General features: G+C 38.7%; 1 protein-coding gene across 1 annotated transcript; it reads left to right on the top strand.

Annotated features, from left to right (window-relative positions):
- Positions 1–33,902: 33,902 nt before the first annotated feature.
- zmat4a (zinc finger, matrin-type 4a) lies at positions 33,903–130,919 on the top strand. Its single transcript, XM_057831790.1, has 7 exons — positions 33,903–34,041; positions 51,352–51,453; positions 76,998–77,087; positions 96,150–96,306; positions 100,992–101,213; positions 111,610–111,706; positions 129,050–130,919. The coding sequence occupies exons 1-7, from the start codon at positions 33,955–33,957 to the stop codon at positions 129,075–129,077; spliced, it is 783 nt and encodes a 260-aa protein (XP_057687773.1). The 5' UTR covers positions 33,903–33,954; the 3' UTR covers positions 129,078–130,919.
- Positions 130,920–144,179: the final 13,260 nt, after the last annotated feature.

Genomic DNA, 144,179 nt, shown 5'->3' with positions numbered 1-144,179 from the left:
TATTGTTTGCAAACACTCTTCAAAACCTGTCCTAGTGAGCGTTTTTCATTTGCCGAGAAAACCATTCCACCATACTAGTCCGCTCCTTTTGCATTAAGTTGATTAATCAGGTTCTCGATTGAGCACTTTTGGAATGTTTATCCATTTTCTTTTCAATCTCTTTGATTAGGTGATCAAAACTGGCAGTAATTGGAATTTGGAACACACTTTCAGGTTTTGCGTCTCAAACATGCTTAATGGGTGAAATGTTTCTGACCATTTGCAAGCTGATTAGCACAGTAGCTGTTTTGAACGCTGGTCTAGGAAATCATTGGAAATGAAGTGGAGGTCCTGGACTGGTGTGATTACACATGTTTAATAATATATTAATCATCAGCCCTACTTTTTGTCAGCACACAGAGATGCTATGTCAATTCTTAAGGTTTTTGTGAACTTTTCTTCCCTAGATGTGCTTTTTAAACTACGCTGAAGACAGAGTAATTGCAAAATTAAAGAAAGATAACACTGAATTGCTGAATCATTGGTTATGATTCATCTCACTGCATATTCCTGAGCACCGCTCCTAGCTAATCTTTTACAAAGGTCATCCCACAACAGATACTTCACTCTTTGATGTACAAAGTAGACACAAGCGAGGGAAACTCCACCTAAAATGACTGTTCCAAACTTAAAGACATTCATAAATCTTAATTATGGAAAACCCTGCGCAAATCACAGTAAGCTGAGTCAGAGAATTGTAGGTTATATAAGTGTATTTAAAAATGGAAGTATCTTAATGTTCGAAAAAGAACCGCATGTAAAGCTTTATAGTGGGCGAAAAAAAAAAACACCTTTTGATGTTAACATTTTTGTTACCATATTTGCAGAGGTGGGTAGAGTAGCCCAAATTTTTACTCATTTAAGAGTAGCGTTACTTCAAAATAATATTACTCAAGTAAAAGTATAAGTAGTCATCCAAAAAAATGTACTCAAATACAAATAAAAAAAAGCACTTGGTGAAAAGAATACTCAAGTAATGAGTCACATTGTAACTGCTTAATTTTTTTTTTTTTTTAAACAATGTTATTTGTTTTTCTAAGTACAAAGTTATCTATATGAATTGTTGTTATAATGATACTGTTCAATAACCCATTACATAAAAACATTAAGCCAAAGAAATATAAAAAAGAAAAAGAAAAATCATTGAATTCTGGCGAGAGAAAACAGAACATGACATGACAGAAATGAAGCATTATTTTTCTAAAGAGCATGAATGCCCTCTAGTGGAGAAAATAGTTCCTAGTTTGAATAGTGAATAGTTCCTACATAGTTCCTATTATGAAATTAAAAGGATCATATCTCCAGTTTTCCGTGGCCAGTTGGTGCCAAATAAAAACTGGGAGAGAGATTAAAATCTGCGCTTTTGATTCATGTTGAGGGCAGTGCTCTATGTCAAATACTTAATTTTTTAATGGTGCTTTAAAGACGCCACGTGAATAAACAAGCTGGCATGATCATAGAGTGGCAAGCTTGCATCTGATTGGTATTATAGAATTTTGGTTATTGTTGCCACGACTCATTGGTGAAATTGGTAGAGCTACTCTTGGAATCACTTTCAAAAAATAAAATGAATATACAGTGCCTTGCAAAAATATTCGGCCCCCTTGAACCTTGCAACCTTTTGCCACATTTCAGGCTTCAAACATAAAGATATAAAATTTTAATTTTTTGTCAATAATCAACAACAAGTGGGACACAATCGTGAAGTGGAACAAAATTTATTGGATAATTGAAACTTTTTTAACAAATAAAAAACTGAAAAGTGGGGCATGCAATATTATTCGGCCCCCTTGCGTTAATACTTTGTAGCGCCACCTTTTGCTCCAATTACAGCTGCAAGTCGCTTGGGGTAAGTTTCTATCAGTTTTGCACATCGAGAGACTGACATTCTTGCCCATTCTTCCTTGCAAAACAGCTCCAGCTCAGTGAGGTTGGATGGAGAGTGTTTGTGAACAGCAGTCTTCAGCTCTTTCCACAGATTCTCGGACTGGATGGAATGGAGGTCTGGACTTTGACTTGGCCATTCTAACACCTGGATACGTTTATTTTTGAACCATTCCATTGTAGATTTGGCTTTATGTTTTGGATCATTGTCCTGTTGGAAGATAAATCTCCGTCCCAGTCTCAGGTCTTGTGCAGATACCAACAGGTTTTCTTCCAGAATGTTCCTGTATTTGGCTGCATCCATCTTCCCGTCTATTTTAACCATCTTCCCTGTCCCTGCTGAAGAAAAGCAGGCCCAAACCATGATGCTGCCACCACCATGTTTGACAGTGGGGATGGTGTGTTCAGGGTGATGAGCTGTGTTGCTTTTAAGCCAAACATATCGTTTTGCATTGTGGCCAAAAAGTTCAATTTTGGTTTCATCTGACCAGAGCACCTTCTTCCACATGTTTGGTGTGTCTCCCAGGTGGCTTGTGGCAAACTTTAAACGAGACTTTTTATGGATATCTTTGAGAAATGGCTTTCTTCTTGCCACTCTTCCATAAAGGCCAGATTTGTGCAGTGTACGACTGATTGTTGTCCACTGGACAGACTCTCCCACCTCAGCTGTAGATCTCTGCAGTTCATCCAGAGTGATCATGGGCCTCTTGGCTGCATCTCTGATCAGTTTTCTCCTTGTTTGAGAAGAACGTTTGGAAGGACGGCCGGGTCTTGGTAGATTTGCAGTGGTCTGATGCTCCTTCCATTTCAATATGATGGCTTGCACAGTGCTCCTTGAGATGTTTAAAGCTTGGGAAATCTTTTTGTATCCAAATCCGGCTTTAAACTTCTCCACAACAGTATCTTGGACCTGCCTGGTGTGTTCCTTGGTTTTCATAATGCTCTCTGCACTTTAAACAGAACCCTGAGACTATCACAGAGCAGGTGCATTTATACGGAGACTTGATTACACACAGGTGGATTCTATTTATCATCATCGGTCATTTAAGACAACATTGGATAATTCAGAGATCCTCACTGAACTTCTGGAGTGAGTTTGCTGCACTGAAAGTAAAGGGGCCGAATAATATTGCACGCCCCACTTTTCAGTTTTTTTATTTGTTAAAAAAGTTTAAATTATCCAATAAATGTTGTTCCACTTCATGATTGTGTCCCACTTGTTGTTGATTCTTGACAAAAAAATTAAATTTCATATCTTTATGTTTGAAGCCTGAAATATGGCGAAAGGTTGCAAGATTCAAGGGGGCCGAATACTTTTGCAAGGCACTGTATAAATAATATGTAGAATGTACTACACACCTCTGCATATTTGTCAGGGGTCCAAAATGATAACTTACTGCCCTTCTGAAAAATTAACCCCAATGACGTCTATAAAATGATTGTCCTACTATTACTACAAAACAGCGTTACAAATACTGTATATCAGATGAAATTACCGGTGGAGATCAATCAACATTTGAGTAGAATTTAACATTGGTCCAAGAGAAAATTCTAATAGGATATGAGGAGGATGTTTTGAATGTCAGGCTTAAGTGATTAGGAAAATATGAAGTGAAATAAATCAACGAATGCATAAGGAGCTGTTAACAATGCGTTAGTTATAGTACATAGCCAAGCAGCGTCCTCTAGTGTATCTTATTAAACATGCATGAGTCATTCGCCTCTGTTCATTTGAAGTACCTATTACAGTGGTTTGGAAAAGAAATTATTAACAACAAACACAATTTAAAGATGTTTTCCTACTGTCATTAAGTCACGACCCATATAACAGTTAAGAACAATAAAGAGCAAGTTTAAAAAAAAATTAGCCTTTATAAACCTTTTTATCACCATTATTTTTAGTGATAACTACGTATTCTTATTGTTAGGTCCTCTTCCCCTTCTTTCTGAGACCTGCCCACCTCCGGCAGGTGTGCATGTTTTTATTGATTGCAGGTTGGACGACAGACGGGTGGAGCGGCCACAGGTGCTGGCAATGCCAATCAGCCATCCATAAAAGCCAGTGGACGCTGCCACCTCGTCCCCGATCAACTTGTCTGCTTCACACGTCAGTTGTATCTCGCCTTGTATTTGCTATCTTTTGATCTCCGGTTTACGACTACATTGCTTTCGTCCCAGGTCCTGCCTTCTGCGCGCCCCTCATCGGATTACACGCCTGCCTCTCTTCCGAGCCTCCTCATCCCACGTCAGCTCCCCAACTCCGCTCCCAGCAATCTACACCCGAGACAGCCTTGTGATCTTCAATAAACGATTGCTCATTTTTACCACTGTGTGTCCACTCTGGGATCCCCTATTGCTCTCGCACCTTAACACATATATAAAAAATGTCTTTCACCGCCCATTGTTTAGAAGCTGTGGATGAACACAACCACTCCATTTATAAAAATAAAAAAACTTGGCATTGGGCAGTTAGGAAATGAAGGTACCACCCTAAATTAAAGAGGTTTTACCTACCTTTTTAGGACCCATGCAAATGAGTTTTATGAACCACAAGTTGGGTCCTGACACACCCATTGAGAATCACTGCAATACACAATGCAATTTTACCATTAGTTAATGTTCATTAAGTATTGTCCTGATGTAAAAGATATCGTTTTCAATTACTGTAATAAAAATATATAAGAAAAAGTTTAAAGAAAAGGTAGTGACATAAAATCCTTAATATACTGTATACAGTATATTAGGGTTGTAAAATTATCGCGTTAACGGGCGGTAATTCATTTTTAAAAAAATAATCACGTTAAAATATTTAACGCATGCGCGGAACGATCCGCTCATGCATTGCCGCGAACAGACTACAATGGCGCCGTTATAAGTATATTGAGAGTTAAGAAGCAGAGACAAGCGACTGGAGTGGATACAGTCATTTATTGGAGCCGCCCTATTTATTGGTCTAAGCTTTGGCATTTCTTCCACAACAATTAAAACAATTGTGGCGAGCGACGATCAAATGACGGGAGATGATCTTTTTCTTAATACCCTGTATTGTATAAATCACAGAGAAGATATACCATTTGCAGCCACCACTGTTAGACATGGTTGCCCAAATCTTAACAATTATAACTACTGCGGCGAGCAACATTGGGAAGAATGACAGGAGATGATCTTTTTCTTAACACCCTGTATTGTACACAACGCAGAGAAGATATACCATTTGCAGCCACCACTGACAGTCATGGTTCCCATCATGCATTTGGGCAGTTAAGAACAGTTAAGTTGCTACAGTATCATTTAGTGAAAGCACAACAAAAATAATATTTCTATCTCTTAAAAAAATAATAACGTTCACAAAAAGAAAAGCGCTCAATGCAAAGAGAACTGACATTCCAAATCAAAATAGCTGTGCAAAATAATACTCCCAAACTATTCAAACATTTCGTCAACAAATACACTAGATGGCAAAATTTAGTCGCAATATACAAATTATCAAAACTACTATAACTTGTATTCACATTTATCTTTTAAGAATTACAAGTCTTTCTATCCATGGATCCCTTTCACAGAAAGAATATTTATAATGTTAATGCCATCTTGTGGATTTATTGTTATAATAAACAAATACAGTACTTATGTACAGTATGTTGAATGTATACATCCGCCTTGTCTTATCTTTTCATTTCAACAATCGTTTACAGAAAAATATGGTATATTTTAGAGATGGTTTGAATTGCGATTAATTACGATTAATTAATTTTTAAGCTGTGATCAACTCGATTAAAAATGTTAATCGTTTGACAGCCCTAATATATATTGGGATGAGTTACAGTAAGTCCTGCCACAGAGTAACTCCACTGAAATCAACGTAAGAAGTGCACATAAAGAAAATTCAGTTGTTAACTCGTCTCTACACACAAATAAGTGCTGGACATTAACTTAAAAACTGCGCCCCTATACAGCGTTTGCTATGTTTATTTTCTACAATACACTGTACAGAAGAATTTTATTGAACCAAGGAAGAAGCAGATTGCCACAAAGACATAGATCTGCTAGCATAGAAACCAACCTGAAATTTCCGACACACTACCATAAATCCAACAAGTATGACAGCCGTATTAAAGTGAATTATTGTCACATACTTCCCGAACCAATGTATACAACTGCTGACATGTCATGACTCGAGATAGGGTTTCCTTTCTACACTGATATCCTATCCTTTACCTGGAAGAACAGGAGGCTCATTATTCTTCCTGGGCCAAGGCTAACATGCAGAAGGCTGGCAGGCGTCCATCTCAACCAGCAACCTCCCACTATTTTTCTCTGCAGCCTACACAGTTGTGTTGGCCTTTTAGTTTTCCATTGTGCCCCTTTTGCTACAGTACATCTTTTTTTTCTTTTCAGAATGGCACAGCATGGAAACAGTTGGTTAAAATTCTGACAGTAGTTTAGAAATACATACTCTTCTGCTGAATCCCAAAGAGGCCTGAGACATTGTGTATGTATCTAAAAAAGTCCTACACAGCAAATTTATAACATCTTAATCAGATTATTTTTCTTGAATCTAGTCAAATAGTTTTCCCCATCTTGTTTTGAATGTTACAGACTAGTTCACAGATTGTGCCACTTATATTAAGTAAATATCACCACTTTATTAAGCCCATACATCTAAAAGTTGGTCATTTTTCACCTAAATCAAGAAAAAAATACTTTTAAATAATGTTTTGAACAATATCTATTCTTGAATTAAGAACATTTGTGAAAAACAAGCTTTTTAAAAGATGAAATATACTAGTTTATTGCTTAAAATAAGTCTGTTAAACTTATTTTGAGTTAACCATTTTTTTCATTTCAAGATATTTGAGTGGGTAAAATTTAGTTGAAGCTCTAGTAGATAATTTCATTTATTTCTAGTAGATTTGCACTGAAAACAATAGAATTTACCTGGTTTTAAGGATGTGTGTTTTTGCAGTGTAAATACTACACTACAAATTTAAAAGGTCTTAATCAGATTATTTTTCTTAACTGTAGTCCCCATCTTGTTTTATGTGTTAAAGACTAGTTATCAGATTAATGTGTCAGATTACTCAATTTACTTTAAGTAAATATTACTGTTTGTTGTATCAAGACCATACATCTAAAAGCTGGTAATTGTTCACCTAAATTAAAAAAGGAAAAAATAACTTGAAGCACTGGTAGATAATTTCATTTATTTCTACATTTACACTGAAAACAAGGCAATTTAACAAATTTTAAATACAGTGCCTTGCAAAAGTATTCGGCCCCCTTGAACCTTGCAACCTTTCGACACATTTCAGGCTTCAAACATAAAGATATGAAATTTAATTTTTTTGTCAAGAATCAACAAGTGGGACACAAGCGTGAAGTGGAACAAAATTTATTGGATAATTTAAACTTTTTTAACAAATAAAAAAACTGAAAAGTGGGGCGTGCAATATTATTCGGCCCCCTTGCGTTAATACTTTGTAGCGCCACCTTTTGCTCCAATTACAGCTGCAAGTCCCTTGGGGTATGTTTCTATCAGTTTTGCACATCGAGAGACTGACATTCTTGCCCATTCTTCCTTGCAAAACAGCTCGAGCTCAGTGAGGTTGGATGGAGAGTGTTTGTGAACAGCAGTCTTCAGCTCTTTCCACAGATTCTCGATTGGATTCAGGTCTGGACTTTGACTTGGCCATTCTAACACCTGGATACGTTTATTTTTTTAACCATTCCATTGTAGATTTGGCTTTATGTTTTGGATCATTGTCCTGTCTCGGGTCTTGTGCAGATACCAACAGGTTTTCTTCCAGAATGTTCCTGTATTTGGCTGCATCCATCTTCCCGTCAATTTTAACCATCTTCCCTGTCCCTGGTGAAGAAAAGCAGGCCCAAACCATGATGCTGCCACCGCCATGTTTGACAGTGGGGATGGTGTGTCCAGGGTGATGAGCTGTGTTGCTTTTACGCCAAACATATCGTTTTGCATTGTGGCCAAAAAGTTCAATTTTGGTTTCATCTGACCAGAGCACCTTCTTCCACATGTTTGGTGTGTCTCCCAGGTGGCTTGTGGCAAACTTTAAACGAGACTTCTTATGGATATTTTTGAGAAATGGCTTTCTTCTTGCCACGCTTCCATAAAGGCCAGATTTGTGCAGTGTACGACTGATTGTTGGACAGACTCTCCCACCTCAGCTGTAGATCTCTGCAGTTCATCCAGAGTGATCATGGGCCTCTTGGCTGCATCTCTGATCAGTTTTCTCCTTGTTTGAGAAGAAAGTTTGGAAGGACGGCCGGGTCTTGGTAGATTTGCAGTGGTCTGATGCTCCTTCCATTTCAATATGATGGCTTGCACAGTGCTCCTGGAGATGTTTAAAGCTTGGGAAATCTTTTTGTATCCAAATCCGGCTTTAAACTTCTCCACAATAGTATCTCGGACCTGCCTGGTGTGTTCCTTGGTTTTCATAATGCTCTCTGCGCTTTAAACAGAACCCTGAGACTATCGCAGAGCAGGTGCATTTATACGGAGACTTGATTACACACAGGTGGGTTCTATTTATCATCATCGGTCATTTAGGACAACATTGGATCATTCAGAGATCCTCACTGAATTTCTGGAGTGAGTTTGCTGCACTGAAAATAAAGGGGCCGAATAATATTGCACACCCCACTTTTCAGTTTTTTATTTGTTAAAAAAGTTTAAATTATCCAATAAATGTTGTTCCACTTCACGATTGTGTCCCACTTGTTGTTGATCCTTGACAAAAAAATTAAATTTCATATCTTTATGTTTGAAGCCTGAAATGTGGCGAAAGGTTGCAAGATTCAAGGGGGCCGAATACTTTTGCAAGGCACTGTAGGTGTGTTTTTGCAGTGTAACTTCTTCTCACCAAAATAAAACAACATAACTTTTTTAATAAACAAATATATATATATTTAGTTTATTGATTTAGTGAACGCAATTAAACGAAACAATTAAATGAAAAAATATTAACATAAAATAATAATAATTTCATTTGTTTATTTCAGGCCCTGACTGTACTTTTCAGGACAGCAAATATATCTAGCTCATATAACAAAAAAGAGCAGCAAAACAAATTAATGAACATAAACTACATGCCTGAAAAGGAGCGGGAAGAAGAACATTTATTTAATCCCACTCCTATTCTCATCTAATTAAGAACAAACAAAGGTAGCTACTTCCTTCCAAAATGTAGGCAACTAAAAATTCAGTTTAAACAATTTTGTACATAGATATAAAATTTTGTAACCAATTTTATCCCTTGTGATGAAGTTAGCACAGGTAACACACAAACCAAAAACAATTTTAATACCAACACATTAAATGAAAGTAAAACCATACTAACAATGGTAAATGCCACACACACAGACAAACAGTTACAAATGACAACAATAACTATACCAGTGGTTCTTAACCTGGGTTCGATCGAACCTCAGGGGTTCGGTGAGTAAGTCTAAGGGGTTCGGCGAAGGTAAAGAGACATAGTCCTATTTTGTACACTGATTAAATCTAGGCAAAGTGGATTTTCAGACCAGGTTTTGGACTAGTTTGCTCCCAATTCACAGACTTAATCAATTTCTTTTAACTGCTAGTCCTTGTTCTGATAGGAGGAGGAACTGGTTTGCTCAGTGGAAGGCTGACTCGCACTTGGTATGAGGGAATACAACAGACCAATTGGCAGTGTGGTCTTAAATTTTGATCTGTTTAAAAAACATTCTGTCAAAATGAGAATAACTTTGAATGGGGATTTGCTCAATTATTAGTCAAAATGAGACGAAACTTTGAATGGTGATTTGCTCAATTATTAGCCTGCTAGCATAGATATATTGGTTTTGAATTTGAAAAAAATTGCTTTATTTTCTAATTCCAAAGGTATCAGTACCTTTAGCAAGGTTAAGAACCACTGAACTATACCAACAATGCTAATAGACAATATATATACCAGCAATGGTAATAATATAATAATAATATTAATAATAATAATAGTTAGAAAGAGAGAATAAATAGGTAATCATTTTTCTTGACTTCAGTTATTTTATAAAAAGCTGTTTTTCTTCTTCTTTTCTTCCAGTTATAACATACAAGCATAAGCATGATTGATATAAAAGTAGTTTTGATCAAGTTTGGCCAAAGAATAGTAGCCACAAGGCAATGAATCCCCCTTTTGTTGTGTTTGGCACAACCCTGTTAGACATAATCTAATATATTTTAAAGGTTTTGATTACAATAAAGTTACACTTTATTACCCACCAAACTCAATCGAAGAGTATGTGCTAGTTTTGATATCTGCTATGGATACTGTTTTAAGACTAAGTTTAAAATATATATATATATACAGTATATATAAAGCTTTTTCGACCACTACTTGCAGACACAATTCAAATTGTATATATACTAGTACATTTCTGTGACTTCAGCAACGGAACGATTCCCCACCTGCACGTCTTGTGGCCATACAACCTCAGGGAGGCGCTGCTGTACAGCACTTTTAAAGAATGACATAACTTACTGAAGCACACCTACACAAACAAGAAGTTCACGTGAACTTAAAAGTGAGCATTACTATAGCTGACTACTTGAGGTTTCATCAGAGTCCCTAGAGTCATAGTTTATTCACCATTACAAATGAGGTGGTCACATGGGTTCATGTGATTGATGGGTTCTTTAACTGTGACTATTGATGTGTCAGGCACATGCAAATGAGGTATAGTATCCTTTTCGCTGTCCATAGTGGACTCCATCTTGTGTTTAACAATTAAATATGAAAATTTGCTGTAATATTATTGTTATGGCCTAAATCTGAACTAAAACTGCCTATTGACATTCAAGAGCTCAAATGAGTGAAGTTGTAAAGAACTCAGTAATGAAAACATATTAGGGTGACACGTGACTACACCAGCAGTATGCCCCAGTGTTAAGAACTTAATCAGGAGAATTAATGGGCCAAGTTGCTGATAAGGGAAAATCAGCCTTTTGTAATGACTGGAAGCTATGAAATTGTCGCTCTTGTCTCCAATTGAGGTTAGTGAATGGTATAGTTTTGGAATTGCTGGTATTGCACAAATACTGAGCTTTAATTTTCTCACCTGTAGTGTGCGTTGGCAAAATGAAAATACCAACAACAACAAAATTCACACCGGATGAAGTTATAATGTTATCTAGAATGGAAAATCCCTGAATACCTTGAATGCTACGTTCCATGTTGAGAAACATTTTCTTGCTCACGCAGTTGTTTACTGAATGGTGGATCTTACCCCAAGTTGTCCCACAAACCGGAGGTTGTGGGTTTGTTTCTGCGCCCAGATGACCTTGCCCAAGTATCCTTGAGCAAGATACTGAGCCCCACACTGCATCTGATGCTGCACAATTAAGCCCCTTTCACGCACTCCGAAACACCGGGAACATTGTGTGATATAAACGTGCAGCAGTTGCATGTGAAAACAATTTCCCGTGTCGACTGACACGGAAATTACGCGGACCATGTCTTAGTATAATGTCCGGGACTTTCCCGGGAAGCGGTGTGCATGAAAACAGGTGTTAAATTCTTGCGTCACAGCACGATGGCTGATGACGTAAATATCATGGCGGGCCAATCGTCATATCCTCCCTCTTTGCAGTAAGACGAAAAGCGGTAAACAAACATCGCAATTATCAACATAGCAGGCTGACATACATAACGAAATAAAATTGCTACGCGATCGTAAAGCTAAGGAAAAAAAGTCCATCGTCCATCTTTGGAAATGTGTGGTTTATTTTGTTGCCGATGTTAGGGTCTGCTACTGCGGAAACAAGGTTGTACTTCAAAGCAGAAATTAATGGAGGGAAGCGTTCAATGGTTTATTAAATTCAAAAATACATTCGATCGCGGAAAGGGTTGAAAAACACAATGGGTCCGTGACAGTTGGTCGACAGTGATCAATAAAATACTAACCTAAGCGGTAGGCAGAGAGTAGATAAGACAACAAAACAAAGCCAGCGGGATTCTTTCTTCCCAAGTCAGCGGGATTCTTCCTTCTATCCTTTTCTTGGATCGCCTGGGCTTAAATACAGTATTGATGAGCTTGAATTGGCTGCAGCTACGACGTCGGGAACGCTCCCTCCGGAACAAAACACGATTTGACTAATATTGTGACAGCCAATGCCGACCAAAAATGACGTAATGTTCGGGTTATAAATTCCGCCAGCAGCCCTCCCCGCACAGAGAGCGCCAGTGGGCAACATGGAACAAGTCTGTGAAACTGTCCAACCCGCGTCATTCTCTGTCTCAGTCTACAAATGCGAGAAAGCAATGACTCGAGTAAATCCTGCATCACTTTACACGGGGATTTACCTGGATATGTGTGTGAAAAGGGCTTTAGCACCGTATTTTTCGGAAAATAAGCCGCAGTTTTTTTTCATAGTTTTGCTGGGGGTGCGACTTATACTCAGGAGCGACTTATGGGTGAAATTATTAACACATTATGATATCATTTCACATGTTATTTTAGTGGAGTGACACTGATGGTTTGGTAAACTTGTTAACATGTTCTTTATGCTATAGTTATCTGAATAACTCAATAGCTATAGCCACGTTCGCATTCTGCCTTTGGCAATGTGTGTTCAATTGTATTATTGACTTTTTTATATTGAAATGCATGCTTTTAGTTTGTGGCGCTTTCACACCTAAGTGGGGGCGCACTTGCACTTGTTTACGCGAAGAAGGCGGACAGCTACGCAGCTTCTGAGCGAGTGGGCGAGAGAGAAACACGGCTGCAAACCTACGTTAATTGTTTATGCTTGTAAAATATCTTTACAGAGGTAGCGCCTGTGTGTATCATCTTTTCTGTTGTTGTTGTTTTCTCCACCCGCAATCGGACACTTAGAACCAGGTGTGTGGTTGTTTGAACAATGTGCTAATCGGGGCCGGATGTATGGGGGGGCCAGGGTGGGCACGGCCCACCCAGACATGAGTCGTGCCCACCCAATGAAAATGACGGTGTTCTGTTATGCATAAAAGATTGATGGGTTTTGTGATTGAATACCTGAGTTTCTTTTACGTCTTATTAGCATCATCTAGTGGACGCCTTAATTTACTGCATCTCATGCTCACTTTATTGAATGAAACTGCAACACGGAAGGGACGTTTTCCAGTAGAGAATCAGAAGACGACGGCAGTAGTCTGTTCGCGCCGTCTCTGTGACCACTTTGCCTTGAATTTGACGTTGCATCGCCGGTATTTATTGTTTAAATGTGTTTAAAAACGTAAATATGTTAACTGTGTGTACTTCAGTGCAAAAAAAGTGAGACAGATTCACTTAGCATGAAACTTGTGATATGCTAATTACCCACGAGTTAGAGGGTCGGCAAAACGGCGTCTCGGGCGCTCTCCTAATTGTTTATTCATATTTTAATATGCAGTTTGCTACAGATAGTGCAGTACATATGCGATTTCATATATTGTGCATATTTTGTGTTGAGGTGGTTGCAGCTCAACGTTGCATTCGTAGAAGAATTGACGGAGAATAAGTTGTCTTTTAGCCAAAACTTGGCGTATTTAATTTCCACTGACATGCGGATACATCCTCTCTCATTGCTGTCTTCACAGGCAATCCCACAATTCTTTATGAGGTAGTTGTAGAGGTTTCCGAACTCCACTGCAGACAATTCCTTTAGATTGTTTATCCAGGAATCAGCTGCGACTTTGTATGGGCAGATTTGCAGGCCAATACACGCTAATTTTAAGTAGTATTGCCTCCTCGCGTCTGTCGGCAGCGACTCGTGATAATAAAAAGTCATGTTTAAGACGTTTTGATGAAAAAAGACGCAAAACACAGCTGAAAATTATGAATTTCAGACGGCGTTTGTCTACGGCTGTTTACCTGTGCGTGCCCCCATCTCAAAATGGCGACACGTTGCCATGCGAGATGACGTCATCATAACATCATGCCGACTGCGAAAATAAGTAGATAGATGAAGAAAAAATAAATAAATAATTAATGCAGCCTCAACGGGACACAAGCCAGTGTCCTACTTGCGCTGGTCCCAAACCCAGAGAAATGCAGAGGGTAAAAAAAAAAAAAGCCTGCATTGTGGGTGCCCCCTCAAGTTTTCTTAGTGCCCACTCTGGTGGGTCAACCTAGATCCGGGCCTGGTGCTAATGCTAGCGAACGCATGCTAACAGTTTGTGTCATTGCTATAAAAGCAGCTAATTACCATTTATTTACGTTGATGCGAACCTGTTTGGTATCGAGGACGAAATGGATTTGTATTATTTCTATTTTTAGTTTCACTTGTCAAATGATGGTATCATAACGATGGCCGAAATAAAGGCAGCAAAACATATGGACATCCAGCATCGTCATTTGGGAGTTTAGCTCGCTGTATAGCCAGGACTGAGTCAAAGCGTCCTGGTGAGGACAGTACATTCGCATTTCGTTGTTCATGCATCATGTGATTTTTTAGCATTTTTATATTGTACGCTTATTCAGCATGTTGTTCTGTATTGTATTATTATTATTATTTTAAATTGCTTTTCAAAATGACATATCTGGTCTATGTGTTGGATTTTATCAAGTAAATTTCCCCCAAAACTGCGACTTATACTCCGGTGCGACTTATACTAGTATTTTTTTTTTTCCTCTTCGTTGGGCATTTTATGGCTGGTGCGATTTATATTCAGGTGCGACTTATAGTCCCAAAAAATACGGTAGGTACATGAGAATATTAGCTTTGAAAGGTGGAAAGCACAATACCATATTTATTTATTACATTTACATAAGTTGTATATTCTACTGAACTCAAATGATTTACAAATCATTGTGTTCTGTTTTTAATTGACATTTTAAACAATTTTGCAACTCTATGGGATTTGGGTTAATGCTATCTTTGGGATAATTGTAAATATTATATATCATGCTTTTGTTGCTTAAAAACCATCACATTCTTCTAAACATAGCACAGAGCATAGAAGCTTTGTCTTTAATGAGGCTTGAAGACAAAAGATGCTCAAGGTATTCTTGAGCAAGGTACCAAACCCACTCAAACTCGTTGGGATGTCAATCTGACCTTTCACTGAAAATTTAATATTGAGCACTTTTGAATGAGACTCACAAGGAGAACACATGGGGAGTAATTTATTTATAAAGTCATTTTAGCAGTTTCTCCTTTGGCTGGCAAAATAGTGAGTTTGCAGTCTTTTTACAATGGTTTTTGCGCGAAAGGGGATCGTTTTGGCAATGTTTTCTTTTAGTCATTTTGCAAATCCACGAAATAAAATTAAATCAAACTGACTGACGAATCATGGTCTGCAAGCATGAAATGTAGCGAGTTAATTTAAGAAAAAATGAGCTGAAAAATCTATCGTGGCACTGTTGGACAGCAGTCCAGATGTCACCTGTTCAATATTTGTTACACATGACATGTTTCCGCTGAAGATGTTGGCATGAAACAAGTCTGTAAATGTCAACCAAAGCTTTGTTTCATAAAGCGTAAAGCTGTGCCTGCTCTACATTTAGTCATTTGCATGCAATCTGTTAGCAGCAAGATGCTGAAACTGGAATAGAAGGAAGACATATGTTACAGATAAGTGCATCGGGTGTGCAGATTGACTCTTGATGAATACTGGATGTCGAAGATTGCACTGTAAATTTTCCCTTGGGCAGCTCTGTCTTGGGAGACATGTAAAAGATTAAATGACTTTAAAGTACACTTAATTGCCTCATTAATTTATGAATTACATCTCAATATTTTTAAAATTGTCTATGAAATTGTAGTTTAAAATGATGAAGAAGAAATTCAGTCATGTGTGCTGAAGTCTACACACAAAAGCCCCTATTACACCCAGAGGTGGGTAGAGTAGCCAAAAATTTTACTCAAGTAAGAGTAGCGTTATTTCACAATAATATTACCCAAGTAATAAAGTTCTATTCTATTCTATTCTATTCTATTCTATTCTATTCTATTCTATTCTATTCTATTCTATTCTATTCTATTCTATTCTATTCTACAATGAAATTGTGGAGCATCTCCCTTTACAGTGCAGGATAAGATAAGTGAAGTGCAAGTATGAAATCTAAATAAACATACATATAAAATTTGTATGAGATAGTCCTATAATTCAGGCAGTGTAAATAATCGATGTGGTGTTACCAGGATGTGAGCCTCGTCTTTCAACAATTACATAGTCTTTTTCTATGCCTTGCGTTTTTTGGTCAGCTTCCTAGACTTGTACAAGTCCCTGTTCCTCACCGTCTCCTATATGCCCTTCTTGACTCTGCTCCTTTTCCTGTCCTGCCGGTCGGACATTCCACAGCCTTGTTCTTCCTCGCTTCTGAAGTCACATCCTTGGAGAAGTTCGCACCAAAACGGTTGAAGAGGGACCGCCAGGAACTCCAGTAGGTGCTCTTGTGCTTCCTGCACATCAGGGAGTCCCACAGTGACATTCCGAAGGACGTGATGTTGGCCATGGGGAGAGATGGCTGCTTGAGGACCGCCCGGCCCGCCTCCGTGTCCCTCTGTTCCTCCTTGCCCATGGTCATGGCGAGAAGCCTCAGCCCGGCAACCGTGTTGGCGTTGACGACCACCATGATGAGCCTGACGCTCTACAACTCGATCGAAGAGTACACCTTCTGGGTCAATTTGTAGCCAGCCTTGACAGACTTGTAGTTCTCCCACCTGGCCAGCACCTTCAGGCTAAAGAATTGGGCCGTCCTCATCCTCTCAGGCTCCTAAAAAACATGTTTGTTTTAGAAACATAGGTGTTTTGATTCATCTTTTTTTTTTATAAAGTGAATAATGCCTGCCACTTACTTCAGCCCCAGGACACCTGGGCAGCACCATACAGCCGTTGCTGTGAAAGCTACTGTAGATGTTCTTCCAAAGGTGCACAGGGTCAAAGTAGACGAAGATCTGCTTGTTGCCGGAGGCGTAGGAGTTGATGGAGGACCAGGTGCCCTCTGGGAGCTCAAGGCTGGCATAGTAGCCAGCATTGTTGGCATGGCCGTCAAAGCTGACTGAGTGGAAACACAGACAAAGAGCTTTTTCTGTTGAAAATTCTTGTGAATAAATGCTTAATTCACTGAATTCTTTATAGATATGGACGTAAAAGAGTCTCGATTCTTGGTTAAAAGCAACAAAAAAAGTGCAGTTAGCTTTTATTCTATGTAAATATTTTGAAGTACAATGCTATTCTGTTAGTAAATGTAGCTAGAAGCCCTCTGATGTAAACAGAGCTTTTCCGGTGAAAATTCTCATGAATAAATGCTATGCCCGAATTCTTTGTAGATATGGACGTAAAACAGTCTCGATTCTTGGTTAAAAGCAAAAAAAAAAAAAAAAAGTGCAGTTAGTGTTTATTTTATGTAAATATGTCAAAGTACAATGCTATTCTGTTAGTGAATGTAGCTTGAAGCCCCCTGATGTAAACAGAGCTTTTCCTGTGAAAATTGTTGTGAATAAATGCTTAAATCCCCGAATTCTGTATAGATATTGACTTAAAACAGTCTCAATTCTTGGTTAAAAGCAAAAAAAAAAAAAAAAACGTACAGTTAGCGGGTTTTTTTTTGTAAATATGTCGAAGTACAATGCTATTCTGTTAGTAAATGTAGCTAGAAGCCCTCTGATGTAAACAGAGCTTTTCCGTTGAAAATTCTTTTGAATAAATGCTTAAATTCCCAAATTCTTTGTAGATATGGAGGTGAAATCGATCTTGGTTAAAAGCAAATGAAACCGTGCAGGTAGCATTTATTTTACGTAAATATGTCGAATGTGCGGCTCTCCTTTAAGTTCACTGTGGTGCCGCCTTACCACCAGTTCACAACAAAGAGCTTTTTACGTCGAAATTCTTGTGAATAAATGCTTAAATCAGTGGTCCTTAACCTTGTTGGTGCTACCGAACCCCACCAGTTTCATATGCTCATTCGACGAACCCTACTTTAGTGTTAAATAATATGATTTTTTTTTTTTTTTGTCAAGTTCAAGACATATACGTAGTTTTTCTAAAGGTGCACAAATTGAACTGTGTGGAACAAAACCAACACAGTGCATGAACAAAAAAATTACATACCTGCTTTGCGATCAGGAACGCAACTTCATATGATGTTGCGAGGATTTGTTTGTTAATGAGTACAAATCAAACAGCAGGCAGAGTGGCCTACGACTCCTAGAAGTACTTTTTTCTCAAAAAGTTACTCAAGTAAATGTAACTGAGTAAATGTAACCCACCTCGGATTACACCTGGCCAAACAAAAAAAACGTTCGCAAAATAATTTATTTTTACTGCGCAAAATGGCGCGCTACCGCTAACATCAGCCGCATTCACATTGGCAAAAAAATAATTTAAAAAATACAAAACTGGACATGAGAAGCTGCCTTGTAAACTGGCTCATACATCCCAAATGCTCAGCAGATCTCTCCCTCTTTTGTAACCGCTGAGTACCCTAAGGAGAAAAGATATGAAAACTTCATCTGATCTGTTCAAAAGGAGAAAATAAATCATACATTTGATAGCACAGTCCATGTGATATTAATGATTCCTTCACAGCTATAAAATGCAGAGCTATTATAGCCAAATTATCATCTTCTTGAATTGCTAAATGAGACAGATCCAAATTAGGTCAGCAAGATTTTAGGTGCCAGAGTCAAACACAGCTGTTTAAACATAAATGATGTCAAACTGTGACACTGACATGTTGCCAAACACTGGTCCATCGGAGGCTTGTTTAATGTCACTTTCACCCGGAGCCAGAATTAAACCTCTTTAACAGAATTATGTTCTTCTCTAACAAGCTGGAATGATGAAATCACAGGGATAATGTTGAAAAAGAGTATCATGGGACATAACAATTTACAAGTCCTCGCTCATATATGCCCCATATGACTATTTCGCCAAACCTACACACTTGGGTTAAAAAAATGCTTTGTTGAGCTTTTTTAAATGAGAGATATTAAAGAAGAATTGACAGTGTATTCACATTTTTGCCCAAAAATGCCCTTAGAAACAAGAGCTGCTTTTTAAAGCTCTTTTCTCAATTCTGATATGATGGGTCTGCAGACAAATGCACAAACATCAGGATGCAAACCTTAATGAAAAAGTTTATTGGTAAATAATTTTTATGAGCCCTAATTTTTATTTATTATTTATTTATAAAATATACACATTGCATTAGTATCTCATTTTAACAATTAGTCTGGTTTTGGGCGAATGACTCATACTGTATGTATATGATGCCAAAAACTAGTACAATAGTCACTTTAAATCACAGACTGTATTATGGAGTGATGATTGAAATGTCAGCAGATGAACTACAAAATGCATCAATCATGATATTGAAGTCAAACCGGGAATAGCCATTTCCCACCTTTCTTCATCCAGCACTCTATATGTCTGTCCTATTGTTTTTGTGCTCTGTAGCGCACAAGTGATTTCCCACCTCTCTAGAACAGAGACACTTGGTTATATAGATTGCAGCTCTCATGAAACCAAGACGAGGCCCAAAGTGGTAAGTGTGGCTGAAGTGTTTCACTTGGAGAGTAAGGAGAAATTGCAGAAATCACAGAGTAACCTCTGATGTGAATGTTTTGCCAATACAGTGATAAATACAACAACACAAAAACCCTTCAAAAAAACACAGCATACACATGTCAAAGAACAAAAAAATATTAATAACAAATAATAATAATAAATAGGCTACAATACAATATTGTATGTTAGTTAAAAAAAAAAAAAAAAACATTAACTTATGATGTTATTAGAGTCCTCACCTGTGGAATTTGGAAGGAAGAATTACTTTGCATTTTTACACTTTTCAGGCCTAAGAATTCAGAGAGTAGAGTCAAATTGTGCACCTGATTGATATGATTACAGTCATTTATCATTCAGCCTAATTGTTGACTAAGATGAGCCCCCCCCCAAAAAAAGATGAACGACAAAAGAGAGACAGAAAGAATGTGAGAGTAACAATCTTATATATAATCTATAAAACACATTGCTGCAAAAAGACAACTTTCAGAAGTACGCAAATCATTATTATGCCTAAAAGAATAACAAAATGATCTGCCAATAAATGGAATAAGAAAAATTGACTTGTCTATACTTCACAAAATACGTAGAAATATCCATCTTTCATTAACCCAAACATACAGGTGGTTTGACAAAGTAATGGAAATACCTTAAGAAATCAACAAAAACTAATTTAATACGGTGGAGGTCCGCCTTTCGCGGCTCTTACAGCCTCAGTTCTCCAATGTATTGATTCATACAACTTGTGAATTGTTTCCAAAGTGAATTTTAAGCCATTTTTCAGTTAGAATACCCTCTAACTCTTTTAGAGACGATGCCAGTGGAAATCGACATCTTAAGTGAATCTCTAAAACTGACCATAAATGCTCAATAATGTTGAGGTCTGGGGATTGTGCCGGCAATATGAGATGCTAAACTTCATTAGAATGTTCCTCAAAACCGGTCCTCAAGGGCCGCAATGGGAACTGATCTTTGTTACCACTGATCCAGCGCAGGCAGTTTAAGCAATGAGGGGCACGGGGAAACAAGAAGCACCTGACTGCAATCAACTGATTGCACTTGTAAGACACCATATTGGTGAAAAAGTGTCATCTTGATGGGTTGCAACAAAAACCTGTAACCAATTCGACCCTTTGTGGACTGCTTTGCCCACCCCTGTACTAATGGCTGCATCATAACAGAAACAACAACTGATAAGGTCGTGCATTTCTTTTAACAAGTAAAATGGTAAAAGCAAGCATCAATGCAGAGCACAAGGACAAATTACTGAGTTGCAACATGGAGAGTGATGAGTCTTGCCCTTGGGGAAGAAAAATGGGCAAACCGTGCATTGGATCCTTGACTCAGAGCTGTTCAGATTGAAGCATCTTCTGGGGCTTAAAATGCATCATACAAAATAGCAGCGTGATGGCCCGAGTGTAAGTAGTGTGTGCATTGACATATGAAGCTTTCTTTGTCACTGTTTTGCAGACAATGCATACTTTGTTATTGGAAAAATTCCATACTGGATACAATAGGTTTGGCAGCTGTAATACCGGTTTTAAAACCTAGTTTCAAACCCTAATACTGGTTTAAAACCCTGCTTTGACAACCTAAAACTGGTTTTGAACCCTATTTTGAAACCCTAACTCTGGTTTCAAAACCCTGATTTGAAACCCTAATACTGGTTTTAAACCCTAGTTTGAAACCCTAATACTGATTTTAAACCCTAGTTTGAAACCCTAAAGCTGGTTTTAAACCCTAGTTTGAAACCCTATTACTGGTTTTAAAACCTAGTTTGAAACCCTAATACTGGTTTTAAACCCTGGTTTGAAACCCTAAACTGGTTTGAAACCCTAAAGTTGGTTTTAAATCCTGATTTGAAACCCTAAAACTGGTTTTAAAACCTAGTTTCAAACCCTAAAACTGGTTTTAAACCCTAGTGTGAAACCCTAATACTGATTTTAAACCCTATTTTGAAACCCTAATACTGGTTTTAAACCCTATTTTGAAACCCTAATACTGGTTTTAAAACCCAGTTTGAAACCCTAATACTGGTTTTAAACCCTAGTTTGAAACCCTAATACTGATTTTAAACCCTAGTTTGAAACCCTAATACTGATTTTAAACCCTATTTTGAAACCCTAATACTGGTTTTAAACCCTATTTTGAAACCCTAATACTGGTTTTAAAACCCAGTTTGAAACCCTAATACTGGTTTTAAACCCTAGTTTGAAACCCTAAAGCTGGTTTTAAACCCTAGTTTGAAACCCTAAAGCTGGTTTTAAACCCTAGTTTGAAACCCTAATACTGATTTTAAACCCTAGTTTGAAACCCTAATACTGGTTTTAAACCCTAGTTTGAAACCCTAATACTGATTTTAAACCCTAGTTTGAAACCCTAATACTGGTTTTAAACCCTAGTTTGAAACCCTAATACTGGTTTTAAAACCTAGTTTGAAACCCTAATACTGGTTTTAAACCCTAGTTTGAAACCCTAATACTGATTTTAAAACCTAGTTTGAAACCCTAATACTTGTTTTAAACCCTGGTTTGAAACCCTAAACTGGTTTTAAACCCTAGTTTGAAAACTTAAAGCTGGCTTTAAACCCTAGTTTGAAACCCTAAAGCTGATTTTAAACCCTAGTTTGAAACCCTAAAAGAGGTTTTAAACCCTAGTTTGAAACCCTAAAACAGGTTTTAAACCCTAGTTTGAAACCCTAATACTGATTTTAAACTAAAGATTCTAAAGATTGTTAATAAAGACTAAAAGGTGTTGCTATTACTAATAGAAAAAGCAACATTATCCCTTCAAAACCTCATTAAGGTACAAGTTTAATAATTGAAGTCTTCATTCAGTGGAGAGCTTTGTCTTCTCTCTGCCATGCACTTCTTTTCTTGTCAACAAGCAATGCTGGCTTTTTGTCAACAAGCAGTTTGTCTCTGAATTTTTTGTTAGTAATTGCCACTGTGATGCACCAGACATTTTCAATGACACATTTAACAACGGAGAGCCTGAGCGTGCCCAGCCATCTATGCCTGCTCAATATCTCTGCCCATTTACTACAAGGGTCGGTGCAGAATCCTTAAAAAGTGTTATGCACCCTTCACAAGGTGAAAAGCAGAAAGGACTCTGACATTGAGCGAGAGTTGATGCAATCAAAGCCACTTGCCTCTTTCCAATCAACCAGCTTGTGATATCCATGGAATCAACAGAGCTCCTCAACTCATAATACAAGATTTAATAAGTGTGAATTCAGTGTCTATTCGTATTGTAACCGCTATGCAATTTCTGTAACATGGCAAAATACTTAGTGAGTGTTGCAAGTGTCTAGCTAAACAAGCAATTACTTTTCAACACTATCCTTAGCTTATATGTGCTATTTTAGTTGGTCCTTTTTGTTTGCCCCTGTGAACAACCAGATTATTACGTGGCTGCCTGGATCGAATTTGAATATTTAATGAGTGCATTACAGTTTAGGGTGTAGTCTGCCTTTTCATCAGCACCCTGCAATCCTGACAAGGATAAGCGGGATTGAAAATAACTCAATGGAATGTTTAAATTTCCACTATTTCCTCTAATTGGCGAGTGGGTGTGTCGGCGGACAAGTGTTTATATCGAGGCCATGGCTGTGGGTGATTCAGTGAGTGGGTGTGTAAGAAGCACAAAATGGGTAGATACATTTATAATAAAGCGCTGTGTGAGATTGGATCATCACCATCTGAAGTCTGTTCGTTTGTAGAGCGTTAGACTTAGAAGCGCGATTACAAGCAAATCTCAAACCACATACCGTATTTTTCGGACTACAAGTCGCACCTGAGTATAAGTCGGACTAGCCATAAAATGCCCAATGAAGAGAAAAAAAACATATATAAGTCACACTGGAGTATGAGTCGCATTTTGGGGGACATTTACTTGATAAAATCCACCACATAGAACAAATCTGTCATCTTGAAAGGCAATTTAATATAAAAATGCAATAGAGAACAACGTGCTGAATAAGTGTACAGTGCATGAACAACGGAATGCGAATATACTGTCCTCACCAGGACGCTACGGCTCGGTCCTGGCTATACAGCGAGCTATACTCCCAACTGACAATGCATGACGTCCGTATATGCATATACGTCCGTATTTGCGGAATCAATTTCGTCCTTGATACCAAAAAGGTTCGCATCAACGTAAATAAATGATAATTAGGTGCTGTTACAGCAATGACACAAACGGTTAGCATGCGTTCGCTAGCATTAGCACATTGTTCAAACAACCACACAACTGGCTTTAAGTGTCCGATCGCGGGTGGAAAACGCACAACAACAACAGAAAAGATTATACACACAGGCGTTGCCTCTGTAGACATTTTACAAGCATAAACAATGAACATAGGTTCGCAGTCGTGTTTCTCTCTCGCTAACTCGCCCACTCACTCTAGCTGTGTAGCTGTCAGTCTTCTTCTGGCGTGTGAGCGGTCTTCTTCACGTAACAAGTGCGAGTGCGCCCTCACGTGGGCGTGAAAGCGCCACAAACTAAAAGCATGCATTTCAATATAAAAAAGTCAATAATACAATTGAACACACATTGCCAAAGGCAGAACGCGAACGTGGCCATAGCTATTGAGTTATTCAGATAACTATAGCATAAAGAACATGCTAACAAGTTTACCAAACCATCAGTGTCACTCACCAAAATAACATGTGAAATGATATCATTGATATGATGATATCATCATAATTTCACACATAAGTCCCTCCTGAGTATAAGTCGCACCCCCAGCCAAACTATAAAAAAAAAAACTGCGCCTTATAGTCCAAAAAATAGGGTATATTACTAACTTTAACCAGTAAACACATCTATTTTGACCCATTCTATGCATGAAGCAGTGGAAAAACATTGTAATTTAGTGGAATTTTCCCTTTAAGTGACAACAAATTACTTAAAATTTTTGTTTAAAATTTGCTGGGATATAGTAAAGGTCAGAATAAAATGAAGAAGAGGCAATATGTACGTTGCCCATGCCTGTGGGTGTGCATTTGCAGAGATGTTTGTTCATATGTGCGTATGTTGGCGCATGAGTGTATAGGGGTATGTGTGTATGTGTGTAACCCTAATGGCTTATTGCCCTGCTTCGCGCATCAGTGAAAGTCATATTTCACCTGTCAGTATGTACCATCTTTATCGCTGTGATGGCAGTCCCCTGATCCTCCTCTGCGTTTCATTGTTGTGTGCTTTCTGGCAGATTTACGTATTTTAATGTCAGTTGATGCAAAGCTTCTCATGTTGTAGTTCTATACATATATATAGTGTATCACAAAAGTGAGTACACCCCTCGCATTTCTGCAGAAATTTAGGTATATCTTTTCATGGGACAACACTGACAAAATGACACTTTGACACAGTGAAAAGTAGTCTGTGTGATGCTTATATAATAAGAGTTAATTCTTTTCCCCCTCAAAATATAGCCATTAATACTGTATCTAAACGCCTGGCAACAAAAGTGAGTACACCCCTTAGAAACTACGTACATCCCTAAATGTCTAAATTGAGTACTGCTTATCATTTTCCCTCCCAAATGTCATGTGTCTCGTTACAGGAGTGCTGTCAGCACTGCTGCAGAGATTGAAGAGTGTGTGTGTGTGTGTGTGTGTGTGGGGGGGGGGGGGGGTCAGCCTGTTATTGCTCAGACCATATGCCGTACTCTTCATCAAATTGGTGTGCATGGCTGTCACCCCAGGAGCAAGCTTCTTCTGAAGACGGTACACAGGAAAGCCTGCCCGTCTCATCAGATTATAGGACATGGTTCCAGTAATTCATGTGCTTTGTTGACATGTCTTCAGCAAACTGTTTGTAGGCTTTCTTGTGTACTGTCTTCAGAAGAGGCTTCCTCCTGGGGTGACAGCCATGCACACCAATTTGATGTAGAGTGCGGCGTATAGTCTGAGCACTAACAGGCTGACCCCCCACCTTTTCAATCTCTGCAGCAATGCTGACAGCACTCCTGTAAGGAGTCACATGGCATTTTGGAGGAAAAGTGACAAGCTGTACTCAATTTGGACATTTAGGGATGTACGTAGTTTCTAAGGGGTGTACTCACTTTTGTCGCCAGGGGTTTAGATAAAGTATTAATGGCTATATTTTGAGTTATTTTGAGGGGAAAATAAATTAACTCTATTAGATAAGCTGCACACAGACCACTTTTTATTGTGTCAAAGTGTCATTTTGTCAGTGTTGTCCCATGAAAAGATATACTTAAATATCTGCAGAAATACGAGGGGTGTACTCACTGTTGTGATGCACTGTGTATACACTATATACTAGTATATATGTGAGCAGGGCCGGCCCAGGCCCTAAGCAAAATAATGCAAAGGGGCCCATATTTTTGGCCCACCATTTCATCACGGTGTACTGTGAAACCCATACTTGGAATCCAACCCATATGTCTATATTTTGTATATTAATCAGATTGTGTTGCACTGCATACTTCAAACTTCTCACCTCAAATGATTGTCAGTACTTACAGTAGATAGCGCCAAACCTTTTTCTAAAAGAGGAAAGAAAGAAGTTAAGGAAGAACTTTTATTTTTTAAAGGTTGTAATCAAGTATCAAAACTCACAAAAGTCAAATAAAGCAAACTGCAGTTAAGAAAATAGAACATTAATTAAGCAATTGCCAGATTGGGGGCCCCCTAGGGGCCCTAAGCAGCTGCATAGTTTGCGTATAGGCTGGGCCGGCCCTGTATGTGAGTGTGTATAATGCCGCAACAAGAAATTAAGCAGCGAAATGTTTCATTCTTATATTGGTTGATGCATGATTTGCAAGCAAATCTATTATTCATACTCAGTGTATGAAAATTTTTTTTTTTTTTTCACAATTTTTTTCTTGGAAATATTGTCGTAGGTAATATGTTCTCAAAAAGATTATCCCCCTCCAAAAAGCATGAGTGCCCTCTAGTGGAGAAAACATGTTACTTACCTGAAATCAAAACAACCATATCTGTTTTCCAAGGTCTACTGGTGGCATACAAAAACTAAGAGTGAGGCTTCGAGATATCTACACGTTCGAGTAGTATTGGCCACAGTGGTCTATTTGAAATAGTTAATTTTTTACAGTTCTTTAAAGATGCCACATGATTGAACAGGCCGTCCTGATTACTTCCGACTGTGACTGTATTGTTACGTCTGATTGGAATTATGGAGACATTTTGACTATTGTAGCAACGTCTCACTGGTGATACTGGTAGAGTCACTGTGGGCATTTCTGGCAAAAAAATAAAGTAAAATCTAATTTTAAGAATAAAAAGGAATAATATAACGACTTAAGTGTTGCCCAAACTAGCGGCGTAAGAGTGCTGTTTCTTCTCCACAAATCTCCTCAAGTAAAAGTAAAAACTATGGCATGATAAAATTTCTCTCAGAAGTACATTTTTCTGAAAAAGTTAATGTAACACGTTACTACCCACCTCTGTCTCTACGTCACTGACATGGCTATTGTCACACAGATAATTGTGAAAGCTATCACAACTACTACTTTGCAACTTCACAAATTCATAGGCTGATATAAACTACTGCAAACCTGGTGGTGCCAATTCAGACTTCAGAAACTGTGTGGAACAAGCGCATTCAGGATGTGGAAAAACAGCAAAAACAAACACAGATTAACCAAATACTAGCATTTATAAATCCTAGTACGGAAACGGGAGTCGGTACCATTCATCTCACTGACGAATTTCTAAACAAATAAATTGTTGATTTTTTCCTCACAGGAACAGACAGTCTGAAGGCTGCGGCGTTTGTACGCTGCTAAAGGCAACAAAGGAAGATTGACTGATGCTGGCGCTTTGTGTGTCAGCTCTAACTGGGGGTAAAAAAGAAGAGACAAAATAGCTTGGCAGACCGGGAGGCACGTATGCCGCATGTCAGCATGGAGGGTCCCCGCAAACAAATTGGGCTCTTATGGAAAGATCCGTGCTGCCTTCTGAGATCAGAATTAATGTCTCCATTCAAGCCCATTTGGTTGAACTTTAGGTGAGGATTCATTGTCCGTGGAGAAATCATTCCTGCTGTGATCCTCAGGGAGCACCGTGGTATTATTTTCTTACCAGAGGCAGGGATTTCATCCATAAATCCACAACCTTTAGGAATGTCTTACATCCTACTGCTGTTCCTCACTGCTCCTTTTCCCATTCTGCAGTCCGCAGCTGCCAAGTACTGTAGCATTTTACAAACCTTGTTAAAATTGCACTGCAAATTTAATCACGCGGCCACGCAATGAAAAAGCAGGAGGATCTCTCGGAGAAATGATGTAAAAATCTCAGTGAACTGACATTACTGTCTGTGCAACGATCTCTTTTTTTCTATGCAATATCATGAATATGTTGCACAACTGTAATGGCATTAAAAAAGAAAACAAATAGATATCTAGAGCTGACCCTCTCCTCATTGTTAGGTATTTGCTGTAAGCAGCTCATTGAGCTCAGCATGTTGCTGCGGTAGACATACAACTCAGTACCTGGGTAGAGTTTTTCAGTTCAAGCAAAACTCTAGGTTACACGATCCATAATTCAAAATACTGTAAATAACATGCACAAAAGCCACTAATTTATTGTTACGCACATCTTTTAGGCATTGTCTAACCAGCAGGGTGCACTGCTGTTGGGCAAAGAAAAGACATTTGCACTGACATTTAGAGATTTCCATCTCCCTCCCAATGAGATTGACCAGGAATTCTGACCTAGTTGGAATAGTTAAGAGCGAGACGCAGCAATTTCTCTGATTATCATAGCTGATAAATAATACAAGTGTTGCACTGCAGCCTGACTGCTTATTCTAGTGCAAGACCTTAAATGATGATAATTGTTTTCTCTGTGCTTGGATCCAAACACACATACATATAATGACTTTCTACCTGACTCTGTTCTGATTTGATTCTGGTGATGAGACAGCTTTTAAATTGCTTTCACCCCACATGCATTACCAATGATTGTAACACAGTGGGGCTTTTGGTGCTGGAGGGTTTAATAATTTGTGAGTTATTGGCAACAAATACTTTTGTAATTGCTTTGAAAGGAAAATGTCAATTACAACTCATCATGGTCAGTGAAAGTCTTCAACAATCAATAAATGTAAACGAACTGTACATACTAAACTATTAACTGTTGCATATTGGTCGGACTCTGATTGGAAGGTCACAGCTTAGCTTGGTGCTTGTACGTGCTTGTGTTTCTTATCCATCAATAAATGCCTCAAAACAAACAAACAAACAAACAAACAAACAAACAAACAAACAAACAAACAAAAAAACAGAAGAAAACTGATTAACCTATAAAATTATTCCTACAAATCTTTTGATATTTTAGCATATCATATTTGGAAATGGAACTGGACTCGCTGCTTTTCCTTCCTAATCAATGACACAACTACTTAAAATCATGAAGCTATCTGCTTAAGTGTTAAGAGTCATTCCTTAATTGGAGGACATGTTTCCTTCCACCCAACAAATTTTAAATAATTCAAATGCAAAATAACAAAACATTAAAAAAAAAAAAAAAAAAATAGTAATAATGATATACTAGCCCCTAAAAAACAAATTTTATCTTGTCCAACTACACTGTTGATTAAATTGAATCTAAAAAAAAAATAAGTATTTTTTTTAGGCATTTTATGTTTCATTGCTATGTCATGTAACTGCGGGAAGATTTGCTTAAATAAATATTTCAAATAATAATTTATCATTTGTGGAATGTGTCCCACAACATGAATGCATCTCTGTTACCGTAATCTTTTTAGCATGGCAGAAGACAAATTGATCACATGATACGTTGGGCTTGAAATCATCAGTTTTCTAAGATAACGGGTAAATTTATTATGTTTTATTTTTCTTATTTTTTATTTAATGGTTAGCTTTGATCAAATATTTTACTCCGCTTCATGCTACCATGTTATGCATATGATCAGAATATTTCTTTACATAAACAGCTGCCTTCTACTCCTGAGAGAAAATACTGCAGAATGGATTTGTAGCCATGTTGCTGTAATTATACCAAGTACTGTATTGTAAATCACATCATAAAAATTGTACCACTGCGACTGGCAGGCAACCAGTTCGGGGTGTAGCCCACCTCCTACCCATAGGTTGCTGGAATAGCCCCCACAACCCTCATGAGGATAAGTAGTACATAAAAGGAATGAATGAATGAATGAATAAATGAACATTGTACTACTGAACTGTAACCTGAGTGAATTAATTATTTGGTAGTTTGTTATCAACTAATTATAAATAGCAGAAAATAAGGAAAACAAATCAGTTCCTTTTTCAGCAATGTCGAAACCTTAGCCCTTTCAGGAAGAGTGGCCACTACAGTGGACATCTATTCAAAAGTTGACACTTAAGACCTTTAGCCCTTTACAGAGCAAGTAACTACCCAGATAGCAGACATACGTTGAAATGACGTTGAATCAACATTCCGCTGTCAATCTTATATTATTGAGTCAACATTGACACCCGACATTGATTTGTCTTCACTTTTGCACCCTAGATTAATGTTGTTCCAACGTTGAAAACCTTACAAAACCTAAACGTAATTTCGATTATTAATAATTTTGGAACAACGCTGAATCAATATTATGTTTTCCTTCATTTTCAACCATGATGCTATTAATGCTTCCAAATATGCCTATATTTAGAGGTCCTAATTTGTTTACAGACAGAAAAAACAGCGAGGCTGACAAATAAAATATTAACACGTGACAAGGATCAGGGAACAAACGGACCCAATATGCAGTGCTCAGAGCAGTTTTTATTGACAATGTTCCCGAGAGGGAGAAGTTTTGGCTTTTGGTGAGGCCCGTAGGGCTGTTCGATAGTGATGTCACGAGGTGCGCTGAGTCTTCGAAGCGTGTGTCGAGTAATGAAGGGACTTTTCTGCGAAACGTGTACCGAGGCTCGCTTCATTCAGGGGAGGTTCCGAAAATGATGACGTGCGAAGCCTCGCTGCCAAGCTGTACCACGTGATCGCTTCATGGAGTGCTTTATATTTGCTGCGTGGTTTGACAGCTCGCTTCCGTCTATCAACACCTCTGCCTGCATTCAAAATGTGGGTGTTACCAGGAGAGTTGTGATCAGGTGAGAGTTTGGATAATTTGGAGGTGGTTTGGAGGTGAAAAGTTTGAGTAGAAAGAGGGGTATAGTAGTTGATACTACGATGAAGCCAGCAGGAAAGAGGACTCTCTTTGGATTAAAAAAAAAAAAATTTAATAAAACAATGAAATCCCCACCATGCTGTCGCTACATCAATGTCCACATTGCACACACATAATCAGTAACCTTTTTCATGTTACACTAACGTGTTTACTGTTCTCTCTGATTAAGTGTAACGGGTTCACGCAAGTCCGTTGTGTCGAAACCTCCCTTTCCTCATGTGGGTGGGCTGACAGGCAAAGGGGGTAGCCCGGGCTTCTGGCTTGGTGGTCAGAGCATCCGCCCACTGTGCTGGACGCGTCGTGCGAGTGAGTTCGAGTTCTGTCCTGGGTACGGCTTGCGTCACGCGGCCCGGATCCATGCAACACCGGCGACATACGCACATGTCATTATCAGAAAAAATAACATTGCACAACCTACCACAAACAAAATTCTTTTCACACATACACAGACTACAGTAAAAATATATACATATATTGTGGGTTTTGCTCATGAGTGACATATGAGACTGTGACTGTATATGGCAACTCCTCTTACTGGACCCAAAACTTCAAACGTTTGTATGTATAATTTGTTGTACGTTGATTTTTGGGGAGCTGCTTGGCACTGCTGACCTACAGGAGACATCATATTATATACTTTATAAGACTCTGAGGTGCTGTTTATGTGTGCGTTTTTTGTTTCATATGTATAGGTCCTTTTTTTTTTTTTTTTTTTTTTAAATGATTCAGGGGGTACTGCCCCCCCATACATCATGGTCACTCAGGTTTTGAGTTTGATCCCATTGCTGAAACTGTATGCCAAATTTAACTTCTGTGACAGGAAAACAATTAAAAGAAAGTTGAAGAAAAATATATACATTATACTTATGTGATAATCTATGTACATCGAGGATTTGGTGAGACAATATTTTGCTAAATAATACCCTCCCAACAGACACACACACAAAAATTAACGAATCACTCATGTGGTTGGGAGACAAATCATTGTGATTATACACTTAGCCAGTAGTTGGTTCCGTGTACACATGAAGCTCAGAGAAATGAACCCTTTCTCGAACCAGTTGGCTCGAGTGGTGCAATGCCTCATGAGGCTTCATTTCACCATCACTACTGTTTGAGTGTGTGTGTGTGGGGGGGGGAACAAAGGCAAAGGCCCAGGCAGGATGCGTTCCAGATCCGGTCCAGTAGCAGGTCGCAGAAACAAGGCAGAAGCACAGACGAGGAGCAGGGTAGAGGCAAAAATCCACAAGGTCAAAAAGTGTATCAAAATCTGTGAAGACAGGGTAACTAGAAACGCTTGTATGTTGCAGTGAGGGCTAACAAACTCCCAATGGATGAGAGGGCTGTGGGTGTTTATGTAGGGAGTCTGTGGTAATGACCAGGTGTGCAGGACAGGTGTGTGGAATGACTGCTGATTAATGGGAGGGGGGGGGGGGGGGAAGAAGCATACAGGCCTGCTGTGTGGCTCTAACAACATGAATGATTAAAAAAATATTAAATAATTAAATAATGAATAAATAATATAATAAAAACGTGGCTAGATTTCAAAGTTATTTTTAATTGAATCACAACAATAGAAAACTTCATTAACTCTCAGTAAAATTATTTCAAACTTAAGCCTCCTCCTCAGTCTGACAAGCTTTGCTGCGAACTTTGCCATCAAGGCGGTCTCGGTCTGGGACATAACGTAGCAACTTCTGCACAACAGTAGCAATCACATATTGTGATGTGGCCATCATTATCTGCCTCTTCAGTGAATCTGAAAAATACAAACTAAACGGCATTCACAGTTAATTCATATCAATGAATTCAAGCAGGTGTCATCGGTTAGTTAAACATACTTCGGTATTTTGTGGTGATGAGAGTTTCTCAACCAATCCCGAACCAAATCAGGGCTACATATGGGCATAGAGCTAGCTAGTCAGCTAGCTACGATGGAAAAATGACCGCACTGTTGTGTTCAATAAATTAATTTCGACAAGGCTCGATTGTGTCATATCTAGTGGTTTTAGTGCTTCAATTGGAAAAAGAATTACGTTTGCCTGAACTAAGTTATACTTAGCTAACATCCAGGCTAAGTAGGTTTTTGCTTGTATGTCAATCACAGCAAATGCACCATTTCTTACAAGTTCAGCCACTTTGTCATGTTGTGTCAGGTAAACCATTTTATTTACAGCTTTGATGACAAACGCGGTTTATTCTACCGTAAGACATCATTGCTGATAAAGGCTTTGAAGAAAAGCAACAGGCTTAGCTTTAAATATGGCTATCCTTAAATGAGGCGTTTCCAGTGGAGTTCGTTTGAGTTGATATGCTGTCTTCCCGCTCAACCACGAACAAAACTATTTTTTGACAATAACTCCCGCTCATCCATAATTCGATGACTTTTCAATCATATTTCCCGGTCAATCAAAAATCAACTATTTGTCAACATTATTTCATCAACTATAAAACAGTTTTAACCCAGTGTCTGACACACTATAGAACAATGTTGTTTTAACGTCACTGTCAGGTGTCATCGGTATTTGCAATGTTGATTCAACATTGTTTATTGTCAAAAATTTCAATGTCAACCATACTGATGATTTTGATGGAAAAATCAAGGTTTGTTCAGCGTCGGTCTGCTATCTGGGTAGTTTTGGTCATTTATTTATTTTTGTTGTTGTTGTTGTGGTTGTTTTTTTTTTGGGGGGGGCACTCAAGACATTATTTTTATTTTAAAAACTATTAACTTAAATTAGTATTGAAATTAATAACTATTATTTTATATTATTATTGATTATTGTATGTTCATATTTTCTTTATATAGATTTAAATAAATTTATGAATAAATGCAATGTTAATGCAAGCTGAATTAAAAAAATGGATAACAACAAATATTTTTTATTGATTTAAAAAAAATATATATATAGTACTTAACTGCCATGGACGACGATAGACGTTCAATTCATTTAAACTGAGAGGACTGACGCTTTAAATGTTCATTTTTCAGTGCAATTGATGGCCTTATCCCCTCCCAGTCAGGATGGATTGGACGTCTAGCGCCGTCAATGGCAGCCAATGAGTTAAATGAATGCCCTGAAAGTACATGTATATTTAAAAAAAAAAAAAAAAAAAAGTCATAATTCGTGCATGAAAGAGCTAATGTCCTCCAATTCTACAATACCCTAAAAGCGATGTGAGAAATTATGGTTTATGTCAGGGTTTGAGCGTGTTAACGCTTTCAGCCAATAGGAAAACAGGTGGGCGGGGCATAGCGCCAAATTGTACTATATTGTAGTACGGCTGCCAGGAGTAGTCGGATCTCTTGCTCACTCTGTCGCCGTCCTGGCGGCGCTGGTTAATGGATTATACACTTTCCCTTCAAGTACGACAGCAGCTAGCGGTGTTTCCGACTCATTTCTGTCAGAGTTACAGCGTAGAGTTACAGGTACTGTTTGCCCGTTTTTTAAAAATCTATTTAGTCCTCTTTGGCATCAGTCACAGGAGGCGTGCAGAGCAGTGAGTGGGACTGAAGGGAGAGGAGAGACTACCGCAGGGGGAAAGCAAGCATGACTGTCGTGTTGAATGTTTATCTTCTACGGCGTGATTCTTGGTGCGTGTTGCGGAGATTTATTAAAGCCGTTTTGCGGTGGCTAGATGCGCGCTGCGAGAGTAGTGACACTTGTTTTGCAAAGTAAGAGCATCCAGGTGGATGTTGACAGGACTGCGAAACATCACTTCTTTGAGGCTCGCCACAGTTCTTTATTTCTCCTTTAAATACTATTAAATAGTGGTCTGCAACACACTTGTTTCATAACTGATCGTGTTGTAATTCCTAAAATGCATCATGTAAAGAATGAAAATATTTTTTGATAAACTGTCGTCAACACCCATATGCAGGTGGCAGCAACATGATTGTCTCAAGGTGACATTTAAAAGGTTGAGACTGAGGACGCACCTCGCTCACCTTTGGGCATGGTTGCAGATGGTAACATAGTTCAGCGACATTTGTTTCATACCTTGGTCAAATTAAGATTTGAAGTCAATTTTAGGGGTATATTTGTAAGTGGCATTTTGAGAAGATGCACAATAATATTATTATTCATCTGCAATATATTATGGTATGTTACAGGTGACTAAAAGAGAAAAGTTTGTGTAACCCTATCAGTTAAAATCCATTTAAAGTCAAATTAAACAGTTTACAATATGAATCATCATGTTCGTATTGTATGTCATGCCATGAGTTGAGTTTTGTTAAGATTTTGCCCTAGTGTGTCTGGTCATTGTGATTACCCATTGATTTCATCTGTTGTGGCCTCTTCCTTGTGTGTTGACAAATCCGCTGCCTCTTATGTCACCCACCTGTGCCTCATTGTCTTTTTACCCTATGTCTGTATTTAAAATTCCCCCATGTGCTTTTTGTTTTTGTTTGGTTATTGTCTATCTGATGTCAATATCCTGTCCAAGCCCTTGTGTTCCTGTTCCTCCGATTAGTTTGTTTTGATACAGTTTTCGTTAGTACCCCTGCGTTTTGTTTGAACTGTTTCTTTTTGTTTGTACTTTGTGTTTTTGTTAGTCATCATTAAAACATTGTTTGAGTTCAACGCCACCGTGCCTTGCTTCACATTTTTTCTCTGCTTTTGGGTCCTCCATGCCCCCCTGCCTTGACAGTATGTCTTTGAAGAAAAAAACCCGATGCAAATCTGATCATTTAAAATATAACAAATAAATATAAAAATTAGATCACTCCCACTCACAGCAGTGGTATATTACCTGATTGTATTCCAACATCCTTTAATGAAGCAGTCCAATTAGTCTACCAGTCAACATTTCAGTTCACCATCACACAATTCATTCTGTAAAATATTCACAGTGTTGTTCCCACCTTTGTTAAGTCCTATAACCCGCCTAGGAGCCCTTAATCCAGCCCGTGAATGTTTTATTTTGTTTTTCTTTCGGTGTCAATAGCAGCACCTCCCATTTACATCAGTCAAGCAAGTTTCAACCAGAAGTGGACAGCTCTAAGTGCATCATTTTATTCTGCTATCATTATGTGTTTGTCACATCACTTTTTTTGAATATTATTTTTTTGCACTCTGTGTGATAGCTTAACAGACCATGGATTGGTTACGCTAAGAACTGAGCCATTGTAAACAACATGTAACTCCTTTCAGTCCAGCTCTGATCTTATCATTCTCATTCTGCAGCCTGAATAATAAAAGTAGAATGTAACATTTTAGAGGCCATGAATTCTCAGCTTTATTGGCCCCATGTAAAAGTCACTGTATCAGAGGATGCATCCTCATCACCAACTACTTTTACAAACCACAAGAGGGCCCCATCTTGGTTCAATATAGATTTTAATGGGACTCAGTTCATGTTTCCTTAACTACATTTACAAGTTATGCATCAAAATGTTAAATATAAGCAAAGTGAGAATTTTAATTACACTATATTAATATGATTTTCAAATGATATTTCCCAAACCATTTGAAAATTCTCAGCATCTGCATTCTGCTTAAAGAATAAAATATTCTTCAACTCTAACTCCAGTTAAAGGTAGAAAACATTAAACGGTATAGCCTTTTTTTGTGGTAGTTTTTTTTCTACATGTATACATACAAGTTATTCATTTTAAATTACTTTTGATTCATTGAACAGAAACATTGACATGTATATTATACAAACAAGACAAAATAAGGGGAGGGGGCCCGTTTGGGGGGGAGGGGGCAAAACTACTCACCATTACCAGTGTGGTTGAGCCATGACTAATAAAACGCAAGTAATACCTGACTCACCTCATCTAATCATTCTCTCCTGAGAAATATTTGAATAAAGTCTTCCGAAGAATATAGTCAGCAATTACACAATAGCATGTACCTATTGACATTAGCCTAATGTTAGCAATAGATTACTCATATTAGTAACACTGATTTTGAATGGGCCTAATTAACTTGAAGAAATTGTTATATAACGTTAGCGGGTCGTCAGTAATGTGAAATGTGAATGTTTTCAGCTGAAGGTTCATTATGCAAAGCTTCAGTAATGTAGCTCTTTACTGCCACCTGCTCTACAGGAGACTGTATAGCAGATGAAATCATGAAATATTTAGGATTCTCCCAAATTTCAATATCTTCTACATACATCCAATACATATATGCAGGTACATCATGTAACACTAAAGACTGTTATTGTCATTGACTTTTATCCATCCATCATATTTGGGAATATTTTTGGGGGGATGTGGGACTAATGCTGAGCTCAGACAACACCATTGTAGCGTGTTTTTGGCCCAATAAACATGTTGTGGAGAACTTTGACTATCATGGCCGATGCCATGAGGTCAGATGTGCCGATCACCTTGCGTAGTGTAACATTTTCATAGACTGGTAATATGGGATTTCGGACGACTCACAACTCTGACTGAGAACAGGGGCTGGGAACCTATGGGTCGCGAGCCACTTCTGGCTCTTTTGACGGCTGCATCTGGTTTGCAGACAAATCTTTTATTTAAAAAAAAAAAAAAGTTTTGTTATACTCTTTTGCGCAAAACGGCGACTGTCAACGGTCTTACGCTGGTGTTGTGCAGTAATGAGCACACGTAACTTTTGCAGTGTATGTTAACTTTTTTAATGCTCCGACAACACTTCCGCACTTCACACTAGATATCATCAAATAGCAACCTAAATGTGGTACGTTAGATCCCCCATGTCCCATGCCATTGGCTGCGTGAGCCCACAACGCAGATGAGACACAGCTCAAGGGGAGTTGCCATATTTTGCTGTCGAAAATAGGGGCCTATGTGCGCGTGTGCGTGAGATCAGGAAGTAAACTTTCCTCATTTTCAGCTTTCCGCATTGTCATTTCATTTTAGAAACCCTTTTGAGAAGATGGCAAAAACAAAAAAAGACAAGCAGTATCGTACTTTTCAGCAGGACATAAATGCAGCACCGTTTTTTCTCTCGCTTTGGATGAGTCAACACGTAAGCTATTTATCGCAGTTCACCGTGATTGGAAGGTTTTGACTATGAAAGGGACAACAAGAGGGGAGGATTTATTCAAGTCCTTCACTGAGTTCGGTAAAGAAAAAATTCTAATGATGGATAAACTTGTTTCGGTGTGCACTAATGGTACTCCGTGCATAAGTATCCAAGTATCAACCAGACTACAAAGCCACCAGCAAAACCATGCAGCACCAGAAGTCGCATTAATGGTAAGAAATACTCATTGATTAGCAACAGCATAACTATGTTTTTAAAAAGAATTCAGACTTATTGTACTTTAAAAGTGTTGAAATTACACAAAATGCACACATTACTTGTATTTTTAGTTTTAAACATATTGTATGGCTCTCACAGCATTTAAAAATATGTGGTGTTCATGGCTCTCTAAGCCAAAAAGGTTCCCGACTCCTGACTTGGAAAGTCAGACATGTCAGAATTTTTTCTTGGCATGCTACATAGTGTGAAAAGCTTTATGTGCTCCTATCATTTGTTGCTAATTATCGAATAGGGGTATTTAATGGCTGGTATGTTCTAGCTTTTTACTTTTAATTCAATTCAATTCAATTGTATTTGTATAGCCCTATATCACAACAAGGTTGTCTCAAAGGGCTTTGTAGAGGCAATATGATACCCAGTCAGAAACAGCAGATGAATTAAATAAAGTTCAAGTCCTGGGCATCCCACATCCTTAGACCCTCCATGTCGGGAAGGAAAAACTCCAAAAACTCTTCGGGGAAAAAATGAGAAACCTTGGGGAGAACCACAGTCAGGAGTGATCCACTCCCAGGACGGATAGACAAAATGCACCAGGACCGCTAATGGGAATTAGCAGATGGAGTAGCAGTTTGTAAAGATGCAATAGAGTAAGGGAACAAGAGGAGGTCCATCTAGCCAGATGAGACGGGGGGATGGGGCAACTAGGACGTCCATCCAGCCAGGGGTCCGGATAGTCAGGAGGCTGCGGCTGAAAAATAGCCCCTCCCCAGAGTGCGATGTTGACGTGAAACTAATATAACCTGACTTAAAAACTGTCCCAATAAGATAAGTTGATAATATAATAAAAAAAATAATAATAAAATTAAAAAAAACAATAGAGAATGAGAATGGATAACTACCTGAACTCACAATAATTTTCATAAACTCCAAACTGTTAACTGACTGCTCGCAAACACCGGAACTCCCTCCAGTTTGCATGCCATATAGATTCAAATCCTTGTGTACGTCATTTGCGCTGGTTAAAAATGAAGCTTCATTTATCACTGATCATATGACTTTCTCTGCTGTGACACACGCCCCCAAAATGAAGCTCCATTCAGACTGGTCATGTGATATCTTCCTCAAAATTACATGCCTCAGCACAACATCATTTTACATGTCCACTTTTGCGTGACACAAGCTTTGAAGCCAGGGTTTTTTGGTTATGAGGCAGACCACATTGAGAGCGCAAGTTCTTCAGATGATAGTTGCGGAGCAATTGTATAAAGAACAGGTTTAAGATCTGCTGACTTTATTTTTACATTATGACAATAGCGCATTATATTTTTTGGAGCATGTGAAATGTAAGGTAGGGTGTAGGTGTGAGAAATGTGAGTGACTCAATGCGTGAGAGTTGGAAACCCTGAAACTGACAAATGTGCCTTAGCTTTAGCCTGCAAGCATCTTCTTTTCACCAGAGGATAAATTCTTCAAGATGTGCATTCATCCATTTTGTGGTGTGTTGTAACTTCCAAGGTAGTCTTTCAATTCATAAAACAAAGCAGCAATATAATAAAAACTACATAGACAAACTGTACTGTGTGATGTAGCGACACTTACATGACATGACATGTAGAACATGGTAAAAAAGAAAAAAAAAAAAATAATAATGTCCAATCAACTTACCCTATGGATTGCTGTCCTGAATGTAAGTGTGTTTTATACAAAACTGTTATCTTGTGATAGGAATGATTTTGTTTTGTAAACCAGTGTGAGGTCTGGCAAAATAATGTGTGAAACCCTAAAAAAATTAGATAAAAAGACGTATCAATACAGAAAGTGGAAAATGTGTGTTCCACTTCAATGTTAATCTTTTTTTTTTGTTCTACCAGCATTACTTAGTTAAATAATCAACTATTAAAATATGGTTGGTTTGAAATATTTACATTGCACTGTGATTTACCTAAGAATGGCTGCCCTCTCACATCCCACATTTATATAGATGCTCCACTGGCTAATAAGTGTTTAGTTTAGACTCTTTCAAAAAAGTTATGTAACCAGAAAGCCTCAGAGTACAACGTCTGTTGTTACAATTCAGTGCTGTTTTTCCTGACTAAGGAGATTTTGAGCTTGCACTTACATTGGCCAACATTAACCTCATTAGGCTGACTAGTGTCACAATTCTTGTGTTGCACACTCTCAACATTTACCCAAATTGCCTCAACTGGCTTAAGACCAAGATGATTATTGTACTCAAGTGTAGGCAACGTTCCCATTATTTGTTGTGTGTTTTCATTCAGCAGATTTCAGCAAATTTGTAGACAGTGCATGGGTCACATGGCAAGGGAACTAGCCACAGGCGTCAAGTATACTGTCGAATAATAAAAACAGAAATGGAATGATGAGTGCATAACAACTATTTAGATGGAATAAGAACAGAAATTGCACTGGGATGTGTGATTTTAAACAATTGATGGGTAGGTAGGCATTCCAGAGATCCAAATATAATAAATAATATAATAATATAAATAAAATATTAAAAAAAAAAAAAATACAGCTTCTAAAAAAATAATTAAGCCCGAACCAGGTATGACTCAATCAATCTAAAAGTTCCATCATAATCCCACTTTAACGTTTGGTACTCGATCCATTACAGAGTTGCAGAGTTTCTGTACCAGGAAAATAATTTAGCAAAAGTATTTTGGTAAAATGCATTACATTTTAAATGTATATTTATGAAATTTGTTCATTTTCACTTCCGCATTTAGCAAAACATAAAAATTCCTTCTGGCCCATGCAATCAGCAGAGCAATATGTAGTTGTACAGGGCGATATGGGGAAAAAATCCATCACATTATCTATGGGCCATTTTACAAGTATGTCACGCTAACGATATACCATGATAACATATTTTTCTAAATTATTGATGATATAAATTATTGATGAACGATGATACAATGAATATGACAGCTTTTCTAACTCACTTTATTTTGAATTGATATGAAACTGACCTGACAAAAATGTGATGCTGCCTGGAATTATTAGCATGGGTCACTGATGGTGTGTGGCACATTCGCTTGACTTTGGAGCAGCCAGTGTTGGATCAATTCTCACTCACTGGCAGTGTGATTGTGAGTGGAAATGGTTGTCTGGCTTTGTGCTTGCCCTATGACCTACTGGCGACCACTTTTGGGTATAGTCCGCCATTTGGACAAAAAAAGCTGGGATAGGCTCAAGCACCCCGTGACCCTGACAAGGGAAAGTGGTGTTGAAAATGGATTGATGGATGGATTCTCCGCATGCATTGCGTTTTTTTTTCTTTTTTTTCTTCCTTTCTTTTTCCTTTTCTTTATGTTACTAATAATTATATGCAGTCGTCACTATGTGGTCACCAACCAAACAATTGATTAATTTTAATTAACTTTGTGTGTGTCTGCTCTTTTAAGAAACCCATTGTATGTTGAGCCATAGACATTTAGAGGCCATTCTGTGGTAATAATGAGAGGTAGCGGCTCAGCATAATACACAGTCAACATACAATGTATGGGCTATGCTTAACAGATGATGATATTTTGATGATCGATGGACAAGGGCGTAGGTTTGGTCTCAACATTGGTAGGGACGATATAACAGAATAACCTGCATGTACACTTTTTAATGGGGACAGGACATATACTAGTATAAGACGAAACAAACTGGGCGAACTGGGGTCAGAGTTACATTTCTTACCAACATTAAACTAATTCATTGATAGGCAAAATGATCAATGAAAAATAAATCTGTATTATAGTAACTTTCGAGTGTATCGGTTAAGGTGATACACTGTTCGATTCAAACCTTTGTTTTCAAAAACTAAAGAACCATTTTGAAAACTTGCACAATAAATGCATTTTGTTAGCAAAGTTAAATTGCAATATATGAACACAAATTATATTAACATTAGAGGTGTACGAAATTTCCGATTCATAGATTATTCGCGATTCGGCCGTGCAAGATTCGAGAACGATTCACAAACATCCAAATTCCGATTATTGAAATATGTCAAGTAAAGCGGAACTAAAACACAGTCAGCGCGATCTTTGGGACGCAATGAGGAACGGACCGCATTGCATCCCGAGAGTAAACGTCATGCTTGTCATTACCCGGCTAATGGTAGATTAAAAAAAACAAAAAAAAAAAACAAAACAATAATACCTGACTGCCGCCGACAGCCGCTACAAGCCAAGTCCAGATCATGTTACGGTAGATAATAGATATCATATGTATACAGAACTAGATACAAAATGACAGACTCAATGGCGTTAGCAGCACATGTATTGAAACTAGATGCGAAATGACAGTCTTGCCGGCGTCGGTAAACAGCCGCCATCTTAAAGCAGGAGACTTCTCTAGAAGGCTCTGTTGTAACGAATTTAATTAACTTTTTTCTAAAATACTCCTAAATCGGCAAAATCTTAACTTGAAACTATCTTTAAAACAGTTTTAAAACTTTCACATGTCTAAAGTAGACAGAAGGGAAATTATGGAATAATGGGAGCAATTTAAACAACTTTAACGGTTGATTCACAACATTAATTAAATGTAGTTTAAAGCTGCTGATACACAATGGGGACTTGAATATTTTATTTACTGTTTTGAACTGTTAACTTGATGCTGAAATAGCTGTTTATTTAAGCCCGAGAGGCTTTTTGTAGAATTTTTGTAACTAATGTAAGAAACATTGAAAGCAGCTAATAACTTGGGGGGTTTGTGGGTGTCATCAATAATCGATTTATAATCGAATCGTTGTCTCCGAATCGTAATCGAATTGTTAGGTGCCCAAAAATTTCCCACCTCTAATTAACATACACAAGACATAGAAACTTGTTAATCATCAATTAACTATTTATAAGGGGGTAATCCTTGGTTCACTATATTTCTTACGGTTTAATTAATGTTAACAGTAGTAAACATACAGGAGGTTATTTCTCTCAATGCAGCTTCCTCCTCGAGTTCGAGAAATTCACACGGATTAATGTTACGCTAACTCTGATGCAGGTTGGACTTTCAGTAGCAAAATTAGTGGTGTGTTTCCCACCTCCACAACATTGACATATTTTTACATTACTTACAGTGGTTGCTGCTGGCGGAAAAACATTATAATATCCCTCGTCTTCGAAGGGGGCGGAGGAGGCAACAGTTTGTATTTCTGTCGGGCTGTGAATGCGTGTGTGTGTGGGTGGGGCAAGTCATTAGCCAATCAAACGTGTATTTTAGGGGAAAAAATGGACTGGCCCATTTACCAAGTGAAAAGCGGTCAATGTAAGTGAACATAATGAAAGTACTGTAATTCACTTAATATTATAGGATCAGTTCTATCTTTACAAAAAATTGGAAGACAATCTAAATGACCAATATAGCTGAAGCTATTAAATAATGCAAATTAGATTGCTTAAAAGTTGGTGTGGACAATTTCAGCATCCTGAAAAGTTGGTAGTGTTGTGTCCCTACCGTTCCTATGCAAACCTACGCCCTTGTCGATGGACATTATGATATTACGTAGCTCAAAAATTTGATTCATAAACAAAAAAGATGCTCAACAGTCAAACAACCTCAGTGGAGCTATTAATCTTGTCTAACTTTTGTTCACCTGCTGTCCAAATAGTGTAATACATCCTTTTCTTAAGTATTGTAGTGTGCCGTACATCAGTAATTAGCATGTACAATATGTAATGCCTAAATTTTTACACATTGTGCCTACTGTTGCATCTGGTCCAAAATATTTTTCCTCCTAGGTGGTTGACTCCCTCTATTATAATTGTATTGTCATCTTTAGTTACGTGACTGCCTTGATGGATATGACTTTCTTTCAAAAGATTAAGAGACAGTCAATGAGAAAAAGTTATTAGAGGAGATTGGTATACCTGCAAGAGATACCAAAGGCAAAATGGTTCTTTGTTAAATTGCATCCTTGGTGTCAAAGTCAGTGGTCTTGTTTCACAACAGAACCACAGACCCGTGAAGTCGGTAATCTGAACTAAGAGCCGCAGGCACACCTTGTACAAAAGGCTGGTCAAGCTCAGTTTGTCTAGTTGAATGAATTACAAGTGATCGTTCATTGCCTCAACATCTGCTGGGCACTTGCTGCTGCGACCTCGGCACCCTTCCACAGCCTCCAGCAAATCTATGCCACACGCCTTGACTCATTTGCCTCGAGATGATGAGCGTTCCAGGCACAGACTAAACATCGTTGACTAGGTGTGACATGCAAAGTGGCTTCCCGCTAATTTGAGTGTCAATTTGAGGAGTGTTGCCCCGATTACTTGATGGCTCCACTGTGCTGTTATTCTCATCCATTAAAATATACGGTCATTGTGGGGAATGAGCTATGCTCATTTCTATGTTGACCGTAGGTGACTTAAATGGTGTTGACAACTGCTTGTCTGATTAGATATTTTTGATTAAATCCTATAATAAGACCTGTGTTGGTTAGAATTTACAAGACTCCCAATATCTAATTACACTGGGTGAAAATTCATATGTTTTTTTGTTGGTGTCTCTTTTAGAAGGAATTTATTCATGTACTGTAGCTGTGCAGCTGGCAGCAAAATCCATTAGGGCAGAGCCACAGCTTTCACTTTTAAAGGCCTGTGGCCTATACTACGAACCGAGTTCAACCTCCCCAGAAGTAATCCAGTTTACCAGCGGGTAACCGGAGTTGACAAAACCTGGTTGTCTAGTTTGTGCTCAATCGGTGCTACGACGCTGATTATGAAGTTGATTAGTCGAACCTGTGTCAACCCAGTCAGAGTTACTGCGCGTTCACATAAAAGGGGGCGGAGAGCAGAGTCAAACACTACTTGTGACGATGGCACGGGCACCTTACTTCACAGAGGAGGAATGCGCGATGATTAAAATCCACCCTCACCGCGAAATCCAACACCGATTCGGCGAGTTGAGCGCGACGGGTCTGTTGACAGCGAATTTACAGATCGTGTGATTTGTGAATGCGTCAATATGCCAGTTTACTTATGTCCATGAAAAGAAATAAAGCCTGCTGTCAGGACAATAAAAGAAGATTTGGTACGTTAACAGTAAGAAATAATTTATCGCGCATCACCACATGAGGCAGGATGATTGTATGTTTAGTCTCCTTGACTGTATGAATACGTATGTTCTTTTTTTTAGTTTGGGCCTAAAAAATCCAGCTCGACCCGACCCGAGTCCGATCAATCAACTTGATTTGCAGGCCCAAGCCCAACCCCCCCTCCCAAAATTTTATGTTATATTTGTGAGGACTCAGGAGAAGAAGAAAATGCCGGGATGCCATGCGTTGTTGCGTAAATTAAAGCCCGTCTTTTGTAACGAATTTTCGCTGACAAACAAGACTGTAAGATGCATATTCAATAAACATTTGTATCTTTTATATTTGTGCGTCTGTCCTATCAGTGGATTTGACAATTTAATCTCTTCGAGTTGGCAGAAAAAAACGCAAGTTTTCTCAATTTTTAAATAGTCTACATATTTCTATGATTATTATAAATATTTACACAACGAAATAACGCTGGAAAGTCCGTTAAATATATTTCTTGTATGAGAGCAAAGCTCCGCATTCGTTTACATTCAGCGATTTCAACAATCAATTTGAAGCGTTTCCATACCCCACTCCGAATCGCACGGCATACAGTGTTCTTACGCAGATATTCAGCATCACCGATGGACTCATGGAATACATATATTGTTCCTGGCAAAAGAGCGCACGGACAGGCACACAAGCTGAGCGGTTGTGAGGGCCTGACTCGGCGGGTTACATTAGTGACGTCCGCCTCGATCAGTTGGCACAGGTAAAGAATTTCCTCACTTGAAAATATGTCTTTCATGGAGAACATCTTCCGGGTACGCCAGCGAATTTTGGCGGTCCCGAAATACCCGTGCCCTCCGGAGAGAGCCCCTCACAATCCGCGCGCCAATGTCGTATGGGTCGTCCAAGTACGCTGTCATTGTCAGGAGGACACGTCCGCGGAGGGGTGCTGTTTAAATAGAGCGTGGTTAATTGGAATCCTGATGTTAAGCAAGATCTAACTCTGACACGACCAGGTTTGGCGTGTGGCGTGTGTTGCCATGGCAACACTTCTCGGTTCCAACATATCCACCTTTCGTAGTCTCGCATAGCCGCGAACTTACGTCGCACGTGATAAAGTTACTCTCGAAGTTACCCTGCTAAGCCAGAAAACCAGCTTCGTAGTATAGGCCACTGTACTTGACTGACTATGGGACTTTTCACACTTCAACAATCTGAGAAACAGCAAAACAGGTAACTGAATGCAGTAAGCACACAGGACTATGGAAACAAATGACTACTGAGCACATGTAGGTAAGCAAGTAAATACACTGGCCACATTTGCTGTACATGCAGCCAATAACCATAATCGCGATTGTTTTTGGCATTCACTCGGTTATGCAAGTCCAATAGAAACAACATTTTGAGAAACCCAAAGACTCACCCTGTGTTAACTCTTTGCTAAAGCAAATATCTGGTTTTGTAAACCAAGTAGTTACAAGATGAGCAAACAGATGATGAGTTGGTGAGATATGGTGGAATACCGAAATAACGTGATTTCCGACATCACCTACTAACTGTATGATAGCGGTGCGAAAGGAATATGATTTACAACTCTGTAGCATGTAAATGGATAATTCAAAATGTAATAAAAAAAAATAAAATCTGAATAATCACATTAACCCGAATATTTGGTGCGTGTAAACATGGGCACTATATCTCAGCTGCACCTCTAAAGCTGCTGATTACTTTTTACTTTACAGGTGAGCCACTGAAGGCACAGCAAAAGGCATTAAAATCTAGAGGTCAACCGATGTATACGCCGACTCATATATCAGCTGGCCGATATATGGACTTTTTTCTGCCATTGGCCGATTAAAAAAAAAAATATATATATATAGTGGTTAAAAAAAAAACATTGTGATCAGGCATCTGTGTGGGCAACTGTGGCCGGTGCTGACTGACAGTTGGACTCCGGAAGGACCCTGCAGCAGGAAGCTTCAGGCTTGCCTTTTTTTGTAAATATTGTAAGATTTTTTTAATCTCGCATGAGAGAATATGCAATGTTGGTTTAGCCTTTCAATGTGTTTACCAAGTGATCCTTACACTCTAAATGTAACTTATATCGTTAGTGTAACATTCGCGTTAGCATTAGCTTTAGAATCCTCCGTCTTTACCTTCGCTTAAACTGACTTGTATATATCTCGTTGTGACATCCTGCTGGGTTTAATTATTTGAAAATAATGCACTCTTCTCGCTGAGTGTGGATAATCATAAAAAGAACAGCTGAGTTCATTGGTTTGGTAGCACTAGACCGAATTAATCCTTTAAGTCTCAGGTCATCGTTGTACATTTGAAGCTTTTAAAGCATTTTTTTTTTTTTTAATTGCCTTTTATCATCTATGTGCTTTAAAAATAAGTATACCTGCTTACAAAATCAGCTTTGGGTATCGGCAATCGGCTGAAAGTTATTTTTTAGAAATCAATATCGGCATCGGGATTTGAAAATCTCATAGATGTCAACCTCTACCAAAATCAGTGGGATGACATCAAAATGATTTGGAATTTCTTCCAAAATAAATTGATTAAAATTCAATTAGGGCATACCCTCTCTAAGAGTTAACCCTTGAAATTTTTAATTTCCTTCATTAATAGTTTTAACGATTCATTGCTCTATGTCAAACAAAATGCATCTATAAAAATGTACAAGAACACTATTCTGTTATATTGCTGCCATAGCACATTGAAAACAAGCATCAAGATTGAGCGGACTAAGTTTCCTAGGTTCCTGTTTTTGCTTGTGCTGGTGGTTTTGCTGCTGCTGCTGCCTCTTCTCAACAACATTTAGGAATATTAATCATTTATTTCTAACATCTGTGTAGCCGTTGGCAATGAAAGCAACACAAGCTGTTCATCTGTTTTTATCATGTAGAAATGGAAAATAATTAAGTATTTCCAAGCAGTTAATTTAAATGTTAAGGAATGTATTTTAGGGGGCAATTTTCTTTATTGTCAGGGAGACAATTTCAAATGTACGCTGATCACGCCGTCATTTTCACTAGTGTAACAAATACTCAAGACGCAGCTTCTGCTCTCACATTAGCTATGGTTCCTATAAATGATTGGCTCCACAAATCTTGCCTTCTACCAAACACAACAACAACAAAAAAAACTCTTGGTATGATGTTTGCAAAGAAACCTTTGGACATCAAACACTCAGGTGTATTTTCTGGAGGACAGGAACTACAAATTGTCTCCGAATTCAAGTACCTTGGAGTGACACTCAATTTCACAGTCTTTTAAAAGCCATATTAAAAGAATATATATTATTGTGAAATTCAACCTGAACAATTTTAAACAAATAAGATCTTTTATAACACGTGGAGCTGCTAGAATGTTCCTACACTCAATGATTTTATCACACATTGAATATTGCATTACTTGTTGGCAACTGGCCGGTGTAAATACATGCGGTATCATAGAATCACTCTACAAGAAATCGTTAAAGGTCTTTGCCAAAAAAAGAAACGATGTCATTCCATGTTTGAAACGTTTTAAAAAAGTACTATTTATTGAGCCTTGATAAATTTAATTTTTTTTTAAACTGCTTGTCTAATGTACAAGGCGTTACATGGACTCGCCCCACCTCCCATGTCGGACTTAAAAAAAAAAAAATAATAATAATAATAATAATGCTAACAGTGCTCTCAGGACCAGGGCCTCCTCTAGAGGGGACTGTGAGGCCCCAATCAGAAAAACAGCCTTTAAAAAAATATATAAAATAAAAATAAATAATTTTTTTTTTTAAATTGAAAAAAAAGAAAAACGGCCTTCGGTCACAATTCTCTCCCTGTAAAGGCCAGTAAAATCTGGAACAGTTTACCACTCGCCACCAGAGAGTATCCCACGATACGAACCTTTAAAACTTAGCTCAAGCAGTGGTTGAAGGTAAACCAGTCCTGCAATCACTGATTTATAAGTTCTTAGTAATGTATTGTACTGTACTGTTTTATTGTAATCTTTTGTTCTTTGTCTTTTAGTATCTTTGTGTTACCTGCCTAGGGACTGCGGATGTAAATTAGCATTTTCTTTTCTACAATCATCTTTTAGATGTTCATCAATGTGCACTGTCCCTATTAAATACATAAAAAAAAAAAAAAAAAAAAATTTAATTTTTACATTTACCATATTTTTCGGACTATAAGTCGCACCTGAGTAAAAGCCGCACCAGCCATAAAATGCCCAATGAAGAGGAAAAAAACATATAATTCGCACCGGAGTACAAGTTGGGGGGGGGGGGGGGGGGGAATTTACTTGATAACAGATATGTCCTCTTGAAAGGTGATTTAAAATAAAAATACAATAGAGAACAATATGCGGAATAAGTGTACTGTATAATAATGTTAGATGATGCATGAACAACAAAATGCAAACGTGGCCAGTATGTTAACGTAACATAGATATTAAGAGTTATTCAGATAACTATAGCATAAAGATCATGCTAACAAGTTTACCAAACCATCAGTGTCACTCCAAAATACCAAAGTAACATGTGAAATGATATAATAAAGTGTTAATAATTTCACATATAAGTCGCTCCAGAGTATAAGTCGCACCCCCAGCTAAACTATGAAAAAAAAAAAAAGAAAAAAAAACTGCGACTTATAGTCCGAAAAATACGGTACTCATTAGGTGATGACTGGGTAAATGCAACATTGGCTTTTACTTGAGCAGTTAATGCAAAAAATCTGTTATTGTATTCACATAAGAGCCACCCAAGATGAGATAGAAATCACCGCAAACATTGTTTGGATGAAAATAGTTAACAAATGTGTCAATGATTGTTTGGTCTAGCTTTCAACTATCTCTCCACTAACATTTAAGATTATGGAGGTAGATTTGTGTCTTTATTATTCAATCAAAAAAAAAGTTGCTTCGATCAAATAAAAAGTTGCTTCAATCAAAATATATACTTTCAATCGAAGAAAACGTCACTTCAATCAAAAAAAAAACTCCGGTGAAATGCCGATGTCACACGCCCGTACCGGTGCCCTATATTCGGCTTAGACTCCAACAGACTCCGATGGCTGGATGGAGCCCTGGTGGCCATTATGCTTGCTTCATACTTTTATGTCATTGGCTCAGCTACCTGCCAATCAAACACACCGGAACTAGCGTTGAAGGAGAATCTTTGTGTCAAAATGATTCAATCGAAAAAAAGTGCCTTCAAAACTTTTTCCACTTCAAAAAAAAAAAGTGTGTTCAAAACTTTTTCCACTTTGAAAAAAATAAGTTTAAAACTTTTTGCTTTTCAAAAAAAGTGACACTTCAATAAAAAAATATATATATATTTCAAATAAAAAATATATTAAAAAAAAAAGTTTTTGCAAATGATTTTTTTCTTTGATTAAAAATAGTTTTTTGATTAAAGCAACTTTTATTGCGATTGAATGATTTTGACACAAATGTCCTACCCCTAATATGGCTCAAACACAAAAAGGATTGCTTCAATCAAAGAAAACAGTTTGAATGAAAAATAAAGTGTTCAAATGCGAATTTCTGAGTCTCAAATATTTTTTCACATTCAAACCTTTTTTTCTACGATTGATTTTTAAAAAAAAATTGATTGAAGTGATTTTTCTTTTGAAAATATATATTTTTTTGTTTGAAGCAATTTATTTTTTGATTGAATAATAAAGACACAAATGTCCTAGCCAAAATGTGGTCCAAACGGAAAATTACATGACTTCAATCAAAAATGGTGTTTCAATTAAAAAAAACTTGACTTTGATCAAAAAAATAAAATTCAATCAAAGAAAAATAGTTTTCAAATATATTTTTTTGAGTTTCAAATTTATTTTTGCATTCAAACACATTTTTTTTGATTGAAGTGACGTTTTCTTCGATTGAAAGTATATATTTTGATTGAAGCAACTTTTTATTTGCTCGAAGCAACTTTTTTTTTGATTGAATAATAAAGACACAAATCTACCTCCATAGAGATACCCCTGAATATTTTCTGCATGATTTTAGTCTATTACTTTTTTTTTTTATACATTCATTTGTTCCAGTAATGTCCATGGGCTAAAAAAGAACTTTCAGAATGAAATAAGTGTGTTAGTTCTCATTTGTAATTGTTTGAAATATAATCGCCCCACCCTCTTGAGTCATATGTTGGAGAAGCTCCTCAGTATTTGCCACTAACTCAAATGTTGGAGGCATGAAATTATGAAACAAGATTATTGTTTACTTGTTCTGTTACAGATGGGCTAGTTTGTATGCTCCCAAATCAATGCTGAGGATGGAATAAGAACTAATTTCTCTTGAATGTGAAAGTAAAACTAAACGGATAATGTTTGCACTTTATTAAGTTTGCTAGCAAAGTCACACAATAAGTAGCACTAAGAGTTGGAACATAACGTAACATACCATCATTGACATAATAAAATTGTTTGTCAGTTGTTTACATGTCACGATGTACTATCATTCCTGTAATCTAACATTTGGTCTCTTTCAACAGATGAAGTCAACAGAAGTGGACCAAGGGCTATTCACAGACAGCTACTGCAGAGTGTGCAGTGCTCAGCTCATCTCAGAGTCCCAGAGGGTCGCTCATTATGAGGTAAGGAAGACCACTTACACTATGTGAAGGTAATGAAAAGTTTGATTGTTTTTGACTCGACATCCTTGGACATTTAATTTCCAAATATACTATACCTAAATCCATGGTTATTATACTGAAAAACATTGCACCAACAAAACATGACTTTTCAGAATATACTATAATACCTTATTATTAGGGCTGTCAAACGATTAAAAATTTTTAATAAGGTTAATCATAGTTTAAAAATTAATTGATCGTAATTAATTGTAATTCAAACCATCTCTAAAATAGGCCATGTTTTTCTGTAAATTATTGTTGGAATGGAAAGACACAAGATGGATATATACATTCAACATACTGTACATAAGTACTGTATTTGTTTATTATAACAATAAATCCACAAAATGGCATTAACATTATTAACATTCTTTCTGTTAAAGGGATCCACGGATAGAAAAGACTTGTACTAACGTTTATCTTTTAAGAACTACAAGTTATAGTAATTTTATTATTAAAACCCCTCTTAATGTTTTCGTTTTAATAAAATTTGTAACATTTTCAAACAAAAAATCCCTGCCTTTCTTCCACAGTGTCTTTAACTACGTAGGTTAGTGATTGAAATACACCACAAGGTGTCAATGGCGAGTTTTAAATTACTTAGAAATCTAGCCAATGAGTGTATTTTGTCCCTCGACTGACGCCGTAGTTCCCTGTTTTGTATTGTACTTCACAGTCATTTGAGTGCTGGCTTCACAACGTACGAGACCTCTGATAGTTTGTATTTGTTGAGCTAAACGAAATGTTTGAATAGAGTTTGACCAAAGTCTGAGTAAGCTTTATGTGTATTTTTCATAGCTATGGTGAGTGGGAATGAACATTTTTTTTTTTTTTGAGAGATAGCAATATTATTTTTGTTGTGCTTCCACTAAATGATACTTATGTTTGTTGCGAAGGAGTTGCCGAAGCTTATGCCAATAAACGACGCGGTCCAATGAACGCCTATGTCCACTCGTCTTTCTCTGCCTCTTTGCTCTCAATGTGCAAAAAACAGTGTCATTGTAATCTGTTTGAGGGAATGCATGAGCAGGTCATTCCGCACGTGCGTTAAATGTGTGAAATATTTTAACGTGATTAATTTAAAAAATTAACTACCGCCCGTTAACGCAATAAATTTGACAGCACTACTTAATACAATTCACAACACCATATTTGCTGTAAATTTTTAACCTGAATGCTATGAATCCTTTCTGAAATTTTAGGTCCGTGCTTTGTTTTACACAATAGAATTTATTCAGTTCCTAAGGTCATCACCACTGCAGGAGGTGCAAAACACAGCAATAACCTCTGATCTGCGATAATACAGTATCTAACATTCAGGTGGTTTCCTTCCTCTTGCTTTAGTCTTATGAAGTTTCTCTGTAGCTGCTTCCTCACTCAGCTGTCAGATTGACTAGAAAGCGTAGGTTGACTGGAAAGGCTGTGGGATATTGTACTTTCAGTGTCAAGAGGACTTCAAATGGCTTTTGTCAGATGTTATTTTTATACAGTATGTACAAAAATAAATATTAACCCAAGAGATTAACAATCGTTAGTATAGATACAGTTTATAAAAATAAATTGAAAGTCTGATGTTCAGTTGTGGAATCACATCAGTGAGAAGCGGAAACAAATATTTGTTTTATTTTAGGTAGACCGCTTCCTATTGTCGTTTGTTTGTTGCATTCTGAATCTACTTGCTTATTATTAGGCCTGTCGCGATAACAAATTTAATAGGTACTATATTGTCTCATAAATTATTGCCGATATGTATACTATTGTCAATTTTTTAACCATTTACACACAAATGTATTCAGCATATAGTCAAATAAATCACCCATTGAAATGCAATAAATTGTTCAATACACCCACAACACACACAATTCATAACGGGTGCAGAATATGAAATAGGTAAGAAAACCCAACGCCATTTTATTGTCTGCTAATTGGAGCCCATCAAAAGTGTTCATTTGGTCCAAAATGACTGTCATCTTGTCCTCCAAAGTGCCCATGTTAGCAAATATAAAAGTCAAATTATTAATTGTCAAATTTTTCATAATGGGTGTCATTTTAAAGTTATTCTTAGTGTAGAATCTGAAGTATGTGAGATTGACTCCAAAAATCTTTATTAACATTTTAAAAATGACATGCTTTTATTTTGAAATGTCATCAGAACTACTTTTGCAAAGCCGCTATCTGTAAGCTTTACACTTAGGAGGGGAAAAAATGCACTTGTCCTGAGGTCTGCCATGATAACAAATTTTAATAGGCAATATATTTTCTCTAGTGACAATACATCCTAAAAAATTGTTATTTTTAAACAAAACAAACTAAATTAAAAATAATATTTTTAAAAAAGCGCGCACACACACACACACACACACACACAATTCATCCAGAATCATCTTAAAGCCACAGAATATCAAATAGGTGAGAACTCAACGCCATTTTTGTTCCAATTAGTCATCTTGTCCTGCAAAGCAAATTTGAACCAAATTATAATTGCCAATCAGATTTTTCATAATGAGTGTCATTTTAAAGCTGTTCTTAATGTTATATATGATATATGTGAGATTAACTCTTGGAATCTTTATTAACATTTTGAACATGACGTGCTTTTACAGTGGTACTTCTACTTACGACATTAATTGGTTCTGGATGTAGTCTCATAACCCGAAAAATTCTTAAATAGAGATGCGTTTTACATGTAAATGCCCTAATCCGTTCCAAGCACTACTGACACGCCACGTTAATTTTTGGGCTAAAACCAGAATAAAACAACAGCCAAACACATTTGAATCATTCCATATACCTAACCTAACCTTTAATACCTGTAATGAAGTAGGTAATAGAACAAAATGCTAAGGATTATTTATTACCATGAAGAAAGAATTATTAATTAACAATGTAGCAATGCTAACATTTTACAATGTTTAATTTAGATGTGTTTCCTTATTTTGTATGTCTGAACTTTTATTCTATGGTGTGTTGATGGCCAATAAAAATCTGTGAAAAAAACTCCATCCATCCATCATCATACGCTTGCTCCGGGGTCGGGACGTGGGGGCAGCAGCTTTAACAGGGAAGCCCAGACTTCCCTCTCCCCAGCCACTTCAACCAGCTCCTCCGGCAGGATCCCAAGGCATTCTCAGGCCAGCCGAGAGACGGTCTCTCCAGCAGGTCCTGGGTCATCCCCGGGGCCTCCCACCGGTGGGACATGCCCGGAACACCTCTCCAGGGAGGCGTCCGGGAGGCATCCGAACCAGATGCCCGAGCCACCTCAGCTGGCTCCTCTCAACGCGAAGGAGTAGTGGCTCGATGCCGAGTCCCTCCTGGATGACCGAGCTTCTCACTCTATCTCTAAGGAAGAGCCCGGACACCCTGCGGAGGAAACTCATTTCGGCCACTTTTATCCGGGATCTTGTTCTTTCGGTCATGACCCACAGCTCTTGACCATAGGAGATGGTAGGAACGTAGATCGACTGGTAAATCGAGAGCTTTGCCTTTCGGATCAGCTCCTTCTTCACCACTACGGACCGGTGCAGAGTCCGCATTACTGCAGACGCTGCACTGAGCTGCCTGTCGATCTCCTGCTCCCTCCTACCCTCGCTCGTGAACAAGACCCCAAGATACCTGAACTCCTCCACTTGGGGCAGGATCTCATCCCCGACCCGGAGAGGGCAATCCACCCTTTTCCGACTGAGGACCATTGTCTGGGATTTGGAGGTGCTGATCTTCATCCCAAGCGCTTCACACTCTGCTGCGAACCGTTCCAGTGAGAGTTGGAGGTCACGGCTTGATGAAGCCAACAGCACCACATCATTTGCAAAAAGCAGAGATTCAATGCGGAGGTTACCAAACCGGCGCCTAGAAATTCTGTCCAAGGCAAGGCAAGGCAAATTTATTTATATAGCACAATTCAACACAAGGCAATTGAAAGTGCTTTACATCACATGAAGATCATAAAAATCACTTTAAAATCAATAGAACATAAAAAAAACAAAAACAAAAAAAATCGAAACAGGAAATAAAATTATACATAAAAATTGCATTTAATCATGAATAGAATAAAATAAATAGAATAAAATAAAACAAATACTACTACTACTACTACTGCTAATAATTGAAATCGGCAATGGAGATAAGAATAGAAAGCAAATAGAATGAAATATATAGATATAGACCCCACTCACCAACGTCACACAATGACGTGTCGCTGTATCCGGCCACCATATTGTCCGTCATTGTTTATCTGTATTCTCAATGGTTTCAATTTGTCGTGCAATTTATAGTGCAATTCATGGAAGCCCCGGTGCTTTCAGACGCTGTAAACTCATTGGATGCGTTGCATAAAAGGCGTTATGTGGAAAAGCTTCAGTCTATCCATTCGCCAGATCCATATTTGATGCCTAAATCGATATTTTTCGACCCGCTGTCTTCACCGTCTCTGCCTGACATCTGCTACCCTGATATGTACAACTATCTTGTCCACAGAAATTCAGCCTATTCTCACGAAACTTTGAAAAACTTTATGAGCAGCACTCGAAGCAACATTACCCCGTGTGACCCTTTACTTTCAATTTTCTAAAATGGCGACAATCAATAAAAAAAAAAAAAGTTGACTGCGATGGCCGACGCTTCAAGGATAGGTGGATATTGGACTATTTCTTCAATACAATACGCAACAACTGTCTGCCTCATTTGCAAAGATACAGTCGCTGTTTTCAAAGAGTGTGACGCGATATTACCAAACAAGACACGCTGACATGTACGACATTACAAGGAAGATACGCAGCGAGAAATTATAGCAACTTGAAGCTAGTTTAATTTCACAGCAGCAGTATTTCGCAAGAGCCCGAGTGTCGAAAGAGAACGCCACAAAGGCGAGATTGTTGAAATTATGAATTAAAAAAAAAAATAATAAAGCAAATGCGACACACAGAAGGGCTTGCTAAAAACTGTTTAAATATATTGTTCTACGTAAATCAGCCAAGGTAGCCCCCCACATTTTTACCACACCAAATCTGGCCCCCTTTGCAAAACGTTTGGACACCCCTGTTTAACTGATGATCCGTAGACGAGGCCAGCTTCTTTCACTTGGTACCAGCTAAATATTATTCAAAAAAATAATGATGGCGGAAGAAATAAACATCTTGAATTTGAAACTGTATGTTGTCGGCAATTAGCCTCGCAATGATCTTAATTGTGGTTGTCAGCCCAAAACCCTCTAAATATATATTAAATGCATCTTGCCAGGTATAAAATGACTACTACATAGTCTGTGGTGATCGTTTGGTGCCCAGTTTTCTCGTCAAATTGCAGCAGTCCATCTCGCTCTCCTCTCCGGGTCTCTCGGAATACGGTAGAACTTCAAGTCTCTCCGTCTATCTTCTCTGTTACTGCAACCAACCGCCACACACGCCTTCACCATTTTGATTATTAATGTTAACGAGCAGAAAAACACGCCATAATAGGAGGAATTTACGTAGCGGTAATGCGTAAACACGACAAGCTGACGGACAATATGGCGCGGAGGCGTGGTTGTGACGTCATGTGAGTGGGGTCTATATAGAGATTCCAAATGTGTACGTGTCAAATCCTAGCTTGAACTCTTTGGTGACCATACGAAAGCAGGTAAATCAATTAACTACGAAAACCCTGAAATGGGTGACGACAGCATGGAGACGGAGCCTAAAGACGGCAAGATCGCCGCCGCCGGCCTCAAATCCTAAACCGGCGGTTTGTTGTCTCCGCTTGTAAAATCTATATCGAGCCACCTTTATACTTGTTTGTTGTAGTTTTTGGTCATGTGTTCAATGAATGCATGTTTTGTTTTTGTTAAATTATGATCAGAATCGGTGACAAAGGGCAGCCATAGCGGAGTCCAACCCACACTGGGAACGAATTCGACTTAGTGCCAGTAATGCGGACCAAACTCTGACACCGTTCATAAAGGGACCGAACAGACCTTACAAGGGGCTCGGTACCCCGTACTCCCAGAGCACCCCCCACAGGACTGTCTGAGGCACACGGTCAAACGCCTTCTCCAGATCCACAAAACACATGTAGACTGGTTGGGCGAACTCCCATGCACTCTCGAGGACCCTGCCGAGGATGTAGAGCTGGTCCACTGTTCCACGGCCGGGACCAAAACCACACTGCTACTCCTGAATCCGAGAGTCGACTTCCAGACGGACCCTCCTCTCCAGCACCCCTGAATAGACTTTACCGGGGAGGCTGAGGAGTGTGATCCCTCGATAATTGGAACACACACTCCGGTCCCCCTTCTTAAAATGGGGGACCACCTCCCTGGTCTGCCAATCCAGAGGCAATGTCCCTGATGTTCACGCGATGTTGTAGAGGCGTGTCAGCCACGTCAGCCCCACAACATCCAGAGCCTTTAGGGGCCTTGCCACCGAGGAGCTTTCCAACCACCTCAATGACTTCAACCCCAGAGATCGGAGAACCCACCTCGGAGTCTCAAGACTCTGCTTCCTCAAAGGAAGATAGAATTGAGGAGGGCTTTGAAGTATCCCCCCCCCGACTCACGACGTCCCGAGTCAAGGTCAGCAGTACCCCATGAAAGAAACTGGAGTTTCATACACGATCAACACGCACGTGTGCACTGTAACGCGTGGCAGGGCAGGATGAGTGCATAAAAGGTAAAAAAGGGAGCAGACGTCCACTTATGCACTTTTAATAGACAAAAAATAAGTAAATCCAGCTCAACCACTCGTCACTCGGGAGTACAACGGACCATATACACATAGTCACACTTGACTCCCCAAAAAGTAGGAAGCAACTGAAGAAGAAAGTGACCATACAACATAAAGAGGCGCCACCGTGTGGTGGATGTCCTAAGGAACAAAGAGGATCATAGAAGTGACCGTTACATAGTCCCCCCTGATGAGAAAAAGGCTGTCCACAGCCGTACACAGCTGAAGATGAACCATAAAACAGCTAAACAGCATACTATACATAGACGACTGTAAAGGCTGAAAGGCACATAGGGCAAAGACTATATGAAAAATAACAAAAACAAATGCACAGTGGTTTTTACTCTTTGAACTTCAAAAGCTTTGAAAAACATGATCCTCAATTTCAACAACAAACATGGGCAAATATGGTAACCAAATCAACACATGACAAACAAAGAAGAGCAGCACAAAACAAGGCCAACAACCAGAAACGGCTCACTCCAGGTCAAGTCTGTCAGTGTGAAAGGCATTGGTCTATTTATGATTAGCCCAACCAGACGCCATTCTGGGGCAACGTCTGGGCCTAAGGTCGCATCGCCTTGACGATCCAGGAAATTGACGGATCCCAAACCATTGTCGAAACAGCGGTCGGACCATCACATCCAAGAAATAGACGGATCCATCTCACGTTAATGTCGTAGCTTCGGTCGGGAAAACTCCGATCCTCAGAGGCACAGGAATCGCCAACCACCATCCACGTGAGGCAGTCGAAGTCACCTTCGAATCCAAAACTCGATTGAGGTCCAAGGAAAAAATGTTCGGGCGCCATTTGTAACGCGTGGCAGGGCAGGATGAGTGCATAAAAGGTAAAAAAGGGAGCAGACGTCCACTTATGCACTTTTAATAGACAAAAAATAAATAAATCCAGCTCAACCACTCGTCACTCGGGAGTACAACGGACCATATACACATAGTCACACTTGACTCCCCAAAAAGTAGGAAGCAACTGAAGAAGAAAGTGACCATACAACATAAAGAGGCGCCACCGTGTGGTGGATGTCCTAAAGGAACAAAGAGGATCATAGAAGTGACCGTTACAGCACGCAAACTTGCGCACGTACAAATGTATGCACGGACTCATGCAGCGATAACTCGCAGTTAGGAAAATTGCTGGCCTCATTTTTATTTACCGTGCGATTGACTTGTTTCATATTGCGACATGCTTACTTATTATTATATGCCGACTTTGTTTTCTGCAGTTGAGTGTGGGGTGCCCATAGCTATATAAAGTACACTAAAATAAAATGTCCATTGGTGACAGGAGAACTGCTTTGTTCTTCAGGACTTTGCAGGAGGCAGGAAGTGGCTGTACCATTTCAAATCAAATATTAATTTTGTTATTGTGTGGTGAATTCTGAGCACAGAGCATAGCTCTTTGCCCCCTTGAACTGTGGCATTTTTAAAATTCTGTTTTAAATGCAGTTTGGGTTTAGTGCATCTTGACATGTTTTGTTCATGGTAATGATGTGTGCAATAAAAGGAAAAATGAAAAGAGATTTAAAAAAAAAAAAAAAAAAAAAAACTGCAAACACACCCTTTTAGGTCAAATGATGGAAGCAAGCCACCTCCCAAATATGCTGGAATATTTGAACAAAGTGGTCATCTCTCTAATCATATATGTTTAAGATGGTGTTGCTGACACTTGAGTTAATTGGCTGAAAACCACTGACTGCAAATGACCCATAAACTTCATTTTGAAACCCATCAAAGTCGGTCTTCTAAGAGTTGATCAAAGTAGGCTCTGGATCATGGCTCAAAGATTTATACAGCTCATGGTAATTTATGCCTCAGTCTCTTTGAATGTACTGTATGCTCCGTTTTGTGCTCTCAAACCTCTCACCAGCCTGCATTGCTCGCTGGACGACTGATTCTTTTGAACTGCTTCCTGTTAATATAAACAGGACACTCGTCATTATGTGGAGGGCGAGTGCAGTAATGTTTGCAGTTACAATATTAAGCAGCATTTTTTAATGTTGCAGTTCATAGTAATCGCATGTGCAATAAGTAAAGGCAATACATATATTAAACAATGAACTGTTGAAATTTACAGCAGTGTGCAAACAGAGTAGTTAACAAAGCATACAAGCATCTCATCATCTTAACCCCTCTGTATTCCAAAGCATCCTTAGGAATTTTGCACAAATCTTCACAAGACATTTGGAAAACAATCACTGTTCCACAAAAGAAGCATCAGAAATCCAAACATGAAATGGTTTATTTTCTACTAAAATGACATGAAAGTGGGCTGAATGCTGCATAAAAGCATATTGTTGTTTTGTGGTCCAATATAGCAAAGAGGAGATGTATTTTTTAAACCCCTTAATTTGAGAATACTGTATGTTCAGTAGTTCATGTAGGCACACATTCAGTACATTATACAGATTCAGTCATTTCGTAAGCAGCTTGCCATCATCTGGATGTCAAGTGAGATGCAGCCTATCCCATGTGACTCATCATCTATGATCAAACATTTTACAGCTTTGATTTGCATTGTCTGTCTGAGCATCTTTACCCTAAGTATATAGGGGTGGCATTCAGATTTGCCACTATGGCCCATCATTAGTGCAAGGTCTAATAACCAGCCGGTTTTATTGTGCAAATAAGTATGTGAAAATCTGACATCTCCCATTTTTACTGGATACACTTTGCACACTTAATGATACTGACTGCTTTTCATTAGCTTGGAAGCCAATGCAAATATGCAAAATCTGCTGATGGTTTAGCGCTGCTGTGCTTCTCCAAACTAGTCTTGGTCAGTTTGCTGAAAGAGAAGAGCTGCTCAATGGGAATATATTACCAGGTGAACCTTATGCTAAAGTACAGCATATATAATTTAATACAGGCTGAAAAAAAAAAGTCATCATCAAAAATGATATAATTTCCAATTTTTAAATTTAGATCGACACAAAACTTCAGCTACATTAGGTCAAGCCTATGTAGCAGACATCTCCAAAGTTTCAAGTCTGTACTAATAAAACTCTTTGTTTCACTGGCGCTAAAAAACATGTGCTCCAAATGAGCTCTCCGGTGCTGCAGGCACATTTAGGGGGCAAAGTTCTCGATGACCGTCCCGCGGTCGTCCAGAGTGTGATTGTCTTTACCATTGAGATTACGCACAGTCTCATGGGTTCTGAACTTCTTGACCCATCTGTGGATCATTCAGTGGTCAGGAAATTCACAACATCTGAACTGTTTTTGAATTGCAATTGAGCTGTATGGATAGACTTGAGCCAAAAATATGCCTCAACTATAAATGTGTTTTCCTCAGTAGTCGATGGCATCTTGAAGGTCAAATGTGGCAGACTCTTAGAACATTCTCAATTCTTCATTGTAAATCCGAAAAATAAATATAATTGATTAATTATTTTAAAAATTATTCAAGTTTAGGTGATGACCATTTTTTTGTGTCACCCTCTATAATGATGTCCTTTGCACATTATTGTTGGTTTTAGTGGGAGTTCTGTACATAAACATTAGTTTTCAGATACTGCTGCTTTTTAAAGTTAGTAAAACATTATCCTTGATTGTCTATTCAGCTGATATTTAAGAGGAAGTTCAAAATTTTTAACATTAGGTTAAATCCTCGAGTTAGTCGGGGTTTAATTAGTCTGTAGAATTGATTTCAACAAATTCCGTGCAGTTAGTTAGTTATTAATTTCAGGGCTCCAGAGTGGCTTAGCTAGTGCGAGTCAATGAGCCCGTCCTAGCATGCCAATAAAGAAACAACGCATGCACGGAAGGAAATCACCAATGACCCATGCAATCAATAGTGTTGGCTATGTTTTCATGATGAAGTTATCAAAACTTAACATTGCATGTCAATAACTGCAGTATGAACAGCAACATTTGTAATCCAGTAGCTCTGTAGGTAACAGGCTACAGAGTGGAGGGATATTTTTTCCCACCAGTGTTTTAATCTCGTAGCCAGCAGCAAGTATCCAGTTTGTATTGTTCCTTGTTCTTCATAGGGAATTTGCGGAAACTCATTTGCCCATTTCTTCTATTTCCATAGCCTCTAAATGCATGTTTCACTATGTTGCCGTTCTTCAGACTGATGCTGCATTCGAGGAAGGTGGGAAATCAGAAATCGAAAAGCAGACCGTAAATAGTAAAACTAAAGAAGGCAGTTTACAGTGTGGTCTATATACCTTAGCCGTCGTTTTCCCTACACTATTTGATCGCTTACGAGAAGCCATGTTTGCTGGATGTCAACATGTGTTTTGATGGCCAAATAAAAAACGGAACGCTTTGAGGACGCAACTGGTACCATCCGAGTGGGATAGGTCCGACTTACCACCTTCCTCGAGTGCAGCATGAGCACCTGTGGCCGAAGCCCTCTTCTCTATTTTGGTCGCATTACGCATCTAAAAAAATAGTCCCATAGAAATAAATTAATTATAGCAGTTTGGTGTAACATTGCTATGGCTGCATGGGTATTTTGAAGAACGATCTGCATTTTGAATTTATTTGAGTATATCAGATCTGTTAATATCGCTTTTTATTGGCATGCTAGGAAGGGACCATTGACTCGCGCTAGCTTAGCCACTCCGGAGCCTTGAAATTGATAAATACCTAACAAACGTAGTTTGTTGAAATCAACTCCACCCGACTAATTTAATCCCCGCAAACTCGAAGACTTAGCCTAATGTAAGAAAATTGTGAACTTCCGCCTTATGCTTTATTAAGATGGTGGTAGAGAATTGTAAAACCATTTAACTCATTTGCTCCCAAAAACGTATGAATACGTTCTATTTTTAAATGTTTCAGTGTCCCAAAGACATCTCAATACGTCTTTTACGTTTTTTTTCATAAGAGACATATCTGGGTTTTGATTCAACTGAGCTCCAAAGCTGAAAATCCATTTTAAAGCAATAAAACTGGTCACTGGAGTGCAGTAGCACATTTGGTAAGACCCGAAACACAATTCAATGGCAAGGAACGGCCGGGCCGCACAGTCGGCGCGCCGGCGGAAGGACACCAGGCGGCGGACGACCGAGCAGAAAAACTGAGAGGACGTCCGGGATGCCAGACGCTGGACGACCGAGCACAACGACCGGGACCACCAGTGCAGCAAAAGATGCAGTTGAGTCCGTGCTGCTCGCCGAGCAGACTCCAGAGACTCAAAAAAATCCATCTTTATGAGACAGGCGACGATGAGGGAAAAGCTTACCCGGCTGTCGCGGTGACAACAGCGTCATCTCTCAGTTATGTGTAAATAAATTGTTACTTTGCTATCAAAAGCTCTATTTGTCTTTTTGTTTGTTATTTTGTAAAAGGAAAACATTATTCAGATGTTTGGGATGTAACTAAAGCAAAAAATAGCTGTGTTAAAGTCAGTTATGTTTGAAATGCATGTTTTAACAAAAAGCTCAATTTCTCTTTTTTCCTCAGAAATTGGAAAATTGCTCAAACTAAGCTATTTTCTAATGCTGATTTGTAAAGAATGGAAAAAAGATACGAACTAACTTTTTTTCCTGCAGAAAGGAAAGAGTGTAATCTTTCTTTCGGTGGGTTCCATGTTTATATAGCAATAGAACAGAATTTTCTGTGGTGCTTGTAAAATCAGTCAAAATCCACTAAAACGGCCGGGAGCGAAGGGCCTTGCTCAGGTGAAAATGGCTGGTGAGTGAATGAGTTAAGTTGAGAAACGATATTTTTGGGCTTTGTACTTTTCATGTATTTTTCCCCCTCACATTTGCCTGACTTCCAAGATATTTTAAATCAATCACAATAATATTCATATTATAAAACGCAAGAAGAAATGACAGTTTTGGATAATAAGGTCAAAGTTGACAGAGGTGATCTGGGGTAATGGTTCTTTTGATGAGTGCATCTGGCTCTCTGCTGACTCTGACAGTAACTGACATTTTAAGTGTAAAACCAGCTCACTGGCCTGACATGAACTAACTGGAATGGGTTGCTCGCTTATTAACACATTGATCTTGGACACTTCAAACATACAGTGAGGAGAACAAGTATTTGATACACTGCCAATGGGTTTTCCCATTGACAGTGTATCAAATACTTGTTCTCCCCACTGTATGTCACAATAATATGCTTCAAGTCCGCGCCCATCCGTGGTCCTCCCATTGTGCACTGTAAAGAAACCCCTGTACTGCTAAATTATTTGGTTAGTAAATCAACTGGTCATGTGGTAGGGTGGTTAAATAGCCAAGCAAAGTTTCTGTGTTCACACTCTCTTGTAGACAAGACACCTGCAAGTTTCTCTCTGCAATATGAAGCTTCAAATTAAATACTTAAACAAAAGATTTTTTTGACTGAACAGTTTGTTCCTAAATGTAAGTTTGCCAAAACGCACTCTTTTTTTTTTTTTTTTTGATGGTCTGATTGGAATATTTTACAACCCATATGATTGTACATTCCTCAATTCTGGTGGTTGCGTCTCCTCATCACCAAAATGGAGCATGTGGCTGAGATAGTGTCAAAGCATGTCAGCAAATGACAAGCCAATCAGCATTTCCATGACCACTCTTTTTGACCTTTAAATTTATTGATTTGTGTTGGAGAGGGATCGTGAGTCACACTAGGTTTCACTACACCAACTATTCCCTTCAGGCATTGCCTGAGAGTGCAAACTGTGGGCGCGGTGAGTGTTGAGAAGTGGCTTGCCCTGGTCATTCCTTTGGTTTATATTTATTTGCTTTTTCCATTTGCAGTAGAGTGAATACATCCTGTACTTCATTAGAATAATTGTAATCCCTCAAGGGGGAACCTCACTTACAATAAGTGTTAATGTGAGTTAATGTAAATTGCTTTGCACACGGTAAAATGTGTAGATAAATGTGCTATTTAAGTACTCTGTTTAGCATTTGCCATTTTCAATATTTCATAACCAACAACCAATACATTTCACAACTTAAGAGAGGGATGCAAATTTAATACAACTCTACAGCAATAGCCTCTCAATCGTTACCTTCACCAGGTCCAAAATCACACCCTTGTCTAGCAGTGAGAACCTCCACCCACCGTCTTCTTTCTGCAAATTACTACCTTTGCAAAATGTACCAAATTGCCCAAATCTGTTGCAGATACAGTCATGTGGGGTTTCAGAGAGTTCAAGAAGTAAAAATTAAGACTTTTTAACTTATAACCAAAGACGTCATATGTTTTTGGTAACACTACGTTCGTATGTGATTTTGGAGTTATGATAATCTTGAGCAAAAATACAGCGGTTTCACGGCATTGCAATTATACCTCTAAAAATGTTATTTTGAGATATATGGGTTAATAAAAAAAAAAAAATCATTATTTTTTTAATTTTCACAACATATTTGCAAATTGGAACATCGGCATGAAATGTTAAAATAGATCAATAAAACAACAACAAAAAAACTGAAATATTTTAAATAAAATTAAAACTAGTAGAACTTATAGACTAAACCCACAGCCACAGCTCAAGTTACTGAACAATAGAACAAAAATAATTATTTTCCATTAAAAAAAACACTTCTAAATAAAATTTGAAATATATGTATATCAGGCGCTTCACTGACTTTAAAGCTCCATCTCAACATTTTTAGAGTCTCATTTTCTACATAGTTCTCTCTCAGTCTAAGTTATGATGCAGGAATATAAGTATGTTCACCTTTTCTGGGTTAAAATACTACTACTATTATTATTACATAACTAGTTGAACATTAATGGAGAGCGAGCCTTAAGAGATGGAGCACGTGTGTATGACTCGTGTATCATTATTTACACATTATACACACCCACCCCCACACCCTGTTTCAACACAGAAAGTTGCCAGAGAGAAAAAACACCACTGGCTGTATAAAGAAATTGTTATTTTTAACGGATGTTCACAATGGCAGAAGACTTCACAAAAGTACGCTTATAGTGAAGTTAGTGTGGAAACAAGTTTGCTGTCCTGGCATGCTAAGTAGCAACGTTAATAGCCTTCTTAACAAGCTTACGTCATAGTACTTGTTTTACCGTTGCTAGACACATGAAACACGCTAGAGTGAACTCTCGTAGCTGGTGGGAAACATTCATGACAGCGGTTACTTGCTTTAAATTTTGTGTAAAGTGACGTATGATGGTCATGTTGATGTGAAATTATGTTGGTGGTGTAGCCTGCACGTCAGCTGTCCTTCCTCCTCTAAGCCGCAGCCATCTGTTTCTTCTCGGTAGCCGAGATACTCCCATACTAGACTTTTTTTAGGGGTTTTTGAAAAAGCTCAGGTGTAGTTTCAACAGCAAAAGCAGTGTCACCAAAAGAGCAACAATCGGAGGGGGTGGCGTGTGCGCTGCCGAATTTTGGGGACATAAAAAATAGCTAATTCTACTATGACGGAAATTTTTAGTGGTTTTGAAACCGTGACATTTTCATACCACCGTAAACCTGAAACCGGTAACCGGCACATGCCTATTCGTCACAAAGAGTATATAAACTATGTTATTTATGATGATCAACTGATCATCACTAAAGAACGATAAAGAATATAAACAAACTTTTTTTATGATGAAACATGGGAGTCTAATCATTCTTTTTGTAATTTCTGTGTTCATGTAGCCATAAAACGCAATAACCTGTGGTGCTTGAAAGATCAGTCAAAGGCTTTGAAAATGGAAAAAATGGCTATTAGTTAGGGGTGTAACGGTACACAAAAATCTCGGTTCGGTACGTACCTCTGTTTTGAGGTCACGGTTCGGTTCATTTTCGGTACAGTAAGAAAACAAAATGCAAAATATAAATGTGCTAGCTGTTTATTCCACACCTTTGTGCTTTCAACAATAGGAACATTAGCCTATGCAAAGGTAGAATCCTGCTCAAAAAGTAGCGGGTATTTAAAGATAATCCAACAACAATTTGCCTTTCAGACCCCGCGTATTGGTCAGCTTTCTTTCTGAAAGAAAGAAAAAAGAAGTCCTGTGCTAAAGAGAAAAGCAATCCCAATGACAAAGATTTTAACATGTATTTTACAAATGAAATGCCTCAATGAATCATTTTTTCCGTATGAACGGTTTTCAAAAGCTTTATTGGTGGATATTGTCAAGTTAAAGCGCCACACAGAAATTAATAAATTTAATTGTGTAAGCAGTATCTGTGTATTATTCTTATTATTCAATTACAGGTGTTTTAGCTCATTTCAATTTATTTTATTTAAATGGGCTATTATTTATTTTATTATGTGTTTATATTTTACAAATGTGATGTAGTATTCATTTATATTGTATATTATGTTGTATAACTTTAGTTCCTATGTGAATATTAGTTCCTACTTGTTTTGTTGTGGTAGGTGGGTTTATATTGAACACTGGGCCGTGTTGGTTATTATTATAGCAGAGAAGACAGCACTAAATCAACAAAGACAAGTCAACTGTGCCCTGATCTACCACTCAAGAGATCTGATGAACTCAAAAAGTGGGTTACGATTGCATATTAGTTTGAAAATCGACCGGATCCACCGTATTTTTACACGAGTGACTTCCGGTCTGCCCGATCCTTGCTACCGGTAGTAGTATTGATGCAGGAGGGTCGCGTCTCGCGTCAAATAATAAACTCTGCCGTTCTTTTCGCGTGTGTCGTGTTGGGCCGCTTCTGGGACGCATCTAACTCACGGCCGCACTGCGACTGGTGTGCATTGGCTGATTGACTTTAACACCCGCGTTTCACTGCGTTCTCGCGCCGGCCACGTTGTCGTGCCGTTGACGTTTCTCGGTTAGACTGTCCTACCGTGTTGGTCCTCACTATAGTAGAGAAGACGGAGTAAATATAATCTACAGAAAGAAACTGTAACCCGATCGACTCACAGCCTCGAAAAGTAAGGGTTACATTACGTCAGAAACTCGTTCGGTACACCTCCGTTCCGAACCGAGCACCACGTACCGAAACGGTTCAATACAACTACATGTACCGTTACACCCTTACTATTAGTATATGAGTTAAGACCAAAAGAACACAATTACCACAATCGTATCTGTATTAGTGTACACAAATGCTATCGTCTCTATTTTAGATCCTGAGGTAAATACCTGGACACAACTCTCATCCTTTTATGTAGAACGCAAATGTTTTTAGCTCGTTGTAGAAAACACAAATGAATATAAAAGAAAGATCCAAACACTGCAGCCTGTCACAGGTCTAACCGATTTGTCAGAGGAAGAATATAAACCTAATTTCCATGATCACGTCTTGATTATTTCCCATGGCTCATTAGCTCTCCGAGGTCTCCTAATAGCTGCAACTAGACAGCGTGCAAAAAGTAATATATGTATGCTCTTTTCTGCATCTGCCTGAATGATGTCAGCACTGTTCCTATTGATCCTCTGCCATCAGTTTTGCTGGCTTTGGAGTTAATGGACGGGAAATAATAGTCTAGCACCTACTGTTGACACAAATCTACAGCAGAAAAAAACTGTTATTATAATGAACAATGGAAAGCATGATCGAAAGTAAATCTACTCTGCCAATTTTTGAAAAATTTTCTCAGTTAATCAAAAGGAAAAAAGCTGAAACAACTGACCTCCTGAGGTAGCTGTGTGCTAATGACCAGATTGGTGGAGTGATTTCAAACATTTTACCATATCTCCTTATATAAGAAAAGCCTTTCTTTATTTATAGCCTTTTTAAGCAAGTGTAATATGAAAGTGACAAGTTACACATTTGTTTCCTGATAAGCTATTATCTCAAAAGAAATAAAGCACAGGCTTTTTAATCTTAATTTGTCTTGCAAAGCAAACTGTTTTGCTAAACTCAGGCCAATTATATATCAAGATATCTTATCTAGATATCATTTTGACTATGATAAAGTATACGTTTTAGTTCAAGCTCCTCTTTACTTTGCGATGCACACATCTCCCTTTCACACAGCCAACTCTTTTTTTGAGGAATCGCCATGAGAACCAATGATTCCAAGAACAAAAGCTTTTAAACATGTTGGAGGTGCAGATGAAGTACAATATTACGAGCTGTCAAAAAGCAATCTCAGTGGAGCAAAAAGTCCTCAGGCTCAGCAGGGTGACATGGAGATGTTCTCACAGAAATATAATACATTTACGCAACATTAATTTCTCAGTGTTTCTTTGAATATTCAACAAAGCTCTTGCTTCAGTGTCACAGACATGGAGACAGAGTTATAGACATGCCTGAGCGAACTGGAACAGTCTTTTTGCATCTGGTCTTAACATTAAATTGTCAGTCGCACATAGGCAGAATAAGAACATGCCCTGTAAAGGGCACTTTCTAAGTACTTCAAGGGTTTACGTGTGTCATTAAAAAAGCATTAAAAGTCAGAAATGGATTTTGTCAAAAGTCAGGCCTTAAAAAGCGTTGAATTAAATGTTCGAGGCATTAAAAATTATGTTAAATTGACGGTTAAAATTTTTTTATTTTTTTTTAACAATATTTATTAGAATTGTCTGATATAATCAGGTAGCCGGGATAAGAGATCATAAGATGATTACGGGATGAGAGAGCCGATACTACCAATAATAATTTGCCTGGCAGGGCCAGACTGTTCTCCCTGTATTTTTCAAACACTGTGAGAATAGTCTGGGACCCACCTCCTTAACGGCCTCTCGAGCCAGTACGAAATGATCCGTCCAATCAGATTTGTTTATTTGCGTGACGCATTCTAAATGAGCAACGTCACTATTCCAAGTTAGAAGTCGTCTCCAAAACAACATAGATGGCGAACAGGAGAGCCGAGAATATGTTCCAATCCACGGTAAAATCAGTTTTAAATTAACAAAAACACATTGACAAGTCATTGACAACAGGCTGTCTTGCACTAGCCATGTTAAATAAACTTCTCCGTTCGCCGCTCGCGCCGCGCGAGTTGTCGCTTTACCAACGTCACATCTGCCTGTTGCTGATTGGTCCACGCCGCTGTCTGTTTGCTGCTGCTTGCTCTGCCCTCGAAATTTGATCTGTTCATTGGTCGCCACACTCTATAGCTTGAACAGCGTTGAATCTGGTGTACCAGGCTAAAAAATAATACTCACATAATAACTAACTAATAATATCAGCCAATATTTTAAAATGATGTCAGATAATAACGACATTGGGTTTTCATTATTTTTCATTATTTTGTGTCAATATGCATGCTGCCAGAAAAAGTGAATGTAGAAGCCTTCAGCCTTTGTACAAGGGCTGGTCACAGCTTAACACAACAGTTACGCTTATTTACCATTAGATGTCTCCAAACTAAGATGCTTGGGATTTGTTATGTGAGTAGACCATTTGCAATCATGGTGCAAAAATTGAACAATAAATGAATGAAAAATATACCTCATTCACTGTATTGAAGCTGTGTGCCTTTCTTATTTTAAGCCAGAGGCACTGAGTGAGTCATATGTGATATGTCAGTATCTTATTGGCACTTGATCCAAAAAACTTTGCACTATTTTGATTTCAACAACAAATATAGCACTTTTTCCATAACTTCAGTCGTTGTTCTTATTTTTTACAGAATACTCGTTGGGAAACCTTGAAGTTTGTACATATATCATTATTAAAGAATCCAGTAGGTCATCACAATACAATTAGCCATAATATGTTAAGTCCACGACCACATATATCGGTATCGGTTTGATATACTGTAGGTATCGGGTTTTTGGAGTTGGACAATATCGGGATATCTGTTACTGGTTAAAAAGTCATTATCGGACAACTCTACTTACAATTTGTGCGTGTGAAACTATTTACAGTTGGGCATGGAGAAAAAATTAGTTTAAAGTGGCATTAAAAAGCATTAAATGAGATTTGCTGATAACTGTAGAAACCCTGTACTTAAAGGCCAGGAAGATTCCTATGGACCTCAACTAAGCATCATTGTCAACTTCTCTTTATATGTCAAACTGAAGACTCCGTAAAACCAATGCATTACCATGTGCTTCAAAATTTAACCAGGATTACAAATGGAATATTTCACAAGTAATTAACATGCACATGATTTTTAGTCATGTGCTATTATGTAAAATAATCCCCTAAATTTATCTTGAGGACATATTCTTATTGCTCCAATAACATGTGTTTTCAGTGAGTGGTGAATAGGATCAGTAACTAGGTCCATCCTGGGCAGATTAAACTGTTACCAATTTTGCGTGAGAATGAGAGCTCAAGTGTGGCCACAAGAGATGAGATGAGATGAGATAGTTTAAGGTGATAAAAATGTATTTTAAATTATTAGGGGAAAGCAGGGGATGCCAGGTTCAGACATACTTGCAGTTTATACGAGAGACAGTGGGCATAACAGAATAAGAGGTCTTGGACAAATGGGTTTAATATCTCTTACTGTCACTGATACAAAAATTGTAGGTTGTGTTGAAGGATAAGCCAATTTACACTGAATCTCAGTGGAAGCCTCTTCAATTAGTCTATCACCATTTCCAAATGTACAATATACTGGATAAATAGTTTTACAATTAATAGTCCTATAGGGAAATATATAGCAAGATTATATTTTCAACAATTTGTCATCTTTAGAGCGGTTATTAATGTTTAAAGCAAGTATGATAATATAGCTATCATGTTACACCACATGGCGTTAATACTACATGTTCAAAATGTAATTTTAATATGACCATTTTAAAACATAAGCTACCTAGATATTTTCGTGATTCTCTCAAAGTGTAAATATGACAATTTTAATTAGTAATTTAAAAGACTGGCAAATAGCAATGTGTAGAGCTGAACGATACTGGAAAAAACTGACATTGCGACTTTTGGAGGGTTTGCTGTATATTGCGAAATTAAAACTACAATAATTTTCACCAGATGACTTGAATAGATCTGTTTTGTCAAAACTGGTTTACTCGCCTTGTATTCATATGATGCCGTTTATTTGAGGCTAAGGGGATTCATCTGTGAATGATGAAGATTGCTGTATCTAAAATGGATCCAGGAGGCCATGTCTCTGTACACTTGCTGCTTTTATGAAGCAAAAAACCAAAAAAACAAAACAAAAAACAATTGCACATCCTGCGATGAGACTATTGCCTATGCGCCGCACATTGCGATGGCGATGTTCAAACGATATATTGTGCTGGCCTAGTGATTTGTCGTGTCAACCATGGATAGGTGCAGTTTAACAGCGGATTCCAAGAAAATGAGGACACTACACAAATTGTGAATAAAAACTGAATGCAATGATGTGGACGTGCCAAATTTCAATATTTTATTCATAGGTTAGTTGACACTACAGACTTTAAAATCAACAAATTTTACCCCGTAATATGTTACATTATCTCAGATTTTACTTCTGGCCTGTCATCTATTTTTTATTCTGAGTAAAATGCTGAAATTAGGTACATCCACATTTTGCATCCAGTTTTATTCACATATTGTATAGTGTGCCAACTTTTGGGGGAACCCAGTTGTAGTAAGATTAGGGTTAAAGGCAGTTTACTTCGGGTTATTGGTAAGGGAAACTGTCTCGTGGTTAAATTCTACTTTTTATTTGACAGTCATTATCGCTGTCTAACCGCTCGAAGTGTACAGACGCACATTCTGAGCTCCTGAAGGCACGCTCCTATCTTAACTGATAAGCGCTCAGGGCCGGGACCAGCCTGAAAAATACGACTCCAGTATGACTCGGAAAACTCTGAAACCTGAGGATCTGAATGAAGTCAAATCCTCCATCCAGAAAATAGTGGCCTCTCTGGCCTCTCTGACCAACCTGGAGGCTTCTCTGACTAACCTGATTCAAAGCCAGAATCGGGAAGTCATGAAAGAATTACAGCTGATGCGCGCTGAAAACGAGAAGCTCAAGCAAGTGGTTGAGGAGAAGGAGGCTCGCATCAAAAGGCTGGAAACTCTGGCTGATGATCTCGACCAAGGAAGACGTGCAAATGATCTCATCATCTCTGGATTACAACTGACGCCCAGATCATATGCCGAGGCCGCTACCCCACCTGTGGCTCAACAGGCAATTGCCAAGCTGCAAGAGTTTGGAATAAAGGTGGACCCGCAGGACATCCGTCACTGCTTTCTGCTCCCAACGGGGGTGGGGGAGGACCGGCGACGGTGGTCGTGAAGTTGGCAGACCACAAGAGCAAGGTTGCCCTGCTTGACCAGCGCCACCGCCTGAGAGGAACGAAGATTTTTCTGAATGACAACTTGACTCGCTGAAATGCCCACATAGCGAGAAAAGCACGTCAGCTCAAAAAAGAGGGGAAAATTGCCAGCACCTGGGTCTCTGATTGCAAAATCCTTGTCAAGTCGCAAGACATGAAGATAAGAGTCATGAGAAGCCTGGAAGAGCTGACCTCATTCGAAAATTAATGATGACACCTGTTACCACCTTTTGGATGACCAGATTGATGAGTACCATGAAAAAAACATGTCGAACAACTGTAAGTACTACACAGCGGAACAGTACTACAATTCCATGGATGTGGACGGTAAGCTGAAACAAATCTAATGAAAACAAAGGAACTGACTTTAATTTGCACGGATACAACATTGCTGTGATATCACCGACCATCTGCCTATCTTCAGAAACTACACTCCACGCAACCACTGCGTAAATCCGACAAAGACAGCGTACAAAAGAATCAGAACTGATCAAAATATTGAAAACATGAAAAAAGATCTCTAAACTCAAGACTGGAATGATGTTTACAATGCAAACCCACGAGACAAAGAATGCAAAACAAACATTGGATGACCAAGACGCTTATCAACGCTTGCAAAAAAGAAAACCGCGCTGTATGAGTATTTTATCTCCCAAGGACAGGGCCTGCGAGGAGAAGTTTAAGAAATATAGAAATAAGCTAAACTGGACATCAACTGATACAATGGACCCACTCAAATTGACAATATGTGAAATTCCATGGCAATCAATGACTTTTGAATGATATGTGAAAAAAAAAACAAAAAAAAACCTGATACTAACTGGACTGTAACATAAACATGCTTGACTGTGCGTCCCGGGCTGTTGGGGGACGGGTATCGATAAGCATTTGCTTTTTCCTGTCTTTCCTTTGTCTGTCATCGTCTTTCTTTCGGGGCAAATTCCACACTCTGAAACTGTCAATGATTATGATGATGATGACAATAAATTCATTCATTCATTCATTCAGTATAAAATATGGCCTCCTAAGGGGAAACTGCCCATTTACATGTATAAAACTCTATCAGCTATTTATTGCCCATGTGATAGGCCACTCAGAGTCCCTGAATGACATGGCATCTTAATATGGCATGTGTTTGTACTAGTGCACGGTCACTAGCACAAACACAAGTTGTGCTTGCGTATGTGTGTGTGTGTTTTTAGGAGCATTTGCACCAGTGTTGTTAATAACGGTGTTAGAGTATAACGGCATTATTTTTTTTTTTTCAGTAGTGAGTAATCTAATTAATTACTTTTCTCATCTTGGCAATGCCGTTTCCGTTACTAAGGATGTAAAGGCGTGCGTTACTATGCATTACTACGTTGGTTGAATGTCGCGAGAAAAGACAGACACACTGACTCATGGAGACGAGCGAACTACGCCCATATGATGCTACAGTAGATATCACATGCATATAGAACTAGATGTGAAATGATACTCGCGGGCATTTGTAATTAGCCGCCATCTTAAAGCAGTAGACTTCTCAGGAAGGCTCTGTTGTAAAGAATCTTCCTAGCGAACCTAAGTAACTTTTTATCTAAAATGCTCCTAAATCGGCAAAATCTTGACAGGAATCTATCTTTAAATGATGAAACACTTTTAAATCTTCCACATGTTGAAAGTAGACAGAATGGAACTAATGCAATAACGGGAGCAATTTTAACAACTTCAACAGTTGATTTGCAACATTAAATGACTTCCAAACATAGCAAAGGTTGCCTTTTTTTTTTTGGGGGGGGGGGGGGGTGGAAAAAAAAAACATGAAAGGTAACACCAGTTACTAATTACCAAGTAACTAATTACTCTTACATTAAGGTAACTGAGTTACTAAATTACTTTTTGGGAGAAGTATTTTGTAACTGTAATTAATTTTTTAAAGTAAGATTAACAACACTGATTTGCACAGACGTCATTGTATGTTGTTTTAAAATTGGTTTGATAACATTCCTAAATTCCTACTGCCTCATCTATTAGAATCAAAATTGATATTTTTTAAGTAAGTCAGGGAAAAAATTGTAGCGTTTTAGTGTAATCTTAAAAAGAATTGGTGACAATCAATAAAGCATTATGCTACCTTCCCTGGGCTGATACTTTTACTGCTTTTTTCCTATAATAGAAAACTTTTGCAGAAAAACCTTTGCTACCACATAGCACCATATCACTCACTAGTTAAGGGTTAGTATAACTGCTAAACACTAGCAGTGGTAAACATTGCAGATAGTGTAAAACAGGGGTAGCCATCTCCTGTCCTCGAGGGCCCCTATCCAGCTTGTTTTCCATGTCTCCCTCCTCCAACACACCTGACTCAAATAATCAGGATCGTTATCAGGCTCCTGTAGAGCTTACTGATGATCTGATCATTTGATTCAGGTGCTTTAAAGGAGGGAGACATGGAAAACAAGCTGGATAGGGGCCCTCAAGGATCGGAGTTGGCTACCCCTGGTGTAAAATCTCTACATCCTTTCACTCATTATGTTCTCGGGCCAAGAACATGGCAGTCAAAATGTCATACTCCTTCATCTCTGCTTTCTCCTTCACGACAGGATAACAATATCACAATTCTGAGTCTAGGCGAAGGCTCACATCTCATGATAAACAGCATGTTTTTTTTTTGTAAAGCTGATTCATTTTCAGATAAACTAATTTTATCTCTCATTTTTTTCCTCCTGATGTATCTCCAAGAACAGATCTTGCATAATCAATGCAAAGCTTGTAAGAAGACACCTGCTAAACCCTCACTGAACTGAGCTCTAATTATCAATTCAATGTTGTTTCATGGAGCGAGTGCATTTATTTGAGTCGTACCGTTTTAATGAGGCCACGCCCTATCAAATAACAGACATGAATGTAAGACAAATACTCGAATTGTGTTTAACAGGGAGAAAAAAACACCGAAAAGCTAAGTGAGTGTAAATTTCATTATTTAACATTGTAAGTTGTGGTACCGCAGTTCAACATTTATTCACTAATTAAACAACAGCCGGGCTGTCAGTAACCTCCTTGACGATATACTGTACCACAATTTCTGGTAGTATCACTGTGCTGTAACAGGGTACTGATGAAATTAGACAATAAGGAGCTTGGGGTCAGATGGTGAAAAGGATCAAGTAAACCAAACTGCTACTAAATAATGGACTACGAAATATAAATAACTTGAACACAATCCACTTCAGGCTGCCGGTTGGCCACCGATTTGACACATTTCAAAACAATTCGTAGCATCAAAAATAGAGACCTGCTCCAGAGTTAAATCGTCACCAACATAAATTCTGTAACTGGAGGAAGGAATTTTGTTAGTAGTTTGAAAATAAGTAATTAATTGACTGCTAATAATTGATTGTGTACTCAATGTTTACAACCAAGGTCCCTTCTAGTTCTTTGAGCACTGTTCATTAATATTTTCCACAAATCATCTTTTAAAACCACCCTGCTCTTTCATAAACCCCTACTTTAACAAGCCTGACAGGCGCGACTGCCCCATTTTTACACACCCAATTTTTGTGAGGCCTCTAGGGTAATGCAGCAGAAAATGGCAAGGTGAAATCAAGGAAGGAGCCTTGTAAAACATAATATATTGAAAATGTACGTACATAGGCTATACAGTTTACAGCACTCTGTATAAATCATTTAAAGGAATTTGCTGCCTTGTATTGCTTTATTCATAACACTTTCTTTTTTTTCTTCCAGAGTCGAAAACATGCCAATAAAGTACGGCTGTATTACATGTTACATCCTGTGGATGGAGGCTGCCCTGCCAAGAAGCTCAGAACAGACAATGTAAGTTATTTATTATATATACATCATGTCCGTTGTGTGAACTCACTGAGAAACACGTGTCTTATGTCAGATCTTAGCCGCCAGATTCCCGTTGAAGGCTTTATTGTTAATGGATTTTGAAGATCCTCCCTCAGTGACTGGATAGCTGAAAGGCTGGGGTCACTATTTTAGTGTCATAAATGATGTGGTGGTGAAGAGACTGTAGTTGGATACAACGGCATCATCACATTCATTTCTCTGCTATCAGAAGTGAAGAATGTGAATGAAATACTGAATGTTATAAAAATATGTATTTACATTTCAAACAAATCAGGTATTCACAAAAACGTGTTTATTGGTACTTGATTTATTTCATTTTTATGTCTTTTACATAACTAAAATGACTTTCTATATAGGCTGCATTGTGGTAAAATATTCTTGCATTTAATTAAAATGAAGCCTGTAACAACTTGCAGTTAGCACTAGAGGTGTGCGAAATTTCTGATTCTTAGATTATTTCCGATTCGGTCGTGGAAGATTTGAGAATGATTCACAAACATTCAAATTACGATTATTGAATTATATCAGGTAAAACGGAAATAAAACACAGTCAGCGCGGTCTTCAGGATGCAACGAAGAACGGACCGAGAGTAAATAATGTTCAACTAATGCCACTAGATTAAAAAAAAAAGCAAAAAAAAGCAATAATACCTGACTACGGCCGACAGTCCCTACAAACAGCGCCCAGTTGCTAGTTGCTACAAACATACAGCTATGGTAGATACCACATATATGTAGAACTAGATCTGAAATGACAGACGACGGCAACGTTAGAACATGTACAAAGAACTAGATGCGAAATGACAGACTTACTGGCGCTAGTAAACAGCCGCCATCTTAAAGCAGTAGACTTCTCTAGAAGGCTCTGATGTAGCGAACCTTATTACTTTTTATCTAAAATAACCCTAAATCGGCAAAATCTTGACTTGAATCTATAAATGACGAAACAGTTTTAAAACTTTGACATGTCGAAAGTAGACAGAAGGGAACTTATGGAATAACGGGAGGAATTTCAACAACTTTAACCGTTGATTCACCAAATTAAATTAATTGAATGTAGTTTAAAGCTGCTGGCACAGAATTGGCACTTGCAAAACACCAAAACAGGGCGGCACAGTGGCTGAGTGGTTAGCACGTCGGCCTCACAGTTCTGCGATCAAGGGTTCAATCCCGGGCTTCGGCCTTCCAGTGTGGAGTTAGCATGTTCTCCCCATGCCCCCCATGTTCTCCCCATGGCTGCGTGGGTTTCCTCCGGGAATTCCGGTTTCCTCCCACATCCCAAAAACATGCATGGTAGGCTGATTGAACACTCTAAATTGTCCGTAGGTATGAGTGTGTGCGTGAATGGTTGTATGTCTCCTTGTGCCCTGCGATTGGCTGTCAACCAGTTCAGGGTGTCGCCTGCCTACTACCCGTAGTTAGCTGGGATAGCACCTCCGCGACCCTCGTGAGGAAAAGCGGCATGGAAAATGAATGAATGCATAAATAATGTACAAAACATTAAAAGGGGGGGGTGCATCAATAATTAATTTATAATCGAATCGGAGCCTCTGAATTGTAATCTTAATCGAATCGTTAGGTGCCCAAAGATTCCCGCCTCTAGTTAGCACATCATACTTGGTATCAGAAAGTCCTCGAATGTAAGCGCGTTATTTGTACGAGCAGAATTGTACATGCTTGTTCCACAAAACGCAAAGATTTAAAACATCGTATTTTTATTAGGTTTGTTTATGGTTTTTTTTTTTTTTTGTTTTTTTTTTTTTGCTCTGTTGTAACAATGTGTACATAAGGTCGCGAGTAAGACATATGAAATTTTTATAAACGTTTTAACACATAATTGAATTTGTCATTAATTTCTCACATTTATTTGTGAAAACCTACTACAGGGAGTCCTCGAATTACGAACGAGTTCTGTTCTTACTCTGGCCACGTATCCCGAATATCTGTGTAAGTCAGGTTTCACCGCTAAAGTTGAAATTTAACATCAAAATGCTCAGTATAAAATAACTAAAATACATTAGAATTAGAAAATAAGATGATGTTGTACTTACCATTACTGCTAAGAGGTGGATGGAGAAGGAGGGGGACTGTGAGGGCTATTGCATGTGCATGTGCACCGACTTTTGGCGACGTAAAGTCTGTATAAACACAAAACTGCTTTTGGCATAATATTAAATAGTATACAAAATATTAGGAGATTGAAATAATATTATGAGAAAAAAAGCCTAAAATTACGAGTTTAAAGCCATTATATTACTTACTTTTGCTTTACATCACAGGTGTCAAACAGATTCCAGAAAAGGTCCAAGTGGGTGCTGGATTTTGTTCCAACCGATAACGTGCACAGAGTTTAACCAATGAACTTCCTGCTGAAACAAGCGGCACCTGACAAAGTTTAACTGATTACACATGTAAAAGATCTAATTTGTGAAAAGGTGTCCTCTTCATTGGTTGGAAAGCAAACCTGCACCCACATGGCCCTTTCTGGAATCGGTTTGACACTTGTGCTTTACATGAACCGGAATTTGTTTGGTTTTGCGGAATTTGACTGTGGGCGACGTATGGTCTGCATCAACAGAAAATTTCTTTTGATGACAGGCATAGCATGAGCGAGGTGTTTTCAGGCGACGGTTTAACTTTGGTCTGAACGCAGCATATCCATACTGATGTTCATCAGTGTCTCTCCTTTCTCCAATATTTTTATCATATTAAGTTTCGTTTCTGTAGTCATTGCTTTTCTTTTGGCTAGACCAGCATCGCTAAGAAGACCCAGTAGCTATAATTTGAAAAATTAGGGGCAAAAAAGGCAGAAATGCTCCCAGCGCACAAGCACTATGCACTCGCTAAGCAGAGACACTAACTGGTGGTCGAGGTACCGGCATCATTATTGTTGAAACGTATTTGGTCGAGGGCATCGTAACCTGGGGATTTCTGTACATTTATGTTTTTAAAATTGTCCCCCTATGTGAAGGTGAGTGTGAATGTGTGTAATATAGATGTGCACTGAAATTGGCTAGCGAGTTCAGGGTGTAGCCAGTCTCTCAAAGCTAAGCAGAACAAGTGTCTTGAACATTTACAACAGTTGAATTGAAATTTAATATTTAAAAGCCGGCAAAATGTAATACATAATACAGTATTATACATTTTTAAATACCGTATTGGCCCGAACATAAGACTGCCCTGATTATAAGACGACCCTCTTTTTCAAGACTCAAGTTTGAAAAAAGACTTTTTGAACACCAAATTAATTTTTATACAGAAAATAATTACAGTACATCCGAAACAAATTATTAGAACAATATATTTGAGAGAAAAAGCATGATATTTTGCCTCATTCAAATCTTGATATCTGAACATTTAAATATGTAAACTAAAGTGCAATCACGTTCGTAAATGAATGGCTTCTGGTTTTTGAAACGTAAATAAACCAATCGATTGTGATAAAACCACAAAATTGCAATAACTGCATTAACCATCAAAGTGAAGTCTAACTGTAACTGTCATCTTGAAACAAATCTGAATAAGGAAAAACTTTGCAATAAAATAATGCAAACTGGTTAAACTCTAGAGTAGCTGAGATCTGTCATGACAGAACATCGCTTCAATGATATCTGCCGCCATCTAGCGTCGTGAATTGGTATAATGTCTAGACCGAGAATATAAGACGACCCCCTCTTTTTCAGTCTTATTTCAATGCAAAAAACACAGTCTTATATTCGGGCCAATACTCTACATACATGTTATACAGTGTGTCCCAAAAATTGTATACAATGTTCTTTAGTACGGTGGCCGAGAGGTGTCAGGCAAAATGCAAAGTCCAAACACTTTGCAAATAGAAAAAAGCACGAACCCAAATTGTAAACGCTTTGCAAAAGAAAACAGCACGAATGCAAACTGCCACAACACGAGCCCCAATTCCTAAAGCGCAATTGCAAATTGCAATTGCGCTTTAGGAATTCTAAAAAATCTACAAAACCGTTGCAGCACAAACGATTGAGATCATTTTTATATAAATTTGTGTCTGATGTGGGGTGGGGGGCAACTTCATGGAGGTCCGTATAGATGGTCACAAAGCACATATAAAGTGTATAAAGTGTCGTCCTTTTTTTTTTTTTTAACTTCTTTTAACCTCCTCTTGCCGTTGTGTTGCGTGATTTTGCTGCCGTGCTGTGAGCCGTTTGCTGTCGTGCTGTGGCAATTGGGGTTCGTGCTTTTGCCAATTTGCAATTGCGCTTTAGGAATTGGGGATCGTGTTGTGGCAGTTTGCATTCGTGCTTTTTTCTTTTGCAAAGCGTTTACAATTTGGGTTCGTGCTTTTTTCTATTTGCAAAGTGTTTGGACTTTGCATTTCGCCTGACACCTCTCGGCCACCGTACTTTAGCAGTTGGGAACCAAATCGTCTCCGGGTTTTTTAGCTTAAAACCATTGAATCAATAATGACAGCTAGGCTAAACTTTGAAGAAAGAAATTTCCTTCTCAAATGCAACTGGAAGCATGAAAATCCACTTCAACGGTCAACATGTCATGTCATCAGCTGCAAAAGAATGTATACATTTTTAGAGCACCGTATACATGTAAATATTACTAATGTAAGTGTGTCTCTTAGTATGAAATCATATTGTTTTTAAGTACCTGTAGTAGGTTCTGTCAAAATGCAACATCAGGCCAGGCACGAGAAAATCTTTTGCCCTCCTTTGTCACTCTACATTTATGTATTTCTCCAGTCTGACTCTGGCCCTTGTTAAAAAAGGGCACATTTCTCGTTGGGAGGGGCATCCTTTGTAAAACTACACAGATTTGAAGTGACCAGGCTGTGCTTATAAGGTGGCACAGTCTAAAAATACACAGAGCGGCACTGCCTCCAGAGACTGAGACAGTGCGTACATTCGGGCATGGCCCAGCGTCTGGACTTTTCTGAATTGATTGCATGTGACAACTGTACATGCTGCTGGTCATTCTAGTTGCTGTGATAACCTGCTCTCATCCGGGTGGAATGGGAATGTCAGTCAACTCGTATATTTAAAAGATTTTTATGGGTTGGATAGTTGCTTGTTAGGATCTAGGTTTTGCTTTTGTTATTTTTTTCCCCTTGGCAATACATTACTTCCCTGTGTTCCTGTCTAGTCTTTGTAATTGTCCATTAGCTTCATCTGTTTTCAACCAATCAGATTCCCTCAGCCTCTTGTCTTGCCCTGGTATTGTTTATTGTCTCATCACTTTTTTTTATATGACATTACATTCACACTGCAGGTCAATTTTTTTTTGTCCAAACGCGACGCATACCTGACTTTTTTTCATGCAGTATGCCCAATTCCAGATTTTTCACATCTGACCAGAGCTTATTCGTTTGTGGATGAGAATGAGCTGTCTCTGAAACCTTTGGTTTACTGTTGGACAAAGACAAAACAGCAGACGCGAACGAGCCATGATGGACGAAAGCGAAAAAAACACCTTTCTTTTTTGTTATGGCACGTGAAAACTAAGGCTAGTTTCATACTGTGGGTCTTAATTTTTTGTCATATGTTTTTTGGCGTGCCCATTCAGATTGCCTTTGTCCATTAAAAATGTTCAAGTATCACACATGCGCACTAATTCTCAGTACCAATGTGCTGAGCAAATTGACCCGCATGTGCAGGAGGATCAGAACAAATGACTACACATGACGCACACTCACACATACTGACAGTTTGCCCCAACTCCTGGCGGTTTAAGCAATCTTGAAATATTCCTCATTTGGCGCAGAGAGGAAACCAAGCATTTTCAGGCTTATCCTCAACCCATTTCATTTTTTTATGACCGTTGTCAAGCCTGTCCCTTCCCCAAAAGCCAAGTTCAAGCTAGGCGCCAACGCTAATGAACAGTGGCACCGCTTCCGTAGCGCTTCTCTCTCGCTCTTTGCTGATGTAATTGCTGCATGAATTCCGATTTGGGAGACTTGACAGTTCAGACCGCCACCACACTCTAGAAAGATGTGGCCCAGATCGGATTTAAACCACATACGAAAGTGACCCAGATGGGATTTGATATGGTCCACATCTATGCGACTTATCCCGTTCAGACCACCAAGTTAATGCCTCACTCGAGTCGGAAAAACATGAAAAAATCGGATTCGTGCATTAAGACCTGCGGTATGAACCTAGCCTAACAGGTTTTAAAAATGTTGGCCAGGATTGAATAAAATCTTCAAAAGTTGCCCCATAAAGCATGACGGCTGAGAGCTGCCATACCTCCGAAAACACTGCAACATGTGAGAAGTCACATTCTCAGTCACATGGACACATTCCCTTCTCACTGCAAGTGGGAGAATGAGAATTAACGAAAAAAAATCTGAATATAGGGTATCACACCCTGCAGTGTGAATGTAACCTTTGTTCCCCTGTTTCCTTTCTGTCCTTGCCAGGTTATATATAGTACTTTGTGTTTTTGACAAATAAGTTAGTTTGCGCCTGCCTTGCCTACTTGGATTTTAGTCTACCCTGCCTCACTACTTGCTCACTCAACCTACAATATACATGATAGAAATAAATGAGGTCATATTAGGAAAAAGATGCCTGACAAGTAGCAATAAACTTGGATACAAACTGTCATCCATTGTGATGTCGGCAAGTACAAAAGCATATGAAGGGAAACTATCAATATCTCATGCTAAATTGTCATAAAATAAAAGCCCAGGGGAACTGTTGGAGACTGTTATCAATTTTCACGCAGGATTTTGTATGACTTTATTAGAGCACCTTCTAACAGGTAGAAATGTTTTATTTCTTAAGGCAACATGGACCTCGTTTGCCTCCTGAGACTGTCATTTATTATTCACCTGCAATTTCTCGATCACTACACAGCAATTAGTAATGCTTTGGTCTGTTCTTTGCTTTTAACTCTTGCGTCGTCTATTGGCGTATTGTACAATAATAAACACTCTTAAAACTCAGGTTGATCAGGTTGCAGACAGATTATTTCTCTGCCAGTTTCTTCATCTGCCATCTTCTGTTAAGTTGCCATTGGATATCCTGGAGGGGAGACAGAGCAGTCATACTGGAGAAGGCACAGGTGTCTGACACTGCCTTGATGGAACAAGAAGTGACTGAAGTCTTGTGCTTCATTGCCCTAACCTTTCCTGGAGCCATTGCTAACAGATTGCACATTTGACACTCGTATGCGTATGAGGTGCTCCAATTTCATTTCAACATTTCAAGAAATTATACACAGTATATTATGAGGGAATAACAATAAAAATAAGGTGGTTGAAAAAATCTTATACCATAAATGGTTCCTTGCTGGTTTTCTTCACGAGCAAAGTGTTACTGTTGTCTCAGGTTTGAAGTTTTTTCTCCAGACAGCATGGTTCAGCTCCTTCTACAGATTTTCAATAGCTTTTAGGAGGTTACGTCATAAGTTCAATGTTTTGCTCTTAGCCATTCTTTTTTTTTTTTTTTTTTTTTTTTTAATTTTTTTTTTTTAGCTTTGTTTTAGCTCATTATCCTGTTGCAAGGCTCACGACATTGGACTGAAACCAAGCTTTCTAAGACTGAGCAGCAAATTTCCCTCTAGAATGACTTGATAGCCGTGAGATTTAATTTTACCATTCAGAGGTTCAGGACCACTTTCTCAAGATGTAGCACAGCAGCGCCAATACATAACCAAAGCTGCTTTCAGATATACTGTAATACAGGTTGACAAAAAAAAAATCTGGCGAATTTGTAGAAGTGTAATGTCTTCATTTTTTGTCGGAATAAAAACAAACTGCTGGTATGACTTTTTTTTTTTTTTTTGTTCATATCATATTTCTTTAAAAAAAAAAAAAAAAAAAAGATAGTCATTGGGCTTTTCTTCTTTATTGTCAAGCATGTGCTCAAGATGACCACCATTCAGCTCTCTGCATTTTTTGAGGCACAGCACAAAGTTGCTAAAGACATCCTTACAGAACGAGGAATGGCTCTTATCCTCTCCTTGATGGCTTCCTTCAGTTTACTGATAGTTCTGGGTTTCCATGAATACACTTAGGCCTTATGTTAGAAGAAATCTGGGTGGCTAAAGCCTGGGCTGTGAAATGCCCACACAAAATCAGTCTTGAGACTGATCACAAGACATCCAGAGTCCTCTTTCAAACAGTCTCGGGAAATCTTTGTGGTGTGAGGGCTCATTCTATCTCGCTGGAACCAGAGACATTATTGAACTTAAGGAAGCCATCAGAGATTGGATAACAGCCGTTCCTCGGTCTGGTTGTAAGGATTTTTTTAAAACGACCTTGCGCCTCAAGAAACTGTCTCGAGCACCTGCTCTAACCAAAAAAAAAAAAAAAAAACAGGAGGCCAATGACTATCTTTTTTTTTTTTTTTTTTTTTAATATTTTCTGAACAAAACAAAAAAAACTAGTCATAGGTGCAGTTTCTTTATATTCTGGCCCCCAAAAAAATCAAGAAATGATCCCTATTCAAATTCAGGGCCTGTTTTTTTTTTTTTCCACCCTGTATAGCATTAACGTGACCCAGCAATCTACCCAGGTCATGGCTTTCAGATACAGGGAGATAAAGCCTTACTTATCCCTCTTGCCGACTTTCAGACAAGGAAATGAGCCGGTATTCACAAGACTCAGCAGCCTTCACATGCAGCATGCGACTTGTGAATAATGTCATGCCTGTTTACTATTTTACATTCCTTTGAAGAAATAAAGATAATTTATTGTACCTATCTGATCCATTCATTTGTAAGAGGCCAAACTCAGCGACTTGTCCTAACTCATGTTTATTTAAAAATTAATAATAAAAATATGAGAAAATATGATATGAACACTTCCACTGCTTGCGCTCAGCCAGGGTCCCGTGGCGTTCAATTCAAAAGTTAACAATCTCTTCCTAAGCCATAAAATTGGCAAGCAGTGTCAGATCTAGTTTGTTATTAAGTTAGATAAGTTATTTGTTTACTACTTGTCAAATGTTATTTTATCCTACCGTAAAGAAAAATGAAGATTTGTGTAATGTAGTCACAATATAGGCCTCTGCACTCTTGACGCGGAACATACGTGCTGCATACAGATTTAACACTAACTGAGACTTTTTACTAAAGGGCGAGTTATGCTTCTGCGGCAGACCTGCACCGTCAAAACTGACCCAATTTACGACCCTCCGCCGTAGCCTGCCGAGAACCTCAACAAAATCTTGACTTGTGCGACGTCAACGCGTGGTTACAAGGTGCAAATGGACTGCGATTGGTCCGCTCCGACTGTTGTTTCTGGTTCAGGTTGAAATCACCATTTTCAAACATTGTTTTGCTACACGCAAAAATGGACCAAGCCGACGGGAGTATCATCAAAGAGCAAGTGGGACAACTTCTACAATGTCTCGTCAAGACATTATAAAGATTGCCAAATGGCAAGGTCAGCAATTGCATAAAAAAATGGAAGAACTACAAAAACAATTATACGTGTGTTTGTAAGCGAATGCCCACCTGAAGCGGTGACACAGTAGGCCAAAAACTGCCAGCTTTTTATCACTTTGTCGTATTTTTGATTGGTGCACTTCATCATTTATTGTGTACATATGTTTGCTGTGAGTCTGTGACTTATTTAAATTTCACACTTCAAGTATATGAAGAAGAAAGGGTTGTTTTGATGTTTAATTTTCAACAACAGACAGTTCAAACACTTGATACATCATCACTGATTGAGAGTGCCTCGGTGCTTTTATGATAACGTGTTTACCATTAAGTCAATCAATCAAATCAATCAAATTTATTTATATAGCCCTTTACAAAACCCAAAAGGCCCTCAAAGTGCTTTACAACAAAACATGGCTCACGATAAATAAAAGGCAGGAAAATATTTTTCAATGACAATTAAAAAATAAATATAAAACAAGAAATAAAAAATAAAACAAAGACGGCGCATCACGATAAAAGTCCAGCAAATAAAACAATAAAACCGATAAAATCCAAAGACATTAAAAAACCCTTAAGCAAATAAAACGAGGCTATCCTAATCTGTGTGAAAGGCGAGTCTAAAAAGGTGTGTTTTTAGCAGAGACTTAAAAAGACCTACATCCGTGGTGGTGCGGATTTCGGGGGGAAGGCTATTCCACAGCCTGGGGGCAGCAACCGCAAAGGATCGGTCTCCCCACTGTTTAAGTTTTGACCTTGTAACATCTAAAAGAAGCTGGCCGGTCGAGCGAAGAGTCCTGCCAGAGTTATGAAAAGTTAAAATTTCCGATAAATAAGATGGAGCCTGGCCATTAATAGACTTAAAAACAAACAGTAAAAGTTTGAAATCAATTCTAAAATGGACTGGAAGCAAGTGGAGTGATGATAGCACAGGGGTAATATGCTCACGTCTAGGTGTACCTGTTAAAAATCGAGCAGCAGCATTTTGAACAAGTCACAGCCGAGGACTTGGGGAGGCCAACATAAAGTGCATTGCACTAGTCCAGCCTTGAGCTTATAAAAGCATGAATTGCTTTTTCAAGGTCGTACAAACAAAGTATTCCAAGTTCCATAGCCACCAGAAATCGGCTATGGCTTCCCAATAGCTGGTTGTAGGACACGGCACAAAAAATTGGGCTGGAGGGCTGTCCACAATGCTTTGCAGACCTCGGACAAAACGCTGGACACAGTGCATCTCGCCAGTTTGAAGCTTGCCGACACATCTTGCTGGCTTCCACCCGAGGCTAGAAGTTTCTTTGCTGCATCAACAGTCGGACAGACCACCTCCCAAATGGTCTTTTGTGTCGCTTGTGCCTCAACATTTGTATGATCAACATTTGTTGTTTTTTGTTCATGAGATGAAGAGCCACATTCAAGCGTTCAATCTCCACTGGCATTGTTAATTTTTTTTCTCCGTTTGCATTGTTGTCTCCCGGAAGAAAACTACAGGAAGTCGACAAGTCCCCCCAAACCGTACAAACACAATGCCACACCACTCTAGTGGCTTGGCGGTGAATTACAGAGCAACGTGTTCCCTTGCCGCAGAACTATGTATGCTCATTGACGCAGTCACCGCAACGCAGAAGCATAACTCAGGCTTAAGTCGCGACACAGTAAATTTCTAGGTAATGGCTTTCAGGCATGAATGTCACGAAACATTTAACATGTAATACCGGAACATTACCTGACTTTATAATATGTCTAAAAGCTCAAGTCTGCTTCATGTTTTCACATTACAGAATTATATATTTCTTTGACCACTATGGTTTTAACAAAGGGTACTGACCCTTGACCATTTGTCAGTGTTTCACATTGGAAATGTGCAAGTTTACTGTAATAGACAACAGTGAATCTGGTCATAGGGCTACTAATTTTGCATACTGCCAGCAGAAAAGTTTTACAGAAATCAGCTTCTTTAAGATGCTGCTGTAATGATGCAAACTCCATTTTTAGACTTGACGCTTGTCTCAAACTTTCTCCTCACTCTCAGCAGGTTTGAAAGCACAGCTACATGCCTGAATATTCTTGAATGCTTTTTAGTGGATTTTGGTAGATGGATACAGGATAAATACTGTGTAAATAGTATCAACTTGAACTGGTATACAGTATATTTCAGTAATGAGCTGTGTTCAATCTGAAAACATTCTGGACCTACTTAACTCCAGAGGACCACACATTTAGTGATAGACATGGTATTTTTGATACGGTTCATCAGAAGAGCTGAGCATGCAATTATCACAGATGTACATTTTGCTGAGTCGGCATAACTGATCAGAATATCCCACAAGTACCTAAATAGGGTCATCTAGTAGAAGGCTGCCATTTTTACCTATATCAAAGCATGGGTATTGATAAGAGAGATCATGAGAACATAGAAGGGGATTTGTCAGCAAATTCACAGTTGTATGCTTTTTATTTGCATAATGAGATCAATAAGCATAGATCTTTATATCTTCCAGGAACTATCGAGTGTGTACGTGTGTGTGTTTGTGATGTAGAGGCCAGACTCAGCTCTACTTTGGCTTCTCTCAATGCACAGAAATAGACTGCTTTGTCTGCTCAGACCAAGTCTCTTTATCCTTTCTTTGTAGGGGATACCCTTGTTCTTAACTGTCCTATTTCTTGTACATGTGCCGCAGGGGAGATGCTCTTGAGTAGACAGTGTTTCCTGGCCCCAAAATAAGGCAAGTTTTATGCTGTACAAAAATTCTGGCCAGAATTCACCCCATTCAGACAATCTGTGGCTCAAAGCTGTCACCTCACAAAGCAGTTCAGCTTGTTGACTTCATCACCAGACAGATGGTGTTTCTTAGATTAATTTCTAACCAGCATCTATGTATCCAATCTGGCGACAATTACAGTGAAAATAACAATTACATTCTCTTATGGCAGTTAGCTGCTCATTTATCCAATGTTTCTATTCTCGTTCCGGGATGGACTGCAAAGATCTGCTCACATAGATTTGATGAACTCGAGTATTTTTGTGTATTTTTTTCAACAATCAATTCTTTCAGATATGGTATATGGTTGATAGTCTGGTCTTGCTTTTGTCACTGGAGGAAGGTTGCTAGGGTGTGTGTGCGATTGTCACAAATGAAGGACAGCCAAGGACAGAAGGAAGGGTGGTGTGTGTTTGTGCGTGGAAGGGGGTTGGGGGTGTCAGAATGAGTCACAGCAAACCACACACTGTAGAGGATGAGTCGTGTATATCTTCTTGCACTTATTCAGTATACTGTACACTCACACAGTCCAGAATAGCGAGGTGTCACGTTCTCACCTTAGAATATACATATACAGCCTAATTATTCAGTTCTCTATACAATATGTATATGTAGATTGTGTTAATGCACAAACTATATCCTCTCAATCATCATCACCATGTACCTTTCTATTTCTTTCTTTCTTCTTTAATTAGTTTAATCACCAGCCTCATTAGTGAAGTATCACTTGACCTCCTACTGATATTACTGGGTACCTAATGGTGCGGAAACACAGGCCGTCTGTAGAAATCAGTCTATTGAATGGCTAATTAAAAATAGAGATCATCCTTACAAAGCTTTTACATTAGCAGTTGTTCCTTCCAGATTTTCAGTGAGGCATATTAAGCAATGTTTCTACTTGTTTTCCAATGTTAGCACAAATGTCTATATTTCAACAGAATTTTTTAAATAATGTATACACTTGCTCTAACAAAGAATTCGCCTTTTTCTTGATAATTTTAGTGAGCATAAATTGTAAGTTTCCCAAGTATTAAACAAAACGTAAATGTTAATTGTAATGCTGTGAGTAATATTTAGTTAATTCTTCAGCGAGAAGACGTGAAAGCTAGAATGCATCTGCTAGATACTGTAAAACTTTGAAAAGTGTGAAAGTGTGGATCAAATCCTTTCTTTTTTTAGTAAAAGTATGGTATGAATAGGGATGGGAATCGAAATCCGATTCCAATTCAGAACCGGTTCCTTGTGTTTCGAGGCCTCGACATCACAATGAAAAAGCCTGAACGATCCCTTTAACGATTCCTAAAGACGCATATTGCGTTGTGACGTGTCTTGTTGTCCAGACGCATCAAACTAGCATGGCACCAAGAACCACCCGCTCCAAAGTTTGGTTACACTTCACCAAGAAAGGTTACGATGGTTTAGCACGAGCATTGCAGTCGTAAACATAATAATGACAGCACGTAGGTTCAAACGCTCGAAAGTGTGTCTTTACTTCACGAGGAAAAAATACAACAAAACGATTTGCAGTCTTGCAAGGTGGAGATAACTGCATCGGGAGGGAAGGTGGAGATAACTGCAGGGAATAAGACTGCACTGTCCTCACAGAGACGCTAAGGCTTCGTCCTGGCTATATAGCTAGCTAAACTCCCAAATGAGGATACAGAAGACGTTGGTATAATTTGCTGACTTTATTCAACTATCACTTGAAGAGTGAAACTAAAAATAGAAATGAAACAAATCAATTTCGTCCCCAACAACAAACAGGTTTGCATCAACGTAAATCAGCGATGATTAGCTGCTAATACAGCTAAAAGGTGAGCATGCGCTCGCTAGCATTAGCACATCGTTCATCTACTACACAACTGGATTTAAGTGTCCGATCGCGAGTGGAAGCACACAACAACAACACAAAAGACGATACATACAGGCGTTGCCTCTGTAGATATTGTACAAACATTAAAAAAGAACGTAGACTCGTAGAAGTGTTTCCCCTCTCTCACTAACTCGCTCACTCGCTTGGATGCGGCATTTCTTCTTCGCGTGTAAGCGCGCTCTTCTTCACGTGAACGCGTTCTTCTTCGCGTGAGGAAGCGCAAGGGCGCCCCCACTTGAGCATGAAAGCGCCATATAAACTAATGCATTTCAATATACTGGTAAATAATACACTTTAACAGGGGTCCCCAAACTATGGCCCGCGGGCCGGATATGGCCCGCCCCCACATTTGGTCCGGCCCCTGAACAATACCAGTGAGCATTTTGAATTTTTTTTTTTTTTTTTTTCTTAATAGTGTTATTTATTTTCTGGCCTTTTTCTGTGAAGAACTCAGAGAGGGTTATTTGGTTATTATCTATTTGATTAATAGTGGTATTACTATTTATTTTTATTTTTTTTATTTTATTTACTTTTGTTCTGTAAAGAATCCAGAAAGGGTTATTTGATTGCGGCTTTCTGAAAAGCAATAATTTTTTACATTTCAGCACTCCTGCAGTCGTCACACTTTTTCTGTGTTCTGTTCAAACTAACCCCGGCCCCTCATCAGTTAAAAGTTATGTGGCCCTCACAGGAAAAAGTTTGGGGACCCCTGCTTTAACACATATTGCCAACGGCAGAACAACGACCTATATGCCAATATTCATTCATTCATTCATTTTCATATTTTTTATTTCTATTAGAAACATGTTTCAGTAAAATGTTACACATTCTTGTGCATTTGCCACTTATTGCCACAGTTAATACTGAGGCTTTGGGCCTCTTTTGACCTCGTCGTGAGTTTGTAAGGTTGTGACTTCTGATTAAACTCGATGCCAATCAAAACGTTTGTTCATCTTTTTCCCCAAATTAGAATCGATAAGAGAATCGATAAAGAATCGAATCGTTAAGCAATATCGATAATGGAATCAGAATCGTAAAAATCCTATCAATTCCCATCCCTAGGTATGAATACAGTGTGTAATGTTCAAGTGTTATCATGAAGGTGATGGACTTTTACTTACAATCACCTTAAGCTGAGGTAAGGCTTACCTAAATAGTTCTCACACGGCACCAAACTGCGACAAGTCTAGACAACACTGAGTATATATAGACTGTGCATGTGCCGGTATGAGATTCTGACTGTATGATAACCTTAATAGAAAATATCACGGTTTCACTGTATCACGGAATTGCAATTACAGCTCTAAAATGTGTTACTTTGAGATATTTATTTTTAAAAAACAAAAAAACAAAAACTTTTTCCATTGAACAGGATTTTTATTTTTCAAAACATATTAGAAAATTGGAACATAAGTCCAATGAACATACTGTAAGTATAATGTCAAAATAAATTTAAAGTGTATGTCAACACCTGGGGAAATGCTAATATTCCATCATTTATCCATAAACGAATGCCTTTTGGATTCATATCATGTCACTTTGTGTAATTACACACATCGCAACACCAAGAAAATGAGAGAAATTTGGGTCAATTTCAAGCTAAAAAGACCCGCCCCCGAGATCCCGGATATCTGGCAGATTGTGGGCGTGACATCAAAACAAGGAAACAACAGGATGGCGGACAATTACGTTTCTAGTTGCAGCGACGAATCCGACGAAACGAACATTCTTCTAATGGTGATGAGGAGAGTTATGAACCTTTCTTTGGTGTTTTGGGTTATCAATTTGAGTCCAAACAAAAGCCAATGCAGCCTAATGAAAAGATCATTGAGGGGAGCAATCACACTGATGAAACCCCGACAACAGTTCGTGTGGGAAACACCAAATGGTATGTTTTGCATTTCTTTTTGTGAAGCTGATACACCGTGACCGCAAAATAAAGTAATGTATAGAATAATTATCATTTAATATGCTATCATTGGTTTCGCTCTGCCAACCGACACAAATATGAATGGGATTAGAGCAGGGGTCCCCAACCTTTTTTGCACCACGGACCGGTGTGATTTGGGTCTTTTTTTCACGGACCGGTGTCCCTCTTTTATATTCAGTTGGACTCTCAATATTATCCAATGGTGCTAAAAAAAACTATTTACATCACAAACATACATGTGCAACACGGAAATGGCGTAAATTAACGCTTAACGACACGGCGAAGTCGTTAAGTGAGAGGGCTACGTGCAGTTGTTGTGTGCGCCAAACATGGCAAACGTAAGTTAATATTCCTTTCTTTAAGGAAAGTTTGTAGGGTGTACTTAGGAATCGCTGCATTCGCGGTCCTTTTTAACGTTACGCGCATGCCAACTTTGTCAGAACACCGGCAATGTGCGGCAGAAAAATACAGCAAATATAAAATAGCATTTGTTTTTAGCCCCGTCGTGTTAAGTGCAGGGAAAAAATACAACTCACCTGCTGAATCAGTGGGAGGGCTGAGTTTGTTTCGTTGAGACGAGATGGGAGAGTGAGAGTAGCTAGCATCAAGCTAGCGATGTTGGAAATTGTAGCAGTTTTCAGCGCGCTCCAAGCGATGTCGGGATATTCCGAAATGACTTTAATCCAGAACTTCGGTAGTGTTGTTGTCTCAAATGTACGTTTAAGTCGCCGTGATTTGCGATCTCTACAACTGATATTCCTGTTCCACAGACATGCTCGAATCACTCGATTTATTCACATACGGGTCACGAATTCACTCCTTCGCAGTTTGTGGGTCTTTAGTGATTGGGAAGTAGCATAAATTTTGTTTTCTCTGAGGTTGTAAGCGCATCTTCTGGCTCGTCGGGTTCTCGTTTCCCTGTAAAATTGCAAAATTAGCCCTCTTAGCACTGACGAACTTTACTCATTGTCTGCGTAGTCCAGCTCTTTTTCTCGCGTTCGGGAACTCATGGGTACTACATTGCGACAAATGGCTATCTGTAAACCTCATAGCATGACAGGTTTGAACCATTTTAGCGATTTTTTGATAAAACACAAACGCAACTCTCTCGTAGATAAACAACGATGGCACCTGCCTCGACCTTTTGTTTCCTTGTTATGACGTCTCCGCCCCATTCGGCTGTTTCCGGAACACTTTCGGAAATGTTCGTCATTTTCTATCTATTTTCGATAATTGCTCATTAATGTGATTGATTTTTTTGTTACCTTTATCAATATTTGTTATCTTGGCACATAACGGTTCTATTGATGTCTCACACCCCCTTTGCGTTTTCATACCCTTTAAAGAATAACAAAAAATAATAAATATTCTAAATAAAATAAAATTAATGCAGTCCTTTAGGTAAGCATAAACCCACAGCCACAGCTTAAAATTATTATCATCAAAACAAAAATAATTTCCTTATTTTCCATAAAAAGCAAGTGTGTATGACTCTTATCATGTTTACATTATACACTCTGTTTCTCAACACAGACAGTTGCCAGAGAGAAAAAAACATATTTTACTACCGCTAGACACACTAAACATGTTGGAGTTAACTCTCGTAGTTGGTGGGAAATGTTCATGGTAGTGTTTACTAACCTTTAATTTTGTATAAAATAAGAAATGTGAAATCATATTAGAGGTATTGCCACCTCAATAGCCATCCTCTGCAAACATGTTTTACATGTCTGTTGGTCCTCTTCTAAGCCACAGCTGTCTGTAACTTTTCTGTAGCTGAAGTATTCTCATACCAGCGATTTCATTTTCTTGGGAGGAAAAGTTCATGAGTTTCACCTCCTCCGGCCATCGTGTAGCACAGCTGACTCACTGACACTAAGCAACAACCAGTGGGGGAGGGTTGAGCCATGCAGCTGCAAGCGAGGGGCTTTTCCCCATGCATTTATGGTACATAAAAAATAGCTAATACCTATGGTATGACGGAAAATTCTTGTGGTTTTGAAACCGTGATGTTTTCATACAATGGTATACCTTGAAATCGTTTATGGGCACATGCCTAGTATAGACATTATATTGGGAATATGATCATCTCTTTTTTTTTTTTCTTTTGTTGTGGCTTTTTCGCTGCCCAAAATATTACAACACAATCATACATCTTTTGATGAATATAGAATTATCTGTGTCCTCTGCATTTGCTTTGCATAATGGTTTATGTTTATGCAGGAAGTCCCCGTGTTACGAACGAGTTCTGTTCCTAAGCTGGTGACGTAACCCAAATTAAATTAAATCCGTTTCATCTTCAACAACAGCTATACAAATTTGCATTTATAACTAGCTGCTGATACAGCAATAACAATCTATCATTAGATTAGCATGTATCAGTTAGCATCCGCACATCATCAAAAGCAATCACATTAACTCTCCCCAAGTATTCAACCACAATTGAAAACGCATAATAAACACGACAAAAGGTGTTATATACAAGTGTTACCTCTGTGGATGCTTCACAAGTAACACATTTGCGCGCAGGCTTCCAGCTGTCATCTTTGCCCTCTCTCTCACTCGGCTGCACAACTCCCTTCTTCGTGTGTGCGTGTGCGCTCCTCTTTGTGGGCGCAAATACATTCTTCTTCGTGTGTACTGGACTGTCTCAGGAAATTAGAATACACAATATTCTAATTTTTTGAGACAGTCCTGTGTATATATACAGGACTGTCTCAGGAAATTAGAATACACAATATTCTAATTTCCGATTAGAATATTGTGTATTCTAATTTCCTGAGACAGTCCTGTATATATACACAGGACTGTCTCAAAAAATTAGAATATTGTGTATTCTAATTTCCTGAGACAGTCCAGTATATGCACTCTTTCCCGCGAGCAGAAGTAGTACCTGCTCTATGCTTCCTGCATCAAAATAACAGCTTGCATCTCAAAACAAACGTCAAAATTGTTTAAAGTGCTCCTTGCACAGATGAAGGCCCATGGCACTGACATGGGAAAAAAACGCCCTTTTTGACGCTCTCAAGGATTTGTCTTCCTGTTCCGTTATTGTTAAGCCTTCTTAATTGCATATTGCTGTGTTTCAGGGCAGCGAGGAAGGAGACGTCGACAAGAATAAATGTTGCACACTGTGTAACATGTCTTTCACATCAGCAGTGGTTGCACAGTCACACTACCAGGGTAAAATCCATGCCAAGAGGCTAAAATTGCTACTTGGTGATCAGCCGTCCATCACGACCCAAGGTATAGCCCTTTTTTAAAAATAACATTTATTGCGGTTTAATATGAAATGCTGTGGAACCTTAGGTTACGAGTAATTAATAACCACATTTTTAACATGAATGTTTGTAAATTGAGGTATTGTTTGTCATGAAAATGAATGTAGATACTATTAATCTGATACAGCATAAAAAACTATGGATGTGGAAATAAAAATCTGCAGTGCATCATACAATATAGAAACACCTGAAAACAAACTCATTCCTCTTCCATGTTAGCAACGGGTAATTCTGAGTCAGGTGTTTTTTTGTTTTTCAGTCTCTTTTCTAATTCATTGGTTGATTTTTACACAAAAACCCCAGGGAAACTTGAAGGCTTGATGTTGTTTTTGATATGCTCTCACTTGAGACCCTCTATTGTCTCATTCAACAACAATAATGCCCAGCCAAGCATTTTTTCCCCCCTCCTCATTCAACCTTAACGGCACTGAAGGTGTTACTGTTAATGCCTCAGTAAACCCTAATGAGACAACTCTGCCTCTCTACTGGCATGGAAGAGCCTCAATAAAATGTAGTTTATGCCAGTTTACCCCAGGACAAAAGGTTTACACCATAATTTCAGGTACATAGTCCACACTAAAATTTAATTATGCAGATATCTGACATCAGTCTGAAATTAATAGGATAACAAATCCATCTTTAAAAGGGATCTTCATCTGCTAGAACACTACACGGTTTTGCTAACCAAAAACATTAGCCACCTTACTCGGGCACTTTAATGTGTTGGTCTTCACTGACCTAGAGTATGTAGCTAAAGTTGATTAGCATATTATTTTTTGGTTAATCTAAATTAGTTCATATTTTTAAAAGTCCGTCAATAAAAATGATTCATTATCATTTGGGTGTTTATATAACTGCGTCCATGTATATTTTGATTTCTTCTATGTGGAGCGAAATTCACATGTTCTGGCCTGGTTCCAAATGTCTAGGCTGTAGGCACAACATCTCCCACGAATGTCACTTCCTTTAACATCCACAACTGAGCTTGGGGAAATGTTTTCCCTGCATTCATTTAAAAGGAAGTGATTCAGAGAATTTGATTCCAAAAATGTCCTATAGCTTTTTTTGCTTCTCATTTTTAGAACTATTACGTGTGTATGACTTGAAGTCTCATCATACAGTGGTAAGAAAAACTATCCGAACCTTTTGGAATTTCTTACATTTCTGCATAAAATCGCCATCAAATGTGATTGGATCTTGTCAAAATCACACAGATGGTAAAACAGTTTCTGCTTTAACTAAAACCAGCCAAACATTTATAGGTTTTCATATTTTAATAAGGATAGTGTGCAAAACAGTGACAGAAGGGGGAAAATAAGTGAACCATCACATTTGATATTTTGTGGCCTCCCCTTTGGTAGCAATAACTTAAACCAGATGCTTCCTGTAGCTGCAGATCAGTCTGGCACGTCGATCAGAACTAATCTTGGCCCATTCTTCTGTACAACACTGTTGTAGTTCAGTCAGATTCCTGGGATATCTGGCATTAATTGCTGTCTTTAGGTCATGCCACAGCATCTCAAATTCAGTGGGGTTCAAGTCTGGACTTTGACTTGGCCATTCCAGAACGTGTATTTTGTTCTTCTAAAATCATTCTGAAGTTGATTTACTTCTGAGTTTTGGATCATTGTCATGTTGCAGCATCCATCCTCTTTTTAGCTTCAACTGTCTGACAGACGGCTTCAGCTTTTCCTGCAAACCATTCTGATAAACTTTTGAATTCATTCTTCCATTATTGATTGCAAGTTGTCCAGGCCCGGAGGAAGCAAAACAGCCCCAATTCATGATGTTCCCTCCACCATGCTTCATGGTGGGGATGAGGTGTTGATTTTGGTGAGTAGCTCCATTTTTCATCCACACATGACATTGTGTGTTACTCACAAACAATTCATCAGTCCACAAAATATTTTGCCAAAACTTCTGTGGAGTGTCCAAGTGCCTTTTTGCGAACATTAAACGAGCAACAATGTTTTTTGGACAACAGTGGCTTCTTCTATGGAGTCCTGCCATGAACACCATTCTTGGCCATAGTTGTACATAGAGTTGATGTTTGCACAAAGATATTGAACTGTGCCAGTGATTTCTGTGAGTCTTTAGCAGACGCTCTAGTATTTTTTTTTTCCCTTCTCTGAATATTCTTTGCTGAACTCTTGGCGTCATCTTTGGTGGATGGCCACTCCATGAGAGGGAAGCAACAGTGCCAAACTCTCTCCATTTGTAGACAACTTCTCTGGCTGTCAACTGATGAACGTCCAAACTTTTAGGGATGGTTTTGTATCCTTTCCCAGCATTATACAAACCAACAATCCTTGATCGAAGGTCTTCAGACAGCTCTTTTGACCGAGCAATGATACACATCAATGCTTTTTATCAAGACATTTCTTACCAGGTGTGTGTTTTATAGTGGGCAAGGCAGCTTTAAACCACTCATCAGTGATTGTGCACACACCTGACTTAAAATGTTTGGTGAAAGTTGGTTTTAATTGCTCTTTGTCTCCTTAGGCAGAGGGTGTACTTACTTATTTTCCCCCTTCTGTCATTGTTTTCATGCTATCCTCATTAAAATATGAAAACCTATTAATGTTTGGGTGGCTTTAGTTAAAGCAGACACTGTATTTTGTGTGATTTTGACAAAAATCAGATCACATTTGATGGTGATTTTGTACAGAAATGTGAGAAATTCCAAAAAGGTTCAGATACTTTTTCATACCACTGTCCATACCATACTTTCACATGCCATACTTTCACATACCACTTACTAAGGAGCCAAACTAATAGTTCTCATATATATTTTTAAATTACTCCAATTTGCCTGACTGCTTTTTTCTAAATTTAATGAAAGATTTTGCTATTTAAAGTAATATTATATTGTATTAGAATATGGCAATCAATTAATGGTCCAACTTTTTTCTAAACTACTTGTCCTCATTGGGTTCACAGGTGAGCTTGAGCTTATCCCAGAAGAGTTTGAGTTAAAGCTGGCAAATGAAAGACAATTTTTGCTATCACATAATCTATTCATGTAAAAGATGAGAAACCAATGTAATGCATTGTTTCTGTCCCCAAAACAGATTTTCTGTGAAATCAGTTTTAGTTCTAAATTCCTTTGTCTTCTTTTGTGACCTAGTTGATTTATGAGTTGGAGGTTTTGTCCTCTAGATGTCTACTTTCGTTTGAACAAGGCTTTCAATAAATAGAGCATCACCCGGCTTTATGTCGCTAGCTGACTTTTAACCCATCTGCACGGGTTACATTAAATAAATTCTGACATCTTGTAGCGAGATAACAGTCAAAGAGGTCAGTCTTTTTCGAAAGTCTTTGATTCAAATCTACATAATTGCATGCTGTTTTAACTGTCGGCAACCCTGAGCCAAAAAACAAAAACAAAACCAAGTTGGAACCCTGTGTTTTGAGGTTTTCATTCACACTTATTGAACTTGTAATGCTTTTAGACAGTAGTAATTGATTTGGGTTGGACGCATTCTCTCACACTGTTAAAGGAATTAGGCTAATAGCTCCGTTATGCACTGCAGAGCCCCAGTGCAAAACCGTAGCCTACATGTTCTGATTGGTGGTAAACATGCAATAAGTAAGACACAAGTGGGTAGCAAAGGGATGAGTAGGCTCTTTATTGTATTTGTCAGGTAGAATTCAAGGTTCTCTCTTAAGGCATTTAATGACGATAACAGCTTCTTTTTCACATGACTGCTGGAAGAGGGCTATGCTTGGGTAATGGGTATTGTTATTTTGCCGCTGATAAGGGCTCGTTAAAGCTCTTATACTGCACTGTCAGTTGCATACTGCTGGCTTGCTTGCACTTCAACAGGCAAACTTATGTTTATAGGCTATGTTGCATTTAATGTTTCTAAAATCAGTCACTTTTTAAAAGCGATATATCTGAAAGAGTTTTGTTGAATCTCATCAGATGTTTATCAACATATGGAGTGTTGAGAGTGAGGCTGTGTGTGTAGGGGTGTTGGGTGTGGAAGGGGTTGCGTGTGTGCCCAGTGTTTTCTTTAAGATATTTTTCAGCAGTGGGGTTTCAAATAATTTAATACATTTTAAAGTATTCAAAATGTATTGAATAAACATAGAAATCTAATAAATATAAACATTTTTATCAAATATTATATTTGATTTAATACACTATGTAAAAAATACATATAATTTATTGAACCCAAATACTTTATTAAGATCATGCATATTACACAAAAAAATACAAAATAAAGGGTTCAAGAAACACCATTATCAGTTGAGTGGATGACTTGGTAAAAGTGATACCTGATAAGTCTCATCTCTCCTACTTCAGAAAAAACAACAATTGTCAGATAACTGTAATTAGGAAAATATATGAAATACAGTATATGATGGTCGACGAATCGGTTCTAAAAAAAATATTGGCAACTCTAGTCCTATTTCTTTCAAAATTTGTGGGAACAGTTATGTGAGGCTTTTGTCTGATGCATCATGACTTAGCCCTCTGAAATTACAAGTTATTTTTCCTGTTATCAACATTATTGACTGTCACACAGCAGTTCTAACTTAAAACAAACTGAAAATTCTCTTACATCCATACGATACACTATTGTCAATTTTCTCACAACTCTAAAATAAAGCATAATGCAATGTTTAGGTGTTTTTTCCCCCCAGAGGCATCTCCCAGTCCTATAAAGAACTCTCCAGACACATCTCCTATGACCTCTCCTCGACACCGACGTGACTCAGATCGCTACTGCCAACTATGCAATGCTTGGTTCAACAACCCTGGCATGGCTCAACAACATTACGATGGTAAAAAGCACAAGAAGAATGCTGGCCGAGCAGACCTGCTGGAGCAACTGGGCAAGACTCTGGACATGGGGGATATGAACGGTATGGATGCTTTACTCAATGACAAAAAGAAACAAAACATAATGGAAGTTCACCTTTAAAGTGATCCTCTATCATAAATACATGTAGGCTCTAATAAACCAAAATTGTTCTCTTGTACTAAAATATGTTGTTAGAAACACATAAAATGTTAAATCAATGGCAATATTTTATAATATTTAGTCCATATTTTGACCGTTAGTTGGCGCCATGGTTTGCGGGCTCGCAGTGATGACGTAATTGGTATCTTTCCAAATGTGTAGCGTGTTCAACAATTGCTTATTGCTACCTAAACTCGCGAAGTAAAATGCCACGATGCGCTGCTTTAGGATGCAATTTCCAGTCAAATGGAAACAAGGGGATTGAAGTGAGTGGTCAAGGTGGAATTATTATTTTTTGTGAATAAATGTGCATAAGTGGAAGCTTCTCCCCCTTTTTGGTCCCTGTATGCAGTATCCTACCCACCACGCGTTACAACTGGCGCCCGAACATTTTTCCTGGATCCTCAGTCAAGTAAGGGATCCGTCTATTTTCTGGATCCAACGGTTCCACCGCGTCTGCATTATTGGTTTCCGATCTGTCTATTTTTTTTTATTCGTCAGTCTCACAGCGGCTTTTCGGATCAGTCTATTTTGTGGAATCGACGGCCTGATCGCAGCTACGACATTGCCATGGGATCGCTCTAATTCCTGGATCTTCGAGTGAGTAAAAAACGCGGATTTGGATTACTATTGCTATCTTTTTTGTTAACTATTCTTCGTTTTCCCCAAATCATACTGAATAATTAAAGCACTATGGCACGCTACAGTGACGACAGTGACTCTGACGTGGACCTTACAGCAATGTTGGAGTTCATCAGGGAACGCGTGTTTGCGTACTGCTGAGCTCCCGAGTGAAGAGTGGTCAAGGTGGAATATTTTTTTTTTTTTGTGAATAAATGTGCATAAGTGGAAGCTTCTCCCCTTTTTGGTACTTTTATACACGTACCCTAGCTACCACGCGTTAAAATGTACAAGACATGGATTACACAAGGTGTGCTCTTTGGCCTGTACTGTATGTAAAGCACACGACAGCTCTGGATGCTAACAATCTACATAATTATATTGGGATAAGTTTGAAAACGCAATTGCTTACCTTGAATATCTGCTAATAAAACCGGACAGCATACACTCTCGCTCCCAACCGGCGTTCCCAACAGGACTCTCTTGCATCACCAGTTTTGCCCAACTTTTGTCTTATCGGGTATTTGCTGCACGCATGTTTCCCTGAAACTCGTCTTGTGAACGACCGACAGTGCTGTCCTGCGCTTCACTTTTCAGATCTGGTTCAAATAGGAAGGGTAGAACTGAAGACATGTTGGGAAAGCTAACGAATGACACGCTGGAATTTTGTCAACGGGACCAGTGACGTCACGCACTGCGATGTAACAAGAATGGCGATCTATCACTTAAAATAATTTTACAAACTTTATTAAAACAAAAACATTAATAGGGGTTTTAATATCAAATTATTATAACTCATACTAACATTTATCTTTTAAGAATTACTTGTCTTAAAAATAGAGGATCCCTTTAAGAACTGAAAAAAGAGTGGTCTGATGACACCCATTTTTATGTCTGGTGCATCCTGTACAAGCCCCCGAGGTTGGTAATATGCCCCAACTGGTTTTGACTATGTTTTGCAATGTTATGTACCATATGTGCTGAAAAATAGGTCATCTGAAGACTTCACTATAGCACATCTGCCTCACAGTTCTAATGTGTGGGGTTGTAATCTTAGGTCTGTCTGGCCTCCCTGCATAGAGTTTAGTTGTTATATTAATGCAGGGTTTTTCTCTTGCACCATTGTGAATTAAAGTCACTCTTGAATTGACTAATATGTCACAAGCTGTTAATTTTATACTGGAGCGGACTTTGTCGCTTATGTCACAATATGTCAATAACAATTACACAATATCTTTCCAGCTGGTGGTCTACTGGCTGCCAGAAGACCAGAAGGACCCTAGAGGTGTTAAAAGGCATTCAGTTGTAACTATACTGAATGAGAATGACAATTTTGTACAGATCATTGCACATTGTCTTCTAAACGTCAGCCTTGATGGATGCTTTATATTTTTTGTTTTCTACTTAACTATTATTAATATTTCTAAGCATACAGAGTATCACAAAAGTGGGTACACCCCTCACATTTCTGCAGATATTTAGGTATATCTTTTCATGGGACAACACTGACAAAATGACACTTTGACACAATGAAAAGTAGTCTGTGTGCAGCTTATATAATAGATTTAATTTATTTTCCCCTCAAATCAACTCAAAATATAGCCATTGATATCTAAACCCCTGGCAATAAAAGTGAGTACACCCTTTAGAAACTACGTACATTCCTAAATGTCCAAATTGAGTACTGCTTGTCATTTTCACTCCAAAATGTCATGTGACTCGTTACAGTTAGTTTTTGTATGCCACCATTAGACCTTGGAAAACGGAGATATGATTGTTTTAATTTCAGAGTAAGTAATATGTTTTCTCCACTAGAGGGCCCGCAAAAAGTTTGATGTCAACAAAGCACGTGGATTACTGGAACCATGTCCTATGGTGTGATGAGACGGGCGGGCTTTCTTGTGTAATGTCTTCAGAAGAGGCTTCCTCCTGGGGTGCCAGCTATGCGCACCGATTTGATGTAGAGTGCGGCGTATGGTCTGAGCACTAACAGGCTGACCCCCCCCCCCCCCCCCCCCCCACACACACACACCTTTTCAATCTCTGCAGCAATGCTGACAGCCCTCGTGTAACGATTCACATGACATTTTGGAGGGAAAATGACAAGCAGTACTCAAGTGGACATTTGTAGATATACGTAGTTTCTAATGGGTGTACCCACTTTTGTTGCCAGGGTTTTGGATATTAATAGCTATATTTAGTTATTTTGAGGGGGAAAAAAATAAATTAACTATGATATAAGCTACACAAAGACTACTTTTAATTGTGTCAAAGTGTCATTTTGTCAGTGTTGTCCCATGAAAAGATATACTTACAGTAAATATCCGCAGAAATGCGAGGGGTGTACTCACTTTTGTGATACACTGTACATGCCCATTGTACAGTTGATTTCTCTATATTTGTTATTTTTCCTTCATTCCTCATTACGACATCGCTAGTTAGAGCTCCAGTAGTACAATTTATTGAGGAATTTTAAATTCAGTGGGCACAGTTGGTTGGTGGCAGCCCAGCTGGTATTTGGGGCAGATGATGTCGCTGCTACTGACGAAGCACTTTTCTTCACGTCTGTTCATCTCTTCGCCACTTTTATCTATTTTGTGGTTTATCTGATCTCGCTTTTCCCTCTATGTGACCCACAGCGTCATCCTCTCAATCTGCTCAGCATGCTGATAAAATGCAACCTGACTCTGCAGATGTACATGTTATGAAATATTCAGCAGCTCCTATGAAAGAAGTTCCATTAGCCGAGAATGTGCATTGTTGTAGAATTCGGTATACAGTACGTTTAAAGCTGAAAAGGTGAAATGAGAACGTGTACAGGTATAGGGAGTATAACCAGACGCATTGGTTTAACATGAAGGCCTACAGTATTTGGAACGGGACAGGCATCAGCTCTGACCAAACACCTTTTTTTTGTTGTTGTTGTTTCAACAACCTCAATTCGTCTGATTAGTTCCAAATAAATGAGGCAAACAAAAAGTAAGTACCGTATTTTTCTGACTATAAGTCGCGTTTTTTTTTTCATATTTTGGCTGGGGGTGCGACTTATACTCAAGAGCGACTTATGTGTGGAATTATTAACACATTATGATATAATTTCACATGTTATTTTGGTGTTTTGCAGTGAAACTGATGGTTTTGTAAAGTTGTTAGCATGTTATTATGCTATAGTTATCGGAATAACTCTTATAGCTATGGCCACGTTCGCGTTCTACCTTTGGCAGTGTATGTTCAATTGTATTATTGACTTTTTTTATCTTGAAATGGATGCATTTAGTTTGTAGCGCTTTCACGCCCACGTGAAGGCGCACTCGCACTTGTTTACGTGAAGAAGAGTGCTCACACGCCAGAAGAAGACGGACAGCTACGTAGCTCTGAGTGAGTGAGTGAGTGAGTGAGTGGGCGAGTTAGCGAGAGAGAAAAGACGGCTGCGAACCTACTTTCATTGTTTATGCTTTTAAATTATCTCTACAGAGGCAACGCCTGCGTGTATCATCTTTTCTGTTGTTGTTGTGTGTTTTCCACCCGCGATCGGACACTTAGAGCCAGTTGTGTGGTTGTTTGAACGATGTGCTAATGATAGTGAACACATGCTAACCTGTTACTTATTACTGTAATAATACCTAATTATCATTTATTTACATTGATGCGAACCTGCTTGCTATCGAGGACCAAATTGATTCAGCAAATTATACGGACGTCCAGCATTGTCTTTTGGGAGTTCGCTGTATAGCCAGGACCGAGCCGTAGCGTAGGACAGTATATTCACATTTCGTTGTTCATGCACTGTACACTGTACATTTATTTAGCATGTTGTTCTCTATTGTATTTTAATATTAACTTGCCTTTCAAGATGACATGTCTGTTCTATGTGTTGGATTTTATCAAGTAAATTTCCCCCAAAAATTCGACTTATACTCTGTTGCGACTTGTATATGTTTTTTTTTCTCTTCGTTGGGCATTTTATGGCTGGATCGACTTATACTTAGGTGCGACTTGTAGTCCGAAAAATACGGTAATCATACCCACTGAATGAGTCGACTTTTAGGATACTTCTAATTATACCTTTCATATAAAAAGGTGCTTGTCTGTAATTGAAAGAGAAACTAGAAATATGTAACTCCAGTTCACGTTCTTACTTCTATTACCTTGGCAGAGTGGAGAGTGGTACATTACTTCATGGCTGTCATCAGAAGCATCTTTTTTTGGGAGTGTCCCCGAGGATAATTTCAGCCTGAGTAGCACCACAAAATGCTCCTTCACAGTTTAGGATGAGTGAGAAAAAAAAAAATTCCAAAGAAAGAATGGTGAGTTGTTGTTTTTTTAACCTAATGGCAAAAAAAAGAAACGTAATCCAGACACATTTCCCACTTAGAGGTCAATGTTATCATGTCAACTTAAAAAAGTTTATTGAAATATACATTATGACTATAAAAAATGTATAATGAAAAAGCCATGATTACTAATGTAAAGTTTAACATGTTCCAATATGCCTTTGAAGACATATACAAGATGCTAGCAATCTAAAAAGTCAAATAAAAAAATATACTCACAGTATCATTCTATCCATTTTCTAACAATGTTACAGTTGAGCTGGATTGTGTTCTAGCTGACAATCACAAAGCACCTAGGAACATACTGTAAAATCCATTGACAATTACATTCACAACTATGTTCACTGTAAAATTTTCAATTCACCTGGAATTGCATGTTTTTTTTTTCCATTTAAGAGGGAGCCTGAGTCCATGAGAAAACCATTTAAGCCGAGAACATTCAAGCTCCACACAGAAAGGCCTCCTGACCCTTTTATCCTTTTCCAATAAAGAATTGGATTCTAAATCATTTCTCCCACATTGCCTATTATTTCCAGTGACAATGGGAAAAGAAAAATACATGATTTCTTTTTTTATCCATCTGTTGTATAATATTCCAACACACTAGATAGCATGGCATGTCCCCACGCGCTTCCTTTACAGATGAAGAATGTGCACGGCAAATAGGCACATGAGAGAGGAAAACTTCTTTTTCATAGATACACACTATATCGCATTATTATTCTTCATTATTTTAGTTTTCATCATACATGTTGGGCAGGAGGTCTGTTTTTCCTGTGCCCGTACAACGGTATCAGAACAATTGGTTTAAAGTGGTCAAATTTGGTTTTGTTTACTTGTATCTTGGCATATGTCCCTATTCTCGTCCTGGATGACAAAAAGGGACGGGCTAGGTGTAACGTAATAGCCTGGTCCCTGGGTTACGACGTACCCGATTTACGCGATTTCGAGTTTACAACGCAGGAGTGTTTTTTTTTTTTTAATATATATATGTATATATATATATATATATATGTATATATATATATATATATGTATATATATATATATATAAAATGTTCACTTTTGTTTGGTAGCACAACCTTTAGACAAAATAACTGCGAACAAACACTTTCGGTATCCATCAATGAGTTTCTTACAATGCTGTGCTGAATTTTAGACCATTCTTCTTTGGCCAACTGCTCCGGGTCTCTGAGATTTGAAGGGTGCCTTCTCCAAACTGCCATTTTCAGGTCTCTCCACCGGTGTTCTATGGGATTCAGGTCTGGACTCATTGCTGGCCACTTAAGATGACTTCAGTGCTTTCTGGCCACTTTAGAAGACTCAAGTGCTTTCTCTCAAACCATTTTCTAGTGTGTTTTGGGTCATTGTCCAGTTGGAAGACCCATGACCTCGGAGGGAGACTCGCCTTTCTCACACTGGGCCCTACATTATGCTGCAAAATTTCTTATGTTATTAGTCTTAGAGAGCATACGACAGGATAAAAAAAGTCTTAAATAGCATTATTATGTGAATTAGAATCATATTTTTGGACAATTCGACTATATTCAACAATTTAGCAAAGCGCAGATGACGAGAAATTAGTCTTTTAACGCCTACCATTATAGGGCTCTAGAGTCCCCAACAGGTGGATGACGTAAGCGGGAGTTTGGGCTCATCGGTTTTACTATTCAGCCCATTGAGGGGGAATTATTCAGAACGAGGAAAACGCGACAAAGAGAGCCGCAAAGTGTCATTGTTTCAGTCTCTCTACTCTAATATTTTTACAGGATATTCTTTTTATCCAAGTATTTTTTTCCCCAATAGCTAAATAAATGGCTTGAGACGGACCAGTCAGCCAGTCGAGGGGGAACTATTCACAACGAGGAAAACGCGACAAAGAGAGCTGCAAAATGTCATTGTTTCTGTCTCTTTACTTCAATATTTTTACAGGATATTCTTTTTATCCAAGTATTTTCCCCAATTGCTAAATAAATGGCACGGTCGTGACAAATAACAGTCTTGTGCTAAATGGAATATGAAATAATAAAAATGCATTTATTCAGGACGACATGGCAAAATTACTCCATAATGGTCAAAACTGTCGACTTCACCTTTACTGTCGCACCTCCCGAACGATATTTTATAACAACTAAATCGGACATATGTCATTTCCCTTCCCCGGCTTCGGAGAGTGTAAACAAAACCAAGAGGCGTGACAGCTAGCCGACATGCTAACCCGAAAAGAGTGATGTTTCAAAGTCTTCGAAGTGGAAAATCACACATAACTAGCCAGGATTATTTGACATGACGACTGGGTTGTCGATTGTCTTCGCGGATCGGCAAACCGCCCGCCGAAGAGCAATTTACTGCTCGTTCCCCGGAGGAGGGCGGCTACAGTTGTGCAGCTAATGTGCATGAGGAGAGCTTTTTACATGTCTATCAATGATCAAACGTAAGTAGTCCTTTATTTAAAGAAAGTTTGTAGTGTTTACTTTGTAATCGCTGTATTCGTATTTGGCATAATACAAAACAAGATGCTTACTCACTTCCAATGGTCCCACAGTAGTAGGGCTTGTTTTGGTCAATATCCACGGTGAATGGGAACCTTTTGAAACTCCAAAAAGGCGCACACGCCTCTCCCTCATACAGCAAGATTTTTCTGCAGCCGTTCAGCTGGCGTGATGCAAAAAATAAACGTATTAATCCGCAAAATCAGCTGAATCCTTAGTCCTCATACACAACAGTACGGCTGTATAGTGAAGAGGACGCCTTCATCTGTACACGTCACAGCGCCGTCCTCCTCAATGCAAGACCGAAGCCGGAAGTCACTAATTTTCATGGCGCGGAATTCAAAAAACTAAATAAATATAGCAATCGCCTCCACACACATCCAAGCGGTCCAGATCATTCAGGAGCATAAAATACTGCGTGTATTATGAAATAAACATGCTTTTTCGTGTCACATGCACTTTAAGACTTCATAATGCCATGCACATGGTCAAGTAGTCCATTGCCAGAGGCAGCAAAGCAACCCCAAAACGTCAGGGAACCTCCGCCATGTTTGACTGTGGGGACCGTGTTCTTTTCTTTTGAAGGTCTCATTTTTTTCCTGGAAACCCTATGTTGATGCCTTTTCCCAAAGAGCTCTACTTTTGTTTTATCTGACCAGAGAACATTATTCCAAAATGTTTTTGGCTTTCTCAGGTAAGTTTTGGCAAACTCCAGCCTGGCTTTTTTCTGTCTCTTGGTCAGAAGTGGGGTATCCTACCATAGAGTCTCTTTCATTCAGACGCCGATGGATAGTACGAGTTGACTCTGTTGTACCCTCGGGTTGCAGGACAGCTTGAACTTGTTTGGATTTTAGTCAAGGTTCTTTATCCACCAGCCCCACAATCTTTCGTTGAAATTTCTCATCAATGTTTCTTTTCTGTCCACATCTAGAGAGGTTAGCCACAGTGCCATGGGCTTTACACTTATCGATGACACTGCGCACGGTAGACACAGGAACATTCAGGTCTTTGGAGATGGACTTGTAGCCTTGAGATTGCCCATGCTTCCTCACAGTTTTGCTTCTCAAGTCCTCAGTTGTTTGGTCTTTTTTTCTTTTCTCCATGCTCGTTGTGGTACACACAAGGACACAGGACAGAGGTTGAGTCAACTTTAATCCATTTTGAATGGTTTAACGTGTGATTTAGTTATTGCCACCACCTGTTATATACCACAAATAAGTAACAAGTGCTGTTAATTACACAAATTAGAGAAGCATCACATGATTTTTCAAAGCGTGCTTATACTTTGGTTCAGCCCATTTATGGAGTTTTGTGTAAAATGATAATGATTTTTTTTTTTTTTTCCATTCTCTTTTGTGTTTTTTCATTGCAAGCAAAATAAATGAAGATATTACTACCAAAGCGTTTGTAATTGCAGTCATTTTCTGGGAGAAATGGAGCATTATCTGACAGAATTGCAGGTATGCCAATACTTTTGGCCAGCACTGTATAAGCGGCTAGTTAAAAACGCAAATTTGAATTTCTGTTATTGAAGATGAAATGGATTTAATTTCATTTTTATTGTAGTTTCACTCTGCAAGTGTTTATGTCATGAGCAGCTGAATAAAGTCTGCAAACCACACCTTCGTCTGTCATCGTCATTTCAGTGCTTAGCTCACTGTCTAGCTTGGACTTAGCTCCAATGTCTTGGCGAGGACAGTACAGTAACGTATAATATATGTTTTTGGATTGTTATTTTGAGATTTGAGGGGAGTATTTAAGGGTACTTAAAGGTTTACTTAGTGTAGAAACGGAATTTGTTCGTAACGAATTCAAGAATTCAAGTAAAATGAGGAGGATGAGTATTGGTGAGGCCAGATGTCTTCTCGGACAAAACCAGGAGAGAAGAGCCGCAGGTGGCTGGAAGTGATTGCTACTGAGGCTGCTGTATAATCTCATATCCTTTCAAAAATAGTTTTAGAAGCAAGCAGTCAAAGGGCCACCGCAGAGCAGATCATCACTGCTTGCTGCATAAGTTAGGATATAGCAGCTGGGCTGTGTCTGATGAGGTCCATGCAATATTGATAACTTACAGTATATTGGTTGGAAGAATCATTTTATCCAAGACTGATGTGCTCTAATACCACTCTTGAATTATTGATCAAATATAAACAGTTGCTTAAATAAAATTGCATTGTGACGGTAAGTTCTACAAGTGTACCAGTATATATGGGTTTGTCCGAAAGCGCAAAACAGAATTCTAGTTCTTATTTTTCATTTCATATACTGTAATTCTTTTGGCAATAGATGGTTCTCTTAATTTGTATGAACATGACAGAATCTGTAAATCCTGTAATAGTAATATAACAACATTTTCTCCCATTACATACACGGAGCACACCCGGAATACTCCTTTCGGAGAGGGCAGAACCAGTTGTCACAGTATACTACGTTGTAGATCAACCCAGACAGAAGAAAATGCAAAGTTGAAAAGAAGTCAGAAGCTTCATAATAAAATTGCAGAATAGATCGTTTGTCATGATCATTTTTGTTTGTGGCATGAAGAAACAATTACATGAGAAGAAAGTTCTTGCTGTTGGCTCCCATTTTATCTGTGTTGAGATGGCATCATTTTGCTGATTTGCCTCAACCTTTTAGACTCAAAATTTCAAGGTGCAAATTCGGCATTTGCAATTCCTCTCACGTCTGATAAATCACATTGCACCTGCTAAATTCATGTATTTGCATATATACGTCCACAGCGACCCTCGAAGGGAAAAGCCGACAGGAGAAGAAGATTCACAAAAAAACATTGCAAATGTAGAGAAAAACCTGCCTTTTAATTGGATACACTTTGTTTATGTTCTTCCAGGTCTGAAACGAAACTATACCTGCGACGTGTGTAGCGTGACTTTGAACTCTGTGGCACAGTACCACGCGCATCTGCAAGGCTCAAAGCACCAAAACAAGTGAGTTCATCACGCTACTGTGGGCTCCAGAAGTAGAGCTCATTTGCACGTTTTAAGTATTGATGTCGATGCACGTAATGCTAAATGCTACTTCTCATTTTTGTGTGCGGGAAAAAAAATGTTCTCGTTGCTTTCATCTGTGTCCTTGAAATCCCCTGCTTCTAGAGAAGGCCTGTGCATTTTAGATACAGTGCATTTCACACTGCATGCATAAATTACGAGAATATTGTGTAACGCGGCAATGCTGAGACTGAAATTTTATAGATGGGTTTATTTTGCTGCAGGCACCCTTGGTGGACTTCAGTCTCATTGCAGATTATGTTTCCCTAAGAAAAATTGATGTTATTTCCAGTTGGCTAAAATTGGGTGAAATTAGTCACATTTATAATCTTGGAAAAGCGGGTCAGATTTGTGGAGTATGAATACACAATAATGTACTGAGTTTTATCAGTACACAACAAGAATAAAGCTATACAATGTCAGTCTACAGCTTCTAAGCCATCTTTCTCATTGGGATACAGCAAATATCGGTGTGCTACGCTGGAAATGGCATAGTTTTTCCACAGTTTAGATGTATTTATTTGAATTTTAAGTACATTACTTTCTTTAAAAATGTTTGGCAGTGTGTCAGTTAAACTTCCGTGGAATACAATTGAAATTACCCCCTTTTTTAAAATTTTATATAGATGCATTGGGGACAACTTTTACAGTGGCTTTACAGTACGTCTACTATATTAAAGGGATCCACGGACAGAAAGACTTGTAGTTCTTAAAAGATAAATGTTATGAGTGGAAATAATTTGACATTAAAACCCCTCTTGATGCTTTCATTTTTATACAATTTGTAAGATTAGTTTAACTAGCAGGTTGCTGTTGTTGACGTCACAGACTGGTGACGTCACTGGGTTACGCTGCCAGCCTTCCAGAGTATGACTCTAACAACATAAACATGTCACCTTTTCAACACTTTCAACTTGAACCTGAGAGAAACATTAATGCACATGACAGCACTGTCGATATTTCACGAGCAGCAAAAGTAACAGGAAAGACGGGATGAGACAAGACGAGAGTATGACAAAACCGGTGTTCTGCCAAAATGTGCTACTCTGGCAAAACACCCAAAGTACCACTGTGCGTTGTTTTGTTTAGATACATACGAGCAGAACGTACTAAAGATGCCTTAAAGTGCCTGTGACAGCACTTAAAAAAAATCTTAAATGGCATTATTATGTAAATTAGAAACATATTTTGAGACGATTCGACTATATACAACAATTTAGCAAAGGGCAGATGACGAGAAATTAGTCTTTTAATCTGCCGTTTAGCCCCGCCTGTCATTATAGCGCTCTAGTGTCCCCACATGCAGGATGACGTCGGCAGGATCACGATTTCAGCCAATTTAAAAATTCAGCCCATTGAGGGGGACGATTCAGAGTGAGGAAAACTGACAGAGAGCAGCAACATGTCATTCTTTCAATCTCTCCAATATTTTACAGGATATTCTTTTTATCTAAGTATTTTTCCCCAATTGCTAAATAAATGGTATGGTCATGACAAATAAGTCTTATGCTAAATGGAATATGAAATATTTAAAATGCATTTATTCAGTACGACATGGCAAAATTACTCTATAATGGTCAAAACTGTCGACTTCCTGCACCTCCCGAACGATATTTTATGCCACCTAAGTTAGTCCGACTTTTGTCACTTCCCTGTCCCGGCTTCGGAGAGCGTAAACAAACCAGGAGGCGTGACAGCTAGCCGACATGCTAACCCGAACAGAGCGGCGTTTCCGAGTCTTATTCTCACCTTTCAAAGCGAAAAATCACACAAAACCACCCCGGATCATATCACACGGCGGCGTGTTGTCGACTGTCTTCAGTGATTGGCAACCCTCCCAGCGGCGAGCAGGTTACAGCTCGTCGTTCCCCTGCTGTGGGCAGGAGAGCTTGTTTGCCGGGGAAGCAGCTGGAGAATGACCGCCGTCTTGGCTGATCTCGGGGTGAACGGGAAGTTTCTGAAACCCAAAAAGGCTAACACGCCTCTCCCTGGTGCAGCAACAAAACCCTGCAACACATTTGGCTGGCGTGATGCCAAAAATAAACTAAAAAAAATATATATGTCGCATACAAGAAATTGCGTATACATATTTGTGATATTGGGAAAAAGATATATTATATAGGTATCTGATAGGTATCGGATCGGCATCAGCAAAACGTAACTAATAGGTATCGGATCTGCATCAGCAAAACGTAACTTGGAAAAAAATTAAGATCGGATGTCAAAAAATCTGCATCGGGGACATTTGTGTGTTCTCCTGTGCCTGTGTGGGTTTAATCTGGTTTTCCTTCCACTTCCCAACTTGGTCACAAGCCAAGAACAACCAACTGCTCATAGTTAGCTGGGCTAGGCTCCAGCACCCCCATGTCACTCGTGAGGATAAGCGGAACTAATAAAAATGAATGAAGAGAGCACAAGAACCTCTGAAATGTTGAAGTGTCACAACTTGCTTCTCCAGTAATTAACTTTACCTGTGAGCATAGGCAGACTTTGACCTTTGGGGCAGGGGGGGGCACAACATGTTGATGACCCCGAAATGCAGTGTCAGCAATAAAATTAACTTAAACACGGATATTTATAATAATAAGTTGACAATGAGCGTTTTTTGTTTCCCATCATTCTTGAGGGGAATTCTAAATCAGGCTGCTTAGGCAACACTTTTCGCCAAGATCGTCATCCATTGAATATGGTACGCCCGCCGGTTTCATGCCAATGTAGTTGCACCAGTCCAAAATTGTATCCCCTGGGTGGAGCCATATGGAGGTAGATTTGTGTCTTTATTATTCAAAAAACAAATGTCACGTCAATTTTTTAAAAAATGTGTTTGAATGCAAAAATAAATTTTGAAACTCAACCCCCCCCCCAAAAAAAAAAATGCATGTGAAAACTATTTTTCTTGAATTTTTTTTTTTTTTTTTTTTTTTTTTTTTTTTTTTTTTTGAAGTTTTTTTGATTGAAGCAACTTTTTTGATTGAAGTAATGTTGATTTGTTTTTGGGTCACATTTTGGCTAGGACATTTTTGTTTTTATTATTCAGTCAAAAAGTGAGTTGCTTCAAAAAATAAAGATTTTAGAAAAGAAAATCACTTCAATCAAAAAAAGAAACATTTCAATCATAGAAAACCGTTTTGAATACAAAAAAATATTTGAGATTGAAAAATTTGCATTTGAACACTTAATTTTTCATTGAAAACGTTTTCTTTGATTGAAGCAATCCTTTGTGTGTTTGGGCCATATTATGATTAGGACATTTGTGTCTAAATCATCCAATCCCCCCCCAAAAAAGTTGCTTCAATCAAAAAAATATTTTCAGTTAAAAAAAAAAAAAACATTAATTTTTTTTTTTTTTTTTTTTTTTTTTTTTATTATATGCAAAGCAAATGAAAGTCTAAGGTGCTCGAAAAATAATTTTGATCCATTATAAAAATATATATTTTTGTTCATTCCATTCATTATTGTTGCAGTTGTATTGCTTTTCAAATTTTATATATATATATATATATATATAGGAAAGTCAATTACATGCAATGACACTTTTTGGACTCCAGGAGGGGCCTGGCCCCCCCCATAAAATCCACTTATGCCTGTTAGGCATTTTCTTGTTGGAAGCGTCCATAGGGAAGAAGGCGTGACATACCATTTAACTGCGCCATGCTTCAGTCACGCTTGCTTGCATTGCTTGTTAGCGCCATGGGGTTTCCATGCACATCTGCTGTTACGTTACGGTCTCAGTCTCACACAAATGCATACGCGCACAAGCATGCCTGATTTTGTTGCATCGTGGCTTTGTGTTTAAGCAATTTTTCAAACTATTAATACAAATATTTTGCGACTTCTATTAGATATGCAATTGTAGTATAGGATTAGCATTATTGGTATTATTAGTTTTAGTGTTGCAATGGGTGATTAAAAAAAATATAATATATACATATATACTGTATATGTTTGTGTGTATATACATAGTTTTAAATAAAATGAAATAATTGGATGATGCATTTTAGACTAAAAATCAATTGTTTAAATAGAATAAATAAAAACAATAATAACTTTAAAAAAAAAACACACAAAATTTAAAAAGCTTCGAGTAATTAAAAAAAAATCAATAATTGTAAATAAAATTATTTTTTCCATTTAAATTTCATAAAGTAAATAAAACAAATTGTAATCAATTGAAAAAAGGAAGAATAAAGATATCAATTCAAAAATAAGTATGGAAGTATAAAAAAATGAAAATCTTATATTTTTCATTCCCCAAGTTTTTTAAAAACATTTTTTAAATTATTTTTTTAATGCCAAAACTTGACTCTGGGTCCCTCTTGGACCTACCAAACAGGAAAAAAATACAGTTGACACTCAAAGGTGCAGTGGTTCTATAGCTAAACTGAATTATTCAGAGCATGTGGGGGCTCGACAGTGATTCACACTCCTCACCACTGCAGCAAACCTTAAATGACCAGCTCTCTATCATACGATGGAGTTCAGTCACTGCTGAAAGATCTGGATTGTTTCAAGAATTAAAAATAGTGTACATTGTATATCACAGAGCGTTACAAAAATTGAGAAAAAAGAGAGAAAGCGAGATATGCTACCCATCCATCAAAAACACCTGACAGACACGTAATGTAGAGGGAACAGGAAAGTGTTTGCTTAGTGATACTCACACCTAAAGTGTAATTTTGTTTGAATTAATTAAGGCAGAAGTGTTTAGTGTGGTGATAAGTAACAGAGTATTTTGTTGGGAAGCCATATATACTCCAAAGAACTACTGCCTGTCTTAAAAATGATTTTGTGTAAATGAATAAGTAATGTAGGTGTGTTTGTGAGCATAATTGTAAGAAGTATTTCAAGTATTCATGCATTGAAAGAAACAAGATTTGCTTAGTGAAATCGTGGAATAAAAAATTGTAAAATTGCTTTTGTTTTCATTTGTTTGTTTGCATGCAAATGAAATATCTGTTCATAAAAAAAAAAAAAAAAAAAAAACAGATTTACCCATAAATTTCTTTGCATTTTAATATGGAATTGGCACACATGCATATGATTATGTGGGGCACTTTTTTCCTACATTAACTCAATGTAGTTAATAATAACAGTTTCAACCTTTCACTGTCATTGGCAGGTTTCACGTTATTGTCGGCAACATTTATTTTCATTTGCTCTCAACCATGCCATTCAATACAAGCTGATGGAGAGCAGTCGGCCCTTCTTTGTTGCTGCTACAAATAGACATCCTCCATTCAGTCAAACTCATAAAACAATCTGCTTACATCATACACAGCCCCTCTAAAAGCCTAGCAGTTAAATGAGAAAATGTATTCATTAAATCTTTCAATGCCACCCAATTTTTGTAACGACAACCTCTCGAGTGCCAGTCGATGTATAGCATTTTAACTAATCTTTCATGGCCCACAGGATATTGGGTTTTATGACTACCGTAATTTTCGGAGTATAAGGCGAACATGACTATGAGCTGCCACCCACCAAGTTTGACATGAAAATGGTTCATAGATAAGCCGCAATGGACTATAAGCCTCACTGTATTATGGGATATTTACACCAAAAGACCGGTAACACTTTATTTAATAGAGGCATCATAAAACTGTCATAAGACCAAATGAACCCATGAAGCTTTGAACCAACTGGCTTGCAAAGCTTCATTGCTTCAAAAATAATCATTTGGCCATCACTGCTCCCTTGGGGGGGAAAGGCACCGTCACCTGCTGTCAACACTGTTTTCGTCCAACATGCCCCCTAGCATGCATTGCAGCACTACAGATGTAAATTAAAATTCATGTTCCGTGCTAATTATTTCTTCAGTTACTGTTCTAGTTGTTTCATTGATTGCTAGTTATGTTATTTGGTAATGCTTTATTTTTTGACAGTGGCGCAATAAGACTGTTATAAGACCATCATAACAATGACATGACACTGCCCTGAGCACTAATGAATGCTTATGACAGATGTCATTTTGTGTCATCTGGCAAATTCTCACATTTGAATAGATGTAAAAGATCCGAGCTGGACATAAATGGACTTAGTGACATCATTTATCGGATGATTCTTAATGACATCTGTCCTAAGCAATTATAAATGCCCATCATAGTGTCGTGTTATAATTATGACGGTCCTATGACACTGTCGCCAAATAAACTGTACCTATTAACCCAAATAAAGCAACAAATAAGCCACAATGGACTATAAGCCATAGGATTCAGAATGAGGGGGAAAAAAGTAGCGGTTTCTAGTCTGAAAATTACGGTATTTTAATGTGAATGAAAGAAATTAAATGAAAAATCTACCGTATTCTGTTTTTTTAGTCATAGGCAGTAAAATACTCATCTACTCAAACTCATCTATTTTGAAGTGAGAACATGGAAAAAAAGAGGCTATTTTTGAAGCCTGTATTTTCTTCCCAGAAAGGGACTATATTTTTACATTGTGTGATGCTTCAAACATTTGAACATTGCTTTCTTTGGATAAAGCAGCAACAAAATCAATTAAATTTGCAGTTGATGTCAGTGTCATTTATTTCCAAATAGTCAACTGTGTTCCCCTTGAAAATCTGACATAGCAACATTTTAGATTACTTTGACACACACACGCATTAGGATTCTAGTTGATGATTTTTCACATTGCTGGCACTGCAAGAGCCCATACATATATTTGACAAGCCTAGGGGGGGGGAATATCAGTGTGGGGTGGTTATTATGTAAATAAGTCCAAATAAGTATGTGATTTCATCAGTAAGCTGAGGCAAGTCTGGAACATTTGTGACTAAAACATCAGCATGTGGATTTTCCTGAGTAATGAAGCAGAAAACAGCTGAGTCTAAAAGATGCATTTTCTGAGAGGCGCTGTAATATTGTTCCACACTCATCTTCTATTTAATGACTGTGATTTACACCAAAACACCACTCCAAAGCTCCACAAAGCACCAAGCCATTTTCACACACTGGAACAGTTAGTTTCTAGGAAAGTCAATTTTCCTAAGTCACTGATTGATTTTAATTAATATGCACAAATAACATCGTCAACACCACACATGCCCTGTCCTGCCCCGGGCCTGGTTGGCTGTGGGGGTCCCATGGTGTGCCGCGTGGGTTGAGGGGTTGCAGCGGTAGATGGGTTTTCTGGGTCGGCTTACGGTGGGGGGTGCTGGCGTGTCCCCTCATCCCTTGCCAGAGGGCCAGTTAATGGTGGCATGGATTGTCTGGGGGACTGCCCTGGGTCCGGGGGGATAGTGGAGGCCCTTTCACCGGAGCTGCGCGAGGAGGGTTGAGCCGCACTCCCCCCAATTTGCTGGAGCGATGCTTGAGCCCTGGAGCGGCCCTGTGCAGCACTTCCACTTTTCTGCATGACTATCTCACATCTGAGTGGGTTCATGCATGACTGGGTGCAATTCGGGACACTTAGGTAAAGAGATTGTCTGTGCCAGGATTAGCGATCAGGTAGCATAGAATAGGTGCCAACATATCCACACTTATATGTGATACTTATAATACTGGGTTCCATGCCTCACTTTGTTGATTTGTGTATGCTCCAACCATCTTAATCACGTCTCCTTTTGACTCACCTTCCATCCTCTTTCTCCTTGGTTATCAGGACCCCACATGGTGCCCACGGGTATATATAATTAGCTAACGATAGCATCACTTTGTTCATAGGTATAATAGGCATGTAAAAATGTATTTCTTGTTGTGGTTTGTTTTTCCCCTCTTCTGTCTGATTCCTTCCTTTCTGTCCCCCCATAAACCCTACATTCTCACTGCTTTCTCCTAATAAATAAAAACAATAATGAACAACCACAATTGGAGTACCGTATATCAAACTCCCATGTGATACATTAAAATTAGTGCTGTCAAATTTATCGCGTTAACGGGCGGTAATTTTTTAAAAATCAATCACGTTAAAATATTTGACGCATTTTTAATTAATCACGTTAAAATATTTGACGCATTTAACGCATGTGCAGAATGACCCGCGTATGCATTGCCTCAAAAAGATTACAATCACACCTTTTTTTGCTCATTGAGAGGCAGAGAAATGCGAGTGGACACAGGCGTTCATTGGACCGCTCCGTTTGTTGGCATAAGCTTAGGCAATTCTTTCACAACAAACATAACTATAGTGGCGAACATCGCAGAACATATACCGTTTGCAGCCACCACTGACAGACATGGTTGCCCAACTTCCCATCATGCATTTGGGCTGAACAGTTAAGTCGCTACAGTATCATTTAGTGAAAGCACAACAAAAATAACATTCCTATCTCTCAAAAAAATAATGTTCACAAAACAAAAAGCGCTCAGTGCAAAGAGAACTGGCATTCCCAATCAAAATAGCTATGAAAAATACACATAAAAAGTAGGGTATGATAAGGAACGATCCGAAATTGGGAATTAAATGTTGCATCCGTATTGAACTAATACGGAATATAAATGAATAGATACATTTCTATGCATTTTAGGAGTTTTGGGGATGTCCCTTTTTTTCTCTGCCTGTACAGCTTTGGGCGCAAGGGGGGAGTCCCTCAGTTATTATTTCTGAAAGGTGGCAACCCTAATAACTTACTGAGATTTTGCCTTGGCTAGATCTCTAATTAATTTAAACCTCGCCATTGACACCTTCTGGTGTATTTCAATCACTACCTTACGTAGTGAAAGACACTGTGGAAAAGCGGCAGGGAGCCCATGTGACGTCCCGCTCAGCGACGTCCACAATGGCGAGCTATTAGTTTTTTTTTTTTTATTGAAAATTTTACAAATTTTACTAAAACGAAAACATTAAGAGGGGTTTTAATATAAAATTACTATAACTTGTACCCAATTTATCTTTTAAGAACTACAAGTCTTTCTATCTGTGGATCCCTTTAACAGAAAGAATGTTAATAATGTTAATGCCATCTTGTAGATTTATTGTTATAATAAACAAATACAGTACTTATGTACAGTATGTTGAATGTATATATCCTTCTTGTGTCTTATCTTTCCATTCCAACAATAATTTACAGAAAAATATGGCATATTTTAGAGATGGCTTGGATTGCGATTAATTACGATTAATGAATTTTTAAGCTGTGATTAACTCTATTAAAATTTTTAATCGTTTGACAGCCCTGATTTTTAAACGTTTCAGATAATAAGGACACATAGTCTTTTTCTCTGTGTCTAAGCAACTGAACAGGACAAAAAAAGTCTCCAAAAGGGGATTTTTTTCTACTTTTCACCCATCACCATGTGGTAAAGTCAAACAGGATAAGAAATTCGTTTTGTCATATCAAACATTTATTATTTATCAGTTTGAATATGTTATATTGCTAAGAACAGTGCATGAAAAAGGATCTCCTGCTGTTACCCCAATCCTTATTTTATCACCAGACATCCTGTTGTGAAATGTAACACAAAGCCACAAATCCAAGCATTGCAGTTCAGTTTGGTAACCACAGCAAATTAATCAGTTGTTGTTCCACCACATGTCAAAAGGATTAGCTCACAGTTTTTCAAAATAATGCCCACCATTTTAAAAAAGTAACAGCGAATGAATAATTCATTCAAACCTGAAAATTTTCTGTGAACATAACCTGTATATATAAACTTCCCTAGAAACTAATCATGCATGTCTCTTTAATTTCTTGTTTTTTGAGCATTGTAGTGTCCATTCCACTTGATTCTGTCTTCATCCAGCTCATCTGCCACTTGTCTCAGTGGGTCATTAGTCTTTCCTTTCTCTATGCACCTTGATGAATGGGTGGTTGAGCAAGTGATTGATTAAAGAAAATACTCCAGCGCGGTGACTGGCAGCACCATTCAGACCTTGCAGTTTCACCACCAGATGGATTGTTTATCCTTGTAGACCACGCCGTGTCGCTGGGATGCCAGTAAAATGGACTACAATCGAATGTTTATGTATTTACGGTGTAAAACTAACAACCGTATTCTGGGTTTGGACAGAACATTTTTACAAGCATAAACCTGTGATATGTACCAGTGAGTCCCTACTATATCAGATGTCCTCAATAGGCAGGTTGCATTACAGATCTGGACCCAGGCGACTTTCCATATCTATTATTAGAACATTTTGACTAAGGCTTGTAATTCAACCAGCACATCTTTGGGGGATTTACAAAAGTCTGATTAAATCCAGTGAAAACTTGTGGCAACTTTTCTTGCCATTATGGTTGTACATTTGCTTATGAATACAGGAAATAGTTGTAATTGTAATGTAACTAACTTGTGACACAATTAGGCATTGTTCATTTACAGCTTTGCACGTAATGCAAGTTCACTTTAGTAAAACAGCTAAGAATACAAGGTTTAAAGTCTTTAAGCTGTCGCATTGCTACACTATGCGGTGCCGCAATAGTGTCGCAATGAAATGCTCCTGTTGGTGCATTCTCATTAGCAATGCGATGCTCCTATTGGTGAGTTCGTAAGCGAAAAGACTTATGTGTACATTTTTTTCGAGTGGCACCGTTATGGTACATAGTTGTCGAATGCATGACATGCGTCAGTGGGATGGTAATGAAGGTGTGTGAAAAGTGAGCCTGACTTCTGTGCTCACTTATAGGAAGTGAATTCTCTCAAGCGCCACAATTAAGTGGAGACGATACTGCATTTTCATTTCATTGTTGTATTGCCAGATGAAAGATTAAATTGTTTTCGTCTCAAAAAATAGAAATTCGCCTAATTATATTTTAGTCTCCTTAAACACATTTTTAGCTCATTATCTTCTCGTTCTATTGTAATGAAAAAAAATGTTTGTCGACGAAACATTTTCGTTAATGTCATTGTTGACATAAACAATCATTATTTGGAAACAGAACAAATGTCTCATTTTAAATATAGCTTTGTACCTCTGAAGACATGCAGCTTGTGGTTCTTTACAAGAAGCAGATTATTGTCTGGGATAGCACGGTGGATGAGCAGTTAGCATGTCTGCCTCACAATTCTGAGATCAAGGATTCAAGCCCGGCTCCGGTCTCGGTGCTTGGAGTTTGCATAATCTCCCTGTGAGTGCACGGTAGGATGAATGGACACTCTAAATCAGGGGTCCCCAACCTTTTTTGCACCACAAACTGGTGTGATTTGTGTCTTTTTTTTCACGGACCGGTGTTCTGTCAAATTTTGCACCCTTACAAAATTTTGCTCCCAAAGCTTTTGTGGCGGTGAAAAAAAGCCCTCTTTTATATTCAGTTGGACTCTTAATGTTATCCAACGGAGCTAAAAAACTATTTACATCATAAACATACATGTGCAACACGAAAATTAATGCTTAACGACACAGTGAAGTTGTTAAGTGAGAGAGCTGCGTGCAGTTGTTGTGTGAAGCTAACATGGCAAACGTAAGTTAGTATTCCTTTCTTTAAAGAGTTTGTAGTGTGTACTCTGGAATCGTTGCATTCGCGGTCATTTTTAACGTTGCGCGGATGCCAAATTTGTCAGAGCAGTGGCAATGTGCTCCAGAAAAATACAGCACATTTAAAATAACATTTGTTTTTAGCCCCGTCGTGTTAAGTGCAGGGAACATACAACTCACCCGCTGAATCAGTGGGAGGCCTGAGCTTGTTTCGTTGAGACGAGATGGGAGAGTGAGAGAAGCCCGCTTCACAAAGATACGATGTTGGAAATTGTAGCACAGTTTTCAGTTTCACTCCTAGCGCTGTCAGCATAGGCAAGGCAAGGCAAGGCAAATTTATTTATATAGCACAATTCAACACAAGGCAATTCAAAGTGCTTTACATCACATGAAGACCATAAAAATCACATTTAAATCAACACTACGTAAAAACCAAGACAAATGATCGCATTTAATCACAGAATAAAAATAAATAAATAAAAATAAAACAAAAATAAAAATAAAGCAAAAACTACTACTAATAATAATCATTGAAATCAGCAATGGAGATAAGCACAAGAGGAATAGAAGGCAGGTAGGTTGAAATATATAGACAGTTATGGATATGCAGTGCCAAACAAAAGCGTTTTTAGCCCTGATTTAAAGGAGCTAACAGTTTGAGCATACTTCAGACGTTCGGGTAACTTGTTCCAGAGGTGAGGAGCATAATAACTAAATGCTGCCTCACCCTGCTTGGTTCTTGTTCTTGGAACATGCAGAAGACCCGTTCCAGACGACCTTAGGGGTCTAGATGTCTCATAGGAATCTAACAAGTCAAGCATGTATTTTGGTCCAAGGCCATTAAGTGTTTTGTAGACGAGCAGTAGTATTTTATAGTCTATCCTTTGACTCACTGGAAGCCAGTGTAGCGATTTCAAAACCGGTGTAATGTGGTCCAGCTTCCTTGTATTTGTGAGGACTCTGGCTGCAGCATTCTGTACTAGCTACAGCTTCCTGACTGATTTTTTATCAAGACCTGTAAATATACCGTTGCAGTAGTCCAATCTGCTGAAAATGAATGCATGCATAAGTTTTTCCATGTCTTGTTAAGTCAGAAGCCCCTTAATTCTGGTTATATTTTTTACGTGGTAATAAGCGGATTTAGTGACGGACTTTAGATGGCTATCAAATTTTAGGTCTGAGTCAATAATTACGCCAAGGTTTCTGACTTGATTTGCAGCTGTAAGTGACATTGTGCTAAGTTGGCTGCTTATCTTTGACCTTTCCTTTTTTGGCCCAAAAATGATCACCTCTGTCTTCTCCACATTTAACTGGAGAAAATTCTGGCACATCCATTCATTGATTTGACGAATGCATTTACTCAGGGAGACTAAGGGACTATAATCATGTGGGGACACAGAAATGTACAGTTGTGTGTCATCGGCATAGGCGTGATAGGAGATGTCATACTGTTCCATTATCTGAGCTAACGGAAGCATATAGATGTTAAATAAGAGTGGTCCAAGAATTGACCCTTGAGGGACTCCACACGTGAATTTGGTTCGTTCTGACTGATAGTTTCCAATTGACACAAAGAAATCTCTATCATGTAAATAGGATGTGAACCACTGAAGAATAGTGTCAGTAAGCCCTACCCACTGTTCCAATTTGCTGAGTAGTATGTTGTGATCAACCGTGTCAAATGCGGCGCTGAGATCCAATAGTAGCAGAACAGATGATTTGCCTGCATCGGTATTCCGACGAATATCATTTGGGACTTTGATAAGCACGGTCTCGGTGCTGTGTTGTGGCCGAAATCCAGACTGAAATGAGTTAAAAAGATTGTTTTGCATTATAAAAGTCTGGATCTGTTCAAACACAACCCTTTCGATAATTTTCCCCAGGAATGTCATATTCCAAAATGACATTAATCCAGAACCTCGGTAGAGTTGTTGTCTCAAATGTACGGTACGTTTAAGGTTTCCGTGTTTTGCGATCTGTACAAGCTAATATTCCTGTTGCACAGACATGCTCGAATCACTCGGTTTATTCACATACGGGTCACAAATCCACTCCTTCGTAGTTCGTGGGTCTTGAGTAATTGGGAAGTAGCATAGATTTTGTTTTCTTCGAGGTTGTAGGCTCATCTTCTGGCTCGTCAGGTGCCTTTTTCCCTGTAAAAAAATCTGTTCAAAGAGGTCGGTTTTTCAGTCATTCTAGTGTGGGGGGCTAATTATTTCCGGGAACAAATGTCATGCTCCCTCCCTACGTCATACATCATTATCAAGGACAAGCGCACATAAATATACAAAACAAGATGTACTGCTAGCAGTCCAATCAATGGATTTCTATGATGAAAATTTATCCTGTAGTATTGTAGCAATTCTTATATATCCCGCCCAATTGCATGATGGGGAGTTGGGGCAACCACGACTGTGGGTGGTGGTTGCAAATGTTATTACATGTGCGTTGTGTTAGCTAAAGTGCACTGTTTATTGAAGTCCTGTTGTGAACGGGACACAAGAGCAGTAAGTGTGAAATAAAAGTTAACCCTCTGTCATTCTTCCCCACGTCGCTCGCCACAGTATTATATGTGGAGTAGACAGGGACATTGGTGTGTTAAGGCAGGGGTCCCCAACCTTTTTTGCACCACGGACTGGTGTTATTTGGGTCTTTTTTTTCACGGACCAGTGCTCTGACAAATTTTGCAACCCATCAAAAATTGCAACGATGCGGTTCTGTGCATGTGCATAACATTAAACATTGCCGCAAAATGCGCAAATGCAGCGATTCCAAAGTAAACACTACAAACTTCCTTGAAAGAAAGAAAATATTAACTTACGTTTGATCATGGAAGGAGTTATAGAAAAGTTCTTCTCAGATTCATCCTGCCATGTAAGCTGCACACAACAGCTGCACACCGCGCTCACCATTAACGACTTCGCCTTGTCGTTAAACATTAATTAAGAAGCCCGCTTCACAAAAATACGATGTTGGAAATTGTAGCAAGGTTTTCAATGCTCTTGTCGCGATGTCAGGATATTCCAGAATGACTTTAATCCAGAACCTCGGTAGAGTTGTTGTCTCAAATGTACGTTTAATAAGGTCGCCGTCATTTGCGATCTCTCTGTTTATTCACAAACGGGTCACGAATCCACTCCTTCGCAGTTCGTGGGTCTTCGAGGTTGTAGGCTCGTCAGGTGCCCTTTTCGCCGTAAAATTATCCTTTTCGCCGTAAAAATATCTCCAAAGACGTCTGTTTTCCAGTTATCTTTGCTTGTGTGGGGGCAAATTATTTCCGGGAACAAATGTGCTGCGCCCGCGGCCTAGTAATACGTTATTATCGAGGACAAGCGCACATAGATATATTATATACACAAACGAGATGTACTGCTAGCAGTCCAATCAATGGACTTCTATGACAACATTGTAATCTATCCCGTAGTATTATATCTAGAGTAGACAGAGATATTGGTGTGTTAAGCAGGGGCACAGGGTTAATTCGGCCAGAATGCGGTCGTTATTAAAGTATTGTTTCTGTGCGGCCCGGTAGCAAATGCGCCACGGACCGGTACCGGTCCGCAGCCCGGCAGATGGGGACCCCTGTGTTAAGGGGCACACACCAAACATAATATGGCCAGAATGGAGTCGTTATTAAATTATTTCTGTGCGGCCCGGTAGCAAATGCGCCATGGACCAGTACGGGTCCGCGGCCCGGCGGTTGAGGACCCCTGCTCTAAATTGTCCGTAGGTATGATTGGTTGTGCGAACTGTTATTTAACAATTATTGTCTGCATAGCCAAAATGAATAATGTACCTTATAATAAAACGTAAATGACCACTTTACTGTTTTGTTAACTTAGGCCACTTTTACACGACAACGATCTTATGCAAAAATGCAGAAGTGGTGTTTTGCTGTTATTTTCATTCTGCGTTAACACGACCATTATGTGTGTGGAAAACTGCATGCACACGGAAGCGCAAAAGTGCATGAAACCTCCAATTAGCCGATGTAGTTTTGTGATTTCTTCTGTATTCAGGCTGTGATTAGAGTAGTGAATAGTTGACTAGATTCTTGTTGTTAAACCAAGGGCGTAGGTTTGGTCTCAGCATTGGTAGGGACGATATAACATATCAAGATATCCAAGGACTACAGGTCTACATCTGAGGCATACTAGACTTTCCCAAGCTCGAACCAAAGTAATCTCATGAAATTCAGATGTGTGATTTAATTTCACATATTTTTTTCTTGTGTCATTTAATATTCATGTTAAATAAAGGGACTTGGACTCTGAAGCCACCACGTTGCATTACCGCAATGCACATAATGCAAACAATGATCCAAATGAGAGATGGCTAGCTTGACTACGTTATTCCTTGTGGAGGCGTTCCTGACCGCAGTAGTTTTGCAGGTTAGCAGGTTCACACAGTTTAATGTTATACTAACTCTGATGCAGGTTGGACTTTCAGTAGCAAAATGAGTGGTGTTTCCCCCACGTCCACGACATTGACATCTTTTTACAATACTTGCAGAAGCTGCTGCTGGCAAAAAAAAAAAAACTTCAAATATTCCTCCCCTATGAAGGGGGCAGAGGAGGCGGCATGTTGTTGAAATTAACCTGTCGGGGCTGTGTGTGTCTGTGTGTGTTTGGGGGGTGGGGGGCGGTGGGGGCAAGTCATCCGCCAACCAAACGTGCGTTTTGAGGGTGGAGTGGATTGGCACATTCAGCAAGTAAAAAGGGATAAATGTAAGTCTAAACATAATGAAAATCATTAGCTTAATAATGGTAGGGTAAATTCTATCCTTACAACATATGCAAAGACAATCTAAATTACATACTGGACTGTCTCAGAAAATTAGAATACACAATATTCTAATTTTTTGAGACAGTCCTGTGTATATATACAGGACTGTCTCAGGAAATTAGAATACACAATATTCTAATTTCCTTAGAATATTGTGTATTCCTTAGAATATTGTGTATTCTAATTTCCTGAGACAGTCCTGTATATATACACAGGACTGTCTCAAAAAATTAGATTCTAATTTCCTTAGAATATTGTGTATTCCTTAGAATATTGTGTATTCTAATTTCCTGAGACAGTCCTGTATATATACACAGGACTGTCTCAAAAAATTAGAATATTGTGTATTCTAATTTTCTGAGACAGTCCAGTATACGAGTATAACTGAACTCATTACAAAATGCAAAGAAGGTTGCTTAAAAGTTGGTGGGGGCAATTTGAGCATCCTGAAAAGATGGTAGTGCTATGTCCCTACTGTCCCTATGCAAACCTACGCCCTTGTGTTTAACACAGTTAGATCGTGTACAAAGTTGCGACTTGAAGACAAGTTTTCATACACTGTCGGACTGCCCGTATGGACTGACGTCATCAGTACCTTCACCCCTTTCACTGACAAATATGTTGGAGCATTATTGTCACTTCCTGCTCCGGAGTACGGAAGTCCGTTGTCACCCAAAACTAACTTTTGCATTGTCAACCATTTAGACGGCGACGACATGGGTGGAGCGTTTGCAAGATTTCCACTCTGGAAGGCATTTTCAAATTTTTTCGTTTTCAGCACCCAAAACGCCGTCGCCGTGTAAACGATAGGGCTCTCTGGAAAGGATTTTGCATTGTCACCCCTATTGCCATTGTCGTGTTAATGCCCCCCACCCCATTTTAAGGGACAGATTTATTACCTCAGTCTATCTTGTTTGGAAATTACACTCTTCAATCCTCTCAAGCACCAATTGTTGCATTGGCATATTTTTTTCCACAGGCTGCAACTATGTGTTTATGTACAGAAGAACATGATGGATACAATGAGATGTACAACAAATTTAATGTTACCTAAGTTGCCATGTTTTTTTTTTCTTTTTTTTGCATCACTGAATATACACCATTATTAATCTAGCTTTTCCTGTTTCTCTTTTCCTTCAACAGCCTGAAGAATCAAATTTGTGTCCAGTGAGCGTGAGACAAACTAACAACACTGGATTGATGTCAGACAAGCTGTGGTCAGCTTGGCCCGCTTTTTTTCTGCCTCTGCTCTGCAAACTGTCCTCATTCCCTTGTCTGTCTTTCACAGTCAGTTTGGCGTCGCCTGGAAAATGAAGGATTTTTTTTTTTTTTTTTTGAGGGGCCTTTCCTATTGCAGCACTGTATCATGATCTCACCTGAGAGAAATGGAGCTAAGGGCCAAACAACACACTGCAAAACATTGAAAACATTACATTTGCATGGTTGAGCGCTCATATTGACCTGACATGACACATTAATTGTAGAGCAGTTCATTTACTACTAGTCAAACAGAATTCAGATCTGTTGGTAAATTGCAGCTTTTCTACATGGTATTAAATATAATTTCTAGCATTACAAAAGGTGTGCTACAATACCTTTGACTTCTTGACAATTAAGATGAAATTTTTTTAGTCCTTGAAAAATATGATTTATTTTTGGAGTATTGTGTTTTTATTTTGCATTAAGTAGCAATAAGAGTTTTGGACTTATACTGACGACTAAATTTTGGTTGCATAATATAGTTTTTATGCAAGATGAAAAAAAAATTACAATTGTGGAATTGGTACATAATTATTCTGTCTGAATCTGTTGTTAATACCAGCTGTTATTTTGTGTTAGATAGAAAGTGCACTACGTTATTAGTCATTGAATCCAAAATTAAAGTGGAAATCGCATGATAGAAGTTTCCATATTCTACCGCAAGCGGGTTTGGGGTTTTTTCACTTACTCTGGCTTCTTCGAACATTCACAAAACTACTTCCTAGGTACACTGAATAATTTGAATTATGACAGCTGAGGTCCCAGATGAGATCTTTAGCTAAAATTATAATAGAGGACAAATTTTTATTCAGATTTTTTTTCTTAAGTTTTTCCATATGTTAGCCTACTTTGTATATTTTTGTTGAATGCTATTGGCTTTGAAATGGTTCCTCTGGTCAAGACAACTTCAGTGTAGTGTTGTCTTTATCTCTGGGAGATGTGGCTGCTGTAGCGAAATGTTGGTTCAAAACCTTTCATCACACTATGTAGACTTGTGGAATGTTTGTAAAAATGTTTAAGTGGATTAAAGTAACAAAAAATGAAGGCCTCACTAAAGAGTATTAGATATTGTGGCATGTGGTATCTCGACATACGAACTCATCCACTTACGATTCTTTCGACATATGACGTAAAATTTGGCTCGTCATCTATCTTGACATATGACGACATGCTCGAAATACAACGATTTACAACAGTGTCATAATTTCATTGTTTTCACGCAAGACTGCAGCACGTCGGATTTTCCTGTGAGAGAAATCATGCCTCCCAAGATGGTTCGTGCAGGTGGTAGTAGTGGTGAAAAAAGGAAAGAGGTGACTCTTACCATTGAAATGAAAAAAGAAATCATAGGGAAAAAATGAGCATGGTGTACGTGTGAGTTAACGGGACAGACAGTAAGGCCCACAACATGGCTCACTGTATCATTCTCTAGTTCACCAGTAAGTTAAGGTAACAGTAATAATGTTGTTGTTGTTTTTTTTTTTTAATTTCTTATTTAATCATAATTTGTTTTGCATGTGTCTAATTTAATGCATTGGCAGAACACAGCTCAAAGTCTCCTCCTCTACCTCCACACCCGTCACCCCCGACCTCTGTTCGCCAATGTCTATAAGGTTAGGAAACAATAAAAATGCCTTTTTATTTAATATTTATAATTTATTTGTTTTGCTATCTGTAATTGCTATTTGTAATTCTACTTGCAGTATTTATAAAGGATTTATTATACTGCGAATTGTCGAGGTACCACTGTATATAATATACTTTACATTAAATTACGTTATTATATATATATATATATATATATATATATATATATATATATATATATATATATATATATATATATATAGTGTGTGTGTACAGTGTATCACAAAAGTGAGTACACCCCTTGCATTTCTGCAGATATTTAAGTATATCTTTTCATGGGTCAACACTGACAAAATTACGGAGCCCCCCGGGTGCCAGGGTAGAAAAAATAAAAAAATCATAGCTAATCTGTACCTACAGTTTACTAAATTGTACCCACAGATTACTAATCTGTACCCACAGTTTACTAAACTGTACCCACAGTTTACTAAACTGTACCCACAGTTTAGTAATCTGTACCCACAGATTACTAAACTGTACCCACAGTTTACTAAACTGTACCCACAGATTACTAAAATGGGGTTTTAAAAGGTAACCATTGCACATTTTCTTTGGTAGCTGTCTACATTTCCAGGTGTCATCAATCAATATGGCATGTTGTGTGTTAGTAGCCGCTATTGCGGCTACTAAAAATAGCTAACTGACAAATGAACACTACTTGAATGAAGCACGCACGGACACGACAGCAGCACAGAAAATGTGCAAACACAACATGCCATATTGATTGATGACACCAGAAAGACGCCTACCAAAGAAAACGTGCAATAGTTACGTTTTAAAACCCCTTTGTTCGCCGAGGGCAAATGGTGCAGTTGGTTGGTCGGTCGGTCCCTCGGCGTTTGTACTCGGAGTCCCCGCTAAACATTGGTGACCACTGTTTCCGGGTCATTGCTAAACTGTGGGTACAGATTAGTAAACTGTGGGCACAGTTTACTAATCTGTGGGTACAGATTACTAATCTGTGGGTACAGATTAGTAAACTGTGGGTACAGTTTAGTAAACTGTGGGTACAGTTTAGTAAACTGTGGGTACAGTTTAGTAATCTGTGGGTACAGATTAGTAAACTGTGGGTACAGATTAGCTATGATTTTTTATTTTTTCTATCTTGGCACCCGGGGGGCTCCGTACAAAATGACACCTTGACACTATGAAAAGTAGTCTGTGTGCAGCTTTTATACCGTAATTTCCAGAATATAACGCGCACTTTTTTTCCCCAAAATCAACTTGTAAAATCATGGTGCGCATTATAAACGGTTACATGGATGGAGACAGAAATATATATATATAACATACATATACAGTATATATAAACTGATTTTTTTTTATTGACACGGCCACGTTGTGTTGAAGAAACGTATGCGGCAACACGTTGCCGACCATTACGGTACGTGACATCACCATTTTGTTTCGGTAATACTTCACTCTAATCGGCTGAATGATTTCGTCTGTGTTAAATTCTGCCTTTTTTTTTCCATTCTTCATAAAGCTTCTTGAATTCATTTGAATCAACGTTTATTGCAGCTCCGCAACTCGGAACATAACAAATGTAAGCACACACACTTCCTGTGTCCGTCAACTATATCGGTCCCTCGGGAAACTCAAACCCAAATAACAATATTTCCTATTGTTACTGTCGTGTTGACAGCGATGAGCGCTCACGGATTTCCGCCTTACGTTCTCACTTTCATTTTACTGTATCAATCCATGGAAGAAACATTTATTCATCATGATGAAACGAGCAAGTTATACAGCAGCCTTTAAAAGAAAAGTCACATCTGTTTTGTTTTCTCCTAGATTCTGGTAAGTTGGAGAAGTTGTCAAATCATATTATTACCGTCAATATTGTCAGTTTATGGTAATGTTTTGAACTACCAATGTGCTATGCTTGTGCTGTTTCACCAGTCAGTAAAATGACATTTGTGTATCTGTACACGAGCTCTGTTTTCTTGTATTCTTCTATTTATTGGTGCTAAAATTAGGGTGCGCGTTATAAATGGGTACAATAATTTTCCCTTGATTTTACAAGTAAATTTGGGGTGCGCATTATGCACGGGTGCGCCTTATATTCGGGAAATTACGGTAATAATTAATTTCTTTTCCCCTCAAAATAACTCAAAATATAGCCATTAATATCGAAACCCCTGGCAACAAAAGTGAGTACACCCCTTAGAAACTACGTTCATCCCTAAATGTCCAAATTGACTGCTGCTTGTCATTTTCCCCCCAAAATGTCATGTGGCTCGTTACAGGAGTGTTGTCAGCGTTGCTGTAGAGATTGAAGAGGTGGGGGGTCAGCCTGTTAGTGCTCCGAACATACGCCGCACTCCACATCAAATTGGTGTGCATTGCTGTGACCCTAGGAGAATGAAAGAAAGCCCACAAACAGTTTGCTGAAGACATGTCAACATAGCACATGGATTACTGCAGTACTTCTCAAATAGTGGGGCGCAGAGCGATGCCAGGGGTGGCGCGTGTGACCTCGGAGAACATGCTTTTTTATTGCCGTACTAGAATAAAGTGTACTTGCACATCCACTCAGTGGGTGGCAGTGGCGCTCTCATTTTCAAAGTGCGCGCAGTATTTTTGAAGTAAGCAAGAGCACACGGAAGACTCATGTAGAGCTGGAGAACTGTGCGCCGTTTTCGAAAGCCGTTTTCCGGCCGGACTCATGGAGCGACCCACTGTCTTCTCCGGTTCTCACGTGTCCGCCCGAGAAGTGCCATTTTCAGCTTGGGATTGTCACGACGACCGCCCTCACCTACGGTTCTCCCTCGGCCGCCGAGAATGCGCTTTTTTCGGGCCGTTTGCCTTTGACATTTAATACAGTTGTAGATGAGGAAAGACCACTGTTTACTGTGTCTAAAAATGATTATAGCGGACTGCCGGAAGCCAAATAAATTAAGACGCCACTTAAAGACATTAGACACCAATCTCATTGATAAGCCGCTTGGTTGTTTTTCAGCGAAACGTGCCGAATATTGCCAACAATCGTCCCGCTTTGTCAGTATTATATCAGTAAACCAGTGAGCACTGTTAGCATGCTCAATGCAAAAAAAACCCACACCATTGCAAACTGGAGGTGATACTGTGAGCAGCGAGCAGCGAAAATAAAAACTGTCCTTCTGTCCAAAGACCCTTTTTTTTTTTTTTCCCCCTTAGTTTTGTTTTTTTGGTCAAATTTTTTGGCATGTTGTCCTCATGAGTTCATGTTTCTTATCAATTTTTATTTGTTATTACTTACTGATTTTATTTTTCAGTATCAAATGGTCAAAAATGTACCTTGAGTGTATTTTTACAGTTTGGATGTGACTTTTTTTTTTTTTTTTAAATTCAGGCAAATTGATGCACATTAAGTCTTTTCTGTTACAAACAACGTTAATAAAGTTATACTTTATACGTTGATTTTCTCTAATAGAGAAAAAAGGGATACAATGCGAGGCAGAGGCATACTTATAATAGTAATATTATAGACAAATGATACTATTTACGTGGCGGCAGGGTTTGGGGGGGCGCGAAACATTTACGTCTTCCGAGGGGGGGGGGGGGGGGGCGTAACAGAAAATAATTGAGAAGCACTGGATTACTGGAACCGTGTCCTATGGTCTGATGAGATGGGTGGGCTTTCTTGTCTACCGTCTTCAGAAGACGCTTCCTCCTAGGGTGACATTCATGCACACCAATTTGATGTAGAATGCGGCGTATGGTCTGACCACTAACGGGCTGACCTCCCACCTCTTCAATTTCTGCAGCAATGCTGACAGCACTCCTGTAACGAGTCACATGACATTTTGGAGGGAAAATGACAAGCAGTACTCAATTTGGACATTTAGGGATGTACGTAGTTTCTAAGGGGTGTACTCACTTTCGGTGCCAGGGGTTTAGATATTAATAGCTTATTTTGAGATATTTTGAGGGGAAAATCAATTAACTATTGTATAAGCTGCACACGGACTACTTTTCATTGTGTCAAAGTGTCATTTTGTCAGTGTTGTCCCATGAAAATACTTATACTTAATATCTGCAGAAATACGAAGGGTGCACTCACTTTTGTGATAGACTGTATATACCACACAGTGGTACCTCAATATGTGTATTTAATTTCGTTCCAGGACCTGGTTTGCATTCTGAAATGGTCGTGTTAGAGAGGTGCAGTAGAGTTTTTACTTTTCAGGTTGGCGTTGGCGTCTGCTACAGTAGCAGTGTTGTGTTGCACAAAATCTGAAATAAATGATTAAAAACCTGACAATTTCTTTGCTGATGTTACAATAATAATAATTGTCACCTTAACTTAAAAAGACTGGCGAACGGATGTAGGAGGAGGACCATCGAGGTCATAGACATATTCCCGCCATATTTTTGAGCCAGTTCACTGGCGCACACACTATGCTCATATTTTTCCATCGATTACATCTTAATTTCAATGGTGAGCATCACTTTTTACTTTTTTCACCACGTGCACTAACCTACTTTACCCATGTTGATTTCTCTCACAAAAAAAAATCAGACGTGTGTCTGTCTTGCGGAAAAACAATGAAATTGTGACACTGCCATAAATGCATGTCGAGAATGTCGTCGTTTGTTGAGACAAATTACAAGTCAAATTTTACGTCAGATGTCAAAACGATCATATGTCAAGATACCACTGTATACATATAATATACCGTACTGTACATACCAGTGTTTTTCAACCTTTTCTGAGTCACGGCACGTTTTTACATTGGAAAAAATCTCGTGTTGTTCCAAAATTACTTTCAGGACAGTATACTAGTATTTATTTATAAAATACTTTCTCAATATTTATATTTACTCAGTGTGAAACTTGAGCCTGTTTAGATGAACCCAAAGCTGATATCCTGGCAGGAATCTTCATCAACAGCTCTCAGTCTGTTGTTTTTTCTTTTTTTTTTTTATAGCAGTTAGGGTAGAAAAGCTCTGAATTATTAGACAGACGGACTTTAGCAATGTCTTTAACCGCATCATGGCCAAGCAGCTCGCTGACAATAGTTTTGCAGGCAGGTAGTATTAAGGTGTCTGCCACAGTATGGGACTTTGGATTTATCAACAAGCTCAGCAGCAAGGTAACTGGCTTTGGGGGCTTTCTCATTGACCTTTGTAGATTTTCTCAAAAAGGTTGCCCGTTTCTCTGTGTTTTCACATAGGCGAACAAAATAGTCCATTGACTTGTTTTGAAGCGACAGGTGTTTCGTTTGGGGATGATGTTTAGGATAGCTGCTCGTGTCGCGTTTAAAAACTGCTCAGATTTCTAGCCGTCAGCCACCTTGCTGCACTTGAAAATGTGTTGGAATAAAACACGGGTAGGATTGACTCTTGTCACATATGGATAAAATGGAAAGGACACTTTCGTGAATATTGACTCTTGACCAATCTAATCAAATGATGTACCGTAGACGTGCTAGCGTCCACATTGTCACGGACAGCAAGGTAGCCGATGTCTAGAAATCCGAGCAGTTACTAAACGCGACAAGAGAAATACCACGGTCATCTGCACACGACCGCAACTTTCTACCTCCTCCTTCCTTCCTATTGCAACTACGCCCGACAAACGTAAAAAGATAAAATAAAAATGCGACATTGGATCATTTCTCTCAGCATACCTGACAATCTCTCACAGCACACTAGTGTGCCGGGGCAATCTCTCACAGCACACTAGTGTGCCGGGGCACACCGTTTGAAAAACACTGGTATATACACACACACATACAATTTGAGCTATGAACAAATCGTTTGTGAACTTGAGCTGTGAACTCGAAATGGTATTTGATTGGCTGTGGAAAAGTGATTCGTTAACCCACATTTTTGGCCTCCGATCAGAACAAGTTGCATGTATGAGGGTGAGCGAGTAGGATATCCCTTGCGCGTCTCGTCTAGGACTGTATGCGTGTACGTACTGTGTGTGGGGAGTGCGCATGTGTCATGCTTGAGTGTTTGGATAGTGCTAGTTTCATTTGACAATAGTAAGCCAACGAATGAGCATTAAATTAAACTATTAAGTAGTCAGATGAAGCCTTTCTCGGCCTTGTGTCAATGCATCAGTCGTTGACTTGCAGTTGACTTTTCACTCCATCATGGCAACAGACTAAGGGATTCAGTTTAGCTAATGCTGTCAAAAATTAAGATCTCAGCCAATGAGGATGGATTCCAAGCAAATAAATCCCTGAATCTGAATCTTGATCATACCCAAAGCCTAATATGGCTTCAACCAATTTGCCACATGAGGTATTATGGTTTTCCACTTACAAATGTGTGTAAAATGTGCACATGTTCAAAAGAAGTTTTCAAATAACTGAGGTTTTGTGCAACACTTTGGGCTTGTTCCTATGTAGCATTTGTCTTTTAATTTCATGTTAAATAATGTCATCAGGTATTATGTGAAATGATATAAATGATTATAGTCACAATGTTTTGACTTTTGAAGTTCTTCTTGCAAACTCTAAATCTACTGTAGGTGCTTTATGGTCTGCCATGCTGTTTGGGATCAAAATGTAGCTTCGACTCATTTTTTTCATTTTGTAAAATCACATTTACTGGCAGCTGGAATCATTTAAAGCTGAATTGTCGGGGTTATAGAAAAAAAAACTAATGATGACTAAACCTGTCGCAAGCGAGACTATTGCCACCTATATAAACTAAACTTTATACAAATGCATTTTTTAATTGCAAAGAACAAATGCGTGTATGATTTAAATTGCAAGTCAGAAAAAACATATTTACTTTGCTTATTCATAGCAAGAATAATTACTTTCAAACGGGTATAATTCAATCATCACTTAGGCATCCACATCTTTCACCCTCTACCCACCTTGTGCTTTGGAATATGTCCTTTATTGTGTCAGAGAATTCCAAAATAAAAGATATTTACAACTGTATAGACTCCAAACCTTTTTATTGTCTTGTCTAATGTGACCTCTGGATTACATTGTTATGATTCAAATGTTAGGATTAAAAAATGAAATATTCCAAAAAATATGTTCTCCTTAACAGTCACTGGCAGCCAAATAGGCTGCCAGTGACTGCAATGGACATCCAATCACGTCCATTTTGGACTATGATTTCATCGAGCCCCTCCCACTCAAAATGGACTTGACGTCTATTGCCGTTATTGTGTCTTTAATACAAGTTTTACCCTTCATTTGCAAAGTATTACCACACATCCTCTGTGAATACTAGAGTTGGGAAAAAATATCATCTGGCAGTATATCACGATCCTACAGTGGGGCAAATAAGTATTTAGTCAACCACCAATTGTGCAAGTTCTCCTACTTGAAAAGATTAGAGAGGCCTGTAATTGTCAACATGGGTAAACCTCAACCATGAGAGACAGGATGTGGAAAAAAAAAACAGAAAAATAACATTGTTTGATTTTTAAAGAATATATTTCCAAATTAGAGTGGGAAATAAGTATTTGGTCACCTACAAACAAGCAAGATTTCCTGCTGTCAAAGAGGTCTAACTTCTTTTAACGAGGTCTAACGAGTCTCCGCTCGTTACCTGTATTAATGGCACCTGTTTTAACTCATTATCGGTATAAAAGACACCTGTCCACAATCTCAGTCAGTCACACGCCAAACTCCACTATGGCCAGGACCAAAGAGCTGTCGAAGGACACCAGAGACAAAATTGTAGACCTGCACCAGGCTGGGAAGACTGAACCTGCAATAGGTAAAACACTTGGTGTAAAGAAATCAACTGTGGGAGCAATTATTAGAAAATGGAAGACATACAAGACCACTGATAATCTCCCTCGATCTGGGGCTCCATGCAAGATCTCGTCCAAATGATAACAAGAATGGTGAGCAAAAATCCCAGAACCATACAGGGGGGACGTAGTGAATGACCTACAGAGAGCTGGAACCACAGTAACAAAGGCTACTATCAGTCACACAATGCACCGCCAGGGACTCAAATCCTGCACTGCTAGACGTGTCCCCCTGTAGAAGAAAGTACACGTCCAGGCCCGTCTGAGGTTCGCTAGAGAGTATTTGGATGATCCAGAAGAGGACTGGGAGAATGTGTTATGGTCAGATGAAACCAAAATAGAACTTTTTGGTAGAAACGCAGGTTCTCGTGTTTGGAGGAGAAAGAATACTGAATTGCATCCGAAGAACACCATACCCACTGTCAAGCATGGGGGTGGAAACATCATGCTTTGGGGCTGTTTTTCTGCAAAGGGACAAGGACGACTGATCTGTGTAAAGGAAAGAATGAATGGGGCCATGTATCGAGAGATTTTGAGTGAAAATCTCCTTCCATCAGCAAGGGCATCGAAGATGAGACATGGCTGGGTCTTTCAGCATGGCAATGATCCCAAACACACAGCCAGGGCAACAAAGGAGTGGCTTCGTAAGAAGCATTTCAAGGTCCTGGAGTGGCCTAGCCAATCTCTAGATCTCAACGCCATAGAAAATCTGTGGAGGGACTTGAAAGTCCGTGTTGCCCGACGACAGCCCCAAAACATCCCTGCTTCAGAGGAGATCTGCATGGAGGAATGGGCCAAAATACCAGCAACAGTGTGTGAAAAGCTTGTGAAGAGTTACAGAAAAAGTTTGCCCTCCGTTATTGCCAACAAAGGGTACATAACAAAGTATTGAGATGAACTTTTGGTATTGACCAAATACTTATTTTCCACCATGATTTGCAAATAAATTCTGTAAAAATCAAACAATGTGATTTTCTGTTTTTTTTCCACATTCTGTCCCTCATGGTTGAGGTTTACCCATGTTGACAATTACAGGCCTCTCTAATATTTTTAAGTGGGAGAACTTGCACAATTAGTGGTTGACTAAATACTTATTTGCCCCACTGTATATGTCACGTTCCGAGTATCTGTACTTTATGAGTATCAATACTTTAGATACTTCTAATGTGCTAAACCAGTGTTGTGCCAACCACAAGCCAACAAACTAGAGATGTCCCGATCCGATCACTCTCCATTCTGCTGCTTTTTTTGGTCCGCAGTGCGCTCGAGATTGCTTGTTAAAGTTAACAATGAGTGACAGCTGTTGAGGTTTGATGTTTTCAGAGAAGCCTGGGAGCGCTACAATTGAAAGATGCCACATTGTTGAGCTTGTTTAAACACTTGCGGTAGTGTGAGTGGCAATTCATTGTGTGTGTGTAAGTAAGAGGTGGGTAGTAACCCGTTACATGTACTACGTTACATATACTTGAGTAACTTTTTGGGAAAAATGTACTTCTGAGGCTGCGTCTACTCTAGGATGGATAATGGCCTTAAACGTGTAATTAGTTGGACTATACGGCATGTCGGCTACACTAGTATGCCTATTATCCGGATTAGTGGTTAGACGGATAATGTAGGCGGATAATGTTACCCGCCACCTACGTGCTGCCTAATATGGACTGCTGTCACCGTACAACATTCGGATACTCAGGAAGGGACGTCATGCCGTTGGACAATGGAGTCGGACGATCTCGACGTGGCACTCCTGCTCTTTTCTTTTCCACACATTTTTCTTGAACCTTCAAACTACATCTCAATAATATGCTTAAATTCAGTGCCCATTTGGGGTCCTCCCATCGCGGATGAGGTAGAGATGAACGTTTTTTACCTAGCTCGTCTCCCGAGTTGTCTCTTATCAGCCAGCTGCTGGGCTGGCCCCTCCCAACTCAATGCCGACTGAACATGAGTACTGTATATAAAAATGCGCAGAGGAAAATTAAACCCCGAAAAGTGACGTACGTGGTATCGGTTTATTTTCCCCAGACATTTCTGCCCGTCAAAACTGCTGTCTTTTCCAGGATCGCCACTTTTATGCACAAGCAGTCCTGGTTGCAGTGCCACACCATATGCTTCTATTTGTTTTTTCCCAAGTGGTGAGAGCACAACCGACCATCGATTGTAACATCCCAAGTAATGATGTCAGGCTTTCGTTGTTTTATAAAGATTTATTTTAATCACAACACTGCGCCTGCTCGTAAAAGCCGAGCGTGCTCTCCCTTCCACTCTCGCTCCTGCGTGATGCTTTTAATTGCGATCGCGGAAAAAACAGTGATCACAAAATAAAGACAGTCTAAAAGGTGTAGTAATTTCGAAATTTGCCGCGAGCGAGGAATGAGTTTCCGGTTCAGAGGTAAACTGCGCGGCTTCTCGTTTTTACGCATGCGTAGTTTGCGCAAATGCAGGCGTACCTTGCAGAAGCGGGGAGGCCCTTAAAGGCACCTTAAGGTATAAAAATACTCGGCAAAATACCCTGGAGAAAATTATCTGTCATAGTGTAGACGTAGCCTATGAGTAACTTTACTCAGCTATATTTTTTACTTTTAATTGAGTAGATTTGTGCAGAAAAAAAAACGCTACTCTTACTCAGCTAGTTTGGGCTACACAAGAGTTGTTACATTTTATTCTACGTACCGTAAATTCCGGATTACAAGCCGCTACTTTTTTCCCTCATTTTGAATCCTGCGGCGTATGCAATGATGCGGCCAATTTATCAATTTTTCTAACGACCGCCAGGAGCGCTCGAGCATAAAATGCAAGCATAAGACTCGTGGAATATGTGTGTCGAGGAGACGCTAGTTGGCACTCTTACCCGTATTTTAAGTTTGTGCTTTGTGCACGAATAAAAGTAGCAGACCCTCATCTTTGTGCATTAGTAGAATTAGCATAGCCTGGTACTCCAGACTCACCGCTGTTCCAGCTATTGAGTCTGGCCACCATTAAGCGGATAAAATTTTCAGAGCGGAGCAAGCGACAGCGGAGTGGACCAATCAGCGACGGGCGGGACGAGGGACTTGCGCGCGGAAGTAAACATACGAGGAGAGCGGAGTTTATTCAACATGGCTAGCGCGAGACAGACTGTTGTCACTGACTTGTGTCGATGTGTTTTTGGTAATTTAAAACTGATTGGATTGGAAGATATTTTCGGCTCTTCTGTTCGCCATCTGTGTTGTGGAGATGACTTCCGACGCGGAAGAGTGACACCGCTCTTTAAGAGCACGTCACGCAAATAAACGAATCTGATTTATCGATTGATTTTGTACTTGCTCGAGAGGGCGTTAATGGGCTGGGTCTCAGACTGTTCTCTCAGTGTTTGAAAAACACACGGAGAACAGTCTGGCCATGCCAGGCAAGAATTAGCATACCCGCATCATGCTAGAAGAAATGGATATGATGTGCCAAGTTGAATTGAAGGCTTGGATGGCCAGCGGCGTCAGATCGTTTACAAAAGAGGTCGTATGCGAAGAGCAAGTTTTGCAAAAGTCTGACAGCGTGGAGCAGCGTGAAAAAAATCCACCATCACCAACGGGTTTCGAAAAGCCGGTCTGCTGCGTGATGAAGAGGACGACACGCTAAGGAGTGAGCTTGAGGAGTCAGCTAAGTGCCGTCTTGCTGGCGCTGTTTGGAAAGAAAAGTTAAGGTATTGTAACGATGACAAATAGTAACCCGTTAAGTTAGGTTGCAGTTCTTTATTTTGGAAACTCGTCGAACAGCACACGACTGCTGCCTCTAGCAGCCGACGCACAGACACACCCGCAACAACAACGACAGCACGTCTCTTGCTCTTCCGCACCTCCCTTACCTGTAAGTCACGCGCTGTATCATAACCCGATTTGTTAAAATATGGTATTTAAACTTGGAAAACTGTGTATTTCTTTATAAATATTTCAGTTTAATATGTGGGCACACGTGGCTTATAGGCAGGAGAGGCTTATGTATGTACAAAATGCTTTTTCCTTTAAAAATGTACTGGGTGAGGCTTGTAATCCGGGGCGCTCAATGGTCCGGAATTTACGGTACATCTTACCTACCTATTTATTCTACATATTTGTTATTTTTTTGCCAGGTGTATTACCGGGTTAGCTCTACCGATTTCACCTATGAGACGTCACAACAATAATCACATGACTCCATTATACCAATCAGACACAAGCTTGTTGTTCAATCTTCACGCCAGCCTGTTCAATCATGTGGTGTCTTTAAAGCACCGTAAAAAATGAAGGATTTCATTTAGAGCCTGCCCTCAACATGACTCGAAAGCAAAGATTTTAGCTTCTCTCCCAGTTTTGTTTGGCACCGACTGACCACGGAAAACCGGACATATAGTCCTTGTAATTCCAAAATAGTAATTATGAAGGAACTCTTCTAGCTAGCAAACTACTTTCTCCACCAGAGGGCAGTTATGTTCTTTTGGCGAATAATGCTTCATTTATGTTTTTCTTCTCTCGTCGAAATACAATGATTTTTTTTTTTTTGGTATTATTTTTAGGGCTGTCAATCGATTAAAATCTTTAATCGAGTTAATCACAGCTTAAAAATTAATCGTAAATAATCGCAATTCAAACCATCTATAAAATATGCCATATTTTTCTGTAAATTATCGTTGGAATGGAAAGATAAGACACAAGACGGACATACTATACATTCAACATACTGTACATACGTACTGTATTTGTTTATTATAACAAGTCAACAAAATGGCATTAACATTATTAACATTCTGTTAAAGTGATCCATGGATAGAAAGACTTGTACTTCTTAAAAGATAAATGTGAGTACAAGTTATAGAAATTTTATATCAAAACCCTTCTTAATGTTTTCATTTTAATAAAATTTGTAGAATTTTCAAACAAAAAATAAACTAGTAGCTCGCCTTTGTTGAGGTCAGTAATTACACAATGCTCATGAATGGTGCTGAAACCCATAAAATCAGTCAGACTCAAGTGCCAGCAGAGGGCGACAAAACACAAAAAACCCACAAGTAACAAATAGACATGACACAGTCATTTTAATCTGTTTGAGCGGGGCATGCGTGTTAATTGTGTCAAATATTTTAACGTTATTAATTTTAAAAAATTAATTACCGCCCGTTAACGCGATAATTTTGACAGCCCTAATTTATTTTGAAGTAACGCTACTCTTCCCTGTGTAAAATTTTGGGCTGCTGTACCCATCTGTGTGTTCTGAGCAGCGTGAGCGGATTTGAGTTGACTGACTCAATGAAGAGTGTAATAAAGACAAGTACTTTTATTCTTGTTTGAAAATAATTCCTTCTGACAGTAAGCTGTTTAAAATTTTTTTTTTTTTTTTTTTTTTTTCCTTCCACAATTTTTTTCCGGAATCGGATTGGGACTCTATATAAAATGTGATGAGTTTTAAATAGTTTATGTTCAAAATTGTGCTTTTCTATGTTTAAAAAAAAAAAGAATAAATGTCAAATGGCATCTGGTTTAAACGGAGATGCATGCCTCTTTTTTTGGGGGGGGGGGGGGGGGTAAATTTTAGAAGGTAATATGTTGCCGTGATTGAAGTATCGCAATACGTATCGGACCGCCACACAGGTATCGGCATATGGATCGGATTGTGACAAAAGAGGATTGTCCCAGCCCCAGT

This window comes from Corythoichthys intestinalis, chromosome 3, assembly GCF_030265065.1.
Source record: "Corythoichthys intestinalis isolate RoL2023-P3 chromosome 3, ASM3026506v1, whole genome shotgun sequence".
Taxonomy (NCBI): domain Eukaryota; kingdom Metazoa; phylum Chordata; class Actinopteri; order Syngnathiformes; family Syngnathidae; genus Corythoichthys; species Corythoichthys intestinalis.
The sequence above is the reverse complement of the archived record's forward strand: the minus strand, read 5'-3'. Positions and strand labels throughout refer to the sequence as shown.

What these genes read in the sequence shown, in the direction of transcription:
- zmat4a (XM_057831790.1), top strand. Translation starts at nt 33,955, where the DNA reads ATGGATTATACACTTTCCCTTCAAGTACGACAGCAGCTAGCGGTGTTT. An exon ending in GTTACAGCGTAGAGTTACAG is followed by an intron (nt 34,042 to 51,351) that starts GTACTGTTTGCC and finishes CTCTTTCAACAG; the next exon opens with ATGAAGTCAACAGAAGTGGA. An exon ending in AGAGGGTCGCTCATTATGAG is followed by an intron (nt 51,454 to 76,997) that starts GTAAGGAAGACC and finishes TTTTTCTTCCAG; the next exon opens with AGTCGAAAACATGCCAATAA.